Source organism: Oryctolagus cuniculus, chromosome 8, assembly GCF_051225735.1.
Source record: "Oryctolagus cuniculus isolate XC-2025 breed Fujian yellow rabbit chromosome 8, ASM5122573v1, whole genome shotgun sequence".
In the NCBI taxonomy this organism is placed as follows: domain Eukaryota; kingdom Metazoa; phylum Chordata; class Mammalia; order Lagomorpha; family Leporidae; genus Oryctolagus; species Oryctolagus cuniculus.
In genome coordinates this window covers 105,052,298-105,174,824 of record NC_142874.1, presented here as the reverse complement: position 1 = coordinate 105,174,824, position 122,527 = coordinate 105,052,298, and the positions used below count along the sequence as shown (strand labels likewise).

The window sequence follows — 122,527 nt, the reverse complement described above, 5'->3', positions numbered from 1 at the left end:
TAGGATGAGGATGAGTAAATGGCATTATTGGTCAATATCTTACAAGAGTTTAAATGAATTGCTTAGCTCCATTCTATTTTTGTTACTATTTGATTATGAGTTATAGATTTACTGGGTGACCCTTTACCACTGAAGTTCACTTATCCTGACCAAGACCAAGTTAGTCTTTCAAATTATAGAAAGAAAGAGATTGTGAGGTCCAATATATTATTTTTTAAGCCTTCAAAATAGTTGATTCATCTATTTTTATTAAATCTAAGGAAATGAATTTAAAATTGTGCATTACATAGAAATATTTGTCTCGGATTTTACTGAATTACTATTCTGTACTAAGTCAAAGCTAATTGCTTCTGCCTCTTCCAGATAAAGAAGCTGCAGTGTCTTTTTGTAGTACTGAAAATCACATTTGTATTGTGAAAATCATGCAGTTTCATTGCTGTTTTTAGTAACTAATTGCTGCCTGGATTGTCTATCGTGTTTTTGTTTTTTTTTTCTCTTTTAGTAATTCACAGTTTGTGGGTTGCAGAGAGATGACTGCTTTGTGTTCCATATCTAAGCCACTTGGGATTGTTTACTATTGTGTTTCGGTTTAAATAATCCCATATTAACATACTCTTCAATAGGTCAAAAATGTGATCAATAAAAATGAATGGCCAAGATTATGAGAACAGAAAAGTATTAACTAGTCCAGGAAAAAAATTAAGCCTTGTTTCAAATCCTGGTATCCTTTGTCAGGATTATGAAAATGAGCACATATTTGTAATAAAGCAAGACTTAACAAACACCAAGTTTCCAATTTTCTCATTCTGAAAGACAAGGTTCTATGATTGAATATTTAGCAAAAGCTTAATGTCTGGCACAAAAGTTAACAGGAAAATTAATTACACCTGGAGCTAGCCTTCAACTAACATGTACCAGGCTGCAAGCAAATTGACAGCTGAGAATATTTCCCCATTCCTGTATCATCTCAGCACCCAAGAGAGTGCCTGGCACAGGCTGTGAGTTTAGATAGTTACTAAATAAATGAATATGGGAATGAATGAATGAACTGCCCTAAGAGTCTGATATGGAATTCTACAGGTGGGAAAAGTTAATTGAAACATCGCTGTCAGACATTTGTTCTAGATATGAAATTATAAATCCCATGAAACATCTCTGTTAGAAAAATAACCAAAGAAAACCCTTTAATAATATCCCAGTTTAATTTATTTGTGTATATCACTTCATTGCTTCCTTCATCTATTCCTTAGTGGTAAAATATTAATTACCTTAACCATGAGAAGATTTGGTTCAGAAAGTAAAGAAAGTAAAATTCTTATTATTCGTTCTGCAAGTTGATATCTCTGGTGGAAATTCTAAGAACATCATTTAAAGTGAGTTCCTTATACACCTTTAAAATTCAGTTATTTGTGCTTTCCGTTTTGCTATTTCTTATATTCATTGAGATCATTTCCAAGCAATGGTGTGACTGGGGTGTATGTACAAAAATAGTGAGTTTTTTTTCATAATTCAGCCTGTGAATCACACATGAATTGACAGAAACACTGCAAGCACATTGTTGTTTCCCTGTGTGTGTGTATGTGTGCGTGTGTGCACTTGCACAAAAGGTAGAACTCTGAGTGGTGGAAAAGGGTGACACCAAATTTTTTCTCAGTTTCCTCATGTGGTAGAACAAAATGTTAATTCCTCCACTGAAGCTTATGCAAACAAAATTCCATACTCTCCGTCATCAACATGCAGTTTGACTTTGAAATCCGTGAAACATGAGACATGAGTGTACCTAAGAAAGGAAGATTACTTCATGTGTTTCCACGGGTTTTCCTGATAATAATCGCCTGTGTTTTCCCATTTACCCTTAGCTTCGTCAGAGTCCCTTCACCACCTCCATAGATCATTCCTACCAGAGGTCACAGGTCTCAAAAAACCTACAGAAACAGGAAACAAACTTCCTGAGTGCACTGCAAAACACAGAAACCTGCTTCCTCTATTCATCTCAAACGGGCAGAGATCTGTCTTAGCGGATTCAATGTGAAAGCAGCTATCGAAACGGCCAGAAGGGCTTCATCCCACAATTTCCCATGAGCTTTCTTGTTTCAAAGGACTAAGATGGAGGCAGCAAGGTTATTCGTCCTGCTCTCCAGTTTATGGAGTGGAGGCATCGGGCTTTACAGCGTGGAGCCCTCCTGGACTGCACCTGAAGGTGAAAGCTCCCAGAATGTGACTTCTGCCTCAGTTGCTCCCAACACAACAGAAGGTTTCCAACTGCTGCCCACCGCTCGGCCCGAGTTAGCTGAGATCGCCCCGATTCCTGAAGAGGGAACTTCTGAAGAGACTCTTCTACAGTCAGCATTGCCCCTCTTAGAGTCAAGTACACCTGCTGAGGGTGTGGGAAACCAGACGCCTGCACCCACAGAGATGACTGAAGAAGGAACCGTGAAGTCACAAAATCCTGCCCTCAGGACCCAGACTAGCACCAAGTTCAATCCCGGAGCAAAGTCGGTGGTCCTTTCCAATTCTACACTGAGATTTCTGCAGAGTTTTGCTAGCACGTCAAAGGAACAAACAGTGCCTCAGAACTTAGCTGGAGGCATGAGAAATCGGTCCCCCAGGAAAACATATCTCAGCGACCAAAGTCAAGGAGCTGGCTATCAAAAATCAAGTTTTGAGACAACTAGAGGAAAGTAAGAAACAGTTTTTCCTTTTTTACTTTCTCTGGCTATAAGGTCCACCAAAACACCTTAACAGTTTAAACTACGGCATTCCTGGAAAATTATTTCAGGTGTGAGACGAAATCAGACCCTATTTGTAATTTCAACATTTCGGTTAGGTATGGTCTTTGTTATCTTCCTATCTAACAGAGAAAAGATGAGTAAATAAAATGCAGCAAATTTGTTTTAACTAAATAGCCAGTCACTTCTCTGTTAAGTTGTATAGATGCCTTTAAATGGATTAGTCACTACCATATCAGCATGGGGCTGGTAGTTTATGTAATTCAACTCCTGGTATGTGCTGGTGTTGATTGTGCTCAGAGCTATACCTACGAAAGAAAAGGAAGAAAAAAAAAAACAGAATAAAATAGTAAAGCTGGGAAGTGAGCAGATTTGAAAATCGCAGCAGTGGTACTGTGAAAGGTATAAAGCTCTCAGGGATCAAACCAAATCAACTGAGTTATGCTTGATAACTTCATGTAATTGAGCTGGATTGCAATCCTATCTTTAGTACTGTGGAGATTCACGGCTCTAAGCAAGTCATTTGATCTCTCTGAATCTCAGTTTCTTCATATATACAAATACAAATACAGATAAGATGCAGGGGATACAGATAAAACGACAATTGCAGGATTATCACGCACATTAAAATTCATAAAATGTTTGTATGCATGCTGCCTACAGAATACTTAACAAGTCATACTCTACTAATATTGTAATTATATTAAGATGTGCTATCATAATGAGTGCAATGAATCAGAAAAGCCTAATTTGACAAATGAATTTTGATTTAAGTTATAGCAGTTCGAATTGATAAACTAAAATAAGTAATAAAACAAAGCTTAGTATTGTTTAAAAAGGAAATAAGCAAAGAAAAACATACATGGTCAATTCAATGTTTTGTTCATTTAATGTGCTGAGTTATCTGTATGTTTGGAATACCAGATATTTAGTGTTACAAAACTAAACTTCAAAACACTTTTAAACTATATTGAAACAATTTCAAGACAACAAATACATTTTGGGAGTTAAGCTGAGTTAAATATCTTACTAAAAATACAAGGGCACTTCAAAAAGTTCAGGGAAAATGGAATTAAAAGTTAATATCCATTTTCCGCAACTTTTGGAAATACACTTATATAATAAAATTTGAGTTAATGCAAGTTAACACTTGCTGTGTGAAAGACATCTTGTTAAAGTGGCTGCTGATATACATATCAGGAATGAGTCAATGGGAAAGACACAAGCAAATAGATTTATGATTTCTTTATTATTTAAGTCAACTTTTCATTGTGTTTAATTAAAAAATATAAGCCTTATTTATCTGCAAATTTACTCACTTATAATTTAGAAAAATCCCAATTATCTAGAAAACATATATTATAGGTTACAAAATCTTCAACTCGCCTACACCAGACATTTAACAAACTTATGTTTATATTTCTGTTTTGGAGGAAAACAGATTTCTATCTATTAAAAATAACAAATACTATTTATCAAGAGCCTTTTATTAATCATTTCCATGTATCATTTCTAGTGATCATATTTTATTAGAGTTTGTAAGTCAGTTTTTGTCTATAATAGAATTTTTAGACATTCATAGGAAACCATTGTGAACTTTCCAGAAATGCTAGTTATAGATTTTAATAGACTTGAAAATATTATAAAAAGGATAAAAAAGTTAAAATGTTATGTAACATATATAAAGTGGTATATATTTTTCATAGTTCAAACTAGTAGTTTAAAAGTTTCATAAATACTAGATTTTAAATAGCTGCTAGTTGCTTTACCACTTACACTCAAAGCCTGGGAACAGTTATTTATTTGATGATTGTTTGTAAATTGACTACCATGTACCTAACACTGGGCTAGGCTGTAGGAATGCCCAGAATTTATGAATAATAATAATTCCTTCCTATAAGAAATATTTCATACAAATAGTAAAACCAACATAGGTAACATATAACAGATTTTTTTTTTAAAAATCAATATGTTTTATTTGAAAATCACACATTGTAAGTGTAGCTTACTGAACAACCTATGGATTTTCTAACAACAATAATCTTAAGTTGTTTCTCTAGAAATAATAACTGCACTTAGAGACTTTATAACTTGAGGTCCTGGAAAGCCTGAGGTTTTGTTTCGGTAATTTTTTGCTGAACATTTAAGATTTCTTCTCATGAAGCTATGCAAATGACAATGGTATTAGAGAATACCTAGGTCCCTCCTTGATAGTGTGGATGTAAGAGACCCTGATAAGTTCAAAAGAAGTCTTTCATATTTTCATTTGATTAGAAAACACTACTACTACTAAGTTCCATTTATATGGCACTGTTCCTGGTACTGTACAGTAGTGAGATATATATGTGTATCTCACCACAGTTCCCCACAGACGAAGAAGATCCTGTCACTTCCTTAGAGAGTTTAAGTGACTCACCTAAAAGACTTAGCCAGCAAATCTCTGTGCAAGGACCCAAAGCCAAGCTGGCTGGCTTCAAAGTCGTATATTTTCAATCCCTACGTTATATTCCATCTTCAGGTACAGTCTATTTTCCCAAGTAGGAAAATAGCAGTGAGCAGTCCACTTTCCTGTCGTGAGCCCTTGGAGGCTGTTGGTTGACTGCAGAATACTTTCCAGATTCCTTATCCGGTTAGTCACATAATGCCATCCTGGACCTGGCTCCTGCCTTCCTCCCCAACTTCATCTTCTGCTGCTTCCAGCCTATGCACATCTGTGGTTCTGTGGTCAACAAGATGCCCTGGGTTCAGCCTCCTTTTCCTTTTAGTTGATCCCTCTGTCCAGCATGGTCGTCTTTTCTTCATCTCCTTTTTTTTTTCCCGATGATAATACTTTAGGCAGCCTTCTCCGGCTATTAGGTGGCCCTTGTGACTGCTCCTATAGCTCTCCCTGGGTTCTTCCCTCACTGTATCTGTAACAGTGCATAAGAATTACAAGGAACAGTGTCATCTCTTTGCACATTGGTACACGTTTTTAGTGTTAGCAAAGTCTCTTATTCCAGGTACACAATAAATATTTAATCAAACAATGTTAAACAGGAAAGTCAACAAATGAATATAAGACAGAATCTTTTCCAAAGAAATATTCTTATTTGTCTATGAAAATACCTAGTTAGTTTGGGATAAACTCATCTTAGTTTGTTGTTGTTGTTTCATTTTGTTTTTGCTACCATTCTCAGGATTTTATAATGATCCTTAGTAAAGGGAATACTTGTGACTATGGCAGGTTCTCTTCTACAGGATTTCTCTGGCTTATTTTTGGTTCTTCTTGTATTATCTCCCAGGTTAGCACTGCAGGAAGTTCAGGCTAAAACAGAGCTGTGGCTTCCCGTCTGACAGAGTGGGTATAGTCAATGACCAAATGCTTTCAAACTTTCAGGATAAAAAGAAGCTAGGATTAGTGTATTTAGGTGATGAACAAATATTTCCTGAACACCTAATCTATCCCTAAAGCTAGTCATAAAACAGTAAACAAAAATTTCTGCATGCCTTGCCCTGCTGTGGTACCTACAGCCCAGTGGGAAGGTTCTGAGAAGGAAAACAATGAATCACAAATGCTGATGTTGAAACAGTGATGAACTTTCTGCATGACGCTTGTGAGAGTGTGTAACGGGGTGAGTGGCTTACTCATTCTGAACATTCTGAACAGGGTCAGTAAGCCTTCCCAGCAGGGGAAGAGGTGAAACGAGGTAAGGACGTGCTCCAAATGCCTACTTAACTTCTCCTCTACCCCTTGCTGCCCCTTGCACACTTGTGTCTGAATCTTTGCCATCTTGGTGAATGGTTCATTTGGCAACTACAAACTTTAGATATGCCCTTGACATTTTCCTCTCCCTCCTGAGAGATCTTTTTGATGCATTTCACTGGTTGTAAGATTTTACTATTTTTTTAAGATTTATTTATTTATTTGAAAGTCAGAATTAAAGAGAGACAGAAAGAGAGAGAGAGAGAGAAAGAGAGAGAGAGAGAGATCATGTATCTGCTGATTCACTCCCCAAATGGTTGCAATGGCTGGAGTTGGGCCAATTGGAAGTAGGAGCCAGGAGCTTTTCCCAGGCACCCCATGTAGGTGCAGGGGCACAAGCACTTAAGTTATCTTCCATTGCTTTCCCAGGCACATTAGCAGGGAGCTAGAATGGTAGTGGAGCAGCCAGGACTTGAACAAGTGCCCATATGGGGCATGGCAGAATCATACACGCCAGCCTAACCCATGATGCTGCAGTGTCAGCCCTAGACTTCACTTGTTAAGTGACACATTATCTTAGGGACTAAAAAGAAGGAAAAAGGTGACACCATATTTTCTTGTTTAGAACTTTTAGATTTAGTTATCTTTTACTTTTTGAGATTTTTTTTACCATGTATCATTCTTTTACAAACTTAAAGTGAAACTGTTTAAAGCATTTCGAAGGTAATAGCAATAACTATTGTGTGGTCAACAGTAGTTAAGAATTACTGCTGAATTCAAAGTCCATTCTTGATTTCAGAGATGTGTGCAGAATTTAGTATTTCACTCAGCATCACAGTCCAAGCTCCCTGTACTTCATTTCCTCCAGCCTCACTGGCCTTTATTTCTGTGTGTGTTTCCTGAGCCTGTCAGGTTAATTCGCATCTCAAGGAACCTCCTGTTTGCTCTTGCTGGAATGCTCTTCCTTCAGCCCTCAGAAGGAAGGACTCTGCAGTTTCAATGCCGTTTCCTCAGAGAACTTCTCTGACCACCCAATGTAAGAATATCATTCCTCTCACTCACCGCTCCTGTCTTACCACCTGATCTTTTCTTCGTAGCACTTATTTGAAATTATCCAGTCCACTTATATAGATAGTTGGCTATTTCATGTTTTCCCACAATAGAAATTCACCCCATGAAAATGGGATCCTTGTCTGTATTATTTACTATTCTGTTCTTTGCCTAGTAAAGCAGCAAAATGGACACAACTGGAAAACATCATGTTAAGTGAAATAAGTTGGACCTGGAAAGACAAATACTGCACGTTCTCACTTATATGTAGAGCTAAAATTTAATTTAAATGGGTGAAATAGCCATTTTTCCATTCAGTTATTGTTTATGGCTATTGTCTATATCCCCTATATTCTTTTTGCTTTTTTACTTGTTAAACTTCTTATTTGGTGAAGTATTAAGTCTTTTTATTGTAATGTAATTTTTTAAAAAAAGATTTATTTATTTACTTGAAAGGCAGAGCTACACAGAGGCAGAGGGAGAGAGAGAGAGAGAGAGAGAGAGAGAGAGAACCCTTCCACACACTAGTTCACTCCTCAAATGGCTGCAATGGCCAGAGCTGAGCTGACTGAAAGCCAGGAGCCAGGAGCTTCCTCTGGGTTTTCCACATGGGTACAGGGGCCCAAGGACTTGGGCCGGCCATCTTCTACTGCCTTTCCAGGCCATATGGGGAGAGTATGGAGCAGCCAGGACTCAACCCAGCGCCCATATGGGATGCCAGCACTGCAAGCGGTGACTTTACCTGCTACACCACAGCTCTGGCCCCCTGTAATTGTAAAATGTTATCTCAAAAGCTAAGAAAAAAAAAAGACAAAAATAAAGAGAGAAGGAAAGAGAGTGGTAGGGAGGAAGGGAATGGCATTACTTTCTTTTGATTGTATCTATAAATCACATCAAGCCTGTTAAAGCTAATTAAAAATAAAAATAAAAGAAGTATAAAAAATAAAGAAAGGGCCAGGCACAGAGAAAGTGTTCAGTAAAATGCTTTGGAATGATGGGCTATTGGAAGGGCTTAGAGCTCAGAGGGAGGATCAAAACCAGTTATGAAAATCGGGGAAAGTATTAGTAAATGTGGGAAACAGATCTCCCCAGGATGCGGGAAGCACTGCTGCCCACCCAGACCCAAGGCATGGACTCAGGACAGAAAGCACAGCACAAGTGAGACTTTTAAAATGGTCCTGTAAGATCTGTTATCTGTCAGTGGAGCAGGCACACCTGGATCAATTGCAGTCGGGATTTTATCCCTGCTTCTTCATTGGCTGAATACTATGGGGTGTACAATATTCCCAAACACTGTCCTGGTTTCCTCTATAAGGCTATTTCTATTCCCTTCTCTGCTGTGCTTCTATCCTCTACAGTGACGAAAGCACCCAAGTAATGTCGACAGGTTAGAGCTGATTGAACTTGTTGCTGTACAAGAGCTGTATCCTGTTGGAATTATTTGTTTAAGAGTTTTCCTGTTGTTTGAACTTCCACAGCTACCACACCAGCAAACTGCTTGAGTGGGTTTGCTGTCAGTAATTTTCCACTTACTGTGTTATATTGAAAATGGATCACCAAATATTTCTCACATGTACAAATAAATTAAGTCATGCATGTGAATGATACTGAAATAAAGCAGATCTAGAATTCACAATCAAAGAACCTGTAACACTTGATGAACTAATAGTGGCAGATGCTTGCAACAAAACTTCTTTTTTTAAAGTTTTTTTTTTATTTATTTGAAAGTCAGAGATACACAGAGAGAGAAGGATGGGCAGAGAGAGAGAGAGGTCTTCCATTCACTGGTTCACTCCCCAATTGCCTGTAATGGCCGGAGCTGTGCCAATCCGAAGCCAGCTTCCTGGTCTCCCATGCTGGTGCAGGAGCCCAAGGGCTTGGGCCATCTTCTGCTGCCTTCCCAGGTCATAGAGGAGAGCATGGAGCAGCCGAGAGTTGAACCGGCGCCCATATGGGATGCCAGCACTGAAGGCGACAACTTTACTGGCCACACCACAGCACTAGCCCCAAAACAGAATTTTAAATGAGGTGGCCAGAGAAATTAGAAGAGAAACTAAAAAACATGAAATGTGGTAGATTCAAGGAAGAAAGAACTTTAAGAAGGGTCACCAGTTTGGAATTCTGCTGAAAAGATAATGTACGGGAAGATCATTATGTTCTTAGACACGTGTCCACTATTTTAGTGACATGGAGATGATCAGCAAGTGAGTGAGCACTGTGCTGTGGCCTCAGTGGTTTGAACTAGGAAGGAAGATGACAAAAGAAGAGGCATCAGCTGTGGACTTCCCTTTTGGTGGACTTTTCCTCCCCCTCCTCCCTCTCTTCTTCCTCTTCCTCTCCTCCTCTTCCTCCTCCTCCTTCTCCTTCTTCATCAATGAATGGAGGGTGAGTTAGAGGTCAGTAAGAACAGAGTTTTCCATTTCTTGTTTTTGTTTATTTTATTTTAAATATTTTAAAATTTTTTAATATTTGAAATATTTTAAAAAATTTATTTTATTTTAAATATAGCTATATTAAATTATTAATAAGAGGAGCCAGAAAGAAGATAAAAGTTGAACTGACAGGAAAAACATGATGGATTTTTTTCTGAGTTCAATGACAGTTGCACTTAGAATTTCACTTGTTATAGTGTCTCTTTATATGTCCCAAAACTTGTTTTATGCACAGAGGGATTACCTAGGTGTAGGTGTTTGGCCTGGCATTAAGGTAACAGTTAAGGCACTCAAATTCACTATTTGAGTGACTGGATTCAACACTCAGCACTTCCCTGGATTCCAGCTTCTTGAAAATGCAGATCCTGGGAGGCAGTCACAGTGGCTCAAGTAATTGGGTTCCTGCTGCCCCTGTGGAAGAACTGGATCGAATACCTGGCTTCCAGCTTGGCCTCAGCCCAACCCCAGCCATTGCAAGCATTTTGTAATGAGTCAGGAAATGCGGCACCCTTTCTCTCTCTCTCTCTCTCTCTCTGTGTGTGTGTCTCCCTGCCTCTCAAATACATAAATTTAAATTTTTAAAAAGAGGTGACAAGTTCAATGATTTATCATTTCTATTACAATGTTCTAATGTAAGTTCTACACATCTCTTATTAGGATACTTGTAAGTTCAAATTAAATACCTCATTTAAAATGTTTTAAAATTACAAAAAACATTTAGTGAATTCTGATATTATAAAACACTTTTTAAGGCTCATTTTGTGTGAATTATGAGTAGATTTGAAATGCACAAAATCCAAACAGTTAAATTCATGTGTTATTTGCAAAGTTATTATTAGGCTGAATGGCATTGAAAGGGTATTGTACTTATATGCTGTAACATTCTAAAGAGAAACACACCCTTACATTAAAAAGTACCTTTTTATATACTTGGAAAATAAATTCATGCATTATATTACTGCCATCAGAACAAAAATACCATGTAAAGTATATTCTCTGTCTCAATTTTTTCCAATCTATAATTTCCTTTGTTTCATTACTTTGCTATTTTACTCACTAAGTTACTACTAAGTATATAAATATATATATATATATATATATATATATATATTGTGTTTTAGGCTTGAATTTAATAAGTGCTCGTGTAGTTGAGGTCAGTAAGTAGGAAACCTTTAGATTTTCACACCCTCAGCCTTTCTGAATGTCAGACTGTAATGTTACGAATTCGTTATTCAGGGGAACTGCTAAAGGTGTCACTTTACAATTGGATTGAGCCTAGAATTAAGCATCCTCGCAGCATCCATTAGTCTGCCCTGTGGTCTGCACCCTGGGAAAGCCTGACACCTACTGGACCAGAAGCAGTTTACAATGTCCCTGAACATGCTCAAGTCACAGTTTAGGGAAAAAAACTTCAAAATAGAATTAACTAAAATAAAACAAATGCTTGACAAGTATTAAAGATTAAACTAATTATAAAGTATACATTGTTACTTATGAAATATACATGAAAATTTGACATATTTCATTCAATTGCCTTTTTTAAAAAAATATTATCTTCAATTTTAGATGTTGGAAAACAGACTGATTCTAAAAGCAAAGGCTATGTATATCCTGGGAGAGGACACATGTAGGTCATTACACTGGGGATATTGTATATAGACAATGATTTGTGAACCTGAGACACAGTACAGTCATCCATCATTGAAAACTCAATTACATTCACCACAATTTGCTCATTCCAGAAAGCAAATTAATGAGCCTGACAGAAGGCATTAATTGCAAAAGTTGATGTATCAAAAGGGGTTTATTCTTTTTTATTTTTTGAGCCAGCAGTTATCTTATTTTATAAAAGGTATTCATGCTTAAAGCCCAAATTTAAAGTATCCAAAATTTCCTGTGATCTGAGTTTGCCCAATTATCTTTCAAAACTTGTTTTAAAAATATTAATTTACATGAGTGTTTTATAAAACTAATACTTTTATCCAAGTTTGACTAACATATAGAACTTATTAAGAGTAAAAAAGTAAATTTCATAAAACAGTAAAACATAGCTAAGTAAAATTACACTAAAATGAAATACAGCATAAATATTAATTATTATTTTTTGTTGGAAAATAAAGCAATTATTTTTCTAAGTTAGTAAGTATTAAAATGAACTTGCGTTTAGGATATTAGCCAAAAAGAAACATAAAAATTCCAACACTTTATTTAAGTGTGACTTTACATATCAAAACCCCTTTATTATTATTATTTTAAATTATTGTATTAAATGTTCTTGCTTCTCACTTCTATTATTTCTTCTTTCAAATTGTGTATATTTCCCTTAAATGACTATCACTTATAACTGGTGAATCACGTGTACATTCAAGTCTCTTAAATTAGTAATTTGTAAAGTGACTTCTCTTTTTCTTTTAACTGAAAAACAATTCTAATAAAATAGATTGTTATAGCTATTTATTTTATGTTTATATTCATGACTTCTTAAGATTTAGAGGTGCTTTAACTTCATTCTCCCAAGAGTTGAGCTTCATTCTCTGAACTGAATGTAAATTGTAATAATAGTGTTGTGCATTGATTTTCTGGAAGTTATTCTTGACTTCAAACTTACAAGCAATTATGGCTATGATAAATTTATCAAGTCATTAAAGACCCAAAAAAGAAGCCATGTCTATTGACATGTGAGGAAAAACCTGGGACTCTACTTGAGTCAATAGTTCCTTGGTTAAAGAAATCCCACTTAACTCTGATTTCTAGAATTACCATGAGCAGTGGCGGTGGCAGCAGGTGTTTCCCAGGCATTAACTCATCTCGGCTCACAGCGATCCTGTAAGTCAGGTAATAGTGTTACCCTGACTTCCCTGACGAGGAAGTCACGAGTACCCGACAAGCTCTGTCTGATACCTCGTAGACTCCAGATCCAAATGAACACAGCCAGGCTCCACCATCCAACCTTGTTACAGCCTCTATTCAGAGAAAAACTTCCTATATTATTTCCTTCTGCTTGTGAAAGTGTGTCCACCCCTCCCCTCCTGCTTAATTTCCTAAGAGAAACAAACGAATGAACTCCGGACACACTCTTCCTTCGCCCCAATGGGTGGAGGAAAACACAAGCACACACTCAGGACAGCCCTTCAGTTCCCCTCCTTCCCTTCCCTCCTTCTCCCTTCCTGCTCTCTCGCTTCTATCTTTTCATTCGTTCCTCTTCTTATTTCTTCCACTTTTTCTTTGAGTCCTCTTGATTTAGGCATACCTACACAAACGTATTATTTACGGATTTCCCTAAAAGTTTACTTCTCAATATATGTATGCATGTATTTTTATTGTGGTAAAACATACATAATAAAAATCGCACCATTTTAACCATACTTAAGTGTGGAGTTCTGTGGCATTGAGTACATTCACATTGTTATGCAGCCATCACCATCATCTGTATCCGGAACTTTTCCCAAAATGGAACCCTATACCCACTCCATGACAACTCCCCATCCTTCCTTTCCCACAGCCCCTAGCAGCCACCACGCTATTTTCTGCCTCTAAACATTTAACTACACCCTGTACATCAGGTAGGTGGAAGTATAGAATATTTGTCTTTCTCCGACCAGTTTATTTCAGGTGGTATAATACAGTCCAGATTCATCTGTGTTGTCAGAATTTCCTTCCTTTTAAAGACTGAATGATATTCCATTGTGTGTGTATTACATTTTCATTTTTCTTCTCATTTGTCAATGGACATTTGAGTTGCTCCTACCTTTTGGCTACTGTGATGCATGATATTTTAATAATGCTCTCAAATTAAAATAGTGCACGTAGGGCATACACTTACCCTGACTGGTGCTGTTGTCTAAAACCTGTGCTGTTTTTAGCAACTTAGAAGACACATTCCTCAGGGAATTAATAGCTGAACTGTTGAACCAAATGGGGCTATCTTTGGATACTTTTCTCTCCAAGTATTGATGCCAAGGAAAAAACTGATTTTATATTAAGATATAATCTTGCCTGTAAATATTTATTTGCCTAGTAAAATAAACAGCTTTTTACTAATACAGGAAAGAGAGAGAATGATGATGATGAGCATGTTGGCTTGCAAAAGTAGTGAACATTTGTCATTAAAATACGTGAATGCCTTTTACGTATTTAGGATGTGTTTATCCTACTTACCATCATTGGATTTGGTGGGGATATGACTGCTATGGATTTGAGGGCTTTCTTGGGCAATAATGTATAACATCTCATTTGGTAATTGTGCTGTTACTAATAGTATTGACCCCACTTAGCTCTTAGCTCTGTTAAGATTTTGTAGAGGTGTGTTCCCATGCAGCAGCAATCCTAGAATTAAGACCATAGTGTTCTCCATGAGATAAATGAGTGACGGTACAAATGCATGATTTTCTTATTAATGATTAATTAACACTTTTCTCTAAATTAACTCTCGCCAGAGACTGAATCCTTTCCCTAAGGTGTTTGTAGATTAATTAATACATATATATATGTTGTTGTCTTCATAATTTGTAGTCTTCTTTAGGCGCAAGGTAAAGAAAGGATAATTTATGATCTTACACTTTCACAAGTCAGGAAGCCATGGATAGATCATATGTGAGGCATGTGTTATTATGTGAGACAACAGATAACTCTAGTTCATCAGGACAGTGCTAATTTTCAGCATCTGTCTTGTTTTGTCTCCTTTTTTCTTTTTCTCCTTTGAATTCTGAATTCATCTTACTAAAAGGGAAACAAGACCAAACTCCTTCAGTCCTTAAATTCTTCTCCAAACACAAAACCTTCTCCAAGTCTTCCATCTGCTTGGCTTATGGTGGGAATTTTGCTGGTTCACCTTGACTTAAGGAAAAATCCTGAATACTTGATACTTCCATGCTTTTGTGTCAATTCAAGCACAAGTTATCAATATGAAAATTTAAATATTTAGCCTCTTAGGAACTGGATGGCGAGTGCTTTATTGCTCTGTTTGAAGGATTAGTGTAATTGAATTAAGTTAACTCTTAGATTGTCGCTTAAGGAATTTCTTAAGGAAAACGTTTCATGTGATCATTATTGAAAAGCCTCCTTGTTGCTTCCGTCTGTTCTCACTTAGTTCAGAGTAAGAATGAATATGATGGGGCCATGGCTTGTCAGTTAACGCAAGTTTTTCTTAATTTAGTCTTTTTGCTAGCTCCAGAGAGATTAGATTTCTAAAACATCAAAATAAAGATACAGTACACTGATTATTTACAACACCTTCTCTCAGTTCCTCACCTACAAGCCTTCGAGCTTTGTAAGTCCTAATAGAGACTTTTTTCCTGCTTCTGTTTTATATGTTCAACAAGCTAGGCCTTTGCTCATGACCAAAGATGTCTGCTTTGCCCTAGAACAAACCTTTTGCCTATTAACTTGGAAAAGCCAAAGAATCAATACCAGCTTTTTGCAGTGCATGTCACTGCACAGAAGCAACAGAGTCATTATCCTTAAAGAGAATCCCAAATGCAGTCTGCTGGTTGGAGGGTTATGACCCTGTGGAAAGCTAAACACTTCAAAGTAACTGCTCTCCATCTAACATAATCAGCCTGGAAAGATACAAAGGATTTCTAGGTTTAAGCAAAACGCTTGTCTTGGATCATCACGTTTGCCTTTAAACTGCCTGTCACCATTTTGTCATGCTTCATTTTCTCTTTTTAAACCTACATTTTCAGATAATTTGGTTTTAAAATCATATTTACATTTTTAGCATAGCTTAATAAGCTTATTTCATCAGTAGCATAAACCTAATTAGGAGTCACACCAGGGGCTCTTTTGCTGTGGATAGTTCTTCCAATTTACGCTGGATCAAAGATTGGTGGACCATGAGCGATCTGTGGGTTTGTTTCTTTGCCTCCTCAACTATTTCAGTCATGAGATTGTTTCACTATTTAGAATTTTAAAAGCTCTCTGCGTGTGAACTGCCATTCATCTCAAGGAGGATAAAAGTACTTTTTTTAACTTTTATTTAATGAATATAAATTTCCAAAGTACAGCTTATGGATTACAATGGCTTTTCCACCCCCTATAACTTCCATCCCACCTACAACCCTCCCCTCTCTTGCTCTCTCTCCCCTTCCATTCACATCAAGATTCATTTTCAATTCTCTTTATATACAGAAGATCAATTTAGTATATATTAAGTAAAGATTTCAACAGTTTGCACCCACACAGAAACACAAAGTATTAAGTACTGTTTGAATATTAGTTATAGCATTAAATCAAAATGTAAAGCACATTAAGGACAGAGATCCTACATGAGGAGTAAGTGCACAGTGACTCCTGTTGTTGACTTAACAAATTGTCACTCTTGTTTATGGCGTCAGTAATCACCTTAGGCTCTTGTCATGAGTTGCCAAGGCTCTGGAAGCCTTTTGAGTTCGCTGACTCTGATCATATTTAGACAAGGTCATAGTAAAGAGGATTTTTATGTAAAAACAATTCCATGGTTGAGAAAGAACCTATAAGATCAGTGACATTCACAAAAGCTAAAAAAATTTGAATACCTTGGAATAAATTTAACCAAGGATGTGAAAGAGCTCTACAATGAAAACTACAAAGCATTAAGGAAAAAAACAGAAGACACAAAAAAGGAAAAATCTGCCTTAAGGGCTGATTCTGAGGCCAGAGTGCTATTTAGGATATCTGCCCTTCTATGAGTCTGCTGTGTATCCCACTTCCCATGTTGGATCGTTCTCTCCCTTTTCTATTCTGTCAGCTAGTATTAGCAGACACTAGTCTTGTTTGTGTGATCCCTTTGACTCTTAGACCTATCAGTGTGATCAATTGTGAACTGAAATTGATCACTTGGACTAGTGAGATGGCATTGGTACATGCAACCTTGATGGGATTGCATTGGAATCCCCTGGCATGTTTCTAACTCCACCATTTGGGGCAAATCCGATTGAGATTGAGCATGTCCCAAATTGTACATCTCCTCCCTCTCTTATTCCCACTCTTATATTTAACAGGGATCATCTTTCAGTTAAACACCTAAGAATAATTGTGTGTTAATTACAGTGTTCAACCAATAGTACTAGAACAAAAAAAATACTAAAAGAGATAAAGTATTACATTGTACATCAACAGTCAGCACAAGACCTGATCAAGTCACTGTTTCTCACAGTGTCCATTTCACTTCAACAGGTTTCCCCTTTGGTGCTCAGTTAGTTGTCACCGATCAGGGAGAACATATGATATTTGTCCCTTTGGGACTGGCTTAATTCACTCAGCATAATGTTTTCCAGATTCCTACATCTTATTGGAAATGACCGGATTTCATTGTTTTTGACTGCTGTATAGTATTCTATAGAGTACATGTCCCATAATTTCTTTATCCAGTCTACTGTTGATGGGCATTTGGGTTGGTTCCAGGTCTTAGCTATTGTGAATTGAGCTGCAATAAACATTAATGCACAGACAGCTTGTTTGTTTGCCAATTTAATTTCCTTTGGGTAAATTCCAAGGAGCAGTATGGCTGGGTTGTATGGTAGGGTTATATTCAGGCCTTAAGGCAGTCAGATCTGGCTGAAGAGCCCATGAGAGTATTTTAGGCATGGAAAGCCAAGACACTCTGGCCAAAAAAAAAAAAAAAAAAAAAAAACTAAATGAAAGATCTCTGTGAGTGAGATCCCAGTGGAAAGAACAAGGCCATCTCTGAAGGGAGGAGAGAACTTCCACTTTGACTATGACCATGTCTGAGTAAGATCGAAATCGGTGAACTCAAAAGGCTTCCATAGCCTGGGCAACTCATGACTAGAGCTTAGGGAGATTACTGACACCATAAACAAGAGTGTCACATTGTTAAGTCAACAACAGGAGTCACTGTGTTCTGTCCTTAATGTGTTGTCCAATGTGAAGTAATGCTATAACTAGTACTGAATGTCCTTAATGTGTTGTCCAATGTGAAGTAATGCTATAACTAGTACTGAAACAGTATTTTACACTTTGTGTTTCTGTGTGGGTGCAAACTGTTGAAATCTTTACTTAATATATACTAAATCGATATTCTGTATATAAAGATAATTGAAAATGAATCTTGATGTGAATGGAATGGGAGAAGGAGTGGGAGATGGGAGGGTTGTAGGTGGGAGGGAAGTTATGGGGGGAGCCATTGTAATCCATAAACTGTACTTTGGAAATTTATATTTGGTAAATAAAAGTTTAAAAAAAAGGAAAAATCTTCCATTTTTGTGGATTGGAAGAATTAATATCATCAAAGTGTCCATACTATCCAAAACAATTTTAAAGTCATGGGATCCCAATCAAATTACCAAGGACATCCTTCTCAGATCTAGACAAAAATATGCTAAAATCTATATGGAAACACAAGAGACCTTGAGTAGCTAAAGCAATCTTAAATGATAAAAACAAAACTGGAGACGTAACGATAGCACAAATCAAGACATATACAGGTCAGTAATAATAAAACAGCTTGGTACTGGCACAAAAATAGACATGTAGACCAATGGAACTGAATAGAAACCCTAGAAATTAATCCATGCATCTACAACTAACAGTTTTTGACAAATGAGCTGAAATGAATCCCTGAAGCAAGGTGGTTAACTGTTTTAAAGCCACTGTTTGTGATTATGTCTTGTGTGTCATCTGTGTTTTGTTTCTGTTTTTCTGTTTACTGGTGTTTTATTCCATGTTGAGGTCCTATTTCCATGCTCTTCTCACATCTAGTTTTGTCTGCTTACCTTTCATGCTGGACACTGTGGTTGCTGTGTTATTAGAATGTATTTGCTTGTCTGCAAGCACAACATGGCATTCAAGGGTCTCTCTATATTGGATTTGACAGTGACATCTCTGCCCAGCCTCTCCTTTCATTAATCTCCCTGTTCATCTTGCCCATCTCAGCAGCCCACAACTCAGATCTATGCTTCTTTAACCAAGGGTTCTTTTATTTGGACCCATTTCTCTGTGATGACAGTTTGAAGAATTATTCCCAGGCAGAGAGTAGACCAAATGTAGTGCTAACCTCTTGTGTTACCTGTCCCTCAAGAATCATACTGCTGCATGGTTTGCTCTCCAGTATCTGAAAATTGTGACTTTGCATATCTTGTCCAGATTTATAATTTTTACCAGAGGAGATTTTTTTTTAAATTTGTCTGGAAGGTAGAGAGAGAAACAGAGACAGAGTCATCAACTGGTTCCTTCAAATGCCCACAACCGCTGGCGCCGCGGCTCACTAGGCTAATCCTCCACCTTGCGGTGCCGGCACACCGGGTTCTAGTCCCGGTCGGGGCGCCGGATTCTGTCCCGGTTGCCCCTCTTCCAGGCCAACTCTCTGCTGTGGCCAGGGAAGTGCAGTGGAGGATGGCCCAAGTCCTTGGGCCCTGCACCCCATGGGAGACCGTGGCGGCCATTGGAGGGTGAACCAACGGCAAAGGAAGACCTTTCTCTCTGTCTCTCTCTCTCTCACTGTCCACTCTGCCTGTCAAAAAAAAAAAAAAAAAAAAAAGCCCACAACCAAGGCTGGGCCAGAACAAAGGTAGAAGCCTGGAACTCCATCCAGGTCTCCCAAGTGGGTGGCAGGGACTCACATACTTGAGTCAGCATCTGCTGCCTCCAATAGCATACATTAGCAGGAAGCTGGAACGGCAAGCACAAGACAGGGCTTTAACCCAGACCCTCCAATATAGGACATGGGCATCCCAAGTGACGTCTTAAGTGGTGTGCCAAATTGCCAACCCTACCGAGGGAGATAAATCTGATATTCTATTATAACCAGAGAAAAACTGAAATTCATGTGAAGCTTAAAATTTGTATATATTAAATACTGTACTCTTTGGTTGGATTTTTTTTTTTATTTTTTTATTTTTTATATTTTTTGACAGGCAGAGTGGACAGTGAGAGAGAGAGACAGAGAGAAGGGTCTTCCTTTGCCGTTGGTTCACCCTCCAATGGCCGCCGCTGCAGCCGGCGCACCGCGCTGATCCGATGGCAGGAGCCAGGAGCCAGGTGCTTTTCCTGGTCTCCCATGGGGTGCAGGACCCAAGCACCTGGGCCATCCTCCACTGCACTCCCTGGCCACAGCAGAGAGCTGGCCTGGAAGAGGGGCAACCGGGACAGAATCCGGCGCCCCGACCGGGACTAGAACCCGGTGTGCCGGCGCCGCTAGGCGGAGGATTAGCCTAGTGAGCCGCGGCGCCGGCCTCTTTGGTTGGATTTTTTATTATTCTTTTTGTTATTCTTGTGGGTTTATTGCTATTATAAATTGTATCTTTTTTGAGTTAATTAGTACATAGAAATGTAACTGATCTTTTTTTTTTTTTTTTTTTTTTTTTTTTATGGGATGCCGGCGCTTCAGGCCAGGGCTTTATTTTTTTTTTTTTTTTTTTTTTTTTTGACAGGCAGAGTGGACAGTGAGAGAGAGACAGAGAGAAAGGTCTTCCTTTGCCGTTGGTTCACCCTCCAATGGCCGCCGCTGCAGCCGGCGCACCACGCTGATCCGATGGCAGGAGCCAGGATCCAGGTGCTTTTCCTGGTCTCCCATGGGGTGCAGGGCCCAAGCACCTGGGCCATCCTCCACTGCACTCCCTGGCCATAGCAGAGAGCTGGCCTGGAAGAGGGGCAAACGGGACAGAATCCGGCGCCCCGACCGGGACTAGAACCCGGTGTGCCGGCGCCGCAAGGTGGAGGATTAGCCTATTGAGCCACGGCGCCGGCTCAGAAATGTAACTGATCTTAACCTTATGGCATAATTAATGTAAATTAAATTTTAAGTTAGTTATAAACATTTTATATTGAGCTTAATACCATTGTTGAACTTTCCAATTAGTTATTAACATTTTCTTCTAGAATATTTTATGCTTTATTTATAATCACATCATCTGCTAATAAGTTGCTTTTTCTTCATTTTTTAACATTTAGATATTTATTTACAACATATTATTCAACTTATTTACTTCTGTCTTGTTACTCAAGGTAATGGACCTAGACCTATGTACCTGACCTCAATATTAATATTCAAACTTCTTACAAGATCAACCTTGGATTTTGACCCCTGTTATGGCTAAACACTGCAGATTCAGATTTTAGATCTGATTTTTTTCTTTCTTAATTTTGGTCTGTAGTTTTTTTAAATAACTTTTTTGGAGCATAGCAAAAAGTGGTAATGTATTTTTTTTCTCATACCTAGATGTGTCAAACCTAGAGGCCAATCCTTTAAGTTACCTGACCTACAATACTGGCAGAAGTAAATATTCTTCTATGGAAATAATTTTGGTGATTTCTTTGCTAACAACAGTGATCTTTTCCTTAGGAACTGGTGTGCCTATGTGCATACTAGGCTGTCCCCGACAGTGGTCCTGGACCCCCTGACCACTTATGTTCCAGGTAGCAGAAGTCCCTGCGGCTGGACCAGTGGATCCTGTGCTCAGAGGTATGTAATCTTTCTTAACAATAGCCACTACAGTGACTTACGGCCAGGGATAAGTTAGCCATTCCAGGTACAGATTTATGTGTGGTAGCATGGGGAAAGGGTCATCACATTACATTAATTATATGAATTCAGGGAGTTAAAATGCAGAGACAAGATGTCACTCACTTGTCTCATATGGTTGTTTGCAGAAACCTAGGAGATCATGCATGCCTATGCTTAGCCTGCCAGGTGCATTGTGAATGTTCAAGGAAGGTTACCACTAATACTTGTTTCTCTTTTTACTATCACTCTTATTTTTATTTAACTGATCAACAATCCTGTCCTTTAATTCCTTATGAAATTCATACATAATTTTGAAGATTTATTGGTCATTTCTTTTCATACTAGATCAAAGGAAATCCATCCATAATTTAGCTCATATTCTACAGTTTGCTAATCCACTGATTGCAAGTATGCCTAGTAAAAGAGCAAAGTGGGACCTTTCTTATTGTGTCTATTTTGATGACTCTTGTTATTTGGTGTTCATTTAAAAAAAAAATCTATATCATTGTCCCAAAATGTAAGGCTGAGTGATTGATAAGTTCTCGGAATCTATCAGTCACAGTAGCTCAGCAAAAGGTGTTTCTGAAAAGCCTGCAATAAAAACTAACGTTGTTGTTCAGGCCATGATGGCTAATGTTATGCAAATTGTCATGTAAATAACTCAGGCAATGAAACTGACACATGGGCAATCTGGAAGAGTGCACAGTAAGGATACATAAAACTGAGGTGTTCCCTGGTCCCTTGAAGGTGAAGGTTCATGGTCCAGAGAGCTTAGCACATCTCAGGGACTTGAAAGAGCTGAGCTCCAATTGTGCTTTTGGCATTTACTCACTTTGTGACAATTTTCCTGTCAACATGAGACACAAAGAGTGCATTGTTAAATTTTAGTAATGAAAATACTACCACAGTAACATCTATCATATGGCCCTTCTAGGTTCAAGGTGAACTCCCCCACTCCCTTTTTTATTCACTGCTCTTAAACAAACCACATGTATTTATTGCTATTCTCATAGCCTATATTTGTATGCCTTTAAATGGATTTGTTTGTTCATTCCCTATTTCAATCCCAGTGGAATGTTTGCTACTTTTCCTTTGATTATGCCTGAGCTGCAAACAACAGGTATTTATTTGCCAAAGCACGAACACTGACATCAACAATAATTGAAGGAAGAACCCTGACCCCAACAATAAACTAACTTCTTGAGCTCACCCTACAAACTAAAGTCCCTTCCTGGTCGCCTTCATTTTTAACTTTACCTATTGGACTGGACATGATATCATACTGGACAGTTATTTACTGAATAGAACTTACTGAAATAAATGTAGATAGATGATTAGTGTGCTTATGGAAGTGGGAACAATCTGGTAGCTCATTATGTAACTGAGGAATAACCTTGAACATATTGAGTACCTATAATGTTTTAGCAGAAACTAAAGCCCAACCTCCTGGAGCCCTGTCTGCTTACAATGCTTTCTGGCTGTGTGGTCAGGGAATTCCCATGTGGATGACTGGAGACTTCCTAGTTGACTGTGATAAACTCTGGAATAACAATAGTGTGCCAGCGTGGGCATACAACAGGAATAAAAATCTCAGCTCTACCACTTTTATTTATTTAGAAAATGTTTTTAAGATTTATTTTATTTATTTGAAGGGCAGAGTATACTGAGAGAGAAAGAGAAAGAGACACAGAGAGAGAGATCTTCCATGTGCTGGTTTACTCCCCAAATGGCTGCCGTGGCCAGGCTGAGAATGACAAGGCCAAAGCCAGGAGCCAGAAGCTTCTTCTGGGTCTCCCACGTGGGTGTAAGGACCCAAGTACTTGGTCATCTTCAGCTGCTTCCTAAGAGCATTAACAGGGAGCTGGATTGGAAGTGGGGCAGCCAGGACTTGAACCAGCACCTACATGGGATGCTGACACTGTAGGTGAAGGTTAAAAACGCTACGGCACAGAGCTGGTCCCCGTTTTAAAATTTCTATTTAACAGTAAATATGAATTATATGGACTACAGTACAGCATTTCAATTTATGAATAAAATTATGAATAATAATAAAATTTTATGAAGAAAATTACTCTGATCTGATCAGAGTAATCCTCATGTCCCCTTCTCTGATATTACTTTGTGACTGGAGCCTTGGAGCTCCTTTCTTCTATTTGCTCATCAACATAAAGCAGGTTATTGCGGGCTGTGATAACCATAGTTACCTGACACTGAGCCATGCGCACTCGGAACTTATTCCTTCTTGCCTTCTCTGTTTCGGTCCCTGTTATCCAAACTCTATGTACTCCTCTACCACTTTTAGATCTGGGATGTTAAGCAAATTATTTCACTTATCTGTTTTTTTTTATTTTATTTAAGGTATACAAATTTCATACATTTCATGTTACAGATTTATGAACATAGTGATTCTTCCCACCTATCCTCCTTCCCACCCACGCTCCCACCCTCTTCCACCCCTCTCTCCTATTCCCACTCTTAATTTTTACAAAGATCTATTTTCAGTTTACTTTATACTATAAGATTAACTGCCTCTCTGTTCTTAATCTACTTATTCATTAAATCAAATTAATAATACACCCATTATAGACCAATATGAAAATTAAGCCAAATTGTACGTAGCCATGTCACAGACCTGCTTGATGAATATCAGCTAAATCAGTCATATATAAGAATAATATGCTTAAATTTTGCTTATGACTTACTGTTACATACATAGATTGAGCCTATAATTTGTACCGTTACTAATTATACTGAATAGGAAATGTTACAATTCCTTCATTTCTTTTCCATGGTTTCATCCAAGAAACATTTTCTCACTAAAGATTCTGTCCCTCTATCTCATCCCCCCACCTCCTGGAAATAGTGTGTAAAAGAAATAGTATATAGGATAATTTTAACATTTAGGAGATTTAGATATAGCCTGAAAATGACTGTGGTTATAATAATTTAGATTAGGTAACATTAATATCCAGCTTGTTCAAGTTGGTTAATATAGATCTGCAGGAAATGCAGATAATTTTAGCTATAATTATAAAGAAAATAATAGAAATAAAACAAATTATTCCCCACATATAAACTTTAGAAATTGGAATTTAAGTGATTTTTCCCATTGGTTTAGCTAAAAGCATTTCAGTTAAAGCTGTATCTTTAGAAAATGAATTGAATAGGTATCAATTTTTAAAATACCAAACAGTATAACCACAACATTCTTTGTAGTATATTCAAAGAAATCTAAGTTTGGCAATAATATTGATGAAAAATTTATTTTAATAAGAATTTATTTTAATAAGAATTATTTTAATAACAGCTAACATTTACTAAATGCCTATAATATCTCAGGCATTGTTCCATATACTCTCCATCTATTACTCCAACTGAAAAACTAATATGAGACAAATAATTGATCTTCTCACAATTTTTCTCCTCTCTAGATCTCAGAAGGTATCAAATCCTGTCTATAGGATGCAACACAAGATTGTTACTTCCTTGGATTGGAGGTGCTGTCCCGGATACAGTGGGCTAAAATGTCAGCTGAAAGGTATCCTCAGAGACGAACTTTGTAATAATAATTAGAAGTATACAAATTCTGTAGAATATGTGGCTGCTTGCAGAAAAGAACAAAATGGATGCAACTGGAGACCATTATGCTTAGTGAAACATGCCAAAAGACAAGCATGACATTTTCTTTGATTTGTGATTTCTTTTTTTTTTAATTTTTTTTTATTTGACAGGTAGAGTTATAGACAGAGAGAGAGACAGAGAGAAAGGTCTTCCTTCCGTTGGTTCACCCCCCAAATGGCCGATACGGCCGGAGCTACACTAATCCAAAGCCAGGAGCCAGGTGCCTCCTCCTGGTCTCCCATGTGGGTGCAGGCCCCAAGCACTTGGGCCATCCTCCACTGCCCTCCCGGGCCACAGCAGAAAGCTGGACTGGAAGAGGAGCATCCAGGACTAGAACCCGGAGCCCATATGGGATGCCAGAAATGCAAGGCGGAGGATTAACCAAGTGAGCCACGGCGCTGGCCCCTGATTTGTGATTTCTAGTTTGTAGAGTACAAAAAGAAATTAATGTGTACAAATGAAGTTGACATCTTGGGGGTCTGATTAATGTTTATAGCCCTTGTCTGTATTCCTGTGAACAGTGTTCTTTCTGCTTTTTACTTGTTGAACTCCTTATTTAGTGGAGCATTAAGCCTGTGACTATAAAGTAAATTAAAATATGTCATCACCAAATTTTTAAAAAAAGATAGGTAGGAAGAAGGAGGGAGGGAAGTATCATATTCTTAGAACTGTATCTATGAACTCCATGAAATCTGTTTTCTTTAAGTAAACAAACAGAATTACTTTTTTTTTCCTTTTGGAAGCAAAATAAATTAGCATGTAGGCTAGTTACTAAAGTTACCTTTACACAGCATCTTAACTCAGTGGCTATTATACCACCTTAAAATTTCATAAGCTATCTTTTAATATTTATTCCCATGTTTTTAGCATATTGTGATGGGTAAGTGCTAATCTGACTAAATATTTTACTTATTCTTAACTAAATTCTGCAGAGGAACGTATTATTGTCAAGAATACTAATGTTTACTTTTACTAAATTTTTATTAGAAGTGTCCCTATATAAAAACATGAGTGCCTTCTAGTTTTGTTCCAGTTCAGTTACTCAAAATAATGTGCATATGAGTGAAATTCATTGTTAAAGAATATACCATGTATATACCAGTATGCCATGAATAATTTTCCTTTTTACTTTATCCTAATGGAGCCATTTTTTCCCAACTGAGATTTTAAGGATTTTCCGTTGGCAGGGCTGATCAAACACATGGTAACCCGCTGTGGCCTAACATCCATGTGACTATTATTTTGCTTTTGGCTTTAAACAGGTTTCCTTTGAAAAATAAGATATGGCATCAGCATACATATTTTAAATGAATGAATATTACAAGAAAGGCCATTAGTAGTGGTGGGGAATTCAATCAACAGTGTAAGACACTGTGATTAAAAATTAATATAAGTGTGGAGAGGCCATTACGATTCACATTAAGGAAAAAAAATCATAATACAAAAGCTCTAGGAATCTTGCAGCTTAGTTAGGGATATTATATGTGATTTTGCTAGCCCATAAAATGAGAAACTGTAGGTAAATTTCACTTTAATGCTATTTGTTCTGGGCTGGCCTGAATTTGACATGTTATAAAAATTCAATGCATTCTCAGACTGTGGTGTGAATATGTACTGAATTCATAATAGATAAAATATACTCTTAAATAAAATATAATATATATTGAAAATATTTGGAAATGAGGTAACTTAGTACATTCTAAAAAGATCCAAATATCAAAGGACTTCTGGTTTCCACGAATATACTTAGAATGTAACAATGTACTTGTTTCTTGCCTGTATTTTCTAAATGTCTAAAAGCATAGACACTATTAGAATTTCATTTTTAAGTTCTATATTTCTGTTACATGAAGAAGGTTTCATTTTTTTTTTTAATATTTGGGTGTAGCCGCCTTTTGCAGTGCCGGCATCTAACATGGGCAATGGTTCAATTCCTAGCTGCTCCACTTCTGATCCAGCTCTCTGCTATGGCCTGGGAAAGCACTAGAAGATGGCCCAAGTCCTTGGGCTCCTACATCCATGTGGGAAACCCGTAGAAGCTCTTAGTTCCTGGCTTCAGAAAGGCTCAGCTCTGTCCACTGCAGCCATTTGGGGAGTGAACCAGCACATGGAAGACATCTCTCTCTCTGTCTCTACTTCTGCCTCTCTGTAAAATAAATATTATATTTATAATAAATACATAAATATATAATAAATATATGTATAAAAATAAATCTAAATATTTATTTATTTATGTGAAAGGCAGAGTTATGGAGGGGAGGGGGAGCCAGAGAGAGAAATCTTTCATCTGGTGGTTCACTCCCCAGTTGGCCACAACAGCCACGGCTTGGCCAGAACTAAGTCAGGAGCCAGGAACCAGGAGCTGCCTCCGGGTCTCCCATGTGGGTGCAGAAGCTCAAGCAGGGAGCTGGACCAGAAGTGGAGCAGCCAGGCCTAGAACCAGCACCCATATGGGATGCCAGCACTGCAGGAGGCAGCTTAACTCCCTGCGCTATAGTACTTGCCTCAAGAAGGGTATCTTGAGAATCTTAATTCCATGATTATTTCTAAAAGATTAAAATGTTTATTTTTACAGTGTCATTCTAGAACTTTATAGCTTTTTATTTCTTTTCCTTTTGTTTGAATGGCAGAGATAAAGAGAGGGAGAGAGAAAAAAAGAAAAAGTGAGAGACAGAGAGAGAGGTCTTCTATTTACTGGTTCATTCTTTAAATGCCTGCAACAGCCAGGCCAAACCCAGAAACCAAAAACACAATCCAGTTCTCCCAAAAGAAGTAAGCCATCACCGGCTGCCTCCAGGGCATGCATTTGCAGGAAGCTCTCTTGGAAGCAGAGCCAGACCTTAAACCAAGCATTACGAAAGGGAATGTGGGCCTCCCAAGTCACCTGCTGCACCAGAAGCCCCACCACCACCGCTTCTGTCACTTTAGAAAGTTGTCACACACCCTAGTACACATCCAAGGCAGCGTGAAGATAATATGGCAGAGAACAAAGTCTTGGGGTCAAAAGATGCCGTGGGCCATACCTGACGAGAACTGCTGTTGCTATATATTCCCTCCTTTCTTATCTATGAATTTATTCTTTTTTAAATATTTTATTTTATTTATTTGAAAGGCAGAATGACAGAGAAATAAAGATAGATTGATAGAGATCTTCCATCTACAGGTTCACTGCCCAAATGCCCAAGCTGAACCCAAGAGCCAGAAACTCCATCCGTGTCTCCCACATGGTGGCAGGAACTCTAGTACTGATGCCACCTGCTGGATGAGAGCAGAGGAGCTGAGACTGGATCTCATGTGGGATTCAAGCACCCTAATTGGCAGCCTAATTGGCTTTACCACAATGCCCCTCCCCTGAATTTATTTTTAATCACTATGGTGCACTAATACAGAAAATTTTTAAAAAAGCATAGGAAGCCATTTGGAAATACACATATAAGAAACAAAAGGAAGTTGATAATTTTTAATATCATTTTGATAGACATCTCCTTTCTCCAATGAAATATTTATATTGAATTTAAGTGGTTTAGCTTCGATTGTTAAGTACATTTTGTGCTCTAACTGGGAGCGGAGTTACTTTAATACAAATCTTTGTCTTCCTTCCCAGTGACAAAAATGTCTCCAAATAGTTCTGATCAAGACCTCTGTCACAAAAGCTATGATTGGAACTGTTCATAATCGAGGTATCTGTTGATTAAGCTGTTGTCAAAAGGTCTCTTGTCTGTTGAAATCTAAAGTGGAAGTAACAGTGTGATAGCAGCTGTGTACACTGCATCATGTTGTCATACAATCAACTGTAATTCAGCTTTGATCCTGTGTGAACCTCCTGTTGCTCCCTACAGTACTCTGCCCATCTTGTTCTGTGCTTGTATTGCAGTTCATGAAAACTGCTGAATTTTTTATTAGTGCTGTAGACACACTGGTAGAATCAAGAATTATTGTGTCCATTTGTCCCTGAATCATTCTTTGTTGTCTCTATCTCGGGGGCTTTTTAGCACATTTTCTCATTCTGATACCTACCCAATTATCTGCGGAGTAGCCCTCATCTTTCATTTTTTTTTATCACACTTTATATATGTGCCAAGTCTTACAGAAAATTGTGTATCCTGTAAGAATAAACAGTGTTTGACAGCCTTGTCCTCTTTGTCTCATATAACAAGTGGCCCCCAAATGGGGTAAGAATAATCAGCTTGATCCATCTACTCTTTAATCCTCTTCTGAACATTCAAGGTTTGGAATAACCCAGGTATCAGTGTCTGCCCCCAGAAACACCAGATTGCTTTATTCCTAGAAAACTTTGATGATCTCTGCTTCCCCACCTTCCTCCTCTCCCACCACAAAAAATGAATTATGTAATTGAAAAATAACAACTTCCTTTTCATTTAGATTTCAGTAGGGGGATCTTTAGAAATACAAGGAACAACAATAGATCAAGAGTAAAACAGAGCTTCTAGCAACTGTACTCTCTTTTACTTTTTCCCCTCCACATGTCTACCCCTCTCTCCTGTTCTTCATCCCTCTCTTCCTTTGGATCCATCCTTAAACCTTTCTGAAGTGATATCATGACCCAAAATCCATGGGGGCAGTTTTCCTTGATGTGTTAATCCACAACATGTTCATTTGTTGCATCCCTTTAGCTGCAACTCAGATAATCAAAATACAGTATTAACAATTATGTTCTAGATTATCTTATTGAAAGTCTTAGTCACAGGGCCAATACTGTGGCATAGCGGGTAAAACCACCGCGTGCGTGCCGACATCTTATATGGGTGCTGGTTCGAGTCCCGGCTGCTCCACTTCTGATCCAGCTCTCTGCTATGGCCTGGGGAAGCAGTAGAAGATGGCCCAAGTCCTTGGGTTCCTGCACCAATGTGGGAGACCCTCAGGACGCTCCTGGGTCCTGGCTTCAGATCAGCATAGCTCTGGTCATTGTGGCCAATTGGGGAGTGAACCAGCAGATGGAGGACCTCTCTCTCTCTCTCTCTCTCTCTCTCTCTCTCTCTGCCTCTCTTTCTCTCTCTTTGTAACACTGACTTTCAAATAAATAAATAAATCTTCAAAAAAAAAAAAAGACAAAGAAAGAAAGGGCAGGCATTTGATTTGTTCTCATGGATAAGACATAGCTTAGGATGCCCAAATCCCATATTGGAGCGCCTGGGTTCATGTCCCAGCTCTGCGTGCATTTCAATCGTTTTACCAGTGTGAACCATGGGAGTCTGAGAGTGAGGGCTCTAGCACTGTGCCACCTGGACTGGATTCCTGGCTCCTGGCTTCAGATTTGCCTAGCTCTGATCATTTTAGGCATTTGACATTCTGTCTCTCTATCTGTGTCTCTCTAGCTTTCAAATAAATGTAAATCTTTTTTAAAAAGATTTATTTTATTTATTTGAAAGTCAGAGTTACACAGAGAGGAGAGGGGGAGAGAGAGAGAGAGAGAGAGAGAGAGAGAGAGAGAGAGAGAGAGAGAGAGAGAAAGGTCTTCCATCTGTTGGTTCACTCCCCAGATGGACGCAATGGCCGGAGCTGTACTGATTCAAAGCTAGGAGCCAGGAGCTTCTTCTGGGTCTCCCACGTGGGCTCAGGGGCCCAAGGACTTGGCCCATCTTCTACTGCTATCCCAGGCCATAGCAGAGAGCTGCTTTGGAAGAGGAGCAGCCGGGACAAGAACCAGCGCCCATATGGGATGCCAGCGCTTCAGGCCAGGAATTTAACCCACTGCCCCACAGCAACGGCCCAATTATGTAAAATTTTTAAAAATACGCATCATATCACCAAAAAGGAACAAATTTTTTAAAAGTCTAAGTAAACAGACTTTTACTAGAAAAAGGAGCAGTGAGTCTAATAGCAAAATCATAGTTTTGATTCTTTTACACCTGTTATACCTTTTTTGAGGTCATAGAGTTTTGTCTTCAGGAAAAGGTCTAATTTTGTGAAACAGTTTTCAAGACATTTTTTGACAACAGTTAAACCTATTTCATAAAATTTGCAATAACACACCTTTCCAGTAGGTGTCTCTAAAATATTCTGAAGTAGAACAGGGAAATTGTGGCTTGATTTACTGACACAAAGGACAAGAATTTAAGTTCAAATAGAGTTAGATTAGAGAGGATTAAAAAAATTTCTTTTCAGATCTTTAAAAAAAATCCAGTCTGCTTGAATCAAATCCTCTATACAGGAAAAATGTATTTTATAAACTGTATTACTGAAAACATGTGAGCACGCACAGGTTGTGAAATAAACTGGCCCTTAAATATGCTGTGAATATGTGAAAGATATTTGGCTTTAAAATGCTACACAATATTTCCATAAATTGTATAAGAACTATTAGAACTAACATTTTAAACACAGGGCATCTCCAGTGAGATTATTTTACAATACATTCAAAAAATTACCGTATTTAAAAGAGAGAGAAAATCTATATTTTTTGTATTTGTGTGGTGCTTACTACTTTTCTCCTTGAGAAATTACATTATGTACTATAAGTACCTTGCATAATAAAATTATGACACATTTATGTTAAAGAACATTGTATACCTTTAATCTTTGTTGCATCAAGCTGCCTACTTCGATTTACCTTGTAAATTACAGTAAATTTTTGTGTAAATATGGAACATTCACCAGCCTAGCATTCGGAGTTTCCTACAGGACCAGCTGGAAATCCATCTTGTCAAGCCACACAGGAAGGTTTGCTGGTGCTGAGGGGGAGAGTTCAGGCATCCTCATTACGAAGATGCCATTAATGACTTCCTCCATATGGCTCAAAGGCCTGGAAGGAAGGAAAAATTTCAAATGAAACCTGTCTAATTAAAAAAAGGAATAAAAAGCACCTAATAAGGAGGCTGTAGCTCTTGCTCTTGACATATGCTGACCTTGGCTCTCTAAGTCTTTCATTCATCAAGGCCAGAGTTTCCATTGCAGGAGGGGAAAAAGGGCAATTGTCTTGGCAGAAAAAATAAAGAATCCAATTTTTAAAATATATTTCATTTTGTAAAAATCTGATGTGCACAAAGATCTTTCAAATGAGTTGACTTAAATAAATGTTCTTCTGTTCCTGTACCTATCACTTAGAAAGGATCAAGAAAAAGAGACTTAGAAACCTGCACTGTGTGGAACAAAGCAGAGGTCTGTGCTTAAGTGAAAGAGAAGATGGATTGCTTGGAAAACCTAGAATCTGTGGCAGTCCTTGTGGTAGAGAATACATTCTGGGAAACGGAAAGATTGCTAAGTGAAAAAAAATAAAAGAACATCGATCAACAAGGCTCTTTATCATAGCAGAGTAACTGACTCCACGGTGAGAGATCCTATCAGCTCCTGCTGCCACTGGCTAAATCCCAGGCCATAAATTCAGATGAATGCAAGTATTGACCTCCAGTTGACAAACAGAGCTGGGGAAAGATAACATAAAGTATTGAATTTGTAAAACGGGCATTTCAGGTTTTTAACAGCCTTGGCAGGGACCCAAACCAATGAATTCTGGAGAAAAAAGTTTCATGGTTGGCGTGACAACAGATCTCCAGGATATTTGGGTGGTGCTTAGTAGCTGGTTCTTTTATTTCAGAGTACAGTTTTCTCACCTAGTTCCTCCAAAACAATTAATTTAAAAAGAACCGTCACTAAGAGCACTTGGGAAGGGTTACATGCACATGTACACAAGAGCAATTACACCGTTCTTTGTCATTCAACACTTTGAAGTATTTTTCCAATTATATTTTCTTTCAGATCAATCCTTTTAAAACTTCACAAAAATATGGACAAAGTTTAATTTTTCCATTTAATATGTATTTCCATATAATTAGGAGTGAACCATCAAAGACTGGAGTGTGCAAGAAAACAGGAGACTTCCCTTTGATATTTCTATGTATTCTTCTTAGTCCTTTCAATGCCTTTCATTTTTTTCTTTCTCACAGCTTTCCTTATGGATTCTCTACTCCCCTCCTTCTTATTGATTTTAAAGCTTTTTTTCTAATTGCTGTTTCAAGTCTACTGATTTTCTCTGGACTGTCTCTTTCTATTCCCTTGTCTATAATGTAATAACATTTTTCTAGATCACATGAATGATATTATCTGAAATTCTTTTGACCTCAAGGTCAATAGAGAGTTAGACTCTGATGCTCCTTATTTGGCCCCTCTCTATTCCCAATACCTCATCACTCACCTGGGCAGCATGGGAGAAATATGACTTGATAAAGGTCCCACTCCAAGATCAAATAGGATCCAAGAAGACAGAAGATGCATGTGTGTGTGCATGCTCATGACTGGGGTTGGGGAGGGAGAGGCAGAGAGAGAGAGACTGAAATTTCTTGCTTTGCTAGCTCTTGAAGGATACGAAATAAAACATAATTCCATTTAAGTACATGCTATGCAATAAGAGTCTTGAATTCATTATAGTATAAGAATGCAATTTAAAATAAATCTTTATTGTCTATAATAAAGCTTTAGCAAAGTAGTTTGAAACCCTGCAACTAAACCCAATGTAAAATGCTTCTGTGTTTAAATTTGTGTCATTGCACTTCAGAATCACCAGAACCCAAATAAATCTACCTGTTGATTATAAGGATAGAGTTGGAAGGTGAAGAGGAAGTGGTTATATTCAAACATTTAACAACTAACCCAATAAAAGCAATTATCATATTAATCAATATATAAATAAAATATTAAGAATGCAAGCGTTTTTACTTTCTTAAATCAATATATATTACTTATAATAAAATAGTATAAAACTATCTGAGAAGGAAAATAAGTCATAACACAAATCACTCATTTTCTAATAGTCTCTAAATAATTGATTGATATCTATGAGTTATTGATGTATTCTTTCTTTTGACGTGGATGACACCAGCAAAGTGATGTCTCCTGAGTCAGAGGTGATGTAATATAAACCGCCTCAGTCCCCCCTAAGGACTGCCCCATCTGATTTAGAATTGTTGGATGATTTGAAATCAAAGTAAATTGATAACTTCTAATAACATCAATTATATTGTCATCCAGCTGAATTAGCTATTAAATTCCACTGAGGTAAAAGTGATCATATTTAAAACTGTTCCTACCCTCTAATATTGTGTGCATTTTAAAATATTTAGGAACTTTATGACTAACTAAATAATGAAAATTCTTGTAGGAACTCCAAGCTTTGTAAGCACAGTTTGTTCAAATTCTGGGCAATATAAATAAATCAAAGGCCAGTTATTACATTTTTGAGCACTGTCAAATGTCATTTTCATTTAATCTATCGTAAAGTGTTTTCTCATGTAATTAATTTTTAATTTTTGTTTCAAACAGTATACATACATATAAATACTTCAAATAATATGTATTTTGTTCAAATAAAATATGTATGCTTCAAATACAGATATATTCATAGCTCATTTGAAATTTTCACATCAATGTTGATTTTCATCAATTTTTAAATCATCTACAGTTTAACAAGAGGGGCACTTTTTTCCTTGTAAAGCTAAAAAGGGACTGACATCACTGTTAGAAGTTTTATTTCTGAAAACCAGTTCTCTTTTTTAAAAACCTGTTTTCCAGAGTTTAATTTCACAAAGTACGCATTTGTTTATTTGAGAGAGAGAGAGAGAGAAATCTCCAACCCACTAGTTCAGTCTCCAAATGCCTGCAACAGCCAGGGCCCAGCCAGACTGAAGTCAGGAACCCAGAACTCAATCCAGGTATTCACCATCTGCTGCCTCCAAGGGTACACATTAGCCGGAAACCAGAATAAAGGAGCAAAGTCAGGATTTGAACCCCGGACTCTAACATAAGATGCAGATGTTCCAAGTGGTATCTTAACTGCTTGGCCAAATACACACCCCTATATGTCACAATTTATACAATAGTTTATACCTTTATCTTAATATAATGTACAAAGTACCATTACAGCTGTAGCATCATAGGCTAACACTGAAGTCCAAATGAATTTCAATTCATAGCGTGTTTTCTTTTTCTCTTTCTCTCGCTCCCTCTCTTTTCTATATTTATTTTCTCTGTCACTTGATATTACTCAGTAAATTTGAAATCCACCTAGAAAAAATTAATTACTTGATAACACATTTATCATTGTTTTAATCAGAGATATTTGAATATGGTAACCTTATAGTGCAAAATTTTTTTGATATCTAGGATTTTTGTGTAAAATCTTGTCTGGCTCTCATAATTTACTTTCTCATTATTATTCTACTGGCTCCACCTTTTTTTTCTTTTTTAAAGATTTACTTATCTATTTGAAAGAGTTACAGAGAAAGAGGGAGAGATGAGAGAGATCTTCCACCTACTGTTTCATTCCCCCAGATGGCTGCAAGGGCCAGGACAGGGCCAGGCTGAAGTCAGGAGTCAGGAGCTTCTTTCTGGTCTCCCATGTGGGCAGTAGGGGCCCAAGCACTTGGGCCATTTTCTGATGCCTTTCACGGGCCATCAGCAGGACACTGTGTCAGAAGTGAAGCAACTGGGACATGAAGCAGGGCCCACATGGGATGCTGCCATAGCAGTGGCTACTCTACCTGCATGCCACAATGCCAGCCCCTGACTCCACCTGTTAAAAACGTTGAATGAATTTTTGCATACACAATTTTCATGAAAATATTTTTCTCAACTGTATGTATGTATTACTATATTATTAATGTGGTAGTAGAAATGTCTTCCCTGGGGCCAGCGGTGTTGCAGAGTAGGCTAAGCCTACGCCTGTGTCACCGATATCCCAAATGGCAGCCTGTTCATGACCCAGCTGCTTCTCTTCTTATCCAGCTCCCTGCTACTGGCCTGGGAAGGCAGTGGAAGATGGCCCGAGTGCTTGGGCCCCTGCACCCACATGGGAGACCTGGAGGAAGCTCCTGGCTCCTAGCTTAGCATCGGCTCAGCTCTGGCCATTGGGGCCATCTGAGGAGTGAGCTAGCAGATGAAAGACCTTTCTCTCTCTGTCTTTAACTCTACCTCTCAGATAGATAAGTAAAATGTTAAAAAAGAAAAAAGGAATGCCTTTCCTCTGAGTTCCTTAAGCTAAAGTAAACCATTAATTGTCTTCAAATTCTTTATTTTTGCATTTTTGGTAAATTATGAAAACATTTGTGTGTGAAATAATTCAAGTTTAATTAATATGTTTAATTTCATATTAATATGAAATGCTCCATTATTCTAAATATGTGATAAGTAGTGTTTACAATTCTGAGTTTATTTTAAGTGCTTTATTGACAGCTTTTTTAATATTATTTGATAAATTACTTTGGAGCTTTTTATTATTTCAGAAACATTTGCTTTCATTGAAAATTTTCACTGAAAAAGCTTATTTCATGAGATTAATTTCATAATGCTCTTTAATATTTTTCTCCTTGTGATAAATGATAACAAATTGAATTTTAACACAATGTGAATACCATTGTGATAAGGAATATATCTAATAATTTAGTTTCTTAAAGGCTTATTTATTTGAAAGGCTGAGTGATAAGAGAGGGAGAGACAGAGAGAGAAACATCTTCCAACTGCTGGTTCACACCCCAAATGGCCACAGTCCTTGGGGCTGGGCCAGGCAGGCTGAAGCCAGGAGCCTGGAACTCCATCTGGGTTTCCCATGTGGGTGGCAGGGATCCAAGCACTCAGCCATCTTCCACTAACTTCCCTGGCAGGGAGATGGATCTGAAGCAGAGCAAGCAAGACTCTAGCTGGGACTCATGGAATGCTGGCACTGCGGGAAGCAGCTTAAACCACTGTACCACAATGCCAACCCTATAATTTTAATTTTAAATCATTCAAATTCATAGCATCATTTAAATCCAAAACTTATGAAATTTCAACTTACAATAATCCACTAGCTATTATTGAAAATCAGGTTAATTTTTTTCCAAGAAAACAACCTACATGTTTTATATTGCATTTATTTTTAATGTTGATTCTATGATTCCTTATTTTGATATTGTATCTATTAGGAAATATTCCAGACTAACTGATTTTTGCAAAGTATCATAGTCTAGGACTAGGTTCATAACTGATTAAATTTGTTTTTTTAATATTCAAGAATTCACACTTTGGATATCTGATACAAATGTTTTAAAAATTATTTATTTATTTTAAAGAAAGCTTTTATTTATTTAATGAATACAAATTTCGTAGGTACAGCTTTAAGAACATAGTGGTTCTTCCCCCCATACTCGCCCTCCCACTCCCACTCCCATCCTACCTCCTACTCCCTCTCCCATCCCATTCTTCATTAAGATTCATTTTTAGTGAACTTTATATACAGAAGACCAACTCTATACTAAATAAATATTTCCACAATTTGCACCCACACAGACACACAAAGTATAAAGTACTGTTTAAAAACAAGTTTTACAGTTAATTCTCAGTACAACTCATTAAGGACAGAGGTCCTACATGGGGAGTAAGTGCACAGTGACTCCTGTTGTTGACTTAACTATTGACACTCTTATGTATGACATCAGTGATCAACCGAGGCTCTTGCCATGAGCTACCAAGGCTCTGGAAGCCTTCTGAGTCCACAAACTCCATTGGTTATTTAGACAGGGCCAGAAGCAAAGTGGAAATTCTCTCCTCCCTTCAGAGAAAAGTACATCCTTCTTTGATGGCCACTTTTTGCAACTGGGTTCTCACTCACAGAGATCCTTCAAGTATATCATTTTTTTTGCCATAATGTCTTGGCTTTGTTGTGTTCTGGATCGCCCAGAAAGAAAGAACCAGCAAGACTCACCGAAATGCAAAGAACAAAGGGACTTTATTTGTAGGTACAGTATTCTGGGGCCTGGCCTCCCACGCAGTGCTGGGAGACCAAGACCGTCTTTTCTTTGTTCCCGGGGTTTTTATAGTCCCCGGGGAAACAAGCATTATGTCCGCAATCCTTCTTTCCCCTGGCCCTGCTGGACCAAGGACGGCCCACATTATTGGTTGCCCCCACCTGGCCCTGTGGGACCAAGAACTGTCCAGTGTCAGGTTTCATCTTCCAGGGAGCATCCTGGGCCTAGCCAATTCCTTTGTCTTGTGAGAAGCCTGTCATGGCGTGGTTCTGGCCTCTCACAGCTTTCCGTGCCTGAAATGCTCTCATGGGCTTTTCAGCCAGATCCAAATGCCTTAAGGGTTGATTCTGAGGTCAGAGTGCTGTTTAGGGTGTTTGTCATTCTATGAGTCTGCTGTGTGGACTGCTTCCCATGTTTGAACATTCTCTCTTTTTAATTCTAGCTTCCCATGTTGGAACATTCCTTTTTAATTCTATCTATTGATATTATCAGTTATTATACTTTATCATTATACATTTGACATCATGTATGGCTGAATTTCATGTATTTTAGCCACTGGTGGGCCACATCATTCATAATGGCTAAAAATAATCTTGGAGTTGGGGAATGTGTAATGTTCATGGTGGAAGTGAGCTCAGCTCTCAAGTGGAAAGGAGATTTTATTTCTGAGATATTCTAAAATTGGCAGTGAGTTCTAGATTTGATTGACCAGAAGACAGTGACAATACTCTTTGTATGTAGGCTTCAATGCTTAGCAGTGCTTCTTCAGGGGTCTGTGTTGTAATAACATAGAATGGCGCTTATCTACATGAGAGAATCAAAAAGCTATCAAAGCCACTTTCCCCTCCTATTCCACTCCACTTTATAACCACCCACTGATTTATGGAATTGTGGAAGAGTGGAGGTTTTCATTTGTTAGATCTTTAATGTGTACCTGGTTTGTCAATGGGCATGCTCTTCAAAAATCTGTAAAGATCAACTTCTGTATTATAATCTTACTATAAAAATAGCTGGCATTTCCTGCCTTATAACAATGAAACTACTTATTAAAATTAGAAACCTTCACAATTTATTCTTCTTCTTTTTTTTTCTTTTTTTAATTTTTTTTTTGACAGGCAGAGTGGACAGTGAGAGAGAGAGAGAGAAAGGTCTTCCTTTGCCATTGGTTCACCCTCCAATGCCGCTGTGGCCGGTGCGCTGCGGCCAGCGCACCGCGCTGACCCTATGGCAGGAGCCAGCTGCTTCTCCTGGTCTCCCATGGGGTGCAGGGCCCAAGTACTTGGGCCATCCTCCACTGCACTCCCGGGCCACAGCAGAGAGCTGGCCTGGAAGAGGGGCAACCGGGACAGAATCCGGCGCCCTGACCGGGACTAGAACCCGGTGTGCCGGCGCCGCAAGGCGGAGGATTAGTCTAGTGAGCCGCAGCGCTTGCCCCACAATTTATTCTTAACTGGTGATTCTTAATCAGGACCATGCATCCAAATCACTTGTAGAGTTAGAAAGAAATACACATGTGCCCACTTCTCCACAATAGATCTACAGAATGAGAAATCTCAGATGGGGAAATGGAAAGAACATAGACAGTGTTAGTGTTTCAGGGTTTACAGGTGCTTCTGACTCTCCCCCATGATGAAAACCAGTATCCCAAAGCAATTTTTTTAACTTTTATTTAGTAAATATAAATTTCCAATGCACAGTTTATGGATTACAACAGCTTCCTCTCCCCCATAACTTCCCTCCCACTCGCACCCCTCCCATCTCCCGCTCCCTCTCCCATTCCATTCACATCAAGATTCATTTTCAATTCTCTTTATATACAGAAGATCAATTTAGTATATATTAAGTAAAGATTTCATCAGTTTGCACCCACACAGAAACACAAAGTGTAAAATACTGTTTCAGTACTAGTTATAGCATTACTTCACATTGGACAACACATTAAGGACAGATCCCACATGAGAAGTAAGTACACAGTGACTCCTGTTGTTGACTTAACAATTTGACACTCTTGTTTATGGCGTCAGTAATCTCCCTAGGCTCTAATCATGAGTTGCCAAGGCTATGGAAACCTTTTGAGTTCGCCAACTTCGATCTTATTCAAACAGGGTCATAGTCAAAGTGGAAGTTCTCTCCTCCCTTCAGAGAAAGGTACCTCCTTCTTTGATGGCCCCGTTCTTTCCACTGGGATCTCACTCACAGAGATCTTTCATTTAGGTTTTTGTTTTTGTTTTTTTTTGTTTTTGTTTTTGTTTTTGTTTTTGTTTGCCAGAGTGTCTTGGCTTTCCATGCCTAAAATACTCTCATGGGCTCTTCAGCCAGATCTGAATGCCTTAAGGGTGATTCTGAGGCCAGAGTGCTGCTTAGGACATCTGCCATTCTATGAGTCTGCTGTGTATCCTGCTTCCCACGTTGTATTGTTCTCTCCTTTTTCTACCAGTTAGTGTTAGTGGACACTAGTCTTGTTTGTGTGATCCCTTTGACTCTTAGACCTATCAGTGTGATCAATTGTGAACTGAAATTGATCACTTGGACTAGTGAGATGGCATTGGTACATGCAATCTTGATGGGATTGTATTGGAATCCCCTGGCACATTTCTAATTCTACCATTTGGGGCAAGTCCGATTGAGCATGTCCCAAATTGTACATCTCCTCCCTCTCTTATTCCCACTATTTTTTTTGTTTAAAGTAAAATGTATTATGAGTTAAGGTTAGAAACGGAAATGTGAATGGTAACTTTGTATGTATACCACCAAACAATAGCTTTTGTTTTAACCATTTCCATGCTTTGCTTCTTACTAAAGTATTCAGCGCCTACCAAGTTACGGTAGTGCTTTTAAATGCACTAGCTCTGTGTTTTTCCTATGATCCCACTCACACAGGTAAGCAGTAAGAAAATGAAAAGATCATTGTTCATCCTGCTAAACCTTCCTCCCCCTACTGCTATAAATACCAAGAGTCTCCAATGCTCTTCCACTGCTAAAGGTAACAGAAAGGAAATGAGGTAGGAAGTAGCTAAGTAGGATTTATTTTGACACTTTGCTCCAGTAGTTCTTAAGTTTCAGTGTGCCTTAGATTTAAATGAGGGGCTTGTTAAATCACCAGTTGCTGCCCACATTACAGGGTTTTCAAAGAATGAGTTGTGGCCCTAGAAGGTGCGGCTCCAAAAGTTCCCAGGTAATTGTAATACTCGTGAGCTAGGAACCCCGGTTTGAGAGCCCCTACTTTCTCTCTAGTAACACTACATTTAATTGCCAGAAAAGTGCCTTATTATACCATCTGAGAAGGAATCATGATAGAAAAAGTATGCAATTATTTAATGAATACCTTTGACTTTAGATTATAAGAACCTTATTGCTAGGCTTTAGCAGGAGATTAACTCTGTTCCCCCACATACTCTAGGCCCCAAATGATTACACTTCTCCCCAAGTTGCTGATTCTTTTCTTCCACCAAATAAGCAATTACACAGAGTTTTTATAAAATGCAGTGAAGGGGAAATAGAAAGAAACAGCATCAACACAAAAACCTTGGACATGAATGGAAATTCATTATTTCAGCTCAGTGTTCAGAAGAAAAGCAATGCAAAATTCAGTCTCACAATTGAGACCAACCAAGTTAGTGCCAAATATTTATACTTTGTGTGGTGTGGAGAAACTTTGGTATCATTGTCACAGCCACATATGCCTTAGGGAGGGCAATGAGCAGGTGCCAGAGGTGCAGATGCACTGATCCTGCTGCTCACACAGGAAGAGGACGAGGATGCGGCAGGTCGGATATGCAAATTTCACTGAATAAATTTGCTTATTAGAAGTATGTAAATTACAGTCAAATATTACTGATGTATTCAATACTTTTAATAAATCTCTCTAAATTGTTTTTCCCAATGGAAAATTATATTGCCATTTAAAATATGACGATTCATAGGAAGTGGAAGCAATCCTTTATGAGTGTATTATTTTGTAAGAATTTCTATTTTTCTGAAATTTCGCTTACCTCATAGATTGATGCCCCTGAGTTGTGTCTGTAACAGTTTACTTTTAGTCCATTTGAGACTTTGTATTCATTAAAAATCTAGGACTAGTTCTGAGTAGTCACTAGTTGCAAATTGCGTTGTTAAACAATTGGCTCTTGTGGTAGTCCTTTTATAGAGCTGCTACAGCTTTTAACACAGCCGGTTTTAAATTCCTCGCAATTATATAGGCGGTTTACAATAGTTAGTTTACTCAGGGCCCCTCCTCAAGCTGCCATCCATTTTCATCTAAAGGAGACCTGAATAATTTAAATTTTTTTCCAGGCAGAATTAGACTCCTGCCCTTCTAACTCCAACGTAGTGTCACTTTGCCCCATGGATGGGGGGCGGAGCAGCTTACTCTGCAATCATCCGAGACCATCATGCTTCAGCACACAGGAAAATGAATGTCAGCCACGTTATGACTCAGGACTGGAAAAAATGAGGCAGGCCCAATGCTTAACCCTCGCTCTTCTGTGCTTGTCTCTGAATAGCCCAGGAACAGCAGCAATTGGCGCACAGCAACCAGGCTGAAAGTAGCGCAGCTATTGGCAGAGGGACTGGTGAGCAACAGCTACATCAACAGCAAGACCATGGTGACGCAGGTGATGATCACAATTACTATGGTCTCTAACTCACTCATTGTACACCATTTATTATAACTCCCAGCAGCAAATCACCTGGCTATCAAGTATTTGATGGTGACTCATTCACATACCTCTCAATCCTTTTGTACTTGGTGCTGGATGTTGGGAGAAGCTGGATATAGATTTCCAGACTGAGAAGGACCTTGTATAATTGTTGAAGCTCTGTGTGCAAACACAGAAGTTTTAAAATGCCGTGATACTAGCTTGTAAGGAAATCGCAGGTTTCCGAACTAAAACCAAATTTGCATCCTTCATACTATGCAGTCATGGGAGAATCTTGACATGGAAGGAATCACTTGATCATTTTAAGGGAGCTAGGAAGGCCCCCTTCTGTTGTTTGATATGAGATCAATAATGGGTGTTGATTACTGTCTAGGAGAAATCATAATTAAGACCAACAAGGACCTTATGTTGTTATAGTATTATGTCACTTAATTTCTCACTTTTCCAATAAAAAAAAATGCTATACCATTTCTCTTAGAGTTAGCTTTAGCTTTTGGAGACATAGATTCCTTAGCACTGAACACGTCTCTCCTGTGCTATTGGTGTAGTTATATGAAACCAGGCACACTGAGAAATGTGACTAAAGAGAATCTCCCTAAGAACGCAAGTGAATGTGCCTTGGAAATTGTGCTCTAGTTGATTTAAGGGATTGGAATTCAGTATCTTTATGAAATACTGTAAAATCCTTAAATTACTGAAGGGCCAGTGTAAAGGGCCGAGAATCATTACTATTTAAAGTGATTCAAACCATGTCTCATTTTAGAATTCTAAGTTTTTAAAATACTTTTTACCAAATTTTGCCCTTAAAAAGACTTAACGTGCATGTTGCCATCTGCTAGGGGAAGTCAATGTGGTCTATATTTTCAAATACATTAGTTCCAGCATAGTTGGTTTGAATTACCTTTAAAACGATCTTGATATTGGAGAAGTTTAATATGTATTTTAAAGGGTGCCAATTTTTTCTCCTTGTCTATGCAGCAGTGATGCAAAAAATGACCGACCAGATGAACTCTCAGGCAAGGAAACTGACTCTTCTCCAGAAGCAGATTGACAGTATTTCTTTGGCTGTGAATGATGTGAGAAACACACACTCCTCCCTGGAAGGGAAAATCAGTGAAGATAAAGGCAAAGAATTTCAATCTTTTCTAAAAGGTAAAACCAAAATAAAATATTCATTGAATTAATACAAAAGACAAATGCTTCCTTTATCTTATCTCACATTATTTTGGATTTTTTCCTTTAACTTGGAATGATATGGAAATCTGAGCTAAGCATTTCTTGAATGTCATATTTTAAAATCACCCAACTTTCTAAGTAGTTGAAATACCATCTGTAAATATTTTTTACTATATTTTCAAATCTTTGTGCCATCTGGTTGATGGACATTTTGTACCTAGCTACAGCCTAACTTGTATTCATTTATGGTTATGAGCCTTATTTAATGTATTTTCATTGTGGTATCCAGTTCAAGAACAAAGATTCTAGTTAAGGAATTGTTATGAAGGCAGCCAGATTAATGGTTACCTCAATATTATTGATAGAGATATTGAGCATATATCTGGCATATTATTTTCCCATAAATTATCCAGGTTATGAGCTATAGTCAGTAAAATATATGTCAAGCATCCTAGTTTCTCACTGGAGGCTCCTTACCATAATCTTTTTCCCTCTAACGCTTGTTATTGGCAGCATTCACTTTCCTGAAGCTGGGCCAGAGAGCCCTGATTGTTAGATATCAGTGAAGTGAGGCCTGTTGCTAGCTTCTGGAGACCACTGGTCTCTTTACCCATGTTCAAAGCCAATAACATTGTGTTGAGTCTTCATGGAGTCCTTCCTGCCTTCTCTTCTGAATTCTGAATTATTAAAAATCCCTTCATCTCAGAGTCTTTAGACTTAACCACAACTGCCACATCCCTCTTGCCCTGGGGGGTAATATATCTACAGGTACTGGGTCCTAGGGTGTAGAAACATCGGGGTTGTATTAGGGAGCAGGGGCATGACTGCACATTATTCTGCATACCACATAGATTTATAGCCAGTGAGTAACTGCTTCAATAGCAGATAGCATTATTCCCAGGGTACAATAAGACCAATAAAGATTTTCAACAAATTCAATCTAAGGAAAAAGGAAGGCTTCTGGGAGGAAACACCATCTCAACTGTTGAGTGAGGGATTGAGATAAGTTAACCAGATAGAAGAGCTTCAGGTGGCCTTGATGCCCAGGTACACGTTTGGTTGCCAAGAGTGTCCCAATTCATTGAATTTATTGTCTGTTTCAGAATTACTCCTCTCCTTCACTGTGCTTTATTTTTTACAAGAAATACTCATTCTACAATTCCATTTATGTCATTTGTTTTTTATTTTAAAGATTTCTTCATTCATTTGAAAGAATTACAGAGAGAGAGTGGGAGAGACAGAGAAAGAGATCTTCCATCTACTTGTTTACTCCCAAGTAGGGTTGAGCCAGGCCAAAATCAAAGATCAGGAGCTTCATCCAGGTCTCCCACATAGGTGGCAGGGTCTCAAGCACTTGGACCATTTTCCACTGCTTTTTCCAGGACATTAGCAGGGAGCTAGATTGTAAGTGGAGTAGCCAGGACTTGAACTGGTGCACATATGGGATGCTGGCATCACAGGCCTCAATTTTATATGCTATGCCACAATGTTGACCTCTATATCATTCTTATATTATGTTTTCTCTATTGTGTTTCAAAGTTTAAAAGTAATAGATGGAGATTTGGGATCTTTCATAACTTATTCATAGTATGATTTTCTTAACATATAATATTTGGTGCTGTTCAACCACTGAGAAAGCTCCTTCTCTACACATCTTCTGTAACCAAAACTCCCCAGTGCCTGAGCATGAAAGAGGAACATTTTCCCCCTTCAGCGAAAACACGAGAAAGAAGTCAAATAAGAACAGTAAATAATTGATCATAGCCATCTGAATGAAATTTGTTTAGCAAAATTTGATTATCATGATCTCAGAGCACTAGGCCCCTCATTGGTTTTTGTGACCTACTAATCTACTAAAAAACTAGTGGCAATGACAAAGGAAAAAAATAAACCACATATGGCAACAGCAACAATGATGAAATTCCCTCCTTGATAGGAGCAATTAATTGTGTACTGAGCACCGTTATTAATTATGAGAACCAGAGGGCTTGTGCTTAATGAATATCCTTACAGGAAACAAAAACTAAGCCCACCCCCAAGGAGCTGTGTTTGTCTAGTATAACCACCACTTCTTCCCTTGTTTATTTTACAACCAAGGTGAGAAACACTGCCTAATCAGCAGTAGCCTGAGAAACTGTTGAAAATACTGTCTCAATCGTCAGAGATAGCTGAATGGTACAGAAAGGCCATGCACAACTAGAGATGGACAGGCCAATGTGTTTGATATCCAATCTATCTGTGCTTGTCAAACACAATAGAATCTGTTTAAAAAGTAGAAACGTGTAAATTATGTAAAGCAGAATCAGGTAGAATTTTTTAAATGTGACCAGTCAGATATGAACATAAAACATTTTGATATATTTCACAAAATCAAAGTCTTGCACAAATCTTCTTTAGTAACAAACTGTGGAAGGGTTAACTGAAAAGCTCCTTATTCAAAAGCAAATCCTTACACTACTACTCTGCTTGGTATCTTCGCAGACTGCCCGGATTTTATCCTTTCTCCCACATATCTTTTCATAAAAGTTTTAAAGCACAATAGTGACAGTACCTCACATTTATCTAATTGCATTGAAAAAGAATCTGTTCTTACCTACTGCTATTCCTATTCAGACTTTGATTTATGTAGTTTTTAGTTTACTAAAGTTAAGCATCTATTGTCATTTCCATAACTAATTAACCAGTTCAGTAAAGATTAAAGGTTTTTTTTTATTTCAATTTTGTAAACATCTTCAAGTATAAATATGGGGCTATAAAATCAAAGAAGGTTTAATCCCTAGCCATAAACATTTTATAGTATTTTATCAAGTTTTTGGTGCCATGATAATTGAAGTCAACTTTAATAACTAGGAAATAGCTTAATATTCCTATAGAAACAGCAATAAAAATAACTTTACCATTGCTATCACTGTACATTAAGTGAAGCTAACATATTTGAGATCAGAAATCTTATTTTCCAAATTTCATTTTATATGTAGCATATAGAATGTATTTAATGAATATTTGCTGGATAAATGGATAACAGTCTAAGCAAAATTTAGAAGATAAAAATACTTTAAACCTTTCTGTTGTGATTATCCATATTATTAGACACAACTGAGGCTGTTTCCATATAATTTCTCATAATTGTGGCTACTTAGCCTTTTAATTAATTTATCCTTTCCTTGGTACTTTGGTGCTGTGTGTCATTGATTACTACTTCATACTTCACATGTTTTTATTGGTATTTTCCATTACACATGATCTTTACCTACATATTTCGGCCTTTTAAAAAAGTTTTTGATTTATTTATTTTAAAAAGGAGTCAGAGAGAGAGAGAATCTCCCATTTGCTAGTTCACATCCCAAATGGCCAAAACATCCATGAGTCTGGAACTCCTTCAGAGTCTCCAAAGTAGGTGGCAGGAGCCCAAGGACTTGGACCATCTTGTACTGCTTTCCCAGGCCATAGCAGAGAGTTGGATAGGAAGTTGAGCAGCCAGGACTCAAACCTGTGCTCACATGGGATGACAGCAGGTGGCAGTTTAACTCACTGAGCCAAAGCACTGGCCCCTATATTTTCAAACTTATTTCTGTTTCAAATAGGCTTAGAAAAAGTAAAATAAAATACCTTTTCCTTTTTTCCTTTTTCTTTTCATTTAGCAACATTGATATTTAGAGTGTAGGATTTCTAGGGAAATATAACTCCACATAAACCACCCACACTTCCAGCATTGTCTTTGTACCAGACTAAGTAATATCAAGGTGCTCTAGCAATACATTGTTCTATTTTTAGAATTGCTCTTTCACAATATTTTAAGTATGTCCCCCATGCATATTCAATACTTTTGAAAACTTGATTATGAAATAAAGACATGAAGAGCCTAAGTTCATTTTTATCCAATAATGATCTTTCTTGAATAGGCTACATAGTAGCTTTAACTACGGAAATATCCCATTGTATAAACTTTCTGATTTAAAGTGTTTTGTATTATGTTAACTATATTTTGTATTACAGTCCTTTTGAATTGAATAGACATATCTTCAACTTAGGTGTGTCCACAACTAGATACTATAGTTTTTTTTTTTTTAATTTATTTTTTTTTGACACGCACAGTGGACAGTGCAAGAGACAGAGAGAAAGGTCTTCCTTTGCCATTGGTTCACCCTCTAATGGCCGCCGCGGCCAGCGCGCTGCGGCAGGCGCACCGCGCTGATCCGATGGCAGGAGCCAGCTGCTTCTCCTGGTCTCCCATGGGGTGCAGGGCCCAAGCACTTGGGCCATCCTCCACTGCACTCCCTGGCCACAGCAGAGAGCTGGCCTGGAAGAGGGGCAACTGGGACAGAATCCAGCGCCCCGACCGGGAGTAGAACCAGATGTGCCGGCGCTGCAAGGCGGAGGATTAGCCTGTTGAGCCACGGTGCCGGCCGATACTATAGTTCTACAACAAGCATATGTTATATTTTTTACTGGATTTTACATTTTTTTTTATTCTAAGTAGTTCTGAACAGTCCAATACCCTAAAATTACCTTTAATGCCCACCACATTCTGGTTATAATCAAGCCAAGCTTTCTCACACTGTAGATACTGTTAAGTGTTGCATTTGTGGCAAGTTTCCTTTTCTCTCACTGTAATAATTAATGTCATATTATGATAATCTAGTCTATCTTGAATTCTTGCTTTTATTTGAGGTGGACTTAGTTTTGTGATCCTCAAGCCTCTCATTATTATGATTTTATTGTTATTATAAACCATTGTTAAATCTTGTGAATATTACTTCATATTTTTCCTCACTTGGGAATCTCATTAAGGTTCTCCTCTGCAGTCAATTTATTAGCTCTTATAAGCGCAAAACATAAGCTCTGAAACCTAATTACTAGAAAGCTAATAACGTGGTCATGTGCTAACACCTGATATAATTTACTAAGGCAAAAAGCCTGACGCCATTTATTTTCATGTGAGATCAGAACAAGAGTTGGTGCATATGTATCTCTACTCCTGAAGCCAGTAGCAGTTCCTTCATGTCTTGACTACAGAGCTCTAGTTTTAGGATTGTAGTATGTTTTACATTGCAACTGGCTTCTCTCAGACTTGAAAGTTAAGAAGGTAAAAGTCTCCCACAAATTACAGGGTTTTTTTTCCACATTTTTGTATGTAAATGTGTTTAAGTATTTTTATTATTATATCTTCTCAAGTATTTAGTCTCAAACTGTTTATCTCATTAGAGATATCTGAAGTCTTATATGATTAAAACCATGCGCCATTCATTGTTCTTAACTTCTTTTTCTAGGTCTAAAATCCAAAAGCTTCAATGATTTGGTAACAGACATAGTAAGAGAACAATTTAAAATTTTTCAAAATGACATGCAAGAGACTGTCGCTCAGCTCTTCAAAACTGTATCAAGTCTATCAGAGGATCTTGAAAACACGCGGCAATTAATTAAACAAGTTAATGAATCTGTGATTTCAGCAACAGCCCAGCAAAAGTCAGTTTTAATTCAAGAAAATAGACCTACTTTGCCTGATATAGTAGATCTAAAAAATCACATTGTGGATGTAAGGCATGAAATGACCTTCACATGTGAGAAGCCAATTAAAGAACTAGAAGCAAAGCAGATTCGTTTAGAAGATGCTCTAGCACAGGAACGCTCTAGGAGCCTTCTGTATTATGAATCCCTCAATCAGACTCTTTCTAAAATGAAGGAAGTGCATGAGCAGCTTTTATCAGACCAGAAGAATGTGCCAGCTGGCGAGTCCGTTAGCAGTAATGTCACTGAATACATGTCTACTCTAAAGGAGAATATGAAGAAGCACAGTATGATGCTGCTGCAAATGTTTCATGATTTGCACATCCAGGACAGCAAGATTAACAATCTCACCATCACTGTGGAGACGGGGAAAGAATTTGTCAGGGGTGAGTGTGAAGACTTGTTATCCAAGTGCAGAAATGATTTTAAATTTCAACTTAGGGACACAGAAGAGAATTTGCATGTTTTAAACCAAACTTTGGCTGAGGTTCTGTTTCCAATGGACAGTAAGATGAATCAAATGAGTGAACAACTAAATGACTTGACATATGACATGGAGATTCTTCAACCTTTGCTCGAGCAGGGAGCATCTCTTAGACAGACAATGACATATGAACAACCAAAGGAGGCAGCAGTTACAAGGAAAAGGTTGGAAAATCTAACAAATGCTGTCAATAGTCTAAATTTTCTTGTCAAAGAACTTACAAAAAGACACACCTTACTTAGAAATGAAGTACAAAGTCGTGGTGATACCTTCGAAAGAAGGATCAATGAATATGCCTTAGAAATGGAAGATGGTCTAAATAAGACAATGACTGTTATCAATAATGCCATTGACTTCATTCAAGATAACTATGTGCTAAAAGAGACTTTGAGTGCTATTAAGTATAATCCTGAGATCCATGATAAATGTACCCAAAATATGGAAACCATTTTTGCATTTATTTCTCAGTTTCAACGCCTGAATGATTCTATTGAGATTTTGGTTAATGACAATCAGAAATATGACTTTGTTTTGCAAGTTGCCAAGGCTCTCGCGTATTTTCCTAAAGATGAAAAATTAGGTCAGTTAAATTTTCAGAAACTTTATCAAATGTTCAATGAGACCACGTCCCAAATGGCAAAATATCAGCAAAATATGAGTCATTTGGAAGAAAAAATACTCTTGGCCACCAAGATTTCCAAACATTTTGAAACCAAGTTGCAAGAGATTGAATCTAAAGTGACCCAGACACTCATACCTTATTATATTTCACTTAAAAAAGGTAGTGTGGCCACTAATGATAGAGACCAAGCACTTCAACTTCAGGTATTAAATTCCAGATTTAAGGCACTGGAAGCAAAATCCATCCGTCTTTCAATTAACTTCTCATTACTTAACAAAACTCTCAATGAAGTCTTAATAATGTGTCACGGTGCTTCCACAAATATATCAGAACTGAATGCTACCATACCTAAGTGGATAAAAGGTTCCTTACCAGATATTCACCTTCTTCAGAAAGCTCTAACAAAATCTGTGGAACCGATAATTGAGATAAAAACTCAAGCTGCCCTGTCCAATTTAACTTGGTATATAGATCGATCATTGTCTGGTAACCCGGCAAATGCTGCCAGGTCTCAGAAGCAAGTCAAGTCCTGGTTGAAGAAACCTAATACACTCAAGAAACCAACAGTGAATGTTACCACTGTTCTGATAGGCCGGACTCAAAGAAACACAGACAACATTATATCTCCAGGTAAGCTGTTACTAAGAAATAACTTTTAACCTCTCTTTTTATTGAAATGATGTTTGGTAGATCTATTACACTTCATCAAGATCATAAAACATAAAATGTGTGTACTCATCTTGGGCGTATACTCAGATAATGCAAAGGTCACTGACAGATTTGAAGCTGAGTCTACCTATTAATTTAGACATCAATCCAAAACAGGTACTTCCAGTACAAATGTTTGTCTACATGCTTTTAACTTTTTCTGGACAGACCTCTATAAAACAATCAGATTTTCTCCCATAGAATATTTTTCACCAGACATTCATTTTTGACATTACCTGGCACGATATCAGGTATGCAATAGAAACTGAATAACTGTGTTGAACGCTGTCTACAACGAATGTCAGGAATTAGATATGGGTAGATTGCTGAAGATTGCAAATGCCCACATAAGGAACTCAGACAACATTCTGTAGAGCAGAATGTCTTAAAATGTGGAGCAGTGGGCAAGGCATGGTAAGAACTGGGAATTTTCTGGATGAAACTAGCAGTAATATGTAGCATGATTTCAGAGAATGAAATTAAGGTACCAATTAGGACATTACTGAATGAATATTGGTAGAATTAATGTTTAAAGAAAAGGTAATTGAAACAGAGGAAACAGATATGAGGAAAATCTTGCAGGTACAATCTACAGAAGCAGAGAAACAGTGTAATTATGAATGATCTTAAGAACATCAAATCTTGATTCTGGCCCTAATTGTGTTAAAAAGTTTCTTTGTTAGATATTAGCTAGGTAAAAAGTCCATCTCTCTGGGCCTCAGTTTTTTTTTTCTTTTAAGTGATGGAATTTCAACAGGTATTTGGCCAAAGTCATTAAGTGAAATGCGTGGCCGACTGCATTCACAGCCTGAATGCATGACACTTGGGGCAAGAATGTTCTGAGGTTTTGAATTTGGAAATGAGGCAAGAGTATTCCATTAACAGGCGATGATAATCGGGAGGAAAAAAGAATTCAATATGGTACAAATGAACTGCTTAATAGTCTCTCTGTACAAAAGAAATACGTTATGAATATATTTGCCATATGACTAATATTGAATGACCTCACAATAAGAATAACTAATTGATTTTAACTAAAAGCAATAATTTTTCTCATAATTTCTCATATACTACTGTTAAATTATATGTCTATTTGCATGAATTTTATATTGTTATAAAGATTTATATTATTTATTTGAAAGGCAAAGTAACAGAGAGAGAGTGAGGCACACAGAGAAAGAGATCTACCCACTGGTTCTCTACCCAAAACAACACAGCACCCTGAGCTGGTTCAGGTGAAAGCCAGGAGCCAGGAACTAGGAACCAGGAACTCCATCTGTGTTTCTCACAAGGGTGCCAGGGGCCCAAGTACTTAGGCTATCATCTGTGACTTTCCTGGTCGCATTAGCAGAGAACCAGCTCAGAAGCACAACAACCAGGACTAACTAACACCTGTGCTCAGACAGGAGCTGCTGGAATCACAGGTGGTGGCTTAATCTGCTGCACCACAATGCTTGCCCTATGTCATTTCTTTTAATTACAATAGGGCGATTAATTCCATAGCATAATGTGACTGCTCACACTTTGTCTATGCATAACATTTAAAAATTACTGAATAATAGAAAATGGAATTCTTTTGATTATATAAATTAATATATTTATTTATACTCCCCCCCAGTTTAATGTGCCTTAGGAGGACTGATCTCATCCTTATAAGAACATAGTGTGAATTATTTAGGCCTATGTGTTTCCCAGATCAAAGTAGTGCCTCAATATATAAATGATCTTAGAATAGCAATTTTAGGAAAAATAATGAATTATTACTTCCTGTGGGCTCTAAAGTATGAGTTTCAGTGAAGTTTTGCAATACGTGTGATTATAGACCAGGCAAGCTGTATCATTTCTCCTCTTAAACCAAAACACATCTGGATCTATATAGAAGAAAAAATTTCAATAGTCTGAAAATTAATTGATGTAAAAACATTTTCAAAGAACTAAAAACTTATATATAAACTTTGCATGTATAAAGAATGCATGTTGGAAAGCCAAGACACTGTGGCAAAAAATATCCTATATGAAGGACCTCAGTGGGTGAAACCCTAGTAGGAAATAAGTGGTCATTAAATAAGGAAGTACTTGTCTCTGAAGGGAGGAGTGAACTTCCACTTTGCTTATGGCCTTGTCTAAATACTGAAGGAGTTTGTGGATTCAAAAGGTTTCCATAGTTTAGGCAGCTTATGTCAAGGGCCTTGGGTGATCAATGATGTCATATATAAGAGCATTAAGTGTTAAATTAACAATAGGAAACACTGTGCAGGAACTTCCCATGCAGGACCTCTGTATTCAAAGAATTGTATTATGAGGGTTAACAATAAAACTTGTTCTCAAAGATTTATTTTGTTTTAGTGTATTAAGTAGAGCATATTTCTTATGTCTCATAAGTTTTTTTTTTTTTTAATTTGACAGGCAGAGTTAGACAGTGAGAGAGAGAGACAGAGAGAAAGGTCTTCCTTCCGTTGGTTCACCCCCCAGATGGCTGCTACGGCTAGTGCACTGCACCAATCCGAAGGCCAAGGACCAGGTGCTTCCTCCTGGTCTCCCATGTGGGTGCAGGGCCCAAGCACTTGGGCCATCCTCCACTGCCTTCTTGGGCCACAGCAGAGAGCTGGACTAGAAGAAGAGCAACTGGGACTAGAACCCAGCACCCATATGGGTTGCCGGTGCCACAGGTGGAGAATTAACCAAGTGAGCCATGGCACCAGCCCCTCATAACTTTTAGTTATGCCAAGTGTCCAACTCCATTGCTTGGTTTCTTAGGTGCTTCCTTAATTAATGATAAAACTTGTTCTCAAGGACTTACTTTCTTGTAATGTATTAAGTGGAGGGTATTCTTATGTCTCACAGGTTATAGTTACATCTAAGTGCTCACAAAAGATGTGTCATTCTTAGATGCTTCTTTAACATTAATTAAGTTTCAAAAAAAAAAAAAAGAAATGAAATTAACTATAAGATGCAATGACTTTGAACAGCCCTTGTTTCATCTGTTGAGGAACTGGGTTTTTTTCCTTTTTTTTTTTTGTACAAATTGTTGAACATTTTATTTAGTATTGAGTTGGTCTTCTGTTTATAAAGTTATTTGAAAATGTATCTTAGTGGAGAATGGGACTGGGAATTGAAGAGGGAGGAGGTGGAGGAGAGGTGGTAGTATGGGTCAGAGGGTGGGTAAGGTGGGAAGAATCACTATATTCTTAAAGTTTTACTTATGAAATGCATGAAGTTTGTATTCCTTAAATAAAATGCTTATTTAGGGAAAATATTTTAAAAAGAAATTAAATGAGAAAAAAAAAGGGCATTTAGGGAGTGAACCAGCAGATGGATGGTGTCTCTCTTTCTGTCTCTCTTACCTTTCAAATAAATATAATACATAAATAAAAAGAATTTTAATGGGACAAAAGAATGCATGTTAGGAGCTCATAAAATTATATTTGGATACTCATATAGTGATTGGCTCAGTAGCAGGCTTAATGTTCAAATAGGAAATAATTCATCTCTAATTCTGTTTTCCAATGATGTCTTGATAAAATTGCTTCCTACTCCTTTATTTACTGTGAAAAGAATTTTTTACAGTTCTATCACAATGAATCATTAATTACAAATTCTTGATTCTATGTCAGTAAGGATATTAGTGACAATGAAGGGACTATATATATATATATAAGTATATATATATAAATAAATATATATATTAAGCTATACATATAGCTTAATTCTATGTTTAAAGTAAATATTCACTTTATGGAGAACCAACAACCAACATAATGTGTGGAGCCCTTTAAATGTGTGTATAGTTTTGCATGCCCACTAACCTGGCCCTGCTTCTCTGGGCCATAAAAGTGGTGGTGTTCATTGGATAGATTAGCAAGTAAGGTCCATGTGAGATGATAAAGCCAGTGGCATCACGTTAAGTTGCCCTGTATAAATAAAACAATATCAGAATAAACTACTGTATTTGACACACTGATGCAAGCTGATACATTGACTATGTTCCCTTTGAGTTTCGTTATTATACGATGAACACCATAGATTCACATTATAGTCTACATAACTAAGGTCAGAAGACAACTTACTATCGTATGACTCTCAGTCATGTTATTCAGATCATAGCTACTATTATTTAATAATTGCAGTTTATAGAAGAAAAGTTATATAAATATCATTTTTAAATTTTAGTCTTAATTTTGTTAACTGATAATTTACTTAGCCTAATAAAATCAATATTTCCTAAATATCGAATATTACTTATTGATATTTACTACATCATAGGCATTGGAAAAGTTATACCATACACAAAATCAAATGTCCTTGGGTTCACAAGCAGTAGGTACATGGGCTCAGCGGTGGGGCTGCTGACATGACATAAAGCAGTTATCAAAAATCATCAAGAGTTATTCACAAGATCTTCTTTGAATGAAATAGTAAGAGGCCAAATTGAGAGTGCTCGTTGCTAGCACTTTGTTTTGAGCCGCGTCTACATTCACTTATGCTAATCTGGATTCCTAGTATGCCATTGCTGATAAGCTAGTCTGGTTCAATTGCTAAATATTTGACTTGTTTCTAAACACTATTCCAATAGACACCAAGAGGGTTTGATTTCATCTTTGAGGATTTGTTTGCACAGCAATTGGCAGACTTCTTCCTGCAGAGGAGTTTGGCTGCTTGCCCTTCCCAAAGTCCTTTCTCTTGGATCCTGTCTTTATATTATGTCAGCAGACCCACTGCTGAGCCCATGTACCTGCTGCTTGGGAAACCAAGGACATTTGATTTCAACCATTTCCCCAATATTTCCCCAGTTGGTTCTCTTTAATAAATCACTCATTTTATAATTGTTCCTATAAGCCTAAGAAAGATGACATTCTATGAAACATTTGATAATATACTAAATACAAATTTTGAGATTATCATTGTTGTGAACATTTAGAAGAGAATTTAGAAGAGAAGAATATGGGTGGACATTTAGCCTAGCAGTTAAGACTCCTGCCTGCCCACATCAGAGTACCTAGAGTTGACTCCCAGTTCTGGCTCCTGACTCCAACTTCCTGTTAATGCAGACCTTGTAAGGTAAAGTTGATGGCTCAAGTAACTGGGTGCCTGCCACCCATGTGGGAGACTTGGATTGAGTTCCTAGTTTTTGGCTTCAGCCTCTTGACAGCCCCAGCTGCAGGAGAGTGAACCAGCAGCTAGGCAATATTTCTCTCTCTGTCTCTGTCTGTCTGTCTGTCTCTCTCTCTCTCTCAGAAAAATAAGAGGCTAATGAATAGTTAATTATCTTGTATCAGATAAAAGCCATTTCTATTTACTTGTGAAACTTCTTCAAGGCTATTGGGATAATTAATGAGCTCTGAATTTGGAATCAGGAAACCAAGGCTCAAGTCCTGCCTGGTAATATATATATCTGTAATAAGTCATTTATTTTTCCAGACCTTACTTTCCTTGCTTATTAAATAATGTGCCCACCTGGAGAGTTTATTTTGAGGATAAAGAAAATAATCTTCATGGGGTATATTAGTAAGTTAGTGATGGCTATATGATATAATTTTCTTAGTGATATTAATGTTTATATTTTCTCAGTGTTTTCATTTACTATTTGATATGTAATTCTTTCCATGGGAAATATAATTTATAGACTCATGGTATTACATTGTGCTGACTTTACAGATTACAATGTTAACTCAACATATGCTTATAACTTAGCTTATGCTTATAATATAATCATAAATCAATATGAATAGAATACAAAATGCAAGACTCAGCTGTTTAAAAAATGAACATTTATGATAAGCACAAGTTTAAGATGATCTAAAAAATGTTTTAAGAATTATTTTATCCAAAACATTTTCTATTTATGTCATTTTTTATATTATAAAACAAAATATTCAAATATAACCCAAGGTATCTAACAAGTTGGTTTCTGTAGAAAATTACTGAATATAAGCCACCTAAATTTTGAAAGCTACCTGTGGGGAGCAACTCGTACTAGACTAAGTTACTGGAATTAAGACTTATTCTATGCATCTGCTCTCCCACAATATGGCGCTGGGAGAGGAGTAAACAGCTTCTACGCAGCTGCCTCCAGTTCAACCAATAAGCAGCAGGACCTGCTCCTGATTGGAGGAGAGCAGCATACTCGGCATGTGGGTAGCAGAGTTGGGATTGGTGGAAGAGGACTATAAAGGAGGAGAGAGACAACATGCACCAGGAACATCTATCTGAAGGAACACCTGTGCAGCCCCCGAGAGAGCCGGCCGGCGGTGTGCCACTTCCCCGCGGAAGTGGGGAAAGTGGCAGGGGGAACCGCCCTTCCACGGAGGTGGAAGGGTCGGTAGCCAACCCGGGAAGGACCAGCAGCAAACCTGGGGAGGGCCGAGCAGACAAAAGAACAGCGCAGGGTCCTGTGTCGTTCCTCCACAAAGAGGGGGGGCGACATAATGGTGCCGTGACTCGGATATGAAGCCTAGGCAGGGTTTAGTGTCGTTCCTCCATGAAGAGGGGGAGTGACAGCTACCTACTTGGAATTAGAATTTGTGATCTCCTTTAGAAGGCCCCCATAACCATGCACGTGTTTAAGGAGTCACCAGAAGCATTTGTAGGACTTGACTTCTGCTTGTGTTTACAGCTAAGGGTTTTTATGGTCCAAAAATACACAACAGGATCAGCTAGAAGAAGAGATACATTCAAAATCTGGAAAAACCTGTGCACAGCCATCCTTATCTCTTTCCCTCCCATGAAAGTGCTCATTGTTAAATGTTCTTATTCCAGGCACAAAAATGTAGCCATGCGTACAATATTTCTTCATGGAGAAGCCCATCAGATCCTTTGCAGCCAAGGACTTTATTGGGTGCTGGTCACACAGGCACACAGGGAAATGCTAGCTTCTCAGAAGCAGAGGTGCTATCCAGCATAAAGCATATTGCTTACACAGAGTCTGGACATGGGCACAGTAAATGACAATTATCAGCTAGGGAATGGAGACGAGTCAAGGCCCCAGATGCTGCTCAAGGGGAAAACATTGCATACAGGCTTTTCTAAAGGTAGCAGTGGCAGGCCTACTACGTTAGCTCTCGTTTGCACATGATCTTAAAAACATTCTTTGCATCAGAGTTGATTAGCAGCCTCGCTCCTGGGGTTGTGTGGGGAGCAATCCGGACTGGACTAAGTTACTGAAATTAAGACTTATTCTATGCATCTGCTCTCCCACAATATGGCGCTGGGAGAGAAGTAAACAGCTTCCGCACAGCTGCCTCCAGTTCAACTAATAAACTGTAGGACTTGCTCCTGATTGGAGAGCAGCGTACTCGGCGTGTGGGCAGCCGAGTTGGGATTGGCGGAGGAGGACTATAAAGGAGGAGAGAGACGGCATGCACGAGGAACATCTAAGGGGAACATCTATCTGAAGGAACACCTGTGCAGCCCCCGAGAGAGCCGGCCGGCGGTGTGCCGCTCCCCCACGGAAGTGGGGAATGCGGCCAGGGGGAACTGCCCTTCCACGGAGGTGGAAGGGATAGTAGCCAACCCGGGAAGAACCAGCAGCAAACCCGGGGAGGGCCGAGCAGACGAAAGAACAGCGCAGGGTCTTGTGTCGTTCCTCCACGAAGAGGGGGAGCAACATAATGGTGCCGTGACTCGGATATGAAGCCTAGGCAGGGTTTAGTGTCGTTCCTCCACGAAGAGGGGGAGCGACATAATGGTGCCGTGACTCGGATAGGAAACGTGACTCGGATAGGAAACCTAGCTCGGATAGGAAACCTAGGACGGATAGGAAACTTAGGAAGGAAGAAACGGGAAGAACTGGGAAAATATCGGAGAGAGAAACTAGCAAACAGCCTAGGGAAAATACCGGAGAGAGAGACTAGCAAACAGCCTAGGGAAAAGCCGGACGAAAAAGGTGCCGGAAGAAGCTATTGAAAGCCTAGGCATAGACTCGGATACGGACTACGGGGGGAAGCTGGGAGGAATCTCTAAGGTCGAAAGTGAAAGCTAGAACAAACAGACTCGGACGCGGACTGTGGGGAGAGGCCAGGAGAAATGAGGGAGGAATATCGTTGGAGGAAAGCTTGGGGAAACATACCGGGTAGAGAAAAATGTTAGGGAAATTGAAGCCGCGGGGGGCAGGCCAAGGCGGAAACGAAAGCCACTTTGGGGTTCTCAAGTTAGCCCGGGAATAGGGGGCGAAAAGTTGAAACCAGAAGCTGAAACGTGAGCCTGGTTGGGATCCGTCTGATTAGCCCGGGGAGCGAAGGACGGGAAGCCAAACCGTGGGGCGGAGACGTACGCTGGGTTGAATTCGCCAGGCTAGCCCGGGGAACTTGGATTGAATGCTAGTGGTGGAGACGCAAGCTACGCTGTGTTACTCGCGGAAGCCGCCGCGTGCAGAGAGAGCACGGGACGTGAATAGATAGGGAACGCTGGCGTAGGCCGTGGTTCAGACGCGAAAGGGTTAAGCGTGGAGACCGCGGAGCGCGCGAAGCCGAGCCGCGCAAAGCCGGGAAGCTGCGCAGATGAGAGAGGCGCGCGGGCTGAAGCGGCGCAGAGCCAGGAACCCGCCGGCGGGGCGAGGTGCCGGGAAGCTGCGGGGATAAGAGAAACAGAAGTTTGGAAGTGAAGTAAAAGAGAAATGGGAATGCTGGAAGATAGAAGTGAAATGGGAGAGGTAGGAATGCCCGGAGATAGAGAAATAGAGAAAAATAAGGCCTCCCCTCAACATGCCAATTAGAAGGCTTGGATTCGGTCTGCCCGATTAGTGAGGCGATGAGCACCTGGGCGGCTAGCAGCTTATGCGCCGCAGGTCGCCGAAGACAGGCACGAATTAACATCAGAAAGGCTTCCCCACAATGCAACAATTAGGAGGCTTGGATTCGGTCTGCCTGATTTAAGGCGGTAAGCGCCAGCAAGCAGCTCGACCAGAGTATGAGCTGCAGGTCACCGAAGATAGGCACAAACCAACACTAATAAGTCTCCCCCACAATACGGCAATGAGAAGGCTTGGATTCGGTTTGCCTGATAGGTTTTGTAAACACCTGCAGGCAGTTCTAGCAGAGCAGAGCATGCGCTGCAGGGCACCGAACACAGGTACGCATCAGCGCCTAAAAACCTCCTCACAACATGGCGAAGAGAGGACCCGGATTCGGTTTGCCTGATTGATAGGACTTGTAAGAGCCTGTGGCAACTCTAGCAAGTAGAGCAGAGTGTGTGCCGCGGGACACCGAAGACAGGCGTGTATCAACGCCAAAAAATAAAAAGAAAGGGGGATCTGTGGGGAGCAATCCGGACTGGACTAAGTTACTGAAATTAAGACTTATTCTATGCATCTGCTCTCCCACAATATGGCGCTGGGAGAGAAGTAAACAGCTTCCGCACAGCTGCCTCCAGTTCAACCAATAAACTGTAGGACCTACTCCTGATTGGAGGAGAGCAGCGTACTCGGCGTGTGGGCAGCCGAGTTAGGATTGGCGGAGGAGGACTATAAAGGAGGAGAGAGACGGCATGCACGAGGAACATCTAAGGGGAACATCTATCTGAAGGAACACCTGTGCAGCCCCCGAGAGAGCCGGCCGGCGGTGTGCCGCTCCCCCACGGAAGTGGGGAATGTGGCAGGGGGAACCGCCCTTCCACGGAGGTGGAAGGGATGGTAGCCAACCCGGGAAGGACCAGCAGCAAACCCGGGGAGGGCCGAGCAGACAAAAGAACAGCGCAGGGTCCTGTGTCGTTCCTCCACGAAGAGGGGGAGCGAGATAATGGTGCCGTGACTCGGATATGAAGCCTAGGCAGGGTTTAGTGTCGTTCCTCCACGAAGAGGGGGAGCGACAGGGTTGGCCTCCCCAGTTTGTGTCAATAAAACATCGGTGTTGAAGAGAATATTAAATGAACTACTTTTTGTTCAGGCTCCCTGAGGAAGAAAGATTTCCCCAGTTTTCCATAAGATGCCCCTTCATTTGGAAGGATGGTGACAGCTGAAGACAGAATCTTGACAAAATTGACAACCCTTTTCTGAACCTTGACCTACAATAAAGTGGCCAGAATATCTAAGATGAGTCATCAGAAACCCATGTACTTGATGGTCATTTCTGAACACAAATTCCTACATTTGGTCTAACACAACAAAATGGGACAGAATGCCTGATTTCATTGGCATAGTCACTGCATATACTTGGGTTCTTTCACATGCAAGAATCACAGGAGCTGCTTTTTTTTTAACTTTTATTTAATAAATATAAATTTTGAAAATACAACATTTGGCCGGCGCCACGGCTCACTAGGCTAATCCCCCGCCTAGTGGCGCCGGCACACCGGGTTCTAGTCCCGGTCGGGGCGCCGGATTCTGTCCAGGTTGCCCCTCTTCCAGGCCAGCTCTCTGCTGTGGCCAGGGAGTGCAGTGGAGGATGGCCCAAGTGCTTGGGCCCTGCACCCCATGGGAGACCAGGAAAAGCACCTGGCTCCTGGCTCCTGCCATCGGATCAGTGCAGTGCGCCGGCTGCGGCGGCCATTGGAGGGTGAACCAACGGCAAAGGAAGACCTTTCTCTCTGTCTCTCTCTCACTGTCCACTCTGCCTGTCAAAAAAAAAGAAAAAAAAAAAGAAAAAAAAAGAAAAGAAAATACAACATTTGGATTATAGTGGTTTCCCCCCCATAACCATGCTCCCACCCACAAACCATCCCATCTCCTGTTCCCTCTCCCATTCCACTCTTCATTAAGATTAATTTTTAATTATCTTTATATACAGAATATCAACTTAGTATATACTAAGATTTAAACAGATTGCACCCACACAGACACACGAAGTATAAAGTACTGTTTGAGTGCTAGTTTTACCATTAATTCGCATAGTACAACACATTAAGGACAGAGATCCTACTTGGGGAGTAAGTGAACAGTGACTCCTGTCATTGATTTAACAATTGACACTCTTATTTATGGCGTCAATAATCACCCAAGGGAGCTGCTTTCTTCTGAGATCAGATGAGATCGGGCGTGTTCAGAGTGGTATGGCCATAGACAAGCTGCTTTCTTGACAACAGATGTTTGTCATCAAAGGTCAGAAAATAAATTTAATTAAGTGATCTGTAAGTCAAATACAAAGAATATATGCATTTTTCCTGGTCATTAACCAATGTGTCATGTTGGTTATTAATTAATTTTTAAAATTAGTTATTTATTGAAGGGGTACAGAGAGAGAGATTAACAGAGAGATTCACACAACATACACACATACACAGAAAGAGAGAGGGAGGGAGACAGCACTCCCATCTGCTGATTCACTCCCCCAAACATCTACAATGACTTGTACCTATAAACACTATGCTATTATAAAGCTATATAGCATACTAAAGCGTATACTGTCACTAAATGAATGTTACAGGAGTTTATTATTATAAGAGTTTAGTGTCTTATCAAGTATTGGGTGTTTGGATAAATCTTATGAAAAAGACTTTGACTAGGCAATCATTTCTTCAACTAATTACTTATTCTGTTGAGTGTAATATGCTCAAATTCATGAAGAGAAATGACAATTGTTTGAATGGGAATGTTACCCCATACATGTTCCTTACTAAGATTTATTCTGAGTTCTTCAGGCAGACCAGTATTAAAATAGTGTAGGCATGAACCAATGAAGACTTAAACTAGATGATAAGAGACAAGAATAAAATTATAGCTAGGGACATCAGTCAAATATGAATATGTAATTGATGGAAAACAAAAACTAATTGGAAATATAAATTCTTAGAATAAAAAAAAATACCAAAGTGGAAATAAAGCATTGATGACTAGGAAATTCATTACTCCATTAATATAAAAAGTAACAAGGGGAGGTAGAAATGTACACAGGGAGGGCCGGTGCCGCGGCTCACTAGGCTAATCCTCCGCCTGTGGTGCCGGCACTCCGGGTTCTAGTCCTGGTTGGGGTGCCGGTTCTGTCCCGGTTGCTCTTCTTCCAGTCCAGCTCTCTGCTGTGGCCCAGGAAGGCAGTGGAGGATGGCCCAAGTGCTTGGGCCCTGCACCCACATGGGAGACCAGGAGGAAGCACCTGGCTCCTGGCTTCGGATCAGCGCTGCGCGCTGGCCGTGGCAGCCATTTTCGGGGTAAACCAATGGAAGAAAGACCTTTCTCTCTCTCACTGTCTAACTCTGCCTGTCAAAAAGAAAAGAAAAAAGAAAAGAAAAGAGAAACGAAACACAGACAGAGAATTTTAGTTTGTGACATACAGTTTGAAGATCTATTATCTATATGGAAGTGACCAAAAGTCCGGTTTAAATGGAAGTCTGGAAGCAGAAAAAGATGCATAGATGTATAGAGAGAATTTGGAAATCATTTAAAGAGGTGATACAGGAGGATACAGAAGTAAAACAAATATCTAGAAGAGGGAAAAGATAGAAGATAGAAACACGGAGCCTGCCTTTATTTGGAGAGAGCAGGAAGATAAAAGAGAGAGAGGGAGGGATGAAGGATCAGAGGGAGAAAGAAGAGAAGGAGGAGAAGGAGGAGGTGGAGGAAGAGGAGGAGCAAGAGGACCTAAAATGATTTTGAAATCCTAGACAAGCAGTTGAGGGACTTGAAACAGGTACTGTTTGTTTGTTTGTGGTATAATTTATACACAGTTAAATTCACTGATACCACCATCAAGATAGAGAACAGTTCTAACACGCCATAACATTTCCTCTTGCATCTTTGTAGGCAAACTCTGTCCCCACTCCTAGGCACTGGCAACCAGTGATCTGTTTCTTCCTATACAATTTTCTTTTCTGGAACATTTAATAAATGAACTTCTACAGTCTGCAGAGGCTCTTGAATCTGGCTTTTTTTACTTAAAATAGTGCGTTCCTGACTCTCACCTGCATTGCTACACCTATTCTTTTTTATTACTGAGTAGTAGTCCATTATATGGATATACTACAGTTTTTCTGCTTACCAGTTGAAAGGTATTTGGGCTGTTTATAACTTGGGAGTGATTATGAATAATGCTGACATGCAGGTTTTTGTGTGAATGTAAGTTTTCTTTTCTTTTGAATAGATAAGCAGCAGTAGTATAGCTTGATTGTAAGTACAGTTTCAATTTTAAAAGAAATGGCCAACCACTTAGCATTCCCATCACTAATGTATGAGAGTTGTCATTGCTGGATGTCTTTGCCAGCACTGACATCATCAGTGTAGTTTATTTTACCATCTGGAAGGTAAGCAGTTGTATTTTATGATATTTCCTAATGACTAATGACAAACAATATTTTAATCTGGACAATTCTTTTAACTCTTCTTTTGAATAAGCTAATGACTCCGAAGGATGAGGAGAAAACAGTCGATGATAGCAAATAAAAACATTTAATTTCCTAGATCATGGCTTAAGATAATGGAACAATAATAAAATGGCAAGCTTAGAGTAATTCTTCTTGGAGAAGGCTAATATATCCAGTTGAGATTGCTGATTTGTTTAAGTGTGCTCAAAAGTAGTATTTGAAGGCTCAAAGAACAAGGATACCAGGAAACAAGATCAAGAATGAAAGATGTGATGTAAAAGGGATGACAAAAAATCAAAACTGATACTTTGAAAAAAAGTAGTAAAGATGGTTGGAAATACACCAGTGAATACATGATGGGTAATTGGAACAGTGAATTGAACATTTATTATTTAAGATTAATGTTGACATCTGTAGTAGGTGTGGAAAAAAGAATCTACACTAGTTCTTGAGCAATTAAAGTATAATTATCTGAACCAACGGAAGGAAGACCTTTCTCTCTGTCTCTCACTGTCTATCTGTTAAATAAAAAAAAAGAAAGTATAATTATTTTACAGAAACAATTTTGATAAATGGATAGTCAAAATAGTACTGAAGCTAAGAATGCATTCACAAATATGAGGGTAGAAATATCATAGTGAGCATTGCTATCAGGATGAAGCACAAAGACTCATGCTGATGCTGTGTGGTCATATTACCTAGAATCAGAGTCACAGAGTGAATTTGTGTAATGTGCTTCTCTGTGTGTTACATAACTGGCCTGGTGTCAAAAAGACACTAATTTAGCACTTGCTAAATGACAGTCACTGTACTAAGCATAGCAACAGAAAGTTTAAGAAACAGAGAGTCTGAACCCTAACCTTACAAAAACTCATACTTATTTGGAAATAATTATATACAAGTATTGCAAATTCTTTGAGAGACCTGCAAAGCATCATGACAATAATTGAGAAAATTAAAGTAATTAACTCTACTGGGTAGACATGAGAGAAGATGTCAAAAAGTAAATGATGTGGGGCTGGAGCTGTGGTGTAGCAGGTAAAGGCACTGCCTGCAGTGCCAGCATCACATATGGACACCAGTTCAAGTCCTGGCTGCTCCTCTTCTGATCCAGCTCTCTGCTAGGGCCTGGGAAAACAGTGGAATATGGCCCAAGTCATTGGACCCTTGCACCCACATAGGAGACCCAGAAGAAGTACCTGGCTCCTGGCTTTGGAATGGCTCAGCTCCGGCTGTTGCGGCCATTTGAGGAGTGAACCAGCAGATGGAAGATTTTCTCTCTCTCTCTCTCTCTCTCTCTCTCTCTCTCTATGTGTGTGTGTGTGTGTGTCTGTCTGTCTCTTTCTCTGTCTCTGCCTCTCTGTAACTCTGCCTTCCAAAAAATAAGTAAATCTTTTTTTAAAAAAAGTAAACGAGCCGGCGCCGCAGCTCACTAGGCTAATCCTCCGCCTTGCGGCGCCAGCACACCAGGTTCTAGTCCCGGTCGGGGCACCGGATTCTGTCCCGGTTGCCTCTCTTCCAGGCCAGCTCTCTGCTGTGGCCAGGGAGTGCAGTGGAGGATGGCCCAGGTGCTTGGGTCCTGCACCCCATGGGAGACCAGCACAAGTACCTGGCTCCTGCCATCGGATCAGTGCGGTGTGCCAGCCGCAGCGGCCATTGGAGGGTGAACTAACAGCAAAGGAAGACCTTTCTCTCTGTCTCTCTCTCTCACTGTCCACTCTGCCTGTCAAAAAAAAAAAAAGTAAACGATGCTTTATTGGAGCTAGAGATGTGTTTTTGATTTCAATACAAATAACCTAATGAACACTAACATAAATAGGTGCTTATAAAGGCACCTCATCACTTATTAAGTATTTTAATAATAAAGTAGAAAGGGGCCGGCGCCGCGGCTCACTAGGCTAATCCTCCGCCTTGCGGCACCAGCACACCGGGTGCTAGTCCCAGTCGGGGCACCGGATTCTGTCCCGGTTGCCTCTCTTCCAGGCCAGTTATCTGCTGTGGCCAGGGAGTGCAGTGGAGGATGGCCCAAGTGCTTGGGCCCTGCACCCCATGGGAGACTAGGATAAGTACCTGGCTCCTTCCATCGGATCAGCGTGGTACGCCGGCCGCAGCGCGCTGGCCGCGGCGGCCATTGGAGGGTGAACCAATGGCAAAGGAAGACCTTTGTCTCTCTCTCTCTCTCTCTCACTGTCCACTCTGCCTGTCAAAAAAAATAAATAATAATAAAGTAGAAAAATATGAGTCAAAAGATGTACAAAAGTAGACCTGTAACTAACTGTATAACAAATCAGTGCCAACTGGAGATGCCAATTCAGTGCCAACCAATCTTTAGTTGTCTGTTATGAGGTTCTATACTCAACATTGATCCATTGATCCATTAAGTATTTTTATCAATGACCTGGATGAATGTGTGAAGTGTAAAGTTGGAAGTGATAGCAAAGCTAGACAGGGTAGCTAAAACATTTCATTCAGAATAGAACAATGGATAAATTATTTTTTAAAATATTTATTTATGGTGCCAGCGCTGTGGCACAGTGGGTAAACCACCGCCTGCAGTACCAGTATCCCATATGGGTGCCAGTTCGAATCCTGGATGCTCCACTTCCAATCCAGCTCTCTGCCATGGCCTGTAGAGAATGGCCCAAGTCTTTGGACCTCTGCACCCATGTAGGGAACCTGGAGGAAGCTCCTGGCTCCTGGCTTCAGATCGGTGCATCTCTGGCCATTGCAGCCACTTGGGGAGTGAACCAGTGGATGGAAGACCTCTCTCTGCCTCTCTTTCTCTCTCAGTGTAACTATGACTTTCAAATAAATAAATAAATCTTTAAAAAATTTATTTATTTATTTGAGAGGTAGAGTTACAGACAGCAAGAGGGAAAGACAGAGATAATGGTCTTCCATTTGCTGGTTCAGTCTCCAAATGGCCACAATGGCTGGAGCTGAGTCAATCCAAAACCAGGAGCCAGAAGCTACTTCCTGGTCTCTCATGTGAGTACAGGGGCCCAAGCAGTTGAGTCATCTTCCACTATTTTCCTAGGCCATCAGCAGAGAGCTGGATCAGAAGTGGATCAGCTGGGATACAAACAGGTGCACTTATGGAATGCCAGCACCACAGGCAGAGATTTAGCCCACTATATTACAGCATTGAACCCTGGATAGCTTCTTTGGAAAGAGATGGTAACTCAGGTCTACTGAGGTAATGATAATTATTTATATGATCCCTTTAACACTTAATATGGTTACTTTAACACAAGATATAGATAGGATTAAGTGTTAAAGGGATCATATAAATAAGATCAAACATCTGATAATAATAATAGATAGAATTAAAAAGGAGAAAATATTCCAACATGGGAAGCAGACTCATAGAACAACACAGCAGACTCATAGAATAACAATCACTTTAAATAGCACTCTGGCCTAAGAATCATTCTGAGTCTGGCATTCTGATCTGGCTGAAAAGACCTTGAGAACATTTCAGGCATAGAAAGCTAAGAGACTGGCAAAAAACAAGATGTACATGAAGGATCTCTGTGAGAGAGACCCCAGTGGTAAGAAGTGGCCATCAAAGAAAAATGCACCTGTGCCTGCAAACCTATTATTCTTATCTCAAGTTCAGTGCTTTTCCTTTTTGCTGCAAATTATGATTTGAGGTCGACAGGAAAACAGCCACTTTATCCCCTTTCATGTTGGTTCTTTCCCAGCACCAGAAGAGTATTCAGGCTGCAGGAAGTCCCCGTGCCAGAATGGGGGCACATGTATAAATGGAAGAACAAGCTTTACCTGTGCTTGCCGACATCCTTTTACTGGTGACAACTGCACTATCAAGCTGGTGGAAGAAAATGCTTTGCCTCCAGGTAAAAAAGTGCATGCATCCCTGGGTTTGCTCAATGTCATCACAGAAACATTTCTGGAAAATATTTGTGAATGAATGGTTAAGCCCAGATAATGCAGCTCACTTAGCATGGAATCTTTTGACTTCTGAAACTTACTGAATAATGATTTACAAGTGGAAATATTTTTTTGGCAGGGACATTTGTGTTTATAAGCACTTGTGGAACTTTTCAATGATGCTATACTAAAGGCAGTTCATTGAAAATTCCATTCTCCCTCATAATCTTTCTCTTATGTATGTTAAAAGACAATTCAATAGTATGTATCTCACTGGTATAAATTCTTTTTCCTCAAACTCTTAAAGAAATATGCCTTTGACTCTCATCAGATATGGTCATTTAAATGAAACCCTGATATATTTTCCACAAAGGATAAGCAAACAGTGCCATTTTCAATTGCACAAGGACTAACAGAAAATGCTCAAAAATGTTGAGTAATCCAAGAAAGCTATTTTGTACATTTAATGTGAGGAATATTGATGGCTCTATATTTACTGCAAGAATACACCATTTCTGATTTCTATGAATGAAAATATATGCAGTATCTAGAATGCATTCTCTTTAATGACAGCCAACAAAAAAAAAAATCAGGCTTTTCTTAATAGTATGCTGCATAGTAAAGAGTAAATTTTTTAGTCTATTTTTAATTCTCAGCCTTTGTAAGTACACTTGGCATTAATTACAGGAAAAATTGCTTTTGTCTACTTTTCTGCAATGAATATGATTTCATTTGGTTTCTGCATTAGCCTCTAAAATCTGTTTGACAAGGTGCTAGAAAAATTGCTTCTACATCATGTTAGCTTCAATTCCTGCAAGGGGCTTTAAAATATTCTGGCATACCATAATAATCACAGAGTGCTTTGAATTTCTTTATCTCCAAGGGGATCAAAGCAACATGCAAATTAATCTTTGAGGCATTTCTAAGAGGACGGTAACAAATGTTATTTTGATTTTATCCTGATCTAAATGGACAAATTGAGGCACTAATAGGTTAAGCCACTCAGGGTGATGCAGCCCAGAGAAGAGTCAGGCATGCAGACACTCACCAGCACACCTTGTGAAATTTGATGGAAAACTTTTTCTCTTTGCTAAGTCATTTTGTAACTGAGGAAAATGATAATGATATGAAGAGAGACAAAACAAGACAGAAACATGGAAATTAACTCTTGCCATTTTTTTTCCCTTTAACAGATTTTTCCAAAGGATCTTACAGATACGCACCGATGGTGGCATTTTTTGTATCTCATACCTATGGAATGACTACTCCTGGTCCTATCCTATTTAATGATTTGGATGTCAATTACGGAGCTTCATATACCCCAAGGACTGGGAAATTCCGGGTTCCGTATCTTGGAGTATATGTTTTCAAGTACACCATTGAGTCACTGAGTGCTCATATCTCTGGGTTTTTAGTGGTTGATGGAAGAGACAAGCTTGCATTTGAGTCTGAAAATATTAACAGTGAAATTCACTGTGATAGGGTGCTGACTGGGGATGCCCTACTAGAATTAAATTACGGGCAGGAAGTGTGGTTACGACTCGTTAAAGGAACCATTCCAGCGAAGATTCCCCCTGTCACCACATTTAGTGGTTACTTATTATACCGTACGTAAGTTACTATGAGAGACAAGACTATCACCTTTACTGAGAAACAGCCAATGTTTTTACTTGTCTTTGCATGCACATCTGCTCTGTTTTTGGTTTTTCTACACGCAAAGAAAGCCAATTCCTTTTTTTCATCTGAGCAAACTGTATGCTTGTTTATTTCATAAAGTTATTTGAATACTTTTTGCATACCTGTATGCAAAGGAGTTCTTGCTCTAAAGAAATTTAGTGACATAGAAGACAAAGTCAATTCATGAGTACAACTATTCTTATTTTTGTTTCTCCATTGTTAGTCATTTCAGTTTAAGGTAATATTACAAAATATCAATCATGAATAATGTTAGTTACAATAGTCATTTCAATAAAACACTTAACTTTTGTTATTCCCTGCATATTTAAATTTAAAATATATGTTCTTTAGACTCACAAATTAAAATAAATTCCTCAAAAACAAAAAGTGCTTTTTGTAAAACTTTTTCTATTTTTTCCTTGGGGTTGATACGATCAATTTTATATACAAAAATTTTCATTTGTAATTCAAAATTAACAAAATTTGGTTAGAAATTTGAAATATGCTTAGCCATTCTCTTTCTGTAATTAGAGAATAATGTAGCAAATGGCACATAATTGAACATTGACATCCCAGTCTAAGGACTTCTAAGTGGAGCATTTACCTGTCATCATCAAGCAGTATCTACAGGGAGGAAAAGACAACATATTTTTCTGCAGCTTCCACAGCTAATAGCCCCTCTTCAAACAAACAGTACGTTAAAATCCAGGAAATCATGTAAATTATGGGATACTGTTCACTACGTTCTGGTTGTCTTCTACACAATCTCACAGTGAACGTCTCATTAATTCCTCAGAATTACATTTATAATGTGAGTATTATTATCATTATTTATGTTTTTGTAGTTGAACAACTACGGTATAGAGTAGTGAAGGAATGGATTAAAGGTCACAGCCTGCAGGAACTGAGGCAGTGCATGGAATCAGGCCATGTCTTCTGCAGAGCCCATCCATCCTTTCTCTATATTGCCTCTCACAGACGTACAAAAATTCGGAGCTGGCTCTGTGACACAGTGGGTTAAAGCTAAGGCCGGCAGCGCCAACCTCCCATATAGGAAGCTGGTTAGAGCCCTGGATGCACCTCTTCCAATCCAGCTCCTTGCTAATGCACTCGGGAAAGCAGCGGAGAACGGTCCAAGTGCTGAGGCCCCTGCACACACATGGGAGACCTGGAAGAAGCTCTAGACTCCTGGCTTTGGCCTGACCCAGCCCTGGCAGGTTACAGCCACCTGGGGAGTGAATCAGTGGATGAAAGCCCTCTCTGTTTCTCCCTCTCTCTCTCTCGAACTGCCTTTCAAATAAATAAAATCTTTTTAAAAAAAGATGTACAAAAAGTCGTTTAACAGATCCCTTATCACTAAACATTTAGATTGTCTCCAGCTTTTTATTGTAACAAGATTTGTGGTGAACATCCTTACAAATATATTCTTTTTATATTTAAGAAAGTGTTTCTGAGGAATAGATTCTCATGGTAGTGGTAAAAATAATAATGAAATCCATGTTGGTATAACAAGCATTTTTCATGAGTTTATTAAATGCTCACTTTAACCCTATGAATTATGTATTAACCTATGAAGTACATATTTAACATTATCATCCTCTTTCCACCTATGAAAAATATAAGAACATAGAGACTAAGTAATTTTCTCAATAGTACAGCAAATGGTGGAGAATTTTAGGATAATGATAAACATATTTTTCAAGTTTGATAGATATAATTTGCCCTTAAAAATGTTTGTACTCATCCATAGTCATATCAGTAGGGAAAATAATGCTCTTTATCTCCCACACAACCTCATCAAATTCACAAGTTCTTAAATATTTCTAAATTCACAGTTGAAAATATTATCTCCTTACAGCAGAAATTTTGAAAATTTCTCAAATTTGTCAAAACTTTAAGGCATATGTTCATGCAAAGACTTGTATGTGAATGATAATAGCAGTTCTATTTGCCACATGCCCACACTGGGAATCACCCACATGTCCAATAGCCAAAGAATAGCTAAGCAAACCTTTATCCATACAGCAGGGGAATTCCACACCACAGAAAAGAGTGAACACACTACATCATCCATGAATCTCGAAACAATTATCAGGAGATAACTTCAAACTACCATCTGACAAACCTGGGCCAACCCTGCGAGGAAACTGGAGTGAGTGTTGTCCATTAGAACGCCCTGTATTGAGCAAGAATGATTGGGTCTTCAGGGCCCACCCTCCTGCACACTGCTAAGCAACCATGTGACCAAAGGATGGATGCCCAGCAATTTCTACCCTGTTGTCTGTAAATGGTCACTTTTAAAAACACTTAAACTATTTTCACATTGTCTTCACATCCTGCCTAAAAATCCACTATAATCTGAAGCATTTTTTTATTTCTTCAAATACTCGTAGATTAAATACACATTTTGAGGGTGGGCACTGTGGCACAGCAGCGCTTGGGATGTCTGGATCCCTTGTACAAGTTCTGGTTCAAGTCCTGGATGCTTGGCTGCCAATCCAGCTCCCCACTGATGGAGCTGAGTGGCAGCAGATGATGGCCCAAATACTCAAGTTTCTGCCACCCATGTGGGACAACCTGATGGAGTTCCTGACTCCTGGCTTCAGCCTGGTCCAGCCCTGGCTTTTGTGTCCATTTGAGGAATCAAGCATAGGCTGAAAGATCTGTCTTTCTCTCTCCCTCTTTCTGCCTTTCAAATGAGGAAATAAATGAATCTTTAAAAATAAATACAATTTTGGGCTGGTGCTGTGGCACAATGAGTAAATTCACCACCTGCAATGCCGGCACCCAAATGGGCACTGGTTCTAGTCCCGGCTGCTCCTCTTCCGATTCAACTCTCTGCTATGGTCTGGGAAAGCAGTAGAAGATGGGCCAAATCCTTGGGCCCAGTACCCATATGGGAGACCCAGAGGAAGCTCCTGGCTCCTGGCTTCAGACCAGCACAGCTTCAGCTGTTGCAGCCATCTGGGGAGTGAACCATCAGATGGAAGACCTCTCTCTCTCTCCCTAACTCTGCCTCTCTGTAACTACACCTTTCAAATAAATAAATAAATCTTTAAAAAAATAAATAAATACAGTTTGTGCTTTCTAAATATACCTTTTGACATGCAAGTATTTCAGTGAATTCAATGCACTGCTTTTCTTTAATGGTATGTTTTCATCATTGCCATGCCTAATGTAATTATTAATTTCGTAATTTGATAATTAAGAAAGAATTAAATGATATTTTGCTTTGGAAGATTTAATTATTAACATTATTCTTCATTTTTAGTACAGTAGTAGAATTCCCAATTAAATAAATTACCACCAATAGCCAAGATGCATTGTTGTTGTGATCTTGTTTGCCTTTTAATTTTAAAAGTTGCCTAGTTGGGGCTGGTGGTATAGTGGATAAAACCACCACCTGTGATGCTGGAATCCCATATAGGCACCAGTTCATGTCCTGGCTGCTCCAACTTCCAATCCAGCTCCATGCTAATGACCTGGAAAAAGCAGTGGAAGATAGCCCAAGTGCTTGGGCCCCTGCCACCTTTGTGGGAGACTCGGATGAAGTCGGACTTCAGATGGCCCAGCACCGGCCATTGTGGCCATCTAGAGAGTGAACCAGCAGATGAAAGGTCTCTCTCTGCTTCTTCTTCTCTCTCTGTAACTCTGACTTTCACAATAAATGAATAAATATTTTTAAAAATTTGCCCAATATAAGGCAATTTAATATTTTTCCAATTTTCGTTCAAACTATCTCTAGAAAAAGCCTAGTGCTGGGATTTTTTTTTTTTTATTTCCTCTGTGGAGATAGTCAATTACCTTAGGTGTTATTTTATTGATTCCATTCCAGACGCCTTTTCTCTCACCAAACCTCCCTACCCAGCAAGCACCCAAAGCATGGTAAGACCCTAACTACTGAGGACAATTTCATATCCATTCGTTCATCAGTTGTTTAATAAATAACTACTTTGTGACAGGCATTATAAATTGTATCCAAGATATATATGAAGATAAATGCTGAGTAAATCAATACAAATGCTGAATTTGAAGTATTTTATTCAGAGTCATACTGGCATTTGTTAAAGTCATGAGTAGCACTATAAGAATGGTAATTTTTTTTTATTTTTAAGATTTATTTTATTTTGGGGCCAGCGCTGTGGTACAGCGGATTAACACCCTGGTCTGCAGTGCCAGCATCCCATATGGGCGCTGGCTCGAGACCTGGCTGCTCCACTTTCAATCCAGCTGGGAAAGCAGTAGAAGATGACCCAAGTCCTTGGGCCCCTGCACCCACATGGGAGACCAGGAGGAAGCTCCTGGCTCCTGGCTTCAGATCGGCACAGCTCCAGCCATTGCGGCCAATTGGGGAGTGAACCAACGGATGGAAGACAAGTCTCTCTCTCTCTCTCTCTCTCTCTGCCCCTCCTCTCTGTGTAACTCTTTCAAATAAAATAAATAAATCTCTAAAAAAATTTAATTTTATTTGTTTGAAAGGCAGATTTATGGAGAGACAGAGGTTTTTTTTATCCTGTGGTTCACACTCCAGATATCCTCAGTGACTAGGGCTGAGCCAGACCAGAGCCAGGAGCTGGATGACAGGTGGATGGCAGAGGCCCAGGGACTTGGATTATCTGTCTCTGCCTTTCCCTAGAGCACTAGCAGGGAGCTGGATTCAAAGTGGTGCAGCGGGGACACAAACCAATGCTCATAAGGGATGCCAGCATCACAGGCAGTGGCTTAACCCACTACACCACAGCACTGACCCCAGAAAATTTATGTTTAGTAACCACACTACTCCTTTTCTGCACCCTTGACCAAACTCCCATTACATTCCTTAGGATCACTCCAGAAATTAAGAATTCATATTCAAAGCCAAGTGTGCCAACCTTTGTTCTTCCTTATTGATTTGCCAGTCAAATCCCTCACTTTCAAAGAATGAGATAGTATTTACACATTAATGAATGACTCAAGTAAGACTTATTAATTTTTTATTGACGTGCCTGTTTATTTCTCTTACAGGAGACATTTTAGTTATTTTTTATTTGTTTCCAGATATGAATTTAGTGATCCAAATCAGTCTTTAATGTTTAGAACTTCAATTAAATTACATATAAATATTACTTATATTTTATATATTATAAAGCATAATCTTAATATATAACTAATTTTCTTATTGTTATATATAAGTTTTATGTATTAATATATAAATATTTCTGTTTATAATATAAATGCATTCAGTTATATTTTATATATGTTATTTCAGGTATTATGCACAGGAGAATATTGGAAGACAACTTAATATCTTTTTAAAAATATTGATATGTTGTATTAATGTCAAAATTTTTGCATTGAAACTAGTGAGCCATGTTCTTTATCTTCAGCAAGGGAAACTTTTAAGTGTAGCAAAATTATTTTCATTACTCAAGACTATTTGTCTCGCCCTATTACTGCAGGGTACATAAGGGACACATTAAACAAAAACTAGAGGCCTTCCCTTCTTACAGTACAGAATTCAGTTGAGCCATTCTCTCCCATAAGAGGTGAAGACATTTACTGCCCCAGGAGTGTCATACCTACACACTCATAAGTGAACTGGGGTTGTTATTGAACACTTTCCTTTGGGTGTTTTTGCCACAGTATAGTGAGAATTCCCCATGAGCCATGCTGCATTTCTGCTCAGAGAATGCAACAAAGTCATTTCTATTTCTCTGGACTGGCATCTCATTAAACAATCCCAAATTCTGGAAAAAGACCAAAGTCTGTAGTTTTTATTACTGTTATTGATGGATTGCTTCATGAATTGTTGAATTCCAGGTTAGAGACAAAACATTTTCCAGATGCTGAGTTTCTTAATCAACACAGGTTGTCATAACAAAATACCACTGACTAGATAGTTTAAACTACCAAAATTTCTCTGTTCCAGAAACTGGAGAGTCCAAGTTCAAGGTGCCAGCAGATTATCAGGGTGAGGAGCCACTTCCTGGCTTGCAGAAGTTTGCCTTCTCTAGAGAATATGATGTCTTCAGGAGGAGTGGGTCAGGGAGAGAGCTCTGCTGTCCATCCTCTTTCTATCTGGACACTAATCCCATCATGGAGATCCATTTATCCTCGACTCATCTGACCCTAGTCACTTCCCAACGACCTCATCTCCTAACATCATCATGGGAGTTGGATGGGAAGATTAGGGCTTCAACATACGTCATTTGAGGGGCAAAAATATACAGTCTACTTGGTCCGGGTAAATGATCTTTCTGATGCGTCTTCGAATTCAATAGCTAGTATTTTTTGAGGATTTTTGCATCCATGATCATCAGGAATATTGGTCTGTAGTTCTTTTTCTGCACTGTATCTTTTCCTAATTTTGGAATTAAGGTAATTATGGCCTCATAGAAGGAGTTTGGGAGGATTCTCACCCTCTTAATTGTTTTGAATAGTTGGAGAAGAATTGGGATTAGATCTCATTCAAAACTATGGTAGTTACATGAAATTTGTTCATCTTAAAAACTAAATTATTTTTTAAAAATCTGGCTGAATTCAGGAGTGAAGCCAACCAGTTCTGAGCTTTCCTTTGTTGGGAGGTTCTTTATTACTGACTCAAGCTCTGTTTTGGTTATTGCTCTGTTTAGATTTTCTATGTCTTAACACATCTATTTTGGTAGATTGTATTGCCCAGGAATCTATCCATTTCCTCTAGATTTTCCAATTTCTTGGCATATAACTGTAGTAATTCCCTGTTGATTCTTTTTTTATTTCTGTGATATCTATTGTAACAACTCCTTTTTCATCTCTAATTTTAATGATTTGGGTTTTCTCCCTCTATGGTTTTTGGTTAGTTGTGCCAATGGTGTACCAATTTTTTTTTTTTTTTCAAAAAATAGCTCTTAATTTCACTGATATTTTGTATAGTTTATTTGGTTTCACTTTGATTTATTTTTCTCTAATTATAATTGTTCTTTCCTCCTACTAATTTTGGGTTTGGTTTGTTGTTTTTCTAGGATTTTGAGATGCATCAATAGATAATTTATGTGATGCCTTTCCCATTTCTTTTTTTAAAGGCTTTCTTTTTTTATATTTTTTTTTGACAGAGTGGACAGTGAGAGAGAGAGACAGACAGAAAGGTCTTCCTTTACCATTAGTTCACCCTCCAAAGGCCGCTGCGGCCAGTGCGCTGGGGCCGGTGCACAGCGCTGATCTGAAGCCAGGCACCAGGCGCTTCTCCTGGTCTCCCATGCAGGTGCAGGGCCCAAGGCTCTGGGCCATCCTCCACTGCACTCCCAGGCCACAGCAGAGAGCTGGACTGGAAGAGGAACAACCGGGACAGAATCCAGCACCCTGAACGGGACTAGAACCCGGGGTGCCGGCGCCACAGGCGGATTATTAGCTTATTGAGCCATGGCACTGGCCTTTCCCATTTCTTGATTAAGTCACTAAATTGCTATAAACTTTCTTCTTAACCCTACTTTTGCAGCACCCCATAAGTTTTGATATGTTGTGTTGTCATTTTCATTCATTTCAAGGAGGACCAATTGGGATTTATCCCTGATATGCAAGAATGATTCAACATATGCAAATTAAAAATGTGATACATCACATTAACATATTGAAGAATAAAAATCATAAATTTATCTAAATAGATGCAGAGAAAGCATTTGATAAAATACAACATCCTTTCATGATAAAATCCTTAAGCAAATTGGGTATAGAAGGCATATTACTCAAAATAATCAAGGCAATATATGGCAACGCCACCAACAGCAACATATTGTATGCAGAAAAGTTGGAAGCATATCCACCAAGATCTGGAGCCAGACAAGGATGCCCACTTGCACTAATGCTATTCAGTATAGGCCTAGAAGTTTTAACCAGAGCCATTAGGCAAGAAATAGAAATCAAAGAGATACAAATAGAAAAAGGAGTCAAATAATCCTTCTTTGCTGATGATGTGATTCTATTTATAGGGGAACAAAAAGACTCTACCAAGAGATTATTGGAACCCATAAGAGAGTTTGGTGTAGCTGAAGAATATAAAATCAACACACACATTTTAATAGCCTTTCTATAAACAGACTGTACCATGGCAGAGAAAGAACGTCTAATATCAGTCACATTCACAAAAGCTACTAAAAATGTAAATACTTTGGAATACATTTAATAAATGATGTGGAAGATCTCTACAATGAAGATTTTAAACAATAAAGAAAGAAATAGAATAAGGCACCAAAAAAAAAAAAAAAAAACTCAGAAAAATCTTCTGTGGTCATGGATTGGAAGAATTAATATCATCAAAATGTCCTTACTACTGAAAGAAATTTACAGTTTCAATGTGATCCAACCAAATACCAACAACATTCTTCTCAGATATAGAAAAAAAAAAAGCTAAAAATGCCTATGGAAACACCTAGGACCCCAAATAGGTAAAGCAATTTTAAGCAGCAAAACAAAGCTAGAGGCGTCAGAATACCAGACTTCAAGACATATTGTAGGGAAGCTGTAATCAAAACATCCTGGTACTGACACAAAATATAGATATGTAGACTAATGGAACAGAATAGAAACACCAGAAATTTCTGCACATCCACAATCAATTAATCTTTGATAAATGAGCTGAAATCAACCCCTGGAGAAAGGACAGTCTCTTCAACAAATGGTGCTGGGAAAATTGGATCTACATAGGCAGAAGAATAAAACAAGAACCCTACCTTACACTTTATACAAAAATCAACTCAAAATAGATCAAGGATCTAAATCTACAAGATAAAAATTAACAAATGGAAATACATCAAGCTAAGAAGCTTTTGCATTGCAAAGGAAACACTCAACAAATTGAAGAGGCAACTTACAGAATGGGAGAAAATATTTGCAAGCTATGCAACTGATAAGATTAATACCCAGTATTTATAAAGAGCTCAAGAAACTGAACAACAACAAAACAAACAATAGCGTTAAGAAATCTGTAAACTACACAAACATACAATTTTCGAGAGAAGAAATTTAAATCACCAACAGACACATGAAGAAATGCTCAGGATCACTAGCCATCAGGGAAACACAAATAAAAACCACCATGAGATAGCACCTCACCCCAGTTAAAATGGCTATCATCTGAAAATCAAAAAGCAATAAATGCTGGCAAAGATGTGGGGAAAATGTACCCTAGTCCACTGCTAGTGGGAATGTAAATTAGTACAACCATTATGGAAGACAGCACAGAGATTCCTCAGATCTGAAAACAGATCTACCATATGATTCAGCCATCCCACTCTTGGAAATTTACCCAAATGAAATGAAATCAGCATATAAAAGAGTTATTTGTAACTCCACGTTGATTGGAGCTCAGTTCACAATAGCTAATAAGTAGAATCAACCTAGATGTCCATCAACTGAAAACTGGATAAATAAAATGTGTATATATACTACAGAATACTACACAGCCATAAAAAACAATGAAACCCATTCTTTGGCAAATATTGGATGCAACTGTAAACCATTAAACTTAGTCAAATAAGCCAATCTCAAAAAGATAAATATCTTATGTTTTCTCTGATATATGGCAGTTGATATAGAATACTAGAAAATGTATAGGAATGAACTGGCTATTTTGGGATATGGTTATCAATTTTATCCATTGTTTATATTTCTGTGGAATGGTGGTCTTCCAACTTTTTACTTGTTGAATATTATGATTAGTGTAAAGTTAACCCTGTGAATTTAGAGTGTATTAAAATTATGTCTTTGTAAAAACTGATGGAGAGAGGGGAAGGAGGGAGAGGGATGAGGGGAGCAGGAGAGTGATGAAGTGTGGTTGTCTTCTTGGAACTGTCCGTATGGAATGCATAAAATCTGTTCTCTTTATATTAAAAACAAAATTTAAAAGACAGTCCATAGTACCAAGTGCTGAATGCAGTAATAGTTAGAATGATGTTTTTAAACAGTATTTGCATTGTTTAAAAAGTATTGGTCCATAGCAGATCCTGGTTATGATTCATTTTCCAATTAGTTATAGTCAAATGAATACTTACATCAAGCCCACAGAAGATAACTGTAAAAATTGAAACATGACATAACCTGGGAGTTGAGGATTTTTTTAATGTTTTGCTTCAATTCAAATACTTATTTGGATTTCCTATTTGTGGGACCCAAGGCAATACTTTACCAAGTGTACTCAACAGCAAAACACTACATGATATGATCCAGGAGGTTGATATTCTTATAAGTAATCAGCTTTGTTTACTTTGCTTTTAATAGAAAAGTTGATCTACTGGATTCCTTTTACTAGAATGCAATTATTGATGATTTCTAAATTTTTTGAAATATGCTTTTTATGATTTATTTTTGCAACCACCATCATCACAATTGCAGGATGTACTTCTACATAATGTGAGTTTGTAGGAAGAGGACTGCTTTTATATTCCTTCATCTACATGAAGTCTTTGAATTAAGATGATAGTAGTTTGCCAGAAAATATAAGTAGGAAAAAATCCTGCGCTCATATTACTTGGTCATTTCCAAAAATTATTTAAGATAGTTAGCATACAATTTATAAAAAAATTATACTTTGGCAAAAGCTTTTAGTTGCTACCTCTACATGAAATATTTCTAAAAAGTATGTGCTTTCTTTATCTTGATTTCATAGATATATGAACAAGTACTAAGTGTCATCGTTTGTCAGTGTAATCTTACTGGTAACAAAGAACATCCTAAAACAGCCTTCTAAAACTTCTAATTCCCTACTGTCCCTTCTTCCCTAGGTCTCTATTGTAAATTTGGTATTTGTTGAACATTTTTAGTTCCTTTTATCCCTGCTGAGAAGGCAGCTAAGTTGTGTAAAATTATTCTGTAGATAAAATTTGAAGATCCTCCAGAGATTCCATGTCTTTTAAATGTGACACTCATTGCCCTTTCAAAATCTTGCCATTCAATTCTTTGAGTCATGATTCTGTTTCATGAACTCTAGCTCTGTTTCTTTGAATGGTCAGTGCACTGGCAGATCATCGGTGGATTTTACCCTACCACAGAGCTCCGTGTTGACAGCACACTAAGCAAACTCTACAATAAAGGCAAGCAGTGAAGAAAGGGCATCGGTTCATTGATGTATGATTTGGGCCTTTTTGTTCTCAAAATGAGCTCAAAGTAGAACATAAAAATGTACTAAAAATAAAACATCTGTTTGAGAAAAGAATAGAGCATCACTATCCACACACCTGTAAATGTTAAAGACATTATTGAGTATAGTAAGAGACTGTCCTTTCATTGGAGCAATGCTGGTATCCAAACATTTTATTAGTAAAATTCATTTTACTCACCCTAATAGAGACACTTATCTGAATTTGCAGTCACCAATCCGAAAACTCTGTTCTTTTTTCAAGGAGAGATAGATATGATATCTATATTTCATTAATGTTATCTTCTTTTGAAGAGACATTTTAAGCCTGTGAGAGAGACAGAAATATTCTTTGTAAGATATTCTGGGTTGTAACAAACAATACTACATGCTCTAGCTATGTCCTTAATACACTGATACATTTTTGCCAAGATGACAGGTCTTCCTCACACTAATGGACAAATTGTTTTGGCAAGTGACCCTCTGAGCATGCTACTGGAAATGGCGCCAAATGGTTCCAGCCTTAGGGAAAATACACTTTCAACAGTAGAGAGTTACACAGACCCGATTTCACCATTCTGTTTTTGAAGTACCCATCACCCAGAGTTACTAATTTCCCTTGCGGTGGAGTTGGGAGAGGATGTTCATTATGACGTCTTAGGCTTGATACCAAAGATCCATTCTTCTCATTTTCTCTTCTTAAAATGTTTTGTAATAATGTTCAGAAAGTTTTATAATCATTTTTCATAATGAATTAAAGATATTCTGGAAGATAGTCTTTTATTTTCCAACTCTTTGGGTGGAAAAAAAAATAAAAACAAAGAAATAAGGATAATTATATTTCTTTGTTGCTGAGCTGCAATGGCCAGAGCTGGGTCAGTCCAAATTCAGGAGTCAGGAATTTCTTCCAGATCTCCCACATGGGCGCAGGGGCCCAAGCACTTGGGCCAACCTCTACTGCTTTCCCAGGCTCACCAGCAGGGCCCTGGACTGGAAATGGAGCAGCCAGGACTCTAACTTGCACCCATATGGGATGCTAGCACCATTGGCTGTGGCTTTACCCACTGTGCCACAGCATTGGCGCTTTATTGCCCTCTTCCTTGACCTCTCAGTTCACCAGCTTGTGTCTCTGGGCAATGCTCACAATTTTCCCCAGAATCTCTCAAGCTGCTCTCCCTTCCTCAGCAGCCTGGAAGATCCCACGTCCTGACAAAGGGCATTTGCAGTACCTGAGGTCCCGCCCAGGTCTAATTGCCTCTCCTCATGTGGCATTGAGAGGAACTTTCCTTCATTTCCCTCCCACTTTGGCTCTTCCTCTATGAAAGCATGCCCTCTGGTAGGATCCCACCTTGCAGTTACCCAACAGCTGGCTTCTCTCCATGACTCTCTGAATGTTGGCTGGTAAAAGTTGTGTCTTGCATGTGAAAGGAAAGGCTATGGTTTTTTCACTTGCCTTTTGCTTCTCCCTTTTTCTTTCTCTTTCTTCTCAATACCTACCTCTTCCTCTGATTCTTCTTTCTCTTTCTAACTGCCCATTTTTTCTAAAATATGTGCAACACTCTTTCTTCACTTTTAATCTCTCTCTTGCTCTTCCCCTTATCATTCTTTTCCCTTGTCACTCTCCCTTTCTGCATTTGCAGAAACCATAATTTAAAAATACACAGATCATATAAATTTTGCCAATCATTCTACCCCTTTTTTTAACACATATTTTCCAAGGTCAAATAATAATCCAAAAACACACTTGAAGAAGTTCTGTGTTGTCAGTTGTATAAACATCCATTGTGTAATAGGGTACTTCAAAAAGTTCATGGAAAATGATTAAACAATAAGTTTATTTTGGTGTAGAAAAATTTTGAAATCCATGCTTTTTTTTATAATATGAATTTTCCACAAACTGTTTGAAACCCCCCCATGCATTACTGAGCCAGGCCTAAATGTAATTTTGCTTATGAAAGTGGTACTGCTAATGTGCTGTTCCACAGAATTCTACAGTTATCTAAATAAATTAAACTACCATTGAGTAGTAGAGATCAAAGGAAAAATTTAACACCATTAATTACAAATCTTATCCAGTTTCAGCATGCTTCATATATTTGCCTTATGTAAGTAAAACACTTTTATGCACAAAGAAACATGGAATGATCAAGAAGAAAACAACTTCAAAAAAGCCACCTTTATGTTATGTAATATGAAAACAATATATAATTAAGTAAAATTATTTACAATCCATGGTAAAGAAATCAACAGAGTGAATTAACCGCTATACAAAAAAGTCTCAATCCAAAAAATGTCTTAAGTGTCAGAAACCTTTTGACTATATAGTGCTCATCACGTTATTGAAAACCAGTACATTTCAATTGATGAAATTAAGCATGATGAATGCCAGATAGTCTCGGTTGGAATCACTTGTGCTGACAGAACATCTGTTACAGCCTCCCTTCTTGTTATTTTATTGCAAATTTACAACCTATTGCAATTAAAATAACATGATTAAAATTGTAGACATTTTGAATAAAGGGTAATTTATAACCACTCTCACTAATCAGACCTATTTTGCAAATAACTGAAATGTTAAAAACGAATGATTTCTGAACTCCTGTATATATTGTTTTTCATTACAAAGAAACACTACTCTTTGTTATCTATAAACAGACACAATTACCACAAAAGAAAAAATAAGCTATTTCCCAGAGAATTAGCATTGGTTTTTTTTAATTGTTTGTGCCATCTAGAAAGTTTAGCTCAGCCGGTGCCATGGCTCACTAGGCTAATCCTCCGCCTGTGGCGCTGGCACCCCGGTTCTAGTCCCGGTTGGGGTGCTGGAATCTGTCCCGGTTGCTCCTCTTCCAGTTCAGCTCTCTGCTGTGGCCCAGGAAGGCAGTGGAGGATGGCCCAAGTGCTTAGGCCCTGCACCCGCATGGGAGACCAGGAGAAGCACCTGGCTCCTGGCTTTGGATCATCGCAGCACGCCAGCCACAGGGCGCCGGCCGTGGCAGCCATTTGGGGGGGTGAACCAACGAAAAAGGAAGAACTTTCTCTCTGTCTCTCTCTCTCACTATCTAACTTTGCCTGTCAAAAAAAATTATAAAAAAAAAAAAAGTTTAGCTCAACAGTAAACATACAGTGGACATTTAGTTAGAATGTTTTGATTGAATTCTAGACTTTAAAATTAATATATGAGTTAAATATTCATAAAGTAATATCTTTTAGGTGTCAAAAACTATATCACCAGCAAATAACTAAAGTTACTTCAAACAGACATATGCCATAAAGTATATGTACATATGGTATAAGGAAATAGTAAGGATATGATTGAATGCTTATAAAAACAATCTCTCATATAAAAGGAGTTACTAGCAACCTTCTATCTATTGAATGTAGCAATAATCAAATTTACTGGACAGATTTAATTCCAAATTAAAGACTACAAGAATCATCTGTTAACTATTCACTATTTGCATGTTGTTTACAGTTATTATTTCAGTATTTATTTATCTAAGTTAAATTTACTCATTCACACTAACCACAGATTTACTTACAAAGATAATCAACTCTTCCTTTGTAAACAAGGCCTAAAATTAGTAGTCAACTGGTCACATCCAAGGATCATAGCCATTTAGTGTCCAAGGCAGGCTAGTAAAGGTGGGGAATAAAAGAGATGAGGAATGACTGAATTGAAACTCCAGTCCTAAACCACTTGACCCTTATTTTCTGTGCCTTATTTTCTTTATTTGTAAAATGTTTATAAAAGAGTTCCTACTTAGTAAAATCATTAAGTAGAATAAATGAAGCAATGCATGTAAAACATTAACAACAGTGGTTAATACTTAGCAAATACTCAAAAGTAACCACCTAGTACTATTATCATGCTAGTGAAGAGTAAAAGGGAATACACAGCCAAGGAGAGGGACATGGTTACCAAACTCTGAAGACTTCTTATTGTTTAATTCTTAGTGTAGTAAAGAAAAGGAAACAGAAACAAAATCAATTGAATTGGTAGAGTGAAATAGCTTGCAAACCTGGTAAGTGAAAAGACACTGTATCACCAGCAGTACATAAAAATATAGTCTTGCACATTTAGTTGCATGTTTTTGAAATGAAATGTATCCTGCCGGCGCCGTGGCTCCATAGGCTAATCATCCACCTGCGGCGCCTTTCCCCCCTGGGTTCTAGTCCCGATCGCGGCACCAGAGTCTGTCCCAGTTGCTCCTCTTCCAGTCCAGCTCTCTGCTGTGGCCCAGGAATGCAGTGGAGGATGGCCCAAGTCCTTGGACCCTGCACCCCCATGGGAGACCAGGAGAAGCACCTGGCTCCTGGCTTCGGATCAGCACGGTGCGCAGGCCGCAGCAGCCACTGTGGGGTGAACCAACGGAAAAAGGAAGACCTTTCTCTCTGTCTCTCTCTCACTGTCCTCTCACTCTCCACTCTGCCTGTCAAAAAAAAAAAAAAAAAAAAGAAATGAAATGTATACTTAATCTGAGGGAATTTGTCAATGTTTGAGACAAAAATGTGACATAGGAAATGAGGACATATGAACAAGAAAATGCTACAGAGATATTTGTTGAACTTCAGATGCTACATTAATTCTTCACTTACTTTTATATCATGACACAATCCTGCAGGAGTATAAAAAAAGGCTTTACTGAAAAAGCATTGCCAAGATGAAAGAGGGTTTTTCAAATTAAAAAAAAAAAAAGACTAAACTCATTTTTAACCTGCTTCTTGGTTATCTACAAACAGTTTTGCTGTAGTAGGTATAAGGTTCCTTAGGTATCATATTAATCATAAATGTCAAAACAACAGATTACTTAGAACATGTAGGCGTCAGAGCTATTGAACATTACAATCTGCCCCAGTGCATCAAAATGACATGAAAATTAAGGAAACTATTTTATATCACACACAAAAATGTTTGGTTCTGTAGTAATAAAATGGTTCACTAAAACTTCTTGATTGATATCTCTAAAGAATTTTCAAATATTCTGTTAAAACCATTCTTTCTCAACTCTAACACATTGGAAGAGACACAAAATAATAAACAGAGCAGGAACAATGAACTTAAAACTTTGAAGAGAAAAACAGATGATAATGACAAACATGATTGGTTACCTCAAATCCTGGCTCTGCCACTTATTTGCTGTAGGATCTGTGGTTAACGTCTCTGAACATCAGTCCTATCCAGGATGAATAATAATAAAATTATATCTACCTCATATGGTTGGCATAGCAATTAAATTAATTAATAACCATATGAATTTAAAATAATACTTGGGATGTAATCTGTACTCTGGAAGTAGTCACTGTTGTTGTTTCTAGAATTTTTCATTTAAAGATGATGATAACAAATATATGAAGCATTATTTTATCAAAGTATGATACCAACTTTTTAGGTGTCAGAACAGTGTTGTTCAGAGCTATACCTTTCAATTTGCTATCTAATAAAATGCTTTTTTTTTTTTTGAATCTCAGATTTTACTTGAAAGATTTTGAGATGCTCAAAGAATCTCACTTGAAACAGATATGAATAAAACAATAGGAACTATTTTACTAAAATGCTCTTAAATAAGTCATTGTAGGAACAGAAGCTTTCTGATACTACAATGAATTGCCCACTTATGATTTCCATTCATCTATCACTGTCCCTTCTGAAGCTTTGTTCATATAGGGTCAAGGACCTAGTCTATGATGCAAGTAAATCACCAATTCCAAATTGAATCCACAAGGATTCCTACATGTTTGATTTAGTTATGTGTCACTTAAGTAGAAGGTCAGAAATAACCTGATGATCTGTTTTATGATGCAGTTAAATCCACCCTGAAGAGATATTTTGAGTACAAGAGTATTGGTGAAAGAACAAGCACACCAAAACAATCACAAAACCCACTGACAGTGAATTCAATCAGAGAGAGCAAGGTAGAAATAGCCCTAGGCTGAGATGTAGTTGATTGTGCCATTGGATTAGTGATTTTGCAGAAGGAAGGAGAAGGAGAAGACGAAAGAAAGATGAAATTTGTAAGATATGAACAAAAGATGCTCTTTTTTCATATAGGTACAGATTTATGTATTTATTTGAGGGCAGAGTTACAGAGAGAGAGAGAGAGAATTATCTTCCATCTGCTGGTTCACTCTCCAAATGGCCACAGTGGACAGGACGGGGCCAGGCTGAGCCAGGAGCCAGGAGTTTTCTCCAGGCCTCCCACATAGGTTCAGGGGCCCAAGCACTTGGGCCATCTTTCGGTGATTTACCAGGTACGGGGAGCTGAATCAGAAGTAGAGCAGCAGGGACATGAACTGGCACCCATATGGGATACCAGCATCACAGGCAGTGGCTTTACCCACTGGGCCACATGAGAATGTAGAAAAAAGAAGATACAATATGAAATTTTTTCTGAAATTCATAATTGCACTTATCTTTATGCTATTGCACAAATTAAGCAAATATTTTGTTCCATTTAGAATTGGAAGTAATCATGAATTATAACATGAGTGTTTATAGATTTTAAATATGTGTAAGTTTTTGTTTTATGTTTTTGAATTGTAGAGAGACAAAGAAATGTTTTATTCACTGGTTCATTCCTCCAGTGCCCACAACAGCCAATGCTGAGCCAGGCCAAAGCCAAGAGCCAAAAATTCAGGCCAGGTCTCCCACATGTGTGGCTGGAACCCAATTACTTAAGACATAACCTGGTGCCTCTCAGGCTTTATATTAATATGAAGTTGGAGTCAGGAGCCAGAGCCATCTACAAGCATAGGAGAGAGGACTCAAAACAAAAGAAACTTATTCATATCTTGGTTTTAGAATTCCTGCCTCCAGAATTCTGAGAAAATAAACTTATTTTATTTGAGCCACCCAGCCTACGGTATTTTTAAATACTTATTTTATTTCTTTGAAAGGCAGAGTTACAGAGAGAGAGAGGAAGAAATAGAGAGAGCTCCTCCATTTGCTGGTTCACCCCTCAAATGGCCACAAAGGCCAGAACTGGACCAGGCCAAAGCCAGAAGCCAGGAGCTTCATCTGAATCTCCCACTGGGATGCAAGAGGCCAAGGAGTTGGTCCTTCCTCAGCTGCATTCCCAGGCACATCAGCAGGGAGCTAGATTGCAAGTGGAACAGTCAGGGCCAGCGCTGTGGCGTAGCATGTAAAGCTGTTTCCTGCAGGGCTGGCATCCCATATGGGCTCTGGTTTGAGTCTCGACTGCTCCACTTCCAATTCAACTCTCTGCTATGGCCTGGGAAAGCAGTAGAAGATGGCCCAAGTCCTTGGGCCCCTGCACTGTGGGGGAGACTGGGAAGAAGCGCCTGGCTCCTGGCTTCGGATCGGCCCAGTTCCAGCTGTTGTGGCCAATTGGGGAGTGAATCAGTGGATGGAAGACCTCTCTCTCTCTCTCTGCCTCTCCTCTCTCTGTGTAACTCTGACTTTCAAATAAATAAATAAATCTTTAAAAAAAATTGTGTGTAGATTTTACAAAATTATACCAAATTAAATTTATCTTTTAATTATATTTTTCCACAGATATTTTGAAGTATCCTCATATATATGTGTGTGTATAGTTAAAATAGTTTGTCTACATTGTTGACATCATACATACACACACATAAATTTCCCCAAAAAGGGTGAATTCCCTTGAAAATGATGAAAAACTTACTTACATCAGCATCTAAATTTTATAAGTATTCAGGTACATTGTAAAAAAATGTGGATTTATAACGCTAATGGAAAGCAAAGACCATTCCTCATGGGTAACAGAATATGTAATAATACCATGTTCCTATCAAGAAATTTCTATTCTCTAACCAACAGCATTGTAAGTAGTGCTGACAACCCATTCATACAATTGCCTCAAACCCAACAACCTTAATGAGAAATTTCTATCTATGTTTTGATCTTCCCACAGCATGACGGCTGCCTCTTTCAGAGTAATGTACCAATCATTTGCTCCTATATGCTGATAACAGCATGCTGTCAGCCTCCACATTGTGGGATCTGTCTATTGTATTGACATACTTGATCATGGGTCCTCACCTGCTTATCATTGCCTTAAATCAGATCTATTCTTTGCTCATACAGTGTACATACATAGCACCTTTTGTTAATATTATCTAGCATTTCCTGTTGGGACGCACGAAATTTAATTTTTGAATAAAGGTGGCTCTGGAAAATTTTAAGCTAACATTTCTCCTTTCAAGACTATCATTCTGAAGTGCAGTTTCAGTTGACATTGCTATGTTGATAATATATGAGTTTATTTTTTCTCTCTCAAAAAGCAAGGTAAAAATTGATTGAGTGCCTCAGTGTCGTTTGGAAAGTAAAATTGTGAGCATCTATCCATCATCTGAATGGTGCTTGATAATTGTTACTCTCATATAAGTTGTGTTTATTCCACAGTTACTGGGATATTTGATCTATATATTTGGTGATGGCAGGAAATGTCACTGCACATTCAGTTCGAAAACATGTTGGTACTTCTTTTAAAAGCTTACAATGGTAACATCTGTGAATAGCACCACATTAAGGCACTTCACACATAATAACAATGGTTTAAGAGCCAACAGGTAGGCATTATTACCCCTATTTTACAGGCAATTTACTGAGAAACTCATGAAGTTTAGACTATCAGTCTAAACCAGGTGTCTCAAGTAAAATAAGAGTCACGTCTGTGATGCCAAATTCTACTCTTTTTACTATGCTAGGAACACATAATTCTCTTTAAAATAATTATGAATGAATTCTAATTGAGATCCACATATGAAAGTTTACTATTTTAAGACTGATGTTATTCAATAAAAACAGGTATTTTAAGATAGCTACTTAGGGTTAAGAGTTCCTGCCTATGACACTTGGCATCCTATTCTGGAGTGCTGCACTAAATGCCCAGTTCCAGCTCCTGACTCGCACTACCTGCTATAGGCCCTAAGAGAAGATGATGGCTCTGGTAGGTGTGTCCCTGCTACCATGTAAGAGACCTGGACTAAGTTCCCAGCTTCCAGCTTCAGCTCCAGCCATGGAAGACATTTGAGGAATGAACCTGCCTGTCAAATAAACAAACATTTAAAAATAAGGAGAAGAGCCAAGATGACTGAATTGTGAAAAGAGGCACCGACCTCAGCTGCAGAAAAACAAAGGAAGGATCACGTTCCCAGGAGACTGACAGAAAATTTCAGTGGAGAAGCAACAGAACAAGACAGAGATTCCATGGGCCAGATAGGAGAGAGGCCAGACACCGCCACAGCTGGGTGCGCAGACAGCCACGCCCTGTATCTACGCAGCCAGCTGCCAGCTGGGAAACACCATCCTCCCAAGTGTAGGTAGTAAGGAGCTGCCACAGGCTCCACGATCAGCCGGGTTAACTGAGGGAGAATTCCACAGTCCCTCGCTGACTGCAACTGCAGCCTGGCCAGCTGACTGGGATCTGAGCAACCACTCTGAAAAGGGCAGCCGTGTTGCTTCCCTTCCCCCCCCCCACCCACCGAAGCACCAGACTCAATTGGCTATATAGAGTTGTGCACTGATCACTGTTGGGCAGCTACCAAGTGACCAGAGCCAGAACTAGGGCAATTCACCGGGCAGAAAATAGACAGACCCCTGCATCCTGCAACTGTGTTTGGGCCATATGCCCTGCAGCTGTACTCACTCACTCTCCGTGATCCGTGGATGACTCCCTTCAACATCCTGGGGCTAGCACCAGTGGCAGCCTACAAAAAAACAGAACCTGACCTAAGGAAGTTCCTTCTGCACCTCCTAGCTCATGGTCTGGGAGTCCCAGGCACAAACCCCAGCATCACACTTGCATGCCATGTGAGAACTTGGAGCACTGCTACCTGTACCTTGCAGAACCAGGACTGACTGGTGATTTTGGTATTACAATTTTTAGAGTGATTTTTTACTCAATTGTGTTCTCTAGAGTACTGTGTCTCGTCTCTCTGCTGCAAGCAGATGGCTACTACCATCCCCAACATCTGACTCCCATCCTGGGCAACAATGCCTTTGTGTCTGGCGGCACCAAGGCTGTAACAATCAGTAGTAATTTCCACAATCCCACTGGAATCTACCTGGAGGGACCTAGGGAATAATCAGTTTGCATTCCACCTCTCCAGACCCCAAATTCCCAGCACAAAGTCTCCTTGTAGTCACTCTGCCACACTGGAGAAGCATTTGCTTCACATCCCCATGTCCTGGGACTAGAGCTTTTGCTGTTGCAACAGTTACACTCTCCCAGCAGGATAAGGAAGGGCCTATCCACCTCACATAGACCTAGAATCACAACTATTGCTGCTACAGCCCCAGCATCACTCAGGCTTGCCAGAGAGACAACGGGACAGCCTCCTCTGTGTCCCTCAGCACCAAGAATGAGACCCTGGCTATTACAATCCATGGTAAGGATGAAACTAAACTCTCTGGGGACTGAAGAGGCACACCCTAAACATCCCACATTCATCTGAGTCACACTTTTACCCCTAAAAACGGCTACAGACTAGACCACAGTGTCACTGATAGACATAGCTGACATTGATTAAAGCAAAAGAAATCACTCAGAGTTTACATTTCTGGGCTCACCTAGGACCAAAGCAAAAGCAACAAGCCAGGTGATATCATGCATGCCATCTAAACCATAAACTCCTTTACAATAAAACCTATTTCAAAAAGAAGAGAGTATTACACGAGATGCGTACATGTCAATGGAGGGATACAGGAACCATGAGAAGCAAGGCAGCATGACACCTCCAAAAGACCAAAACTCCAGAAATAGATCGTGATCTCATCGACATTTATGAAATGCCAGAAATGGAACTCAAAATAACGATTGTAAGAAAACTTGATAGGGGCCGGTGCTGTGGCACAGTGGCTTAACACCCTGGCCTGAAGTGCTGGCATCCCATATGGGTGCCAGTTCTAGTCCCGGCTGCTCTTCTTCTAACCCAGCTCTCTGCTATGGCCTGGGAAAGCAGTAAAAGATGGCCCAAGTCCTTGGGCACCTGTACCTGCGTGGGAGACCCAAAAGAAGCTCCTGGCTCCTGGCTTTGGATTGACGCAGCTCCGGCCGTTGCGGCCAACTGGGGAGTGAACCATTGGACAGAAGACCTCTCTCTCTGCCTTCTCTCTCTCTGTGTAACTCTGACTTTCAAATAAATAAATAAATCTTTAAAAAAAAAAAAAAACGATGTGTGGTGAAAGAGAATACAGATAGACAGCTTACAGAAATGAAGAAAACAATAGGTAAGAAAAATGAAAACTTCACTAAGGGAATAGAAATCATTCTGAATAGCCCAATAGAAATTTTGAAGATGAAAATTTCAATAAAATAGCAAATACAACTGAAAGCTTTGAGAGTAGAATAGACCAAGTGGGGGCAGGAATTTCTCTTTTTTTTAAGATTTACCTTTATTTATTTGAAAGACAGAGTCACAGAGAAAGGTAGAGACAGAGAGAGAGAAGTCTTCCATCCACTGGTTCATTCCCCCAAATGACTGCAATGGCCACAGCTAAGCCAGTCCGAAGTCAGGAGTCAGGAGCTTCTTCTGGGTCTCCCACGTGGGTGCAGGGGCCCAAGGACTTGGGCCATCCTCCACTGCCTTCCCAGGCCATAGCAGCGAGCTGGATCGAAAGTAGAGCAGCCGGGACTAGAACCGGTGCCCATATGGGATGTCGGCATTTCAGGCCAGGGCTTTAACCTGCTATGCCACAGAGCTAGCCCCTGGAATTTCTTTCTATTTTTTTAAGATTCATTTTTTTTTGAAAGTCAGTTAGAAAGAGAGAAAAGCAAAGGCAGAGAGAGAGAGAGAGAGAGAGAGAGAGAGAGAAAGTCTTCCACCTGCTGGTTCACTCTCCAAATGGCCACATGACCAGGTCTGGGCCAGGCTGAAGCCAGGAGCCAGGAGCTTTAGCTAGGTCTCCCACATGGATGCAGGGGCCAAAGCACTTGGGTTGTCCTCTACTACTTTTCCAGGTGCATTAGCAGGGAGTTGGACTGGAAGTAGAGCAGCCAGCACTCAAACCAGCACCCATGTGAGATTACCAGATGTCAGTGTTGTAGGCAGCAGCTTTATCTGCTACAGTACAGTGTCAGCCTCAGAATTTCTGATCTCGATGAAAAGAATTTTGAAATAACCTACTCAGAGAAAAATAAAGAGAGAGAATTTAAAAGAATGAAGAAAGTCTGTGCAAAAAATGGGATATCATTAAGCAACCAAATATTCATGTGTAGGGCTTCCTGAAGGAGAAGGGAAGGGAAGAGGCATTAAGAAGCTACTCCATGAAATAATAGCTGAAAACTTTCCAAGTCTTGAAAGAGACATGGACATCCACACACAAGAAGCTCAAAGGACCCCAAGCAGAGTCAACCAAAAAAGATCTCCTCTGAGTCATACTGTAGTCAAATTTTTCAAAAGTTAAGCACAAGGAGAGAATCCTAAAGACAGCAAGAAACAAACATCAAGCTACATAAAGGAAATCCAATTAGACTAACAGCAGACTTCTCAGCAGAAACCCTACAGAACAGAAGAGAAGGGGTGATATAATTCAAGTCTTAAAAGAAAGTAAGGGGCGGGTGCTGTGGCATAGCATGTAAAGCTGCAACCTGCAGTGCCGGCATCCCCTATGTTCACCAGTTCGAGTCCGTGCTGTTCCACTTCCAATCCAGCTCTCTGCCATGGCCTGGGATAGCAGTGGAAGATAGTCCAAGTCCTTGGGCCCCTGCACCTGCGTGGGAGATCAGGAAGAAGCTCCTGGCTCCTGGCTTTGGATCAGTTCAGCTCCAGCCATTGCAGCCATTTGGGGAGTGAACCAGCAGATGGAATGTCTCTCGCTCGCTCACTCTCTCTCTCTCTCTCTGCCTCTGCTTCTCTGCCTTTCAAATAAATGAATAAATCTTTAGAAAAGAAAGAAAGTCCTAACAAAGACTATTTTATCCAGTGATGTTATCCTTTAGAAGTGAAGGAGAATATGATATTTCCCAGCTAAGCAAACACTGAGAGAATTTACCACCACAAGATCAGTCATACAAGAAATTCTGAACTGAGTCTTTCTTTAGAAGTAAAAATTATTAAAACATATTACACTATCAGATTCACCAACAGAAAAAGTATGATCAATAACCAACCTACAAAATGACATTTGTTAGTTCTTATCTATGAATATTAACCTTGAATGAAAATGGATTAAATTCACCAGCCAAAAGATTTAGATTGGCTGAATGGATAAAAAGAATGAAAGATCTACTATATACTACCTACAAGAAACTCACTTCACAAATAAAAATACACATAGACTGACAAAGAAGAGCTGGAAAAAGATATACCAACCTAATAGAACCAAAAATGAATGAAGTAGATTTGCTCAAATCATGTAAAAGAGACTTTGCATTGAAAACTGTAAAAACAAAGAAGGATGTTTTATACTGATAAGAGGATTGATTAAGAAGATACAGCATAATTCATATGTATAATTATATATTAAATATATGAATTATGCTGTATCTTCTTAATCCTCTTATCAGTATAAATATATATATTTATATATAAATATATCCACTGAACACAAGACCACTCAGATATATAGAGCAAATAGCATTAGACATAAAGAGAATCATGACTCCAATACAATAACAGTGAGTGACTTCAACACCCCACTGTCATCAATGGACAGATCACCCAAACAGAATATCACAGATACATCAGAATGTAACAGTACTATTCATTAAATGACCTTAAAGACATTTACAGAATATTTCACCAAACAGCTACACAATACATTCTTTCCAGTAGCACATGGAACATTCTCTTGGATAGACCATATGTTAGGCCACAGATAATGTCTCAGGAAATTAAAAAAAGATTAAAATCATATCATATATGTTCTCAAACCACAAAGCTTTGAATAAAACCTGAGATCAACAACAATGGAAAATTTACAAATACATGGAAATTAAACAACATGCCACTAAATAATCAATGGGTCACTGAAGAAAGTAAAAAGAAAATCAAATGCTTTCTTGAAATAAATGAAAATAAAAACACAGCATATCGAAAACCTCTGGAATACAGCAAAACTGGTATTAATCAGTATTAATAGGGAAGTTTAATAGCATTAACTGCTTATACTAAAAAAGAGAACAGTCTCAAATGATCTAATGATACATCTCAAATAGGAAAGCAAGAATAATCCAGCACCAAAATTGTCAGAAGGCAATCAAGAAAACACAGAAAAATCTAAACAGACCCATAACAAGCAATGAAATTGAAGCAGTATTTTAAAAATCTCCTGTCAGGGAAAAGTCCAGGACCTGATGACTTTACTTCGAATTCTACAAAACATTTAAAGCAGAACAAACTCATATTTTTCAAACTATTCCAAAATACTGAAAATCATAGAACCCTGCAAACTCTTTTTATGAGAGCAGCATCACTCTGAACCAAAACCCAATAAAGACACAGCATGAAAACCAAACTGCACATCTATTTCCTTGATGAATATAGATGCAAGAATTCTCAACAAAATACTAGCAAACCCAATCCAATACCACAAAAAAATCATACATCACAATCAAGTTGAGTTATCTCAGAGAAACAAGTGTGATTTAACATCAGAAATCAATAAACATCATAAATCACATCAACAGAATGATTAATAAAAGCCATATGGGTATCTCAATAGATGTAGAGAAAAATCTGATAAGATTCAACACTGCTTCATGATAAAAAGAAAAAATAAACCTCCACAAAGTAGATGTAGAAGGAACACATCTCAAAGTTATAAAGGTTATATATGACAAACCAACAGTCAATATTATATTGAATGGGGGAAATCTGAAAGCATTTCCTTTTAGATCTGGAACAACACAAGGCTATGCACTTTCACCAGTCTTAATTAATATAATATTGGAAGTATTAGCAAGAACAATTAGAGAAGAAAAGGAAATAACAGCATCAAAATTGGGAAGGAGGAAGTCAAAATATCCTTTGCAGATGACATGATATTGTACATGGAAAAACCTAAACACTCCACCATGAAGCTGTTAGACTTGATAAAAACAATTTAATAAAGTTGCATATTACCAAAAAAGCCATACAAAATAGTAGCTTTTTCCATACATTAATTATGAACTGCCTCAATGAGAAATCAAAACAGAAATCTCATTTCCAGTGGCCATAAAAAAATATTTGGAATAAATTTAATCAGAGAAGTGAAAAGTCTCCACAATGAAAATTATAAAATGCTGATTAAAGAAATCATCAAGGACCCAAGGACATGGAGCAATATCCCTTGCTCATGGATTGGAAGGATCAATATCATTTAAATGTCTATACTACTTAAAGCGATCTACAGATTTAATACAATTCCTATCAAAGTACAAGTGAAATTCTCTACAGAATTAGAAAAAACAATCCTAAAATTCAAATAGAATAAAAAAAATCCAGAATAGCTGAAGCAATCCTGAGTTTAACAAAAAATCAAGCTGAAAGCATCACAATATCTGTCTTCAATGAGTACTATAAAGCTATAGTAACTAAAGCTGTGTGATACTGGCATAAATCCTAACACATAAATCAAGGGAACAGAATAGACAGCCAGAAATTAAAGCATGTGCATATAGCCAACTGATTTTTGACAAAAGTGCTCAGACAATACATTGGAGAAAATGTAATCCTTTCAAAAAATGTTGCTGCCAAGACTATATGTATATATGTATAAGAATGAAATTAAATCCTTACATTTTATCATATACAAAAATCAAGTCAAGATGGATCAAAGACCTAAGTTTGAACTCTTAGATGATGAAATAAAATAGGTGGAGGCACTTCATGACATTTGTGTAGGTAATGACTTCTTGGATAAGACCCACAAAGGACAGACAACAAAAGCAAAAATGGAGAAATGGGATTACATCAAGCTCAGAAACTTCTGCACGTCAAAATTTAACAATCAATAGTGTGAAGAGACAACTGACAGAATGGCAAAAATACTTGCAAGCTACCTATCTGAAAAGGGATGAATATCCAGAAAATATCAACTCAAAAAAATCAACAAAAAACAACCAAACCAGTGGCCGAACAACCTCAATAGACAGTTCTCGAAAGCAGAAATACAAAAGGCCAAAAAATTTATGAAATTGCTCAAAATCATTAGTCATTAGGGAAATGCAAATCAAAACCACAATGAAATATCACCCCACCCTTGTCAGCTGGCTAATATCCAAAAGACAGAGAGTAACAAACGCTGTTGAGGATGTAGAGAAAGGGGAACTCTTAGACACCGTTGAGGGGAATATTAAATTACTGCAGCCACTATGGAAAGTAGTCTGGAGATTTCTTAAAATACTGGAAATAGACTTGCCATATGATCCAGCAATCCCACTTTGGTTAGGTTATATACCTAAAAACCATGAACACGTTGTATCAGAGCAATGCATGTAACACAATATTTGAAGCAGCAGTGTTCATAATAACTAAAGAATGGAATCAATCAAGATGTCCATCATCAGATGAATAGATAAAGAAAATCTGGTTTATGCACACATTGGAATATTTTAGAGCTATAAAAAGAATGAAATTCTACCATTTGCAACATGATAAGTGAAAAAAGTGATACACAGAAAGACAAATACCACATTCTCCCTTATATGTGGCACTAAAATTAAAAACAAAACAATCAAAAAACAAAAAAGCAATGCCTATGTGTATCAGTATTGCAGCAAATACAATTTTATCAAAATTTGTTTTACGTCTTTGTCAAAGAAATGGTCAAGAATGAGAATTGGCTGGCACCATAGCTCACTAGGCTAATCCTCCACCTGCGGCACTGGCACCCCAGGTTCTAGTCCCCGTTGCAGTGCCGGTTCTGTCCCGCTCCAGTCCAGCTCCCTGCTATGGCCCAGAAAAGCAGTGGAGGACGGCACAAGTGCTTGGGCCCTGCACCCGCATGGGAGACCAGGAGGAAGTACCTGGCTCCTATCTTCGGATCGGTGCAGGGCACCAGCCATAGCGGCCATTTGGGGGATGAAGCAACAGAAGGAAGACCTTTCTCTCTGTCTGTCTGTCGCTCTCTCTCTCTGTCTAACTCTGCCTGTCCAAAAAAAAAAAAAAAAAAAATGAGAATCATTTGTGATTATATTTAAATTTACGTTATATGAGTGAAATTGACATCTTTTCATTTGATTATAGTCCTTGCCTATATATCTGATGATCTATGGTCTTTTCACTTGTTGAATTTGTTATTTAACAAAGCATTAAGCCTCTGATTATCATGTAAATTTAAAATATGCTATCTGAAACCATAATAATGAAGAAAGGAAGGCAGGAAGGCAGGAAGGAAGGAAGGAAGGAAGGAGAGAAGAAAGGGAAGGAGGGAGGGAGGGAGGAAAGAAAGAAAAAGAAAAGAAGGAAGGAGGGAGGGAGGGAGGGAGGGAGGGAGGGAGGAAGGAAGGAAGGAAGGAAGGAAGGAAGGAAGGAAGGAAGGAAGGAAAAGAAAAAGGAAGGAAGGAAGAAGGAGGGAGGGAGGAAGGAAGGAAGGAAGGAAGGAGGGAGGGAGGGAATGAGGGAGGGAGGAAGGAAGGAGGAAGGGGGGAGGGAGGGAGGGAGGAAGGAGGAAGGAGGAAGGGAGGAAGGGAGGGAGGGAAGGAGGGAGGGAGGGAGGAAGGAAAGAGGGAGGAAGGAAGGAAGGGAGGGAGGGAGGAAGGAAAGAGGGAGGAAGGAAGGAAGGGAGGGAGGGAGGGAGGGAGGGAGGGAGGAAAGTATTGTATTCTTGGAATTGTATCTATGAGGGGCTGGCACCATGGCTCACTTGGTTAATGCTCCGCCTGTGGTGCCAGCATCCCATATGGGCACCGGGTTCTAGTCCCAGTTGCTCCTCTTCCAGTCCAGCTCTCTGCTGTGGCCTGGGAGTGCAGTGGAGGATGGCCCAAGTGCTTGGGCCCCTGCACCCACATGGGAGACCAGGAGGAAGCACCTGGCTCGTGGCTTCAGATCGGTGCAGGGCGCCGGCCGTAGCGGCCATTTGGGGAGTGAACCAATGGAAGGAAGACCTTTCTCTCTGTCTCTCTCTCTCTCACTGTCTAACTCTATCTATAAAAAAAAATTTTTTAAAAGAATCATATCTATGAACTACATTAAATATATTGTTTATATTAAAAAATAAAATAAAAAGTAGTTACTGAAATTCATAGAGACTTGGCAAAAATATATTCAAATGGATAATGTACATTTAACTGAGTGTACAACATTGGAAAATGAAAAATATAAATACAAAGAAATACGAGCACACATCAGTGAATTGCTAAAAATAAAACAGCTGAAAATAACAAGGGTTGGTAAGTTTGTAGAGGAATAAAAATAAGATTTTTTTTGAGTGCAGAAGTTAGATGCAGAACACAGAATGAGTATTTGCCAAAAGTCATTATTCAGAAAAGTTGTGCTAGGGCTGAATGCATTAATATTAGGCAAAGGTTTCTCAATAGAGTTTCACATACAACAGTTCCACCTATTTTTAGGATATGTTAATTTTATCTGTTTATTTTTCTTCATGACAGTTTTGTATAACTGTGAAATAATCAACTTGACTTTTAATGTTTTTCTCCTGTATTTCATGAGCTGTCACTAGTAATACTGTTGTGGCACATGTAAAAGTGTGCAGTGATGACCGACAACAGCTGTTCTCCAATAACAATATCCTCAGTGATTTGGGTTGACCATCTAGGGTAGTGTTTTTAACTTTTTTTCCCCTTTGGCTAAAAAATCTGTATATGTGATTGGAAACAAGATGGAAAGTGTTTGCTGATCAGATTGCAAGTTATAAAGATGCATTGGGAGGCATGGAAAATTGAGAGCCTTCCCTGCTCCCTCAATGAGGAGGATGCTGATCACACAACATTTCTATGTCTCCTATCCCCTGTTTGATCATATGAATTGCCAATGCACTGGACCACTGATTTATTCCAGAAGCCTCAGGAATTCCCACAAATCCCCATTGAGCAACAGTCCTTACTTTATAATCTGCTCTGGCTGTTGCCTCTAGCATTGGAATCAAGTTATTTTTATCCTCCAAACTGACAAATAGAAGGGCTATACTTCTGTTCTCAATTTCACTCCTCTGCAGCCCTGGGCATAAGTGCTTCCTTTCCTCTGAAATGAAAGAAGTTCCCCATTTGACTTCCAAATCACCACATTCTCTTACCTGTCTCCTTATTCCATTATCTGCACCCTCTCAGTCTTTTCTGATCCTCTTCTTCTGACCTCTAATTGCTGAAATTACTCAAATTTGTGTACTCTCTTATTTTTGTCCACTAAGTCTAGGTGATCCTTTCTGTTGCCCTAGATTTAAATGTCTTCTGAATTCTTACAGTTTCTTGGCTTACATATCTGAATTTCAGATTTACAAGTCCAATTGCAAGATTGATAGTCATTCTTGAATATCTAATAGCATCTTGAGCATAAATTGTATATGAAATGACTTCACTTTTCTATTTGAACACTTCTACCTGTTCTTTCTCCAGAATTCTCTATCTTAATAAATGTTGTCATTATCTACCAAGTTGTCCCAAATAGAAATCAAAGACTCAACCTTAATATTTTCTTTTCTACCTAACAACACATTGGATCTATCACCTAATTTTGTGTATTAGTTTTCAAACATATTTTGTATGTCATCGCTTCTCTATATATCTATTGCTACTATTGTCTTTAGACCAATGCTATTCTTGGTGTTTCTTACTTCCAAACTTGTGTAATCCAATCCATTTTCCATTTAGAAGTTAGAGAGAGAAAGAGCGAGAGAGTGCTCTCACCTCTGGTTCATTTTCTGAATGCCCACCACAGCTAGAGCTGGGCAGGACCAAATATAGGAGCTGGAAACTCAATCCAGGTTTCCCATGTCGGTGGCAGGACCTCAATTACCGGAGCCATCACCACTGCCTCCGGGTGTCTGCACTAGCAGGAAGATGGGTCAGAAGTCAGAGCTGGGAATTGAACCCAGATACTCAGATGTCTTAACTGTTAAGTGCTTTCTCCCCTGAATTTATTTAATTAATCAAAATCAAGGCAAGATTTGGCCCTTTCTGGTTTCTCCAAACTCATCTTAAATTCTATATCATACCCATTGTGTAAACAGTCAGACATTTCCCAAGTCCCTTTGAAAATTTTTTTCCTGTCTCAAGATTTTTAGATTGACATTTCCTTCTGCAAGGTTTTTACCTAAATCCATTTCCAGCTATTCCCAAGCAAGACTTTTCAATCTGGTTTCATCTCACATTGTACATCCTTAAAAAACCTTTATGATCACTCAGTATAAAAAAAAATCTTCCCAGAGATTCTCTACCCAGGCATCTACTTATTTCCTTTACAGCATGTATTGGCACTTGTTTTATGATTTTACTTAATTGCCCTTTTCCTTCACTAGGCTGTATCTTTTTTTAACAGGTTTATTTATTTTTATTTCAAAGAGTTACAGAAAGTAAGGGAGAGACAGAGCAAGGGGTGGCAGGGGCCCAAGGACTTGGGCCATCCTCCACTTCTTTCACAGACACATTAATAGGGAGCTGGTTTAGAAGTGGAGCGACCAGGACTTGAACAGGGGGCCATATGGGATGCCAGAATCGCAGGTGATGGCTTAACCTGCTGTGCCACAACACTGCCCCCATGCTGTATCTCTTATCAACAATGGACTTCATTGGTCTTGTCAATGTTTTATTTTGTGTCTTGCTTTTTGTTTTCACTAAAATTTTTCTTGCACAGAAAATTTTAGAAGACAAATATTACGCTGTATTCCTATATCATGATGTTTAAGAATAAATTCATTCACTTGCTGCTGTGGAAGATGAACATTTAACTTTCTTTCTCCAAGCCTTACAATCACATGGTCCTCCTGCCACCAAAGTTATCAAAGTAGCTAGGTTATTTGTTTTATTAGTTTAGTGTGCTACGTTTACACTACGATGGTTATACACTACGATGGTATCACAGATGGGTGTCCTCTGGAGTTAATCATCCTATTTTTGTTTGTTCTTTTTCTAGTTTTCTCTGTATTCTAATTCAATCCCCAAACCTTTCCAAATTGGCTAAATCTTCTCCTAAATGATGAGATCTATAAGTCATTCTATCAATTTCATTTTTTTAATCTGCCATTCAGCCTTCTCTAGCCTCAGTCTAATTTCATTTTCCTCTAGGCTTGTTGCACAGCTGTTAACCTGGAACATTTTTGCTTTCATGGCAGGGATTCCCTTTTTGTTGTTTCAAGTTGAATCTATTCCATATTTTCCTCTTTCTTGTCTTAATTCCTTTTGACCCTGCATGACTAAAATATCTTTATTGTGTCTTCACCCTTGAATGAATGTTATTTTACTTCAAATTTTCACATTAAAATCATTTTCCTTCAGCAATCTTCAGCACATTGCTGCATCACTATGCTGTCTTCCAATTAGCTACAGAGAAATTCAGTCATTTTGACTCTTAAATCCTTGCTAGTATCCCTGTATTTACCCCCCCCAATCTGGAAATTTAGTCTACATTATTCCAAATTTTCACTATGGGCCAGATATGGGTTTATTTTACCCATTAAAATTAGGGCAGTCAGGGAAAGAAGAGGAGGATGAGAATGGGAATAAGTGTATTTGTACCTGAGATGGAAAAATTGATATCATTTCTTATGAACTTTATTTTTCCAATGAGGTAAACTCTAAGAGACTCAAGAATTTTTGGAAAAATTATTCAGGTCCATTGTGGAAAATGAGAAAATATTCTTAGTAGGCAACTTCATTCTGATCCTTAAATAAGAAAAGAAGACTCTGGTTCTTGGGTTTGACTCAGGGCCCCAAAATTCCAGAACTAACAAAGCTACAAGTATTTTTTTTCATCTCATGGTGATGTGCTAACTATCTATTAAAAAAAAACGTGCACAACAGATAATTAAACACCAGATTTGCACACTTTTTGAGTTATTAGGGTTTAAAGTTGAATGAACAAGAGATAAAGTTTTTCTAGACAAAAGATGGTGAAGTGCAATAGCATTTTTCCTTTCCCTTCCCTGTCACTCAAAGATAAGAGGATCAGGTTAGTCGCCATTTACCTTGAGCTTCTTGAGTGAGTAGTCAAGAAGACTATTCACAGAGTTTGCCTATATTGCCAATAGCATTGGAAAAATACTAAGAGTGACACCCAAAAAATGTATAAAAGTGAGAGATAACAGATAGCTACCTGCTCTGTCTTCAGAGTGAGTGGAGGTGGCACTAATGGAAAAACAAACAGAAGACAGAAGTTCCATCTGCAGACAGCAAGATTTTTGGGTGGCTTATGATAAATGTTTTTCCTCAGCCAGAATTATATACAAGGGACTCTCCCCAAGTGGGTGGCCAGCCAAGGCAAGAGACTATAGAAATAGAATGATAGGAGTGGAAGGAAATTCAGTTAGCACTTAACCAGATACATCACTCATTGCTATAATCTGGATGTTTGTACCACCCCCAAATTCATATTATTAAAATCCTAACCCCAAAGGAAATCATATTAGGTGGTAGACCTTTGGTGAGTGAATGGGGTAAGTGATCCAAGAAAATAAATTATGGAGAGTCCCCCAACTCTTTCCATCAGGTGGGGACTCAGCTTGGTGCCTTCATCTAAGAATCAAAAATTGGACCCTCTCCAGACACTGAATCTTCTGACATTTGGATCTTCAACTACATACCAGACTTCAGAGCTGTGAGAATCAGATCTCTGTTACTTATAAGGTGCCCAGTTAGAGTAAACCAAAGGACCACTACAACCATGTAAATAAATTGTATTTTATGCAAGTCCCCACAAAAGTTCTCCAAGAGTGAAAAATCAGCTTTGAATACTAGCCAGGCATAAAAACTTCAAAACTATGTAATAATGGTACCAGTAGATATGATTCCTGATCCTTACCTCTTACAATCCACACAACCATTTCAACCCTGGAGGAGACAGGCTACTGTGGGAGGAAATGACAAGAGTGGAAATCTTTCATGCCAACCACACCTTGGAAGGCTTCCAAGTTAATGTGGCTTCCAGGAGGAAGTGACTGAGCAGCACCAGAATATTTTTCTTTGACATCTAACTATAGGGAGTGAAACTGACCAAGCCTTGGCTAGAACATTGGAATCTTTTTTTTTTCATTTTCAATCATCTGTATATACAGAAGTTTTATTTAGTATATATTAATTAAAGATTTAATCAGTTTGCACCCACACAGAAACACAAAGTGTAAAATACTGTTTCAGTACTAGTGATAGCATTACTTCACATTGGACAACACACTAAGGACAGATCCCACGTGAGAAGTAACTACACAGTGACTCCTGTTGTTGACTTATCAATATGACACTCTTGTTTATGGCGTCAATAATCTCCCTAGGCACTAGTCATGAGTTGCCAAGGCTATGGAAGCCTTTTTTTTTTTAACTTTTATTTAATGAATATAAATTTCCAAAGTACGATTTATGGATTACAATGGCTTCCCCCCCATACCGTCCCTCCCACCCACAACCCTCCCCTTTCCCACTCCCTCTCCCCTTCCATTCACATCAAGATTCATTTTCGATTATCTTAATATACAGAAGATCAGCTTAGTATACATTAAGTAAGGATTTCAACAGTTTGCTCCCACACAGAAACATAAAGTGAAAAATAATAGATGATTTTTTTTAAATGATGATGAAATCAGATCAGACCTATTGTCATGTTTAATCCCAGTGAGAGTCAAGCTGGGAGTTGATAATTTCTTTTTTTTTTTTTTAACAGAGGATCAGTTTAGTATACATTAAGATTTCAACAGTTTGCACCCCCATAGAAACACAAAGTGAAATATATTGTTTGAGTACTCGTTATAGTATTAAGCCTCAATGCACAGCACGTTAAGGACAGAGATCCTACATGAGGAGTAAGTGCACAGTGACTCCTGTTGTTGACTTTACCAGTTGACACTCCTGTCTATGGCATCAGTAATCTCCCTATGCACCAGTCATGAGTTTCCAAGGCTGTGGAAGCCCTCTGAGTTCTCCGATTCTTATCTTGTTTAGACAAGGTCATAGTCAAAGTGGAGGTTCTCTCCTCCCTTCAGAGAAAGGTACCTCCTTCTTTGAAGACCTGTTCTTTCCACTGAGATCTCACTCACAGAGGTCTTTTGCCAGAGTGTCTTGGCTTTCCATGCCTGAAATACTCTCATGGGCTTTTCAGCCAGATCCAAATGCCTTTAGGGCTGATTCTGAGGCCAGAGTGCTATTTAGGACATCTGCCATTCTATGAGTCTGCTGAGTATCTCACTTCCCATGTTGGATCAGTCTCCCCTTTATTTATTCTATCGGTTAGTGTTAGCAGGTACTAGACTTGTTTATGTGCTCCCTTTGACTCTTAGTCCTTTCATTATGATCAATTGTGAACTGAAATTGATCACTTGGACTAGTGAGATGGCATTGGTACATGCCACCTTGATGGGATTGAATTGGAATCCCCTGGTATGTTTCTAACTCTACCATTTGGGGCAAGTCAGCTTGAGCATGTCCCAAATTATACATCTCTTCCCTCTCTTATTCCCACTCTTATGTTTAACAGGGATCACATTTCAGTTAAATTTCAACACTTAAGAATAACTGTGTATTAATTACAGAATTAAACCAGCCCTATTAAGTAGAACAGACAAAAAAACTACTAAGAGGGATAATGTATTAAGTTGTTCATTAACAGTCAGGGCTATGCTGATCAAGTCACCATTTCCCATAGTGTCCATTTCACTTCAACAGGTTTCCTTTTTGGTGTTCAGTCAGTTGTCACCGATCAGGGAGAACATATGGTATTTGTCCCTTTGGGACTGGCTTATTTCACTCAGCATGATGTGTTCCAGATTCCTCCATTTTGTTGCAAATGACTGGATTTCGTTGTTTCTTACTGCGGTATAGTATTCTAAAGAGTACATATCCCATAATTTCATTATCCAGTCTACCATTGATGGGCATTTAGGTTGGTTCCAGGTCTTAGCTATTGTGAATTGAGCTGCAATAAACATTAGGCTGCAGACCGCTTTTTTGTTTGCCAATTTAAATTCCTTTGGGTAAATTCCAAGGAGTGGGATGGCTGGGTCGAACGGTAGGATTATCTTCAGGTTTCTGAGAAATCTCCAGACTGACTTCCATAGTGGCTTGACCAGCTTGCATTCCCACCAACAGTGGGTTAGTGTCCCTTTTTCCCCACATCCTCGCCAGCATCTGTTGTTGGTAGTTTTCTGAATGTGAGCCATTCTAACCAGGGTGAGGTGAAACCTCATTGTGGTTTTGATTTGCATTTCCCTGATTGCTAGTGATCTTGAACATTTTTTCATGTGCCTGTTGGCCATTTGGATTTCCTCTTTTGAAAAATGTCTATTGAGGTCCTTGGCCCATCTCTTAAGTGGGTTGTTGGTTTTGTTTTTGTGGAGTTTCTTGATCTCTTTGTAGATTCTGGTTATTAACCCTTTATCTGTTGCATAGTTTGCAAATATTTTTTCCCATTCTGTCGGTTGTCTCTTCACTCTCCTGACTGTTTCTTTTGCAGTACAGAAACTTCTCAATTTGATGCAATCCCAATAGTTGATTTTGGCTTTGACTGCTTGTGCCTCCCGGGTCTTTTCCAGAAATTCTTTGCCTGTGCCAATATCTTGAAGGGTTTCTCCAATGCTCTCTAATAACTTGATGGTGTCAGGTCGTAGATTTAGGTCTCTAATCCATGTTGAGTGGATTTTTGTGTAAGGTGTAAGGTAGGGGTCTTGCTTCATGATTCTGCACGTGGAAATCCAATTTTCCCAGCACCATTTATTGAATAGACTGTCCTTGCTCCAGGAATTAGTTTTAGATCCTTGATCAAATATAAGTTGGCTGTAGATGTTTGGGTTGATTTCTGGTATTTCAATTCTGTTCCATTGGTCTATCCATCTGTTTCTGTACCAGTACCATGCTGTTTTGATTACAACTGCCCTGTAGTATGTCCTGAAATCTGGTATTGTGAGGCCTCCGGCTTTGTTTTTGTTGTACAAGATTGCTTTAGCTATTCGAGGTCTCTTGTGCCTCCATATAAATTTCAGCACCATTTTTTCCAGATCTGAGAAGAAGGTCTTCGGTATCTTGATTGGTATTGCATTGAATCTATAAATTGCTTTTGGGAGAATGGACATTTTGATGATATTGATTCTTCCAATCCATGAGCATAGAAGATTTTTCCATTTCTTGGTATCCTCTTCTATTTCTTTCTTTAAGGTTTTGTAATTTTCATCGTAGAGATCTTTAACGTCCTTGGTTAAGTTTATTCCAAGGTATTTGATTGTTTTTGTAGCTATTGTGAATGGGATTGATCTTAGAAGTTCTTCCTCAGCCATGGCATTGTCTGTGTATACAAAGGCTGTTGATTTTTGTGCATTGATTTTATACCCTGCTACTTTGCCAAACTCTTCTATGAGTTCCAATAGTCTCTTAGTAGAGTTCTTTGGGTCCCCTAAATACAGAATCATGTCATCTGCAAAGAGGGATAGTTTGAGTTCTTCCTTCCCAATTTGTATCCCTTTAATTTCTTTTTCTTGCCTAATAGCTCTGGCTAGAACCTCCAGAACTATATTGAATAACAGTGGTGAGAGGGGACATCCCTGTCTGGTACCAGATCTCAGTGGAAATGCTTCCAACTTTTCCCCATTCAATAGGATGCTGGCTGTGGGTTTTTCATTGATTGCTTTGATTGTATTGAGGAATGTTTCTTTCATACCCAGTTTGCTTAGAGTTTTCATCATGAAAGGGTGTTGTATTTTATCAAATGCTTTCTCGGCATCTATTGAGAGAATCATATGGTTTTTCTTCTGCAGTCTGTTAATGTGGTGTATCACATTGATTGTCTTGCGCACATTAAACCATCCCTGCATACCAGGGATAAATCCCACTTGGTCTGGGTGGATGATCTTTCTGATGTGTTGTTGCATTCTATTGGCGAGAATTTTATTGAGGATTTTTGCATCTATGTTCATCAGGGATATTGGTCTGTAATTCTCTTTCAGTGCTGCATCTTTTTCCAGCTTAGGAATTAAGGTGATGCTGGCTTCATAGAAAGAATTTGGGAGGATTCCCTCTTCTTCGATTGTTCTGAATAGTTTGAGAAGAATTGGAGTTAGTTCTTCTTTAAATGTTTGGTAGAATTCAGCAGTGAATCCATCTGGTCCTGGGCTTTTCTTTGTTGGGAGGGCCTTTATTACTGTTTCAATTTCTGTCTCAGTTATGGGTCTGTTTAGGTTTTCTATGTCTTCCTGGTTCAATTTAGGTAGGTTGCATGTGTCCAGGAATCTATCCATTTCTGATAGGTTTCCCTGTTTGCTGGCATACACGTCCTTGTAGTAATTTCTGATGATTCTTTTTATTTCTGTGGTGTCTGTTGTTACGTTTCCTTTTTCATCTCTGATTTTATTGATTTGGGTCTTTTCTCTTCTTTTTTTAGTTAGTTGGGCCAATGGGGTGTCAATTTTGTTTATTTTTTTCAAAAAACCAGCTCCTCATTTGGCTGATTTTTTGTAATGTTTTTCTTGATTCAATCCTGTTGATTTCTTCTCTGATTTTAATTATTTCTCTTTTCCTACTAGATTTGGGTCTGGTTTGCTGTAGGTTTTCTAGATCCTTGAGATGAATTGAAAGCTCATCTATTTGGTGCCTTTCCAATGTCTTGATGTAGGCACCTATTGATATAAACTTTCCTCTTAACACTGCTTTTGCTGTATCCCATAAGTTTTGGTATGTTGTGCTGTTATTCTCATGTACTTCCAGAAAATTTTTTATTTCTCTTTTGATTTCTTCTATGACCCATTGTTCATTCAGGAGCATGTTGTTCAATCTCCATGTGTTTGCATGTGCTCTAGGGATTCCTGAGTTACTAATTTCCAACTTCATTCCTTTATGGTCTGAGAAGCTGCATCATATGATTCTAATTCTTTTGAATTTGCTGTTACTTGCTTTATGGCCTAGTATGTGGTCAATCCTAGAGAAGGTTCCATGTACTGCTGAGAAGAATGTAAAATCTTTAGCTGTAGGATTGAAAGTTCTGTAGATATCTGTTAGATCCATTTGGGATATAGTGTACTGTATCCTTGTTGATCTTCTGTCCTATTGATCTGTCTATTTCTGAGAGTGGAGTATTGAAGTCCCCCAGTACTATTGTATTGGGGTCTAAGTCTCCCTTTAAGTCCTTTAACAAATCTTTTAGATAAACCGGTGCCCTGTAGTTAGGTGCATATACATTGATAATTGTTATATCTTCCTGTTGAATTGATCCCTTAATCATTATGTAGTGCCCCTCTTTGTCTCTCTTAACGGTTTTTGTGGTAAAGTTTATGTTGTCTGATATTAAGATGGCTACGCCCGCTCTTTTTTCATTTTTTGTTGGCATGGTATATCTTTTTCCAGCCTTTCACTTTCAGTCTGTATGGATCTTTGTTGGAAAGATGTGTTTCTTGTAAACAACAAATAGATGGGTTTTGTTCCTTAACCCAATCAGCCAATCGGTGTCTTTTAACTGGACAGTTCAGGCCATTCGTGTTCAATGTGACTAATGATAAGTGGTAACTTTGCCCTGCCATTTGCCAAAGATAAGTTCTAATATATGCTTTGAATTCCCTGTAATCTTTTGCTGTGAGTTTTCCTTCCTTGGTTTCCTTCCTTTACCTTCTTTCATATTGATGACCGTGTTTCTGTGTTTCTGTGTGTAACACATCTTTAAGCATCTTTTGCAGGGCTGGAAGAGTGGTGACAAATTCTTTCAATTTCTGTTTGCTATGAAAAGTCTTTATTTCACCTTCATTCACAAATGATAGCTTTGCAGGATATAATATTCTGGGCTGGCAGTTGTTCTCTCTTAGTACCTGGGCTATATCTCGCCATTCCCTCCTAGCTTGTAGAGTTTCTGATGAGAAGTCAGCTGTGAGTCTGATTGGAGATCCTCTGAGAGTCATCTGACGTTTCTCTCTTGCACATTTTAGGATATTTTCTTTATGTTTCACTGTGGAGAGTTTAATTACAACGTGTCGTGGTGAGGATCTCTTTTGGTCGTGTTTATTAGGGGTTCTGTGAGCTTCCTGTACAAGGATTTCTGTCCTTCTCCAAACCTGGGAAATTTTCTGCTAATATCTCACTAAAAAGGCCTTCTAATCCTTTCTCCCTCTCCATGCCTTCAGGAACTCCTAGAACCCTCATGTTGGGTTTTTTAATAGTATCCTGAAGATTCTCAACAATATGTTTTAGATTTCTAATTTCCTCTTCTTTTCTTTGGTCTGACTGTATCCTTTCCTGTTCTCTGTCTTCTAAGTCCGATATTCTCTCTTCTGCTTCACCCATTCTGTTTTTAAGGCTCTCTATTGTGTTTTTCATTTGATCTATTGAATTCTTCACTTCAGTCACTATCACACTTTCCTGTTCTACTAGTTTCTGAGTTTCATTTTGATTCTTCCTTAATATTTCATTTTCACGAGAGAGATTTTCTATCTTGTCCATTAAGGATTTCTGTAGTTCAAGAATTTGTTTTTGAGAACTTCTTAATGTTCTTATCAATTTTTTGAGATCTGCTTCTTGCATTTCTTCTATGTCATCATCTTCATAATCTTGAATTGGGGTGTCTTTATCATTTCGGGGCATCGTAGTGTCTTTCTTGTTCTTGTTACCTCGGTTTCTGCGTTTGTTTGGCATTGTGGAGATATTCTTTGGTTTCTTTGCTGTGGTGTTTTTTCTCATTATACTATGACTCTAGATTAAGTGGACTGTCTGCTTTTGATGGAGCCTTAGAAGCTTGAGATGGGTGTGGCCTGAGAGCTCTGTTTGGTTCCTCAGGGTTAAGGGTGTGCCAAAGGTGACACTCCCAGGTTAGGTGTGGTAAATCTTTCTCTCTCTCTCTCTCTCTCTCTCTCTCTCTCTCTCTCTCGTTCTTTTTTTGATTCAAAGGGGAAGTAATTCCACACAGCTCACATTCCAGCGCTGGTGTGTTGAGTCTGCCGCTGGTGTCCCGAACTGTGGGCTCCCATGCTCTCCACGCAGGTCCACTGTAAATCACTAGTTCCGGAAGAGTTTCCTCTGCTGTTTCTTCCCCTACTCTTCCTTGAACCTGGAGTATCTCCACTTTTATTAAACTGTCTCTTCCCGGACCATCAGTGTGCTCCCTTCCTATTCTGCCATCTTGCTGCTGTCTAGAACATTGGAATCTCCTGTGACCAAGGCCAGGCTTATTGCAGCTTTTCCTCATATGATCAAAGCCCAACAGGAACCCCAAGGTCAACCTACTCCTAAGAAACTTGGAACTCATCTGAAGGCTGAAATTTTTTTTGAGATTATTTATTTATTTATTTGAGAGGTAGAATTACAGTCAGAGAGATGGAGAGACAGAGAGGAGGGTCTTCCATCCATTTGGTCACTCCCTTGTTGGCTGCAATGGCTGGAGCTGAGCCAACCTGAAGCCAGGAGCCTATTTTGGGTCTCCCAGGGGTACAGGGACCCAAGGACCTGGGACATCCCAGAGCTGGATTGGAAGAGGAGCAGCAGGGACATGAACCAGCACCAATATAGGCTGAGGCTTAGTCTACTACACCACAGTGCCAGCCCCTGAAGGCTTATTTTTGACTGACACATTTCCCAAATTCTTTACCATACCGCCTTTAAACCCCTAGACCATTTATCCAGGAAATGACAGCAATGGGAATTGTTCTAACAAGACTGGCACCATGGATTTTCTGTATGTAGCACCAATCTACATAATTGTGAGAATTCAGCCTCTCTGAATGTGGGTGGGAAAAGAAAGTGGAATGATTTTGACTTAGACATTTTTATTCATAAAGTCTACTATTACTTCTTCTTATTCATAAAGCTTATAAGCATTGGATAGTGTTGGCACTTTGCCAAATGGTTGCCAAAAAAAGATAGCCTTTGCATAAGCTATTGCAAAGGCTGGCAAGAAAAAAGCTGAGTAGAAGAAATGAAGTAAAGCACAGAGGATTATTTGGACGTATGCATTCCAGCATTTCTCAAAGCAACGTACTCTCTATGAGGGTAAAGAGAAAAGAGAGGGACGGCCAGGGCCAGTGTGAAGGCCCAGCAGTAAAGCTGATGCTTACAACGCCAGCATTCCATACTGGAGCACTGGCTCAAGTCCCAGTTATTCTGTTCCCAATCTGGTTTCTTGGTAATGCTACTGGAAAGGCAGGGGATGACGGTCCTAGCCCATGGATACCTGTAACCCCTGTGAGAGACCTGGATGGAGTTTCTGGATCCTGGCTTTGGCTTGGACCAAGTCCTGGCTACTGTGGCCATGTGGGGAGTGAACCAGCAGCTGGAGGATCTGTGTCTGTCTCTCTGTCTCTCTGTGTGTGTCTTTCTCTGCCTTTCAAATAAAACTTTTTGCTTTTTTTAAAAAAAGACCACCCCAAATTCACAAATTCAGTACTGTATTATTAGACTTAAGGCTAAGCCATAGTGTGATGGGTAAGAACTCCCATCATTTGTAATTTCCTAGCCCTCTGTAGGTTTTGGAAAGACTAGTCATCTCTGGAGCTTGCAGAAGACATATGTCTCAGGTTTCTGTGGAAGGAGTGAACATTGGTCAGCTTGTCAACTATCTACTAATCATAGTTGTTCTGGTAGGACAACTGAATATGTTATTGCTGAAGCTGCTGTGATAATTTCAATTTTTGTCTTCCTACAGCCTCTATGGAAATACATCCTGCTAGAATGAATTCCTCTTGGTGGCTTAAATTGAATTAATGAATGCAGTCCCTGACTTTTCCTTCTATAATTACTTGTGTTTTGTCCAGACATTTCCCCAAAAATGAGTTTTGTGACCATATGTACTTAGATGAAAGTGTCACTGGCAGATGATTTATGAGGCTAATAGTGAAGAAGTCTAGAGAAATAGAGAGAGGGCTCACGAAGGTGCTCTCTGACCTATTCTGTTGGGAATGAAAAAAAAATGTAATACCCAAACTGTATAAAATGCCCAGAACCTAACAAAAAGAATTGAACAAGACATGGATTTTTTTTCTTCTGAATTTCATATCTCCTTTAGACCACTGAGGTACAATTTACTTTACTAGAAGAAATAATTCACTAAATGTATTCTGGAGAAACCCCTGAGTTCATGTAACACTGAAAATGACCAATTTGTTCCTTGCTTGCTGTATCAGGCCCAAAAAATTATATGAAAATAGGGGAAAGAATAAATGTCATTAAGTGCATTGAACTGGCTAAAACAGTGGTTTTCAAACTGTGTTCCCAGGTGATAGACCACTCCAGAGGGTCAAAGCAAGGCAGCTCCAACAGACAGCTCCTCTTCTATCTCTTGTATATATTGAGCTTCTACATGAGATTAAACTGAAAAGCATGGTTCTCCTGTAAAATAAATTAGAATACCACTGGTCTTACTATGAAAGAAAAATTGGAACATCCTGACAATATATCATATATCTATGTTCAAATATATGTTAATAAAATAATACTTTAAATTATGAAGTCATCATTACAAAGCACTATCTAATTTAGTTATTTTAAAATAAAAAGTAAGAAAAAATTAAGATAGGAAGGAGGAACACTGTATGAATTAGATTGCAGTTTCAACTTTATTCATTCTTTTTTTTAAAGATTTATTTATTTATTTGAAAGTCAGAATTACACAGAGAGAAGGAGAGGCATAGAGAGAGAGAGAGAGAGAGAAGTCTCCCATCCACTGGTTCACTCCCCCACTTGGCCACAATGACTGGAGTTGCACCCATCCAAAGCCAGGAGCCAGGAGCTTCTTCCGGGTCTCCGACGTGGGTGCAGGGGCCCAAGGACTTGGGCCATCTCCTTCTGCTTTCCCAGGCCATAGTAGAGAGCTGGATTGGAAGTGGAGCAGCCAGGACTCTAACTTGCACCTATATGGGATGCCGGCACTGCAGGAGGCGGCTTTACCCACTATGCCACAGTGCCAGTCCCTTTATTCATTCTTAAGGTAAATTATCTTTGATAATTCACTTTAATGTCTGTGACCACAAGAGAATATATTGTAAATAGACATGAGCTTATTCATTCTTATTCATAAAGGTACTAAATGCTTTTAGATAAACATCTAAAAGTTGCTTTTAAAAAAGTATATTTGTCAATGAAATTTTAAATTAGTGCTGTGGTGCTGCGGCTTAAGCCACCATATGTAGTGCTGGCATCCCATATGGGCACCAGGTTAAGCCGTGGCTGCTCCACTTCCAATCCAGCTCCCTGCTAAAGTGCATGGGACAGCAGGGGGAAATGACCCAACAGCCTGAGCCACTGCACACATGTGGGCATCCTGGATGGAGTCCCAGGCTTCTTACTTCAGCCTGGCCTCATCACAGTCATTACAGCCATTTGGGGAGTGAATCAGTAAGTACATGGAAGATCAATCTCTCTCTCTCTCACTCTCCACCCCCCCCACCCAACTCTGTCTTTCAAATAAATAATAAATAAATCTTAAGAAAATAAATTTTAAATTTTGGCTACAATATGCAGGGCTCTCTGTAAATACTGGTTTAACATACAAATATTAAACAAAATTTCAGGGAAAGATATAAAACTAATTTCATTCATTTATTTAAATGTAAAATTATTAAAATACAAGATATCTTCACATAGTTCACAGAAAATGAATAGTATGAAAAAATATTAGACACAGGTCTCAAAAAATTTGCAAACAAACTAAACTTGTACTAATAATTTTTCTGAAGAGGGGCTAGTTTGCAGTAGAAGGGTAAGATAGCAATTTCAAAAGAGCCCCTTTCAGAGCAACATGAATTCTGCTAACACTGAAGCAAGAACAAATATGAAATTTATGATGAAGCTGAGTGGAATACTGGCAAAATCACTGAAAATTAAAATGGAACAAATTTCTGCTTAATGGGTGCCAAAGCTGTTGTACCTAGACAAGAGAAATCTTTGAATGGAAGTTTTCAGTACGTAAGAGTAAGATCCTGAAGCATTTCTGTAAATTGGAACTGGACAGGAGACATGGCTTTCCCAGTACTATTCTGAAGACAAAGCACCATCAAAGCAATGGCTGCAAAGAGGTGGAAGTGGCCCAGCTGTATAGATGAAGTACATGAAATATTGTTTCAGTCTGCTCTAGTCACACTGAGAAGAAACAAGAGCAAAGGTTATCACACTTGGAATTTTCAAGACCTTTTGCCTGTTGATTTTCTGGAGGGCCAAAGAATGATAACACCTCCTTATTAGGAAAACATTTTTGAGGCCGGCACCACGGATCACTAGGCTAATCCTCCACCTGCGGTGCTGGCACCCCGGGTTCTAGTCCTGGTTGGGGCGCTGGTTCTGTCCCGGTTGCTCCTCTTCCAGTCCAGCTCTCTGCTGTGGTCCAGGAAGGCAGTGGAGGATGGCCCAAGTGCTTGGGCCCTGCACTCGCATGGGAGACCAGCAGGAAGCACCTGGCTCCTGGCTTCGGATCGGTGCGTGCACCGGCCGTAGAGGCCATTAGTGGACTGAACCAATAGAAGGAAGACCATTCTCTCTCTCTCTTTGTCTAACTCTGCCTGTCAACTAAAAAAAGGAAAATATTTTTGAGAAAGCCAAAATTTTGCAGAAGAAAATGGCTGGGAAAGCTTCAACAGAGAGTCCTTCTCCACAACAGTGCTCCTGCTCATTCCTTTCATCAGACAAGGCAACGGGGTGCGAGTTTCGATGAGAAATCATTAGACATCCACCACACAATCCTGACTTAGCTCCTCTGACCTCTTTTTTTGTTTCCTAATTGAAAAAATGAATACAAGGAATCCATTTTTCTTCTGTTAATAATGCCAGAGAGAGAGAGAGAGAGAGAGAGAGAGAGAGACTGCATTGACATGGTTTAATTCCCAGGATCCTCACTTTTTCTTAGGGATAAAGTCCATGACTGGATTATTGCTTACTAAAGTGTCTTGAACTCAGTGGAGCTTATTTTGAGAAATAAAGTTGATTTTTTATTTTATCTTTTAATTCCATCTTCCGGCAAATCTTTTGAAGTGCTCTTTTATATTTCCACACATTGTCAGGAAAGTTTACCTTTTAATCTTCAAATAAAGTTATTTTGTCCTGTTCTCTCTCTCTCTCTCTCTCTCTCTCTCTAACACACACACACACACACACACACACACACACACTTTCTCTGTTGAAAGGAAATGTGTAGGACTTAAAATTCACCATTTTAAAAGTGAACAATTCAGTAGTGTTTAGCACATTCACAATGTTGTGCAACACCCATCTATATCCAGTTCCAAACTGTTTTCATCATCCCCAAACAAAAGCATATCCATTAAGCAGTCACTCCCCCGGCAATCCCAGCTTGCTTTGTGACTCCATGGATTAATCTATCCCATATATTTTATACAAAATAGAAGCATGCAATATGTGGCTTTATGCATCTGACATTTCATTTAGCATGTTTACAAGATTCGTTTATGTTGCAGCCGTTAACAGCGCTTCATTCCATTTTACTACTAAATGACACTCATTGCATGTGTGTAATGTGATGTGCTTATCCATTCATCAATTGATGGGCACGTAGGCTCTTTCTATCATTTGGGTATTATGAAGATAACTGATATGACCATTCCTGTACACATATTCACTTAACTACTTGTCTTCCATTTTTTAGGATATATATTTAGGAGCAGAGTTGCCGAGTCATGTTGCAATTTTATATTTACTTTTGTGAGGAACTGAAAAACTGTTTATCACAGTGGTTGTGACATTCTCACTTCCCCTCTCCACGGCAGTGTAGGAGGGTCCCAACTTCTCTATCTCCTCACCTACATCTGTTATTTTCCACTGGCTTTCTTTTAATCAAACATTTCTGGGATTAAATCTAATTATTTATTTTAAGGGGACAATAAATTATTTGATAGGATGCCTTTTTTCACATATTTGCTTTGCTTTTTTTCCAAAGCTGAATTTCTTACCCCTCTCCATGCAACTTATATCAAGTTTCTGACTTTATAAGACACAAATGTGAAGCATCAAATCATTATACTGTAAGGACTTGCTTTCTTTAAATGAAACATCAGGATTCAGTACAAGTTCACGCTACATTCCCAATAGTTTTTTTAAAATTATATCTTGCTCTTTTTGTCATAATACCATATAATTTCTTTTTTTTCTAAACATTTTTGGTGTGAAGTATCTAGGTCAGTGATAGCAAATGTTGAGAGAGAACAGAAACAATGTTTAGTAATAGAAATATTTAGATTAATAGTTTAGAGAAAAGTATGCATACTCTATGCTATTTCACAGATGCACACTAAATGATTTGATAGCACAAAAAATTGTGAGTTTCAAACAATAGATTTCAGGGATGATTTTGCTCGGTGTTCATATACTTTCATTTCTCTGCTCATCCCCTATCATGTTATTTAGGTTACTCTAATACGGCCATGCATCAGCTTAATACATTTCTTCTCAAGCAGTGATCAGTCACACACCACCTGCCAAGCATTGTAACCAGTCGCCAAGTGGACAATTTTGACAAGCTGTTCCCAGGAGATCCCTGTGCTGCGTTTTTGTAACGGGCAGCAGCTCAATGTGCTCATTCTTGGAATGTAACCTCAAATGCAAGAATGAGAAAAGAGGAAAATAGGAGCTAAGACTTTTGAAAATGAGAAGTATTCAAAGGTTGTAAAAAATATGAATGCAGGAGGAAAAGAAACGATTAAGATGGCCTCAGAAATAGAGAAGTTAAAAAGGCTGCACTGCATGATAAATAATGCAAATCAAAACGTGACAAGCAGGAATTCAGCACCCAGCAAGAGGGAAAACACACAGCATTTGGCTCTTTTTTTTTTTTCAAATAAGTTAGAAGAGTAGACGACCTGAAGCCCAGTGTGGCAGAAATTAGCAAGGAGATTCAAGTCACACACAATCACAAAGGAGTAATTCCGAAGAATGTAGTTGGTTGGCATGACAGATATTTTTTGCTTATGGATCTTGGGGTTTCAGTCTCATCATCATCCATTTATGCATACTGGTAGAGACTCAATAAATATTTGCTATTACTGCACAAAAAGACAGACTTGCAGTACAGGGCATTCGATGCAAGCATAAAATACAAAGGACGAAAAAAAAAAAAAAAACAAGTTTTTTCTTCTTCTAACCCATAGAAGCATGTTAATATGTATTTATTGATATTTCCAACTGTGTCTTTTTTCCTGAGACAGTGTATTTTTACTGCATGATATGCTTACTAGAAAGTAACATCAAGTGAACTGCATAAGTATTACCAAAGGAACAACAGTGAGTTCAAAAACTTCTAAAGAGATGTAAGCTGGTCTTCAGACCCAGGCCGTGGGCGTGCTAAGTCTTGCTCCCACTTGACTCTGAGTGCAGACTGAAGAAGTGAGAACCACAGACATTTCCTTCCTCCTGCACAGCTTGCAGGACCTGAGAACAAAGAAGGGCTCCTGCCTGGAACCTGGTTTAAGAGGAAGACAACAGTGGCGTTGCGCTTGCTTCTGCCCAAGGAGGAGTACTGTGAGGACAGGCTCAGTTACTGCAAACTTGCCTTAAACGAAGCATATTTGAGACCAGATTCTGCAAAACTGAAGATGCAAGATTTTTGTGACAAGTGACAGCTCTGATTTATTGGTAAATAGCTGCCCTTCTAAACCTTGTGGAATAGCTTCTTTTAGTGAAGACACTGAAGGTGTATTTTTAGTACAAAACTATTCTAGAGCTACACTTGGTCACGTAATTTTGATGAATTTCAGATTATAGTAAAATAAATGAGTGCGAACATAGAAAGTCCATGTCATAGAAAAAAAATAACAGTACATTTTTGAGGAGAGAAGAGGAAAATACGAGGGATCTTCACAAAGTTCCTGGGAAATGTGTATTGGAAAAACCTAGGCATGGCTTTTAATAGTTTTTGCACTGAGATAAACTGAGCTTTTTTTAATAAAAGATTTTATTTATTTATTTGACAGGTAGAGTTATAGACAGTGTGAGAGAGAGAGATTGAGAGAAAGGTCTTCCTTCCATTGTTCACTCCCCAAGTGGCCACAACGGCAGGAGCTGCACCGATCCGAAGCCAGGAGCCAAGATCTTCTTCCAGGTCTCCCACCCGGGTGCAGAGGCCTAAGGACTTGGGCCATCCTCCACTGTTTTCCCAGGCCACAGCAGAGAGCTGGGTTGGAAGAGGAGCAACCGGGACTAGAACCAGTGTCCATATGGGATGCTGGCGCCACAGGTGGAGGATTAACCAACAAACTGAGCTTTTAATTCCATTTTCCACAATCTTTTGGAAGCCCCTTCATAATGAAAATTTTTACAAGAATTGAGACGATGAATGCATAAAAATCAAAACGAGTTTGCATAAGATGTATAATTTGGCTATTAAAATGCATGTTTGGGAAAGGAACATTATAAAAACTTTAAAGGACAATATCCCCTGGTTATAGAACTTTCATTATTAATTCCTTACAATTGAAATATAAAAATCTTTACATTCTACTTTCAGTCATGTGTTAAAAGCCAGTTTAATACCTTCCATAAATGCAGTGTGACTAGTCACACAAAGTTCTATTATAACTATTAAGGAATGTCTTAAAAATAACAATTTTCCAACATCTGCAAATTTAAAGTATAGCAGAACTGGGCATAAACAAACCTAATTCAGTTATCATTCAGTAAAAAATATTGATTGCTTGGTCAGCTCACATGTACACCGGTTTACAAATTGCAGATTGTAAAGATTTGTACAGATCACAAGTAAAGATTTGGTCCACATGATCAGATATCTCCCAGTGGTCAGTAAAAGAATGTTGATGACCATTGATGGAACACTGCAGACTAAACAGATAAGAATTCATGGACAGGTTACATGTTTTGTAACAAATCCAAGTAACATGCAGGCATAACTGCAATGAAGTTCTTAATCCCCAATATTTCCCTACTCAGTCACTGTACGTAGGCTAACAACCTCCCCAGTGATCCACAATTCTGTATGCATCCTTTGTGGTCTTTAGTCTGCAGTTTCTACATGTTATGATAATCTATGTTCTATATTGGATTTGCCTGAAATATGTCAAATGAATCATTTTCTTTTATCAGAATTAATGAGAAGCTTTCAAAAACTTATTAGCAATTAAGAAAACATGAACATTTCACTAAACTAAACAGGGTATGAGCTCTATGCTAAGGCCCCCATTTCAGTCCAAAGCCTTACCAGGCCACCTCAGCCTCAGAGCCCCCTGCAGGATCAGTTAGCCAAACAGGGGTCTCTTCTGGGACCACGCAGCCACTCCATCTTTCCTCCTGCTGTAGACGGAATGTTTCCATACCCCCAAAATTGATACGTTGAATCCTAACACACAAGGTGATGGTGATGGGAGATGGGTGAGCCATGAGGGCTCCATGACCCTTATGGAGGAGGGCCTGGAAAGCTCCTTAGCCATGGGAGGACACAGCAGCACAGCCCATCCCTAAGCCAGAGAGCAAGCCCTCACCGGAACCCCACCATGTTTGTTGACACCTTCATCTCAGACTCCCAGTCTCCAGGACTGTGCGCAGCACATCTGCATTGCTTATATATCAGTCATTCTGTAATCATCTGCTAGAGCACTCCAGAAAAACTGAGACAGCACTCCCTAATAAACTTCCGGAACACAGCATGCATCTCTGCCACCTGAACACAGCCATTCCAGATCAGTTAAAATAGGCAAAGGTAAAGATCTTTGAGAGAGAAGGAGAAAATAGCTAGTGTGGAGCAACCAAAAAAGAACATATGAAAAGAGAGGCAGGCAGAGATGCAATCAAGAGTTTTTAACACTTGGAGTGTGCCCTTGGCCCGGGAGTTAAGACGCTGCTTGAACACCTGCAGCCCATATCATTGTGCCTGGATTCCAATTCCTTTTATAAATAATATTTTTCTTTTTTCTTTTTTTTATTTTTTTATTTTCAATTCTCTTTATATACAGAAGATCAGTTTAGCATACATTAAGTAAAGATTTCAACAGTTTGCTCCCACACAGAAACATAAAGTGAAAAATAATAGATGATTTTTTAAATGATGATGGAATCAGATCAGACCTATTGTCATGTTTAATCCCAGTGAGAGTCAAGTTGGGAATTGATAATTTCTTCTTTTTTTTTTTTAACAGAAGATCAGTTTAGTATACATTAAGTAAAGATTTCAACAGTTTGCACCCACATAGAAACACAAAGTGAAATATACTGTTTGAGTACTCGTTATAGCATTAAGCCTCAATGTACAGCACATTAAGGACAGAGATCCTGCATGAGGAGTAAGTGCACAGTGACTCCTGTTGTTGACTTTACAAATTGACACTCCTGTTTATGGCATCAGTAATCTCCCTATGCACCAGTCATGAGTTTCCAAGGCTATGGAAGCCCCTTGATATTTTTATTTTTCTTTTTTCAAAAAATATTTATTTTATTTGTTTAAAAAGTAGAGTTACATAGAGAGGAAGGGAGAGACAGAAAGGGGGGGATCTTCCATCCTCTAGTTCCTTCCCCCAGATCACCACAGAAGCCAGGGCTAGGCCAGGCCAAAGCCAGCAGCCAGGAGTTTCCTCCAGGTCACCCACGTGGGTGCAGGGGACCAAACACTTGGGCCATTCTCCACTGCCTTCCCAGCACATTAGCAGAGAGCTAGATCAGAAATGGAGCAGCCGGGACTGGAAGCAATGCCCATATGGGATGCTGGCACTGCAGGCGGCACCTTAACCCATTATGCCATAATGCCAGCCTCTTGAGTTCCTTCGGATTCCAGTTTCCTGCTAATGTACACACTGGGAGGCAGCAGGTCATGGCTCAAGTACTTGGGTCCCTGCCACCCATGTGAAAGACCCAGATTAAGTTTCCAGCTTGTGGCTTCGGTCTGGCCCATCCTGGCCACTGCAGGAATTTGAAGAGTGAATGAACAAATAGGAGACATCGCTCTCTTCCTCTCTTTGTGTGTGTGTCTGCATGTGCATGTGTGTACTTTCAAATAAAATAAATTTAAAAATTTTTAAGTTTCAACGCTTAATTAAAATGCTAATTGGAACGTTTTGGTAATATCAGTTTGGAAATAAGACATGGGGTAGTAATTGATGATGTTAAATAATAAGCAAAGAAATTATCCTTGTAGAAAACTTTCATTACACTGCAGGAACATTTCTCCACAGTGGTCAAAATGAATTCAAATTACCTTTGTGTTTCCCACAGTTTTGGGGTATAACATTGCTGTAATACTATGAGCTGTGATTTTCACTTCACTGGTTACAAGTGGAAAGATGCTTATTCGCATCTAACTGTAGACGCTCAGGATAAATACCTGATTATGAAAACCAGGAATATGGTAACAACCTATTTGAAAAAAGATTCCCAAATGACATTGGCTGTGAAAATCATAGAAAGAGATTTCTTTGGTTTTGGTCATGGCAGGTTCACATCTGGCATTTGGTCAATCACTCGTTAAACATTAATTAACATTATTTATGCAATTTCAATGCTCTTTTATCCTTTTAGTAGGGAAAATTGAAGGAAAGAGAATCTTCAAAGATGATTTGGCTCTTTTTCACTGGTCTGAAGATTGTCCAATTTAAATATATTTTTCTTTGTTTCTTCTCATTTCCCTTTAGCTTAAGTCTGAAATAGAAACAATAAATTAAGTAAAAAGTAAAGATCTTTACTTCTCAGCATACAATTTCCTTCTAAATAGAGAAAAAATTATCCAATTAATTTATTATATCTTCTTTTTTTTTTTTCATTTGAGAAGGGAGAGAGAATTAGAGCCCATCTGCTGGTTCACTCCCCAGAAACCTGCGACACCCAGTGC

At 38.8% G+C, this 122,527-nt stretch overlaps 1 protein-coding gene across 2 annotated transcripts; it reads left to right on the top strand.

The window, feature by feature from the left end:
- Positions 1-1,980: 1,980 nt before the first annotated feature.
- MMRN1 (multimerin 1) lies at positions 1,981-70,023 on the top strand. 2 transcript variants are annotated; one of them, XM_008267595.5, is made up of 8 exons: positions 1,981-2,681; positions 21,172-21,291; positions 24,765-24,871; positions 42,191-42,301; positions 43,325-43,498; positions 48,793-50,766; positions 67,773-67,925; positions 69,153-70,023. In XM_008267595.5, the coding sequence occupies exons 1-8, from the start codon at positions 2,107-2,109 to the stop codon at positions 69,572-69,574; spliced, it is 3,636 nt and encodes a 1,211-aa protein (XP_008265817.3). In that variant the 5' UTR covers positions 1,981-2,106; the 3' UTR covers positions 69,575-70,023. The 2 variants fall into 2 exon arrangements, with proteins under 2 accessions (XP_008265817.3, XP_017202895.3); XM_017347406.4 differs by having other exon boundaries at positions 1,995-2,681; positions 43,328-43,498.
- Positions 70,024-122,527: the final 52,504 nt, after the last annotated feature.

Coding starts and splice junctions, on each gene's coding strand:
- MMRN1 (XM_008267595.5), top strand. CDS start 2,107: ATGGAGGCAGCAAGGTTATTCGTCCTGCTCTCCAGTTTATGGAGTGGA. Junction 42,302..43,324: donor GCAAGACCATGGTGACGCAG/GTGATGATCACA, acceptor TTGTCTATGCAG/CAGTGATGCAAAAAATGACC. Junction 43,499..48,792: donor ATTTCAATCTTTTCTAAAAG/GTAAAACCAAAA, acceptor TTCTTTTTCTAG/GTCTAAAATCCAAAAGCTTC.